The sequence below is a fragment of the Phoenix dactylifera genome, chromosome 7 (assembly GCF_009389715.1).
Source record: "Phoenix dactylifera cultivar Barhee BC4 chromosome 7, palm_55x_up_171113_PBpolish2nd_filt_p, whole genome shotgun sequence".
In the NCBI taxonomy this organism is placed as follows: Eukaryota; Viridiplantae; Streptophyta; class Magnoliopsida; order Arecales; family Arecaceae; genus Phoenix; species Phoenix dactylifera.
The window spans coordinates 3,143,524-3,260,260 of NC_052398.1; the positions used below are offsets into that span (position 1 = coordinate 3,143,524).

Consider the following 116,737-nt stretch of genomic DNA (forward strand, 5'->3'; position numbering starts at 1 on the left):
TCATGCATATACTGGCAAGATTTCTTGTAAAAATAAGATTTGGGCTTCAGGTATATATGTCACAAAAGATTTAGACTTCAGATACCACAAAAAGAGAATATACATCAATAAGCCCATAATAACAAACCAAGCCACAAGCACTAACAATTACCATGACGGAGCACAAAGCATTTCCTCCGAGAATCTAGAGAGCAAAGTGAAAGGAGAGCAGGATGGAGAAAAGAGCACCACAGACCCAGTGGAACTTTGGCAAGGGAGAAGAGGCTGAATAATTGTAGTAATATGGGAGATTAGCGAAACCTGAACCCTGCGTGGGGGATTCTGGCAGCACTGAACAGGAGTTGGGGGGCACTCAACTGGCGACGGCGGCGGCGGCGGCGCTCCATAGCCCTGACCAAATGGCGACGGCGGTGGCGGAGCTCCATAGAATGGATATGGTGGTGATGGAGGGAAAGGCTGGCAGGGATTGCTGCAGTGAGTGCAGTTGAGACATAGGCATGGAGGGGCGCTACTAGTGTCAGCTGAGCTATCCTCAGCCTTCACAAAGACTATACTGGAAATACATAGCAAGAACGCTAGAAGAAGCGTTGGTTTGAGAAGGAACGTCTGTCACGCCCCCGTCCCGAGATCGCGGGCCGGGGGTCCGCGCCAACCGCCGCACATCCGTAGGAAACTCTCCCCACGAGCATGCAAGGCATCTTAACCAAACATCTCAGTTATATAAATAAAATAATTCAGCTGAAATAAATGCAATCTTATTCCATTGACTGACACAAATTATATAGTCTCACAGTTCTAAATACGCAGCAGAACAATAAATATAAAACATCAATTTAAATAAAGCCTAATCTAGGATAACTTGTGCTTCAGTTCTTCTAGTCGCTCTCCCATTTTAAATCCCCGATAGGTTAGTTCTCAGAATCTGTAAAATAACAAGAAATTGTATAATGAGCTAGACAGCCCAGTAAGTAATAAACACCTTAACTAGTCAATTCATATAATAACATAAAATATAAATACAAATTACGATGAATCAACATAATAACATAATCAATTTCTTTTCAAGCACAAATTCATTGAAATCCGTATCTTTCAAATATCCACATACATAATCATAAATCTGATTCGAAACAAATCACATTCATCTCATCAGCCTTTAGCTACGACCACACTTATACCCTGTGGCTAGGCCAGAAACAGAACCGCACTTATACCCTGCGGAGTGGGCCAGAATACCGCATTTATACCCTGCGGAGTGGGCCAGAATACCACACTTATACTCTGTGGTGGGGCCAGAATTGCCAATGCATAACCCCCTATTGGCAGGGTCCAGAACATAGCCAGGCTGAGAGTTCTAAATCTGATGCACATCAAAATTCTTTTGTAACATAATAGATATATCATAATCCGATCTAAATATGCATATACGATGCAAGAACAGTAATATAACAATAGTCCGAAAAAATATCATTCCAGTTCACATATCCATTTTTCATTCAAAGCAACATCTCGTAAAATTCATAAATCACATATAAATTCATTAACAATTTATTCGATGCAAAAATAATATTATATAAATGAAGAGTCTAGAGAAGGCAGTTCATTACTTACATTGAACGCGATCCACAACAAATCCAATTAATCTCACAAATTCCTCGCAGAACCTAATATCCAAAAATCATATTTTCTTTTAAAATTAATCACAATATATATAAAACTTAAATTTTAATATTCTTCCAGGGCCGATCCTGCAGAAGTGTCTAGCCCCCCCCAGGTTCAGGTTCGGATTCGGGTTCATACCCGTAAACCACCCTTTCCCTTTATTTATTTATTTATTTTTTTTTTCTTTTCTTTTTCTTGCTTTTCTTTTCTTTTATTTTCTTTTTCTTTTCTTTTCTTTTCTTTTTCTTTTCTTTTCTCTTTCTTCTTTCTTCTTTTCTCTCCCGATTCCCTTCTTCACCTTCGGCGAGACAGGGGACCCGTGAGCCCCCTTCCCCCCTTCTTCTTCCCTCTCGGTCGGACCCAAGGTGGCCGCGGTGGCTGGCCTTGGCAGCGGCAGGAGGTGGCGGAGCAAGTCCGGCCACCCCCGACGACTGGCGGCGGCGAACACGCCGACGGCTAGGGCAGCCGTTTTGGAGCCAAATCCGGCGATCGGCCGGCCCCAACCCACCACACATCGTGGCCAAGCTTCAGAAGAAAAGGAGAAGAAGGTGAGAGATTCTTACCTCAGCCCCGACGAAGACCGGCGCCTCCCCCTCTCCGACGGAAAAGAAGAAGGAGACCACCCGCCACCCGGTGTCGTGGCTCCTCTCTCTCTCCCTCTCTCCCTCTCTCTCTCTCTCCCTCTCTCTCGGTGGCCACACGAAGAAGACCCTCCCCCATTTCTTCCTTGGGGTGCGGCAGCTCTCTCCCTCGGTGGACTCAAAGGAGAAGGAGAAGGAGAAGGAGCCCTAAAACAGGGGCTCCTTCTTCTTCGGGATGGATCCCTCCATCCCGTTGCCTCACGTGCACCGCACGTGAGGCCAAAACTTGGGACTGGGCCGGTCAAGTGGACCGGGCCCAGTTCCAGGGTCTCACATTCTTCCCCCCTTAAAATAATTTCGTCCTCGAAATTAACTCACTTAAGACTTCAAATTTTGAAAATATAGAAACATCGTATCATTCCCGAGCTCCTAAACAATCCCCATCTCGAAATGCAGGCTCACAAGATTTTGGCAAAATTATGGCATCTTAAAACTTAATCCTTTCCATCTATGATTCATAGCAAGTTCTTTTGATCTCTTTCAAAATAAGACTAACCTTCCAGCCTTGGATTAACATGTCATAATTCTTTTTTTTTTTTTTTAAGAAATTAATTGCTCCTGATTAATTCTACATAGAAATTTAATCGGTTAAATGTAAGCAGGAGAAAGCTTAGTATCAAATGCTCCTCATTTTTTTTTTTTTCCATGATATAATGATCAACCTTTGTCTTATAAAACCTCAAGCCCTTTCAAATAGCCAGATTAACAATGTTAGAATTAGGAATAGGAGATCAATGTTAAAACTTTCCAGATCTAAGTCCAACCAAGTAACCATCAATCCGTTAATACTAAATTTAAGATGCCCAAGATTCTCCCAAGAATTGTCAACAATAGAAAACCCCACTGATGAAAATTACATAGCTACCTTCAGATTATTCATAGAACCAACAACATTCTTCTCTACTAGAAGACTAACCTCAGTCTTCCAATAGTTCTACTTATCAATATAATTTCATCTTATCATAAGAATAAGGTCCAATACCTCCAGATTTGGTTCTTTTATAGATGATGTAAATCAAACTTCTCTCTCTCATAAATAAAAAATCAACGTCTTAATTTTGAATAAGAACATCAAGTTTCTTTGTCAAAATATCAACTACTCTTGATTAATCGATCTATCACAAGATTAGGTCATAAATAACTCTAATCCACCCCTAGTGGAATATTCATCAAAGTCACTTGACAACCTCAAGTTCTTTCAAATAGAGGGTTGATATTAATTGAAGAAGTACAAGCTTCAAATTTAGGAGGAAATAGGTCTACACCAAAATATTCCGGATCCAAAATCAAAATCGATGATCTATTAATTCTAGTCTCAAGATGTTAATCATTTCCTTAGCATGACATAAAATTAGAGAACCTAAGATAGTGCAGCGACATCCAAAAATTCAAAATCAAATCAAGTCTTTTGTTATTAAAACTTGCCGAATTAAAGGAATAATACTTCTGACCAACTTAGAAAAATAGTTCAGACCACTACGCTTTCGTTGCGCACTCTGATTCAAACTACCAAAATTCTTTGGATTCACTAATAATTTTTTGATCAAAATACTATTTTGTATTATGAACTAAAGAGATCCAAAATTTCAATTTCCACGTAAAGCCTAAAAAGAAATCTTTGATTCTCGTCCCCTACTTTACCTCCAGCCATCCGTCTAGATTCACCCTCGGGTCAAAATTAATTGAATCTTAATTCTCTTATCAGTTCAACTAGAGGATTCTAAGTCAAACTCCACGTAAAATCAACCAGAAGAATTCTCTCAATGCTCGTCCAAATTAGAAGGCGTTAAATCAATACAAATGAGTAAAACCAACTCAACCATCCCTCCTAACGTTTTCTTCATCGAGATCTTTAGCATTTATCAAAGATCCTTCATCATAACCATGTAAGCCTCTAAAATACAAATTCTTTATGCAAATCTAGATTTTTATCAGCAACCGCAACAATATTGACAAAAGACCCTAGATCGGCTTAAATCCAAACTTTGAATTGAAGTTTTATATACATCACATAGTCTCTGATAGACAGGAACAAGATCTATTATTTGGATCCAAAGACGATAATTTAAATTAATAATAATCCACAGAGATGAATACTTTACAATCTCCAATAAAATTATTTCTTCAAGATTGATAATTATTTCTTAATTCTGTCAAAAGCATAAGCTACAAATTTAAGAGAAAAGAGATCTAGGCTAAAACATTCCAAATCCAAGATCAGCTAAATTAATCCTAGACTTGGGATGCCAGATTTCTCTCTCTCTCTTTTTTACAACAGATAGAAGAACCTATTAATAACATGATAATATCCAGTCAAAATCAAAAATACTATTCTTTTCTTTGACAACGAAATTCTCCTTAACAAGGAAACCCATCAGAAAATATTTTCCAATCATAGAGTTAATATCGTTGATCATCTTAAAATAATTTAAACAACCAGTATTCTCATAATTTACTAAATTACTTTCAATCATAATCCCAATCTATATTGTAATTTTAAATTAATTCTAGAATTTTATCCCAAATATATTCTCTATCTACACAGGAGTTTCATACATGATCCACATACAGTTTTCAATCCTCGAAGAATATTTTAATCAAGCACTGTAAAAAGGTTTCATAGCCCAAATCTTAAACAACTTTATATAAATGGATCTTAATTTGCCTCTAAAAAAATTGTCTTCAAAATTAAGCAAAATCATAGTATACCTCCATATCAATTTTTGAGTTTACAAGTTCACTTAAATAATAAATAATCACAATGCATGATAATATTCCATGGCCAATCCTTTTGCACTTAATCTAGATCCAAATCTAACTAATTATAACTTGATTCATAGATTGCCCAATCTTCCATAATGTATCAAACCTCATAAGTAAATTCAATCATAATTTCCTAGTAACCTTCTCATACATAATCTATCACAAGGCTTAATAGAAAATCTTGAAAGTAGCTTACAATGCAATTGACATGGATTCACGTCCAATGCCCTTAGTGTTTATCCACCTACACTCATCTTATGTCAGATTCTTTGTCTTAGATTTTATCCACTTATGCTCTGATACCATAAAAGTTGTCACGCCCCCGTCCCGAGATCGCGGGCCGGGGGTCCGCGCCAACCGCCGCACACCCGTAGGAAACTCTCCCCACGAGCATGCAAGGCATCTTAACCAAACATCTCAGTTATATAAATAAAATAATTCAGCTGAAATAAATGCAATCTTATTCCATTGACTGACACAAATTATATAGTCTCACAGTTCTAAATACGCAGCGGAACAATAAATATAAAACATCAATTTAAATAAAGCCTAATCTAGGATAACTTGTGCTTCAGTTCTTCTAGTCGCTCTCCCATTTTAAATCCCCGATAGGTTAGTTCTCAGAATCTGTAAAATAACAAGAAATTGTATAATGAGCTAGACAGCCCAGTAAGTAATAAACACCTTAACTAGTCAATTCATATAATAACATAAAATATAAATACAAATTACGATGAATCAACATAATAACATAATCAATTTCTTTTCAAGCACAAATTCATTGAAATCCGTATCTTTCAAATATCCACATACATAATCATAAATCTGATTCGAAACAAATCACATTCATCTCATCAGCCTTTAGCTACGACCACACTTATACCCTGTGGCTAGGCCAGAAACAGAACCGCACTTATACCCTGCGGAGTGGGCCAGAATACCGCACTTATACCCTGCGGAGTGGGCCAGAATACCACACTTATACCCTGTGGTGGGGCCAGAATTGCCAATGCATAACCCCCTATTGGCAGGGTCCAGAACATAGCCAGGCTGAGAGTTCTAAATCTGATGCACATCAAAATTCTTTTGTAACATAATAGATATATCATAATCCGATCTAAATATGCATATACGATGCAAGAACAGTAATATAACAATAGTCCGAAAAAATATCATTCCAGTTCACATATCCATTTTTCATTCAAAGCAACATCTCGTAAAATTCATAAATCATATATAAATTCATTAACAATTTATTCGATGCAAAAATAATATTATATAAATGAAGAGTCTAGAGAAGGCAGTTCATTACTTACATTGAACGCGATCCACAACAAATCCAATTAATCTCACAAATTCCTCGCAGAACCTAATATCCAAAAATCATATTTTCTTTTAAAATTAATCACAATATATATAAAACTTAAATTTTAATATTCTTCCAGGGCCGATCCTGCAGAAGTGTCTAGCCCCCCCAGGTTCAGGTTCGGATTCGGGTTCATACCCGTAAACCACCCTTTCCCTTTATTTATTTATTTATTTTTTTTTCTTTTCTTTTTCTTGCTTTTCTTTTCTTTTATTTTCTTTTTCTTTTCTTTTCTTTTCTTTTTCTTTTCTTTTCTCTTTCTTCTTTCTTCTTTTCTCTCCCGATTCCCTTCTTCACCTTCGGCGAGACAGGGGACCCGTGAGCCCCCTTCCCCCCTTCTTCTTCCCTCTCGGTCGGACCCAAGGTGGCAGCGGTGGCTGGCCTTGGCAGCGGCAGGAGGTGGCGGAGCAAGTCCGGCCACCCCCGACGACTGGCGGCGGCGAACACGCCGACGGCTAGGGCAGCCGTTTTGGAGCCAAATCCGGCGATCGGCCGGCCCCAACCCACCACACATCGTGGCCAAGCTTCAGAAGAAAAGGAGAAGAAGGTGAGAGATTCTTACCTCAGCCCCGACGAAGACCGGCGCCTCCCCCTCTCCGACGGAAAAGAAGAAGGAGACCACCCGCCACCCGGTGCCGTGGCTCCTCTCTCTCTCCCTCTCTCCCTCTCTCTCTCTCTCTCTCCCTCTCTCTCGGTGGCCACACGAAGAAGACCCTCCCCCATTTCTTCCTTGGGGTGCGGCAGCTCTCTCCCTCGGTGGACTCAAAGGAGAAGGAGAAGGAGAAGGAGCCCTAAAACAGGGGCTCCTTCTTCGGGATGGATCCCTCCATCCCGTTGCCTCACGTGCACCGCACGTGAGGCCAAAACTTGGGACTGGGCCGGTCAAGTGGACCGGGCCCAGTTCCAGGGTCTCACAACGTCATCTTGTTCCGGACCATCAGAGGGCAGTAGAACGGGAATGAGGGGAGAAGAAGATGGAATGGGCACTATAATTTTTCTTCTTTTAGGTGCATGAATGGATACAATATTTAGCAAGCAAAATGTTACCAGGCTAAGAAGTGATCAGCTGAGGCAAGCCCATTGTCCTTACCTCGTGGTTGGATGGACACCTCTTCGGACATCATGCATGCAGTCTGCCACGTGGAATGCCATGCGTTGACTGCAAGTTTGAAGTTTAGCGGGGGAATGCTTTTTATTTTTTGACTTCGAATCAACCCTTTTTCATCAGGTTTGGCAGATTTACCGGCGTGAACACCAGAATATTTCAGCAGCATTTTCCATTTTTCTGTCAGCTTTTTTTTTTTAGAACTCTAGCGATCACTTTTTTTGTTAAAAAGAAATAATTGCAACGTTTTCTACTAAGTTTTTGGCAAATTCCAATACCATTGTCCTGCTATCTAGTTTTATTTCATCATGCCATCCTCGACAAGGGAATAATATTAAGATCATTTAGTTATTCACGATAAGAAAATTTTGAAGAAAATAAGTATGGCGGTCAAAAAAAAAAAAGCTGTCTATATCTCTGCTCATATAGCGTCGATAACGGTGTATAAGATTGGTCTTGTATCAAACAATGTGGCCATTGAGCAAACAAACTAAAGTTGTAATCTGGAGTCTGATTTATACACTTGCACAAACACAAGAGAATCAGATCTTATTTTGATTATGAAATATGCAAGCAAGTAGCTAGTATTTTACAATTCATGTCCTAAGTGATACCAATATAAACAAGCAATGAGAATTGTTCATCTAATCTCCAGAATAGGGGAAATAAACTACATGGCTAACAAATCAAATGGTATATTAACACATTCACCTACTTTCAGGCATATTACCAGCTACTAATGGCTGGCTCGGATCGCTGTTGTTTGAATAATGATAAGTCTTGTTCACCAAAGAATGCTGGTTATATGCCAATTGGTGAAAATCCAGCGTACCTTGTGTCAGTATGGTACTATTCCGTGGGGATATCCATTACTAATACAGTACAATCACACCATTAATTGATTGGTGCCTCATTCTAAGGGCTTGCTCATCAGGATTCAAATCTGGATATTTTTCAAATTATAAAAAAATAATTTCAAGTCAACTATCAACCTAGGTAGAAAAATATTACATAAATTCAAAAATATATTAAAAAATGATAAAACATTGAATTATGAAAATATTAATTAAAAACTGGCAAATAGCAATCATATGCAGAAAAAAAAAAAAATTCCATCCCATTCAATCCTCCCCCACATTAAAAGAAGAAAAATCTAAACTTCATAAGAGATTATTGAGACTCACCTACATCTTGATGGAGACCCTGCCAACTTAGACCTAACCCGCCGACAACAAGGTTGGATTCCGGTTGACTAGATAATTTTTACATTTTGCAGGTCAGACTTATAAACTATAACCCAAATCCGCGTTATTTGGGGGTTTGGTTCGGGGTTGTATCCTTCGCATAAAAGAAGGATTCAGTTTTCTTTGTGCGAATGTACCATGGGATCGCCACTGCACCGATCTCAAAGCTCTCTGAGATGGTTCATTCATCCATCTGCACGATCTTGCATCAACGAGTGGTTCATCCAACGGTGGATTCGCGCGAAGGAAGGTGAATCCTTCTTTGCTAGCCTAGAATAACTCAGGACCTGTAGGAAGGAAGTTGTGGCGCGCAAGCACCAATCAGAAGCCTGCGGTGGCCGTTGGCCGCACTTGGCCCCGTCTGTCGTTTTGCGGACGAAAACAGTTTTAAACCCACACTCTTTCTTCCTCCCCTCACACACTCCAATTTCTCTCCCTCTATTTTTTTTTTCTCCACAAAGAATCGCTTGTTTTCAACACCGCCTCACGTCTTTTATAAATACCCTGCCTCCCCTATTGATCTTTTTCTGAATTCCGATTCGTTTTCTTTTCGGTGTGAGAAGCAAGAAACGAAGGGAGGGAGACAGAAGATCCGGCTCTCAGTGGTTCGCAGGTGATTGCATCTCCTTTTTTCCTCTCCGTTTCTTGATCTCTTGATTCTTGATGTCATGGTTAATGTTCCGCGAGCAAAATCGAAGGATTTCGGTTCGTGGGATCGTAAACATGATGAAATCTTGATTCCTTTTCTTTTATTTGTTTTCTTGGAATGTTGGATTGATACGAATTGAAATCGTTTTTGTTGGCCAGTCGTGTTTAGATTTGGGTTTTCTTTGGGGTTTGGGGTTTTGCAGATCGTTCTTCCTGCTTGCTGCTTTCTGTGCAAAGGATTGTTCATTTGATATGGATAACAGTGTCCAGATGATGTGATCTGAGCGTCTTTATTTTTTTTCATGCCTTTGTTCCTCGAGATCTTGGTTTCTTGATGTCACGGCTTGTGATTGGAGGGAGAAAGACTGAATGGTTTTGGTTTGAAGGGATCGTACACGTTACAAAGTTTAGTTCTTTTCTTTTCTTTCTTCCGCTTTCTGTTGGATTGATAAGATTGAAAGAGCTGATTTTGGTTTGGAGGAATCGTACACATTAGAACGATTAGTTTTTTCTTTCTTCTTTTACTTTCTCTCTGTTGGATTGATAAGATTGAAAGAGCTTTGGCAGGCAACTTAGTTACTAGATTCGAGGTTATCTTGGGGTTTTCTGCTTGAGGTTTGGAAGAAATTTTCTATTTTTAGTGATACAATTAGCTTTGCTGGATGGGCGTGTCCAATGCATCTTGTCGTCTACAGAAATTTAGGACTTGTTTCGGAGAAGCCTTATATGCTTCATTTATCTTCTTATGTATTGGCAATTGCAAATGGACACGGTTTGACGTTTAGTACTGAACTTAGTGGCAGCCTTTGGTTGGAAGTTACTAGTGCTTATGGCAAGTTACTGCTTCCTGTGCTCTGAATTTTGTCACAAAGATTATCAAGTTAAAGAATTCGATTATGGAACAGGCGGTGTCTGATTGGTTTCCTAAGAAGTCTTCCATGGTTTATTTTGCTTCCTATCTATTGGAACTGAAAATTGTTTGATGGTTTTGTATTGAACCATGGATGTAATTTACAGTGCTATGTCTAGTTATGGCTTACTGTGCTACACTATCATGTATTAAAAGATCGTTCATTTGATGTGGAATAATAGCACTTTCTCTGGAGAGATTGTACCTTTTATTAATATGGAATTTGGGATATCGGAGCTTGCAGGTGATAAAATGGAGCAATCTTTTTTTCTTTTTCTGCCTTTGTTTCTTTGTTCCTTTATTTCTTGATGCGATGATTCATGAAGATTGAAGGATTTTGGTTTGGAGATGTCATAAACATTATAAAGGTTGGTTCTTTTTTTTTTTGACTTTCTTTTCGCTCATGATAGTGGATTGATAGAGATTGAAATAGTTCTCATTAGCTGGTTACTCGTCTAAAGTCAAGGTTTTCTTGGGCCCTTGGTTTTAAGGTTAGGAAAAAAGTTTTGATTTTTGTTCATTCAGTTAGCTTAACTGGAATAAGCAGTGTCCAATTGGAAAAGGGCTCCTTAAAGGTCTTCTATGTTCCGATTTATTCATTTGATGTTTAACATTGCAATTAGCGATAGCTTTGTATTGGAATAAATAATGGCTATTACAGGTTACTATTTCCTGTGCTATGTACTATTGCGAGTTACTGTTTCCTGTGCTATGTATCATGTAATAGAAGTTTGTTCATTTGATATGTAATAATGCCATATGTTCTGGAGATATTGTAAATGCTACAATTTATTTTTAGCCCTCCTGGTTTAGTAATCTTGAAATAACTCTGGGTATCCAGTTAGTTCACTAGATCAGAGACTTTTTCTTGGGTTTTAGGTTTGAGAATTATGATTATCATCAATACAACTAGCATAGTTGGAAGAATGTATCCAGTTTGATAAGGACTTTGGAAATCCGCTGGGGCTTGTTTTCTTTCTGTTTATTGAAATTGGTCATGATGTGCAGTTCAATGTTGAAATTGGCGGCAGTCTTGGATTGCGATTGTAGTCACAATGATGGGCGACTGTTTCATGTATAATAAAGTAGTTTTATTTGATACATGGTATAGTGCCATGAAGTATACTGCTCGCAAATGTCTCCATGTTTTTCACTGACTGTATCTCAAGTTAGCCTTGGTATGACTGGCTCGTGACCTAACTCCAATCCTCTAAAGTGGTGCTGAATTACTTGCAAAACCAATTCTGGGCAAGAGAAGGGAAACCATCTTGATTAAGCTGTCTCCTTTTTATACAGTAATAGCTGTAATTAGCTGAAGAATGATTTTGATCTCCAAAAAGTGATCTTCATAATTGTATTTTAGTATTGTAGTGTTGATTTTTATGCTTAAAAGTGTGTCATGAAGAGTTGCTTTTGCCTCTTTGAAGTGATTTTTTCTTTACCCCTGAGCTTAAATGGGATACAAATTGTAGGGCCTCTGAATTCAGGACTTTCTGGATCTTTGATGGCGGCAGTGCTGGCATCAAATAGCTGCTGCCATCATTGCTTTGAGCATTTAGATCAAAGACGACTAGTATATGATTTTGGTTTCTCTGGGTCCATCTCCAACCTGAAATTCTCGAAGTTGGAAACATCAGCAAACAATTCCACAACAACAAAGAGGCTTCCTAGGTTTCTAGTGGAAGTGCGTCAGAAGGAAGCTGATAGGTATGGCACTAATGGACGGCCTGCCAAAATGGTCCCAACGAAGGAATTGATGAAAAGCAAGGGCACTTCCCATCAGAAGCCAGAGTCGTTGAACGAGTCAAGGGTGCTTGTTAATGGAGTGAGTCTGGTTAAAAGGGACAGTACTTCTGCTTTTTATAAAACACAGAAAAGGGCAGCTTTTAAGGAGATTCCTTTCACGGATGAGTTAAAAGTTCTGCCTTCAGATGAAGGTTTCAGCTGGGCCAAGGACAATTACAGCACCTGGCAAAGGACTATGGACATCTGGACCTTCGTGCTCTCTTTACGCCTGCGGGTTCTCTTTGACAATGCAGAATGGGCATATCTTGACCGATTTACAGAGGAGAAGCAGGTGTGCTTTAGAATCTGAATAACAACTTCCTTATCTTCTTGTCAATTGGATCCATAGTATTGATTAGTAAATCTCATGTTTTTCTGGTACTGAGATCCTTTTAGGGGATTAACAAGGATCACTCTGAACTCCATAAATTACCTCATCATGATAATTGGGATCTTTAAGTCCAATTCTAACATCATCACCTTGTAAATTAACCTTGCTCTTCTTCTCATGTCAAAATTTGATACTAAAGGCATATAAACTTTGTTTGGTACTACTCTCTCTTAATTCATTTTTCAAATTTTGATGAAAAAATTTCATCAGGTGCCAGTTGTCAGTTATAGTTAATTCGATTGTTGATTTTTGTTTTTATATTTGAAATTCTGGTTTTATATAATCCTGTTTGCATTTTGAAGTAAGCATCTCCTTATACAGAGAATCAGAAGGCAGAAAACTGCTTCATGGTTGAGAGAACGAGTTTTACAACTTGGGCCAACTTTCATCAAATTGGGCCAGTTATCTTCGACGAGATCTGATTTATTTCCCAGAGAGTTTGTAGATGAGCTTGCCAAGTTGCAGGTATTAGTCATGTTTTCATTGAGAAATCTTTTGTTTCCTTCGTTTGTACACAACTTTTGCAAATGACCTTACCAAATTTTCCTCCTTTATTTGTGGTACTCTGCCACTGATTTCGCTTATTTTATCAATTTCCGATAGCTAAGAGGGTAATGCAGTCTATAATGTATATATGAACTTCACCTTTATCATGTAGGTTGTCTATCCATTAAAAGTTGGTCATACAGACTTTCAATTTCTGTTTTCTGCTGTCAATTATAAGTTTTTATTCTGTTCCTTTGGCATATAATTTTTATGTGTATATTCTCAATTTGAATGCCTCATTAATTAGTATTTTCCATATTGAATTGTTGTTTGGGCCTCGGACATTTGGTAGTGTCAGGCATATCTTTTAAAGAACTTACCCCTCCCCCCTTACACACACATAACCAGACCGACATGCTCACATACCCACCTATAATTTTGTGTCCCAAACCTTGTGAAGTTTATTTACTTTTTATGCAGGATCGGGTACCTGCATTCTCACCTGAAAAAGCAAGAGCTTTCATACAAAGAGAGTTGGGTGCTCCTGTTGATGTGTTGTTCAAGGAGTTCGAAGATCGACCCATAGCTGCAGCTAGTCTTGGTCAGGTGTTTGCTCCACGTAGTGTCAAATGTTATTTCTAAACTTAAGTTTCAACTTCAGTTCATTCTTGCTCCTCAATGCCATTGTGAAGACTTAATGGCATCTTTGTACCACTTATGCTTGTTTTATAGTCTATTTTCTTTTTTTTGCTTCTTATTTATTTATTTATTTTTCTGGGAAACTATTCTAGTTCTAGTTAGAGCAGAAAACCTTTGGTGACAAGGCATGACAATTTGTGCCCACAGAAAGATGTTATGCTTCTTGTTTTTTTAGTTTGCTAGCAGTCCAAAAAATGACTGTAGACATGGTTACATACGTGCACAGATACATACATACACATGTACCAAACAATTGTACATGTCCACAAACATACTTTTCTGCTTGTAATTGTAGAATAATAGCATCGACACCTGTTTAATTTTGAAGTTGTTCCCCAACTGGATTGATAATCTAATATGGTTCTCTGCTTTGAATGTGCAAGTTTGGGCCTTTCCTTGGAATGAAGACAGTGATTAAACCTTGCTCCCCTGTTATGCATTTTTCCTCTTTTTTGACTACTAAAATGTTCTTTAAGTGAGGCAAACTTTTTCTGAGGATTTTTCAGATCTCTGATGTAGCTTTATGATTTTTTTCCAGGTACATCGGGCGGTCCTGCATAATCGAGAGAAGGTTGTTGTGAAAGTTCAGAGGCCAGGTCTCAAGAAACTTTTTGATATTGATTTAAGTAAGTGGACCATTCCCGTTGGTACTGTGATAATTTTGACTTCATGATTGTTAGTGAAGAAACTTTTAGTTAGAGAATGTGGTGTCACTATCTATTATACTGTATATACATTACTGTACATACATTTTTTGTTTCTGTTCATCTAAGATGTCACTTATTCTTTGCAATGATGCACTTGATTAAGAACACATTTATGGTTTCAACTTTCAATACATGCAAATATTAGTACGATGATTTGCTTGTCCTTGTAGAATGCGAATCCTTTAGCTGCTATTTATGTTATGTCCCCTCAACACTTAATCTGTTCGTATCAAAGTTTATTAGTACTCTCTTGTTACTCCTGTAGAGACTTTGATTAAATAGTTATTGTGCTTGTTGGTACAAAACTATGAGGAAGAGGCATTTCAATTTATTGGTGTATGGGTGTTATGGATGTCTATGAATCTAGTTGGCAAATTGTTTGATCTTTAGTTGCTATTGAGTTCAAATTTTTACACAGTTCTGTATTGGTTGCTTCAAATATTATGCCTCTTTTTTCCCCAGGAAATTTGAAATTAGTCGCTGAATATTTTCAGAGAAGTGAGACATTTGGAGGTCCTACAAGGGATTGGATTGGTATATATGACGAATGCTCCAAGTAAGTATTTCACTCCACCGATTCTTCTTAATGTTGTCATAATGGTTACTGGGATTGTTGTTTCTAATCCTGTCAAAGGGTTCATGTGCCATTAACATTTTCAGTAGCAGAATCTTGTTTCATGTTCTGGCAATAAGAGCTATCATTTGATTCTGTCCTTTTATTTTTATGTAGAAGCTTCAGGATTCCCTATTCTGATATGTAAAATGTCTACTCCATTTCACTTCATGTTAATTCACCACCAGAACCTCTAGATCTTGTTCAATCAGTCAATTATAACAGCTATGCTATGCTTGCTTCTTTTATAAGACCGAATGAAATGGCCTTCATCCATGCTGTTCTAGAATTGATTTCGAAAGTCAAGGGGCCTTACGTTAGAAAGCTTGATGCTTTTGGAGGAATTAATAAATATTATTTCCAGTCAACGAAGAGCTGTACTATCAAAAGGATCCTATTTCAATGACATAGTGACGGTCAGTCTAGGCTTTGCAATTGTTTCTTCATTAAATTGTTCTCATACAACCATGTTTGTAGCCAAACTTCATACCATAGTACAGAAAATATGTAATGTAACATAGAATATCTTAACTGAATTTTATTTAGGCTAAAAGCATGCATGAGACCATCTACAGTAAAATTACTGATGTTCTACATAAAGACTAAGCCAGCAGTCAAAGCATAAACCATATTTCAAAACCTTAATACCTTAATATCTCTTGTGATACATAATTTTGGGTATCTTGGCCATCTTATTGATGAATAAATCAACATAGTCCTAAAGCTTCTAGAGAAGTCACTAAAGATACACTTGCATTTAATTTTACATTGAAATATTATTTTACAAACTTTCACACACTATTGAAATAAATATTTGTGATTCAGAATTTCAGATCCTTCTATCAAAATATATTGGCTTTGATCAGGCTGATACAAGTATAAATGAATGAACCATGAGATGTTGGAGCAGCAATGTGGTGTCGCCTTTGTTTTTTCTTCTCGTTTCCTGCTAAAGTTTATCTTTGAGTCTCATCTGATCCATGCCTTGGTGATGGGAGGGTCACCTCAAATTCACTTCAGATGACATACTTTTCTACATGTAATATCTTCATTAGTTGCTTTTGTAAAGTTAATATAATTATGACTGTGGAAATAAAATTAAAGGTTGACTTTCCATTTTCCCCTATCTCTTCTCTACTTGTATTGTGTTTTCTTTCAGGTCCTAGAGTTTTAACAATGGTATCTTAGAACGAGTCCTGACATATTTCACTTTTTCCACCTACTCCTATTTATTTCAACAACCAACATTATACAGTCCCCCTTCCCCTCTTTGAAATTGGTAAATCTTCATAGAAATCCATGTTTCTTGTTATCTTTTATCTATATTGGTCCTCAATCCTTGGTTGTAAAACAACAAAGCCTTATATTGTGCTGAGATCTTTTTCAAATTGCATTGACAGTTATTTTATATATCTGTAAACTTTTTGCTTTTCTTGGTTATGTGTACCTACTGATTTACAATGCAATAGTTTTATCCAAACAATCACCTGCATAGTTTACAGCCATTTTATACATCCCATCACTTTCTTTATCTGTTATCTCACTTTATCTTGGCAACTGTACGCGCTTCCTTGCTCACCTGTTTTTGTTCATCCACGGTCAACCTTCTTCCTCATCATGCCTTTTCTTTTGCTCTTTTCCCTTGGGCGAGGTTGGTGTTTTCATTTTTCTTTGGAGGGGGATTAGCATATGAAGAGGGAAAATAAGCAGTTGAAGATAGTGAATGACGACGATAGATGGTTTGAGAAGGGAAATGAACGAGGAGGATGGGAGACTATAAGAAGTATGGGTGATGGCAAGGGATTTGGAGATGAATAAGAAAAAGGAGCGAGATAGAAAATGACCATAAGTTTGAGAAGGGCAATGAGTTGATGAGGATGAGAGTCTATAATGAGGGAGTAGACTAGAGTGGTTTAAAGGTTGTTGGGAGAGAAGGGGGGGGGGGGCGGGTCAATGATTGAAAAAGAAGCAAGAAACAACATCCACTTCTTTTTGGACCGTTGGTCTAGAGCAAGGTTCGTCTTACCGTACCGAACCAGATGGTATGGAACATACCGTACCATATCGGTACATGGTATGGGGGATGTACTAACATTCAGTATGCTGAACTAGCCCTACACCTTACCGTACTGACACAATGATAGTTGGCATCGGTACGGGGCTTGGTATCGAGACGACGTAACTTAGTCTAGAAGATCATAAAGCTTCTTAAAATCTACTTGAAGGGTTTTGTGCATGTGCATCATACATGTAGATTTGTATATCTATACATGTGTTTGATATGTGCCTGTAGATATTGAACTTGAGGATATTTCATAATGATCATATCGGCAATGGTAAGGGTAGTATATGCATTTGAAGTAATTGACACCTGCTAAATTTTCAAAATCTCCAAACAAACAATATTACTTTCCAGTGGATAATATGTCAATTTGAATATGAAATAAACTTGTTGGTCGAAGCCCTAATGTTTCAAAGCATCATCGCTAAGTGTTGAACAGTCGACTGGTAATTAAAAGACCTGATATGAGTGCGGACTGAATAGTGTATTGGGAAGTATTTGTATTTAGATCATAATAAATGTAGGCAATATGATGCTGTTAATGCTATGTGGTGTTCTTTAATGATATAAGCTGTTAAAATTAATATTTTTTGACGAACACGTTCTCTTGAAAGTAAACAAATACATGTGTATTTTTATAGTAACAGACACACAAATCATTGGAGTCAATTATGTCATCAAGCTGATTAGCTGAAATTCCGAATGTTCATCTTCTAGAAAATCTATTGCATAGGCTCTGAGAGGACTTGGTGGTGATAAAAAGATAATGGTAGCATGAGATCATCATAATTCATCTTTTAAGTATTTGCAAAGTAAAATTAAGGAGTGGGACCCGATATTAAACTACTTTCTTCAACATTTCTTCTCGATTTAAAGCCTCAAGATTCCGAGCATGTTACCAATCAGTTAGGAATTAGCATCTTTAAAAGTGGATATATATTTCATAATTATTTAATAGCCTATCTTGAGCAGGCCTATCTGATACGTTTGGAATGGTATATGTGGGTTAACTTTCAAAGCCTCATATAGTCATATGTTATCAATAAGGTTGATTTTATCAGATATACTATTTTGGGTGGTGCTATAGGAATTACACACATGACAAAAGGAATTGTGTGCTATAAAACTAAATTTCTAAAATAGGGGACTTTTGGACAATCTGGAAATTTCTATCTGATAATTGGACATACTAATGTCCCAAGCTATCTGAAAATTTCTTCCTATTCCTTGCTATGGGAGGCTGATCCGACCTTTACTTGACCAGATCCATGGCATCCACTACTTTTTATTGAAGATCTTCTTGATTAGATACGCATTTTATTTGTTAGCTGGGGATATTTTTTTGTCCTATTTTATGTACTTTGATGAATATATTTGCTTCTCTGTATATGAGAAAAGAATAATGTGGGTTTCGAAAATGGGGACTAGTTTTCTTCACAATTTCTAGCTTGGGAATAAAAGAGGGCATCCTAGTGCACGAGGCTCCCGCCACTGCAGGGTTTGGGGTGGGTCAGAAGTATGCAGCCTTAACCCCATGCATAGAGAAGCTGCTTCCGTGAATTTCTAGCTTGAGGACAGCTTACATTATATGACACAAAGAGATAACTTTATTTTTCGACTTTGAATGACTTGGGTTATAGGCCAGGGTTTTGTTAGAGAGGCTCATAAGTCTTTATGTAAGTAGTTCTAGTGTGTCATTTTAAAAGCTGTTTTGGTATTTTACTGTTTTACTTAACGAAACATTGGACCTTTTATGTGATTTTTTGCATGCTGGTTTGAAGACCATTTATCAGATATAATAATATGCCTTGGGGAAGTTAATAGATTTTGCATTTGTCTTTGTGGAAGTTTAAGTGTTTTTGCATCTGTCTTCAATTTAACTGATTTTGACTTTTTTTTAGTGATGTAAGGTTCTTTTTCCCTTTTTGATCTCACCAATCTTGTAGTATAGTGAACTACAGGATTCTTTTCTATTTATCTTCATTTCTTTTTTCCAGGAATAAACCAACTGTGGTTCCTAATAATGTATGAAACTTTTTCTCTGGTATAATGTGGCCATCCTTACAATCTTATGGAATTTCAGGATTCTGTATCAAGAAATTGATTATATCAATGAAGGAAAGAATGCTGATAGATTTCGTCGAGAATTTAGAAATATTAAGTGGGTTCGTGTACCTGTAAGTTTCTTGCACTGTGAGACGTTTTTAATTAGCTTTCTGATCGAAAGTCTTCCTTTATGTTGGTGTTGGTCTCAGAATTTTGGGCATGGTTGTATTTAATGTATTATGGCTTTTCTTCTGTAGCTCATCTTTTGGGATTATACAACGACTAAAGTCCTGACCTTGGAGTATGTTCCAGGTTGGTGTTAATTGGTTCCTACTTATGCATAGCCTAAAATGTAACTGAGCATTGACTGTTCAAGAATTTACATCACCTTTTATAGCAGTTATTCTGATTTTATGCTTAATTGATTCACTATAATCACTTTCTTGAACAGGCATAAAAGTAAATAGTTTGGATCAGATAGATGCAAGGGGCTTCAGTCGTTCACTGATTGCTCAACGTGCAATCGAATCATACTTGATTCAGGTAAAAAGGTTCTTCTAGTTGAGGTAAACAGTGAATTTACTTGTCTTTTTTTTTCCTGGTTTTCAGTCACTAGCAAACTCTTTGAAAAATACAGCCACCCCTATCAGGATTTACAAGATCCATTAGGCTGATATGGTGTTGTGCAAGGTCTGTGGAACTATCTCGAACCGCCCGGTTCGGGGCATCACGGGCGTATCGGTGGCGAACCAGGACGGTTCCCCCGCTCTCTCTTTTTGTCTCTCGTTCTTCCTCTCCCCCATCTTTTCTACTGTGTCGGTATGGGCCCGGCCCGGCACAATGCAAGCCCGTACCGACTCGTCCCGCCGAGCAACTAGTACAGTGCCCGGTACCGGTTCCGCAGACGTTGTGTCATGCATCTAAGAGTGATACTGCTTGTGTACAACTGCAAAAGAGGGTATGCGTGGTTCCCTCGGAAGAAAGAAAGCAATCGTATGTACACCCAGATATCAAAAAGACAATTGGCAGGCCGCCGTTGGTGTCGGGCAGTTGTTAATCCAGTTGATGACCATGGATGAATTGCTCTGCAATCACCATCAGGATACACACATGTAGGTGAGCCTTGGCCAAGCAGTAGGAAGCTCAGTTTCAGCATTCTTGTCCCATAGGGAGGATAGAGCCAACTAGGACCCGACCATGATCATCCTGAATATTAATCCAGTTGATGACCATGGATGAATTGCTCTGCAATCACCATCAGGATACACACATGTAGGTGAGCCCTGGCCAAGCAGTAGGAAGCTCAGTTTCAGCATTCTTGTCCCATAGGGAGGATAGAGCCAACTAGGACCCGACCATTATCATCCTCCACCTGCAAATAGACTGCTCTTCTGTACAATCCCATCAAAGTTCATTTAAAGACACCATGAGGGAGGGGGGTACCTGATTTAAGAGTATAGAGGTAGACTAATGGGTCATAAGACATGTGGATAACCAGGACCTGCTGGTATGTCAACTAACCTGATGGGCCTTAGGAAAAACAGATGTAGCAGCCAAGAATTCATTCACCTGTGGGCTATTGGTGGGATAAGAGCTCTTGCACTCTGGTTGAATGAAGCAAGGGCCGCAATTACTGTGGGCTTTCCATCGTCAGCATCCCATATTTGCAATGTAGGGTCCATGAGGCCTAGTAGACAACAGTGATAGTAATTGCTTCAACTTCTGAAGAAGAAGCAACTGATGTCCGCCGGACAACAAAGGAAATTATAGATGAAAGCAGCCACCATGTAGAGCTGGCAAATGGACAAGCCAGGTGAATATGATCAAGGTTCTCATAAGTCATAACAATGCCCATGACAGGGACCTTTGGAATAGAACTAGACTCCTCTCGCTGCCCAAGTGCTGGTGTAGGAAGAATGCCTCAACTTACCTTCCACCAAAAAATGGCCGGGGATGCCTGCAACTTAGTCTTCCACACCCACTCCATGACTGTTTGAGCTTTTCCAATCTGTCCTGTATTGCAGGTGCATTTTGTAGCCATTTAGGACAATGATTTTCTTATCATTTTTGCTTATTTTATTGTTAGCTTTTTAATTTTTTTTCATTCTATGTCAGGTTGATTGTAGAGATGTGGTGATTATCTTCTTTTTTCTTAAATGCTAGAGTTTGTGCATCTATAGCCAAGCTTTAACTATTACAACCACAGTTTTTTCTTTTTGCTTTAATAATGTTAGAGGTGTCCCAGCGGTCTCCTTGAATATAATTATCTTTGCAACTCTAAGATGTTTTACTAGATGCTGATTTTTCAAATTGATTGCAACAATTTCTATCAAGCATTAAAGGCAGTTTGTAACTGAACTATGTTGTCCATGTTGCTATATGCTCTCTTAGGGATCTTATTTTGTTAATATCTAGGTGATTATGATTTTAATGTGTATCAATTGTTAGGATATCCTATGAAAGTAAGGAGCATAATAATCTGTAATGCTAACATGCTGCTATTTTCTGCTAACCCAGATACTGAAGACTGGCTACTTTCATGCTGATCCCCATCCAGGCAATCTTGCCGTTGAGACGGATGGGTCGCTCATCTACTATGACTTTGGAATGATGGGAGAAATAAAATCTTTCACTCGAGAGAGATTACTTGAATTGTTTTATGCAGTCTATGAAAAGGATGCAAACAAGGTACTCTTATTTTTGGGCAGTACTGATATGCTTGAGTTGCATGCCAATACAGACCATATATAAGTATTTAATAGGCAGGTGTTACTCTAATCATTGGATAACTTTCTGTTACGTGCATTCTTATTGTTTGTCACAGACTTCTGTTTTGCTCTTGTAGAGTCTGCTTTGCTGGCATCAAGTTACGAAAGTGGTCAATACTATACTCTTATAATCCTGATTGCCTACATGAAAGAAAATGTGTCGTCATAGAGACAAACAGATTATAAACAGATGTAAATATGATACATGAGGCCATACTAGACTGGCTGCAGATGATTAAGTACAATGTCAATGATAGCACTCTGTCAACTATTTTTTTAATATTAATTTTATGATGTCAAATTGTACTTATTTCCCTTCAACAACTTAATAGCCACATAACATTAATGACTTCTGATATTCAGAATTTGAAATTAAAAAAGACATATTTGAAGCATAAATCCTTCTGATGAGCTTATCACATTTGAGTTCAGAAGAAACTGTTTCTTTATGGTTGCAGTTTGGTTAGGACTCTTATTTGTCTGATATGTATGCTGCTATTGCTGGGAACATTCCTAGAACACTTAAATGTAAATACATGCTCTATGTAGGGATAGATCAAGATTCTGGAATCTATAGTAGCTGTTCGCTCACATTTTAAACTATTAAAGGAAAAGGTTTCAGCACCACTATGCTGAAGCAGATCCTATTGTGTCACAAAATGTTCCTGACTAAAATCCTCTTTCATTCATTCAAGTGTTGTGCTTATTTGATAGAGTTGTTTGGTGTAACAAGCTGCGTCCATTCAGGTAATGAGGTGCCTCATTGATCTCGAAGCTCTACAACCAACAGGAGACTTGTCATCGGTTTGTATAAACTGCTACTATTTTCTCAGACTATGGGGATGGTTGCTTAAAATACAGATCATCATGCAGCGATCTTTTCCTTTACTGTTATCCAGGTGAGGAGGTCTATACAATTTTTCTTGGACAATCTTTTGAGTCAGACATCTGATCAGCAACAGACCTTGTCCGCAATCGGTGAGGTGGGTTGTAAATTTAAAATAGACAAGAGATTGAACATTCTTGCGCATTTACTGCTTAAGAGATTATCATGTGTGGGTGGAACTTTGATCATTCTTTGCAGGATTTGTTTGCCATAGCAACAGATCAGCCATTCCGTTTTCCATCCACCTTTACCTTTGTCTTAAGGGCATTCTCAACTCTTGAAGGTGCAGTTCTTACATCTTTGGCAGTGGTTTTAGTAGTTAGTTCATACTTCTCGTTTTTCAGTCTCATCGATGAATATATGTGAACTTATTACCATGGTTTGAAATTCCTCTGTAAACTCCGAAACTGATCTGATCCAAAACTGTGTTGGGTTTTGAAATTTTGGCTTAAACTGGCTCACAGGGCCTTTTTTTCTGTGCGTGGTGCATAAACTGAAAAAAAATAGGTAAAAAACATTATTTTATGGTATTGTCATTAGTTTTTTAAAATAAATTATCCCTTGGATGACATATTAAGACCGTTAAAAGCATTTTTTTTAAAATTAAGCTGGAATTTTGTGGGTCTTGAATAGAATTATAAGCACATAAATATTGGTGGCAAGAAATTTTTGGTAAAAGTAAAAAAAATTATGTGTACTATAGATCTTGTAAACCATGACTAAATCTTTTCAAATATTCCATAACAGCCGAAATTCAGGAATGAAGATTTATTTTCATAAAATTATTTTGTTATTTTGACATAAATGTATATATTTGGTGTATAAGATTTTCATCAAATAATCATATATTTCTAGATTTTCTTTAAAATTTATATATTTCTATACTTTCTCTTTAATGTTTTTTACAATTTCTAGAAAGTCTCCAACTGTTGAAACTTGAAACTATAAGCATACCATCGAAGTTTTAGAATTACATGACAGTGTAAAATGATATCTAAAATGCTTGGCCTTTTCTTCATCTTTGCATTTTATATTTTTATGAGAATTTTATTATTTTACACAGATTTTGAAACTTGGACAGAAACATTTGGAACTGCAGAACTCAAAACTCATTTGATCCAAAACAAAAAAAGATACCAAAATTTCAAAACTCTGTTACCACATATCCTCTACAATCCTTGTTTATATAAGAATAAGTAATATTATTGCAGACTAACTTGTGTAGTGTGGAGATTAATGTGCAGAATATATGATAGAGATCTAATTATGCACAACACAAGCCTTATTAGTTATTAGCAAAGGGGTTTATTATAAAGTTATGTTTTTTATATGATTCAAATGTAATTTCCTACAGAGAAATGATTGAAAGATGGTCAGGCATGTTACAGCCTCTTAGGATTAGAGTTTCTACAAGTGTACTTATGTTGAAAGGAAAAAGGTTGATTCATTTCACTTCTTTGTGCCCACATGTGTGCATAGTTTTTTTTGTGGAAATATGAAGCATGCAATGCCCTTATTTTGAGTGCCTAAATTTGTGCAAATGCTTTGCCTTTGGTTTTTCCATTACATTTTATTGATGGATGACATATGTCCAATGTCAAAGCCTATGCACTAGTACATGGCGTGAGGTACTGAATGCTTCCATTTGGATAGTTGTGCAGTTGTGCATATGATGTATAGACATGTACCTACAGATACATAATGGTACCAGTCGATGCTGTTAACTGTGTTGAAGTGCTTAAGTTTCCCCAACTCATTTATCTGATTTGTTTTGTTCAGGACATTTCATCTTCCCAGAACACTTCCAAGCAAAGGTTTTCCCATATGACAGAAAAGCTATGTTCCACCAAATTTTCCATGCAAACTTAGAACTTCAAAAATAATTTGAATCCATTAGATAGGTTAAATATTTCAATTTGTCAAATTGGAAATACCTGAAACTGGTCAGACTTGTAATATGACAAAATCTGTTTTAGAAAAGAAACAAATTACTAGCTGACCTCCTATCAGATATTGTTTGGACTTGGACTGAGTCAAAGATCTTATTAACTAAATGAGGTGTTGGCATGGCAGATTTTATAGTTCTCACGTTTAAACCAAAAGGGAGTTTTTTTTTCAAATTATATGAACATTTTTACATTTTCTTTGAGGCAATTTGCATCTTCACATGGGATGAAACAGAGGCTTCATTTGATTAAACATGGTAAGCTGGATGCACTAAATGTCCATTTAGCAACCATTCAATGAAGCATAGATAAATATTTAGACTACGGTTCCTAAGATATAAAGTTAAAATAGGTAATGTGCCATGATTAGTTAGCATGCCGATTATTAAGTTATCAACTTATTATCATATATCAATATGAATACTTGCAATTTCTTATAGAAATCCTTACCATCTTTATCTGCTAACTATTTTGCAATTTCTTAGGTAGAAACCCTTACCATCTTTATCTGCTAACTATGATTTCTGTTTTGCAGGTATTGGGTACACATTAGATCCAGAATTTTCTTTTGTGAAGATTGCTGCACCATATGCACAGGTTTAATCTGCCTTTCAACTTATTTACCATCAAGTCTTGTCCCAACTTTATAGTTTAGCTTTATAATTCTTATATACTAGTCATTCTAAGCAAATCCTTCCCAAGTGTTCTCAGGACTTCTATTCATGTTGTCCTAGGGTCCTTCCTTTTCCTCATTTTGACTCATTTTAGACAGATCCAAGCATCTTGCATTGTGAAGGCCTCTTCAACTCTTTGTTTTGCATGCCCATAACGTCTTAATAGTTCTCCCCTCTCTGAATCTTGACAGTATAACTCATGTTTACAGTTTTTGTTTTAAGTCGCAAAGATATGCTTGAAGCTTGCTTCTTATATCTGCATTATATGATGTAAAACTTCAGGAATTACTAGACATAAGACAGAAGCGACGTGGTGGAGCAGAATTTGTCGAGGAGATACAAAAACAAGCTAATGATGTATGACCTCTAGTACCTTATTGCTTTTGTTTCAATATCTCCTTCTGTATTTGCAGCAATATGTTGCTTTAATATTAATGTTCCTTGTGTTCCATCATCTAACTACTGGTTAAGCTATACATATGCATTATAGCCCACAAAGCAGTTCAACATCATCTTGATGAGGTTGATGATGATAATGATTTTCAACTGCTTTTTAAGTAATATTCATAGGCATGCCATATATTACTACTTATTAGCCGAATAATGTTTTATTGATAACCATTTTGTACCCTCGAGAAGAAGGGATCATCTACTTCCAGTATCACTTTTTTGCTTTAGATTTAATTTTGAAATCAACTATGCAATTGTTTAGTTACTTTCCTAGTTTGCCTGCACTTTATGAACTTCTCGACCATAATTTTTTCAGTTTTATATGATGTCAGGTGACATGGAAATTTTTTGATTTTGGGCATAGGAATCCATTATGCTGTATAGCGTAATGTTGATTTTGTAAATAGCATAATGTATGGTGCTGTTATACAATATAGCTGATGAAGTTTTAAGTAAAGCTCAAATTTAAGGTAAAGGGGATACAACCCCAAGGTTATTGTGAAATTACAAATATACCTAGAGATTACTTTGTACTAACCAGGATCGGCAGAACTATCCCGAACCGCCTGGTTCAGGGCATCCTTAGTCGTATCGGCGGCAGACCGGGACAGTTCTGGCAACGAAACCAAGACCCTATCACTGGAGGGGGAAAAGGGGAAGGAAATAAAAGAAAAGAGAGAGGGAGCGGGGGAGGGAGGGAGGCCAACGCCCGGGCAGGAGGCGGAGGCCGTGGTCGGATCCTCTGATTCGTTCGAAAGAGGGGTCCGGTCGCTAAAAAATTTTGTGATATGTAAGTGAAGTCGGCAAACGATTTGCCAACTTCACTTAAAAATTGCAAAAAATTTAGCGGTTGGACCCCTGACTCGGGCGCGCGCCTCCGCCGGCCTCCTTCTCTCTCCCTCTCCCTCTCCCTCTCTCTTTCCCCCTTCTCTCTCTCTCTTTTTCTCTCTCCCACGGTCTGCATTCGCCCTCTCCAGTGTCAGTATAGGCCCGGCACGGCGCGGGCCCTTACCGAATCGTGTTGTCGGGCAACCAGTACGGTGCCCGGTACCCGGCACAGCAAACCGTGGTACTAACGTTAAAGTGTCTTTTGCATGGTTGAGTATCCTGGTATTTGACTAATCCTAGGATATTCTATTCTTGGACAATATATAGGGAATAATTCAGATGGCTTTGTTACCAGAATTTAAAGAGTTTTTGATGCAGGAGAATAATGTTCTCAATGAACAAAACTTCAAGATCTTTCTACCGGCTTTAGTAGGCAAGGGGTCAATTTAGGGCTATTTATAGGGCTCGAGACTTCATGCCAGATCTTCTCATGATCCATGTGATTCCTGAGATTATTGCAAAAATTGTGGACAATATGTAATATTGACTGATTTGGTAAACTTGACCCTTTTCCCTTCCATATTATCTTCCACATTACATATTAAGAATTCGTCCAAAACTGTAAAACACCAAGAGATTTGATTCTAGCATAAAAATCCTCTTAATTGGAGATGCTTTAGTTTCTTCCATTTATGGCTGATGGCGAATTAAGAAAATCTTGCAAAATCTACTTCATAGCAAAGATGGCAAGTCAAAATGTAGATCATAGCAAAGAACAGGTTAGAACATGTTAGAATAGCATTCCCTACCAAACATGCTTTATTATGATTGATTTTGTCAAATCAATCATTGCCACATTCTCATCAAGGAAAAAAAAATCATTGCCACATCATATGCACAAATGGCATTGGTTCTTTTAGGCTTTTCTCCTTTTGTAGGGATGATCATCTTTTAGTTCTCTGGGCTTTAACTAAGGATCTTTTAGGTAGGCTTTAGCTAGTTCTTCAGCTACTATGTTATTCTTCAGAGGTTGAAAAGGACTTGCCATAGTCTGCCGTACCGGCCCGTACGTGCTGGTCCGGCCTGGGACCGGTACCGGATCAGCGTGGAATTTGGTACCGGTAGTTTATCGTTGGAGAACCGGTATGTAACCGGTACGTACCGGTCCGGTCCGCCGTACCGGTACGCCGACTGGTACCGGTACGGCGGACCTTGGGACTTGCCTTGAGTCCAGCACATATGATTGCTTTGCACGTCCACACTTGACTTGTAACCAATACTACCAATAGATACCATATGACTTACTATGGTGCCCAAAATTACCATATGATTCCCAAGGCAATTTGTAGAGACATTTGATTGCAAATGCCTCACTTAGATACATGGTGCATTAGTGAACATAACTGATACATGGTGCCTTAATGAACCTAACTGATGAGTGGTTGATCCATCTTTGTATTCATAATGCAAATGACGAACTATGCTTTCTTCGTAAAATAAAGTGTTTAATATATGAAATTTATGCATTTAGTGATATTAATATGACAACATGATCAAAATGTAAACCATGAGATTTTTCTAAACTGTGGGCATTAACTTTATTCCTGCTAAACCATCCTATACTGAATACCATGTAGTAAGGCTCTGATTTACATACCATAATCAAAAATGAAAAACTATTAAGGCTTTTAACAATGCAAATGTACATATAATGCTTTGAAGTGGCATATTAATTAAAAAGTGCACCATTTATGGCCTTCATTTGTTCATGCTATCTTTATTCGTAACTCGTCTGGTCGGTAATCAACCATACATTTGGCATTATGAATATGATTGTGCTAGTCTATAATGTCTATTCAACATATACAATCTATCATAATGCCATCACTATCTAAATTGATCGAGAGTTGTTTTGGGGTGTTCAACTATTCATCATTGACCTCTTCTATTCCAGCTTAAGCTTCACTTCTTGTCATGGTCATCTTTAGCTTTTACTGTTCATTAAATATTATTGCTTGATCTTATTATTTTTCATCTCTATCTTATCAGGGTTACTGCAATTAGACTCTATTAAACATTTCATAATCAACAATTCTTCGTTTCATGAATGGTGAAGAAAGATTCATAAAGCCAATTCTAAGTTTAATTGTTGTATTTGATGATTTTCATGATGATTAATTCTATTTACCTGTAATCCATCTTTACATCATCATCTTTAGTACATTTTCTTTAGGCATGCACAATCCTTGTTCTTACTATCTAATCAGTGAAGCAAATCCAACCATGTGATTTCCTTGAAAAAGTATTTTTTGACCTCTCATGCATGTTACCGTTACATAACCATAACAATCAAGCCTTGTCCTAGCTATAATGTGTTCGCTTTATGAATCCCCATTTACCAATTATTCTTGTATAAGTTTGCCTCTACTATTATTGCAATGTCTTCCTTGTTCTTTTTATATCTTTATTTTGCATGCTGGTGCATCTTAGACTCTTAGTTGATTTCTCTTACTTTGTCTTTAGTTCGTGCACATTTCTCACTCTATTACTCGTTTTCCGCACATCGTCTCAACCAAGGTTCGCCGTACTGGTACCGGTAGGCGTACCAGTCGTCTACAGAACTGGAACACTCTTTCTCGCCGGAGCCGGGGAAGAAGAAGAAAACGAGAGCGAGCGGGGGAGGGAGGAGAGGAGAGGCCGCCCGCGGAGGGCCGCCGGGGGGGGGGGGGTGGGTGGGAGGTCGGGAGGGGGCGGCGGAGCCCGCGGTGGGACGGGGGAGCCCGCGCGGGCGCGGCGGAGGCGGCGGCCGCATCCCCTGTTTCTTTCGAAATAGGGGACGTGGCTGTGGAAAAAAATTTAGGATTTTTAAGTGAAGTCGGCATTTCGGTTGCGGACTTCACTTAAAAATCTTCAAATTTTTTTCCGTGCCCCCGTGGGTTCCGCCGCCCCCCGGCCCCTTGCGGCCCTCCGCGGGCGGTGGAGGCCTGTCCTCCCTCCCTCTCTTCTCCGCTTTCTCTCCTTCTTTTCGTCTTCTCCGGCTCCGGTTGGGTTCGGTCTGTATCGGTTTTTACGGCTTCGGCGTGCCAGTTACGGGCCGGACCGGTCTGATACGGCCCGAACCGGCCGATACAGTTCGGTTCGTTACACCTTGGTCTCAATATTTTATGTTTATTTCTGAGCCACATAGCATTGTAGGCCTAATTTTTACTTTGTAATATTTTTTCTTTCATCACCAACGTATGGGGCAATCGCATATCTCGAGAATTTTATCTTTATTGTGCAACATCCTAAGGCATGCTATCATTATAGTACTCTAAGATCAAATGTTCACTTAATCCTAAAAGCTTATTTCCATTGTTCATCGAACCTACCTGAATTAGGTAGTTCGACCTGTACCGAACCGAATTGAAACCAAGTTGGGATGGTTCGGCGGCTTCGGCCAGTTTGGTTTAGTTCGAGAGCCTTCAAGGGCTCTCATAGTCTCGCATCCTCGCTCTCCCCTCACCTAAATGCTTGCTCACTTTCCAGCCTCGCCTAAATGCTCGCAGCCTCGCTCTCCCCTTGCCTAAATGCTCGCTCACTTTCCATCTCCCCCCTCTTCGAGATTGTGGCACTGACCAACTATTGCCCCAAGGTAAGCCTCCCCCTCCCCCTTCTCTCTCTCTCTCTCTCTCTTCCTCTCCTTCTCTCTTTCCTCCCTCTTCATAAGCCCCCTCTCTCCCCCCTTCCTCTCCCTCCCTCTCTCTTCCTCCCTATCCTCCTCCCCCCTTTCTGTGAGCCCCGCTTCCCCCTCACTCTCCTCCCTCTCTCCTCTCTCTCCCTCTCCCTCTCCCTCCCCATGGTTCACTACACCCCGGCTCGGTATAGTATGTTCTGGTATTGTACCGAACTGGTCACCGGCTGGTGCGAGCCCTGGTATTGGTCTGGCAGACCTTGCTTATTTCTAATAGTACTATTTTTTAGTTTTTTTTTCTTTTGTGTATATAACGTAGTAACTGAAATTAGGCACTTGTCGATAGTTTTAAACTAACTATAGGCTCAGTTTTATATATCATTGCTGCGTTGTCATTCTATATAGTTTATTTTTGTTCAACTCATATTTAGATGTTTCTAGTAACTTTTCTATAATTCATGTTATCATTTATTGTGCTCCAATCTTATGGCGAACAACTTGACATCCACATAGAATTACATCAAAGGTGCATCTAGGAATTTAGCAGTCCGATCATCTAAAACCGCTGCAAATTGGCGAAAGTTTTAAAAGCTGTCTCCTAATGTATGTCTTTTGCAGTTTCTAAAATTCAACCTTGTTTTGTTGTACAAATTAATCTTTTTCCCCCTTTTCCTTAGTATTGCCCTTTTGTCATTGTATTATTAAGTTATATCTTGTTCATCAAGAGAGGTACATGCTTCATAATTTTTGTTATTTGAAAGCAATTATAATTCCCAAGATCTAAGATATACTTACTATTTCTGTTTTTTTCATTAACATACTTTATGGAAATTTCTTTTTGTTCTCAATATTCCTTTATGTTCTTATACTAGATCTTACTACCTTTAGCTTCTTATCTATGTTGTATTTTTGCAAGACATTATCATTTTATGTTTGGTCTCTATTCTTTGCTACCAAATGTTTTGAATGAAAAGATGATCCATTGGTCTCCCTTTTATTTCTGATATGACGAGGATGCATCTTATTTATTGCAGGCTAGAAATTACACTATCTCAATGCCGTACAGAATCCAACGAATAGAAAAGTTTGTTAAACAACTTGAGTCGGGGGATTTAAAACTCCGTGTCAGAGTACTTGAGGTATCTACAGAGAATATTCATTTTCAAAAAAAATTGAAATTTTTTCTATTAAACAAATAGGTATTACATATTGAATTCTATTATGCTACATAATTGCGTGTAAATGAAAGGGAACTGATTATAGAAGCTATTCTCCAAACTCCATGGAGCATTTGTCATAATATATTTGAATAACTGTTTTAACTTTTGCTTATTTGATAGTAATACAGGATAGACCTTATGCTTTAAAAAGAGAGTGTAATTGAGCTCAATTTAATGTTTTTTTTTAAATTCTTGTATTTGGATGTTATATAAGCTAAATCATCTACAAAAGTTGAGGGTCTAGGCCTTGTTGGGGATTGCTGTGGTATTAGAGCTTTTGGAAATAGAGCTTTTGGAAATAGAGCTTTGAGAAGTAGAGCTTCTATAAAAAGTTGTTTGCTATTTGGTAATTACATTTCTTAAGTACTTTGAAACTTTAATATGTATTTGGTAACCATACTAGGGAAGACTTTTAGTACGATAAGATGACAATAAAGAACATTGCATAGTATTATATAGTAGAGCATAATACAGTGCAATATTACTTATTATTATATAGTATAATATAATATGATAAAACATTAGCATGCAATATGATGCAATATAATATAATATAATATAATATTATTATGATATAATGTAATATAATAAGATATGACATAATATAATATAATAAGTAATGTGTTATTATATTATTATAACAATATAATGTAATATAATAGTGTAATAATATTATATAGTATGATTAGAGTATAATAATATGATATAATATAATATAATAATACAACATAGCTAATGTGAGTTAATAATTATAATACAATATTCTAATATAGAATATTATAGTTATTACTATTACATATTAATATATTATTACATAGGATAATATTTTTATGGTATTTGTTTGTGGGCATTTTGGTCATGATAAAAATTTTAGTGTAGCCAAAATAGCTTTCCAACATCTGTCAGAAGGCACTTTTTGAAGAAGCTCCATTTTAGAGCTTCTCCCAAGTAGACCTTTTTAGCTTTCTAGCGAACCCAAAGCAGCTTTTTGATTTTTTACCAAAGACCACTATACTATTCAAAAGTACTTTTGGAGGGCCAGAAAGTGTTTTCTGGCTCTCCAAAAGCTTTACCAATTGGAGCCTTAGGCTTTGTATGGGATTGCTGTTGGTAGTAGAGCTTTTAGAGCGTTTAAAAGTAAAGCTTTCGAAAAATAGAGCTTTTGGAAGTAGTGTTTTTATAAAAAGCTATTTGTGGTTTGGTAACTACATTTCTAAAGTATTGTAAAGCTTTAACATACATTTGGTAACCAAAATAAGAAAATACTTTTGGTATAATAAAATGACAATAAAGAATATTGCATAGTATTGCATTATTTGCATATTGGAGTATAATACAATATAATATTACATATTATTACATATTAAAATATTATTATTTTGTATAATATTATTATAATATAGTATAATATAATATTGAATACTATAGCATAACAATATAATAGAATATGATACGATATGATATAATAATATATCATTAATAGCACAATATTACCATAATATAATATAATATAATATAATTATAGTTATGACTTAGTATATAATATAATATTATATAAATAATATTGTAATATAATATAACAATATAATATAACAGATTAGAATCTAATCTAATAATATATTATAATATAATAGATTATATTATATTATAGTGTAATAATATTATATTATTACTAAATATAATTATATTAGATTGCATTACTGTAATATAATAATATTTTATTATATGTTTATATTATAATATTATATTCTATTGTATGATTATATTATAATAATGTTATATTATTAATAGTATATAATAATATTATTATAATAATATATTATATTATCATAATATAACTATTATTATTATATAATATAATATAATGATTGTAATAATATGTTATATTATGCTTATAATATAATATAATAATATATTATATTATAGTTATGTATTACTATAATGATGTAATAATAAAATATAATACAACATAATAATTTATAATTTATTATTACATTACATTATATTATATTTATAGTATAATACTATATTATGATATGATATGATATAATATAAGATGCAATCATGAGATTTGTCGGTGGACATTTTGATTATCAGAAAAATTTTATTATAACCAAAACAACTTTCCGACGTTGGCCAGAAAGCATTTTTGGGGAGAAGCTTCAAAATAGAGCTTTCCCAAATAGACGTTTTCTGACAAAGCTAAAACAACTTTCCGATTTTTTACCAAACACCATTATACCATCCAAAAATGCTTTTGGAGGGCCAGAAAGTGCTCTCTAGCCCACCAAATATTTTGCCAAATGGAGCCTCAGTGTGTCATAGAAAAAATTTGAATGGCAGCAAGCATGTCCTATTTTGAGTATTATTGTAAAAATTATTGGTATGATCATTTTTTGGGTACAAAATTCTTGAATCTAACTGATACAGTAATAGAAGGTTGGACTGTCTTTTTCTTTCTGTACTCTTTTTTAGTAAACAAGCCCTTCAAATCTTTATCAGCAACTAAAATTAACTTTGTCAATTGTAGGTCTTATGTTCTTGATCAAAGTTCTCTATCTGATCTTTTCATAAATGGCTTTCTGTTTGCTATTTTTGCTTTTCCCTATTTATATGATGCGTTATTAGTGATATAATGATCATATATATATACTGATTTCTCCAGTCAGAGAGAGCTGCAAGGAAAGCCTCAATCCTGCAGATGGCTACCATGTATACTGCTACTAGTGGAACCCTGTTGAATGTTGGGCTGACGTTAATTAGCCAAGGAAACCAACCTATTGCAAATGTATCTTTCATTGGTGCTGGTAAGTGGCTCACTTGTCTTGTTCTTGGAAAATCTTAACACAAACTTAAACACAAACATGCAGCTCTTCTTGTGTTCATGCCAATGGTGCATGTATTATAGGTTATCTAGGTCCTATTTATGCATATTTTACACTGGCTGGATTCTTGTTGTTTAATGAGCTTAGATCAGATTTAAGTCTTACAGATGCACACAACATGTATATGTTCATCATGCATGGCTGCATAAATAAATACATAAACCATTATGCAAAAATATGCATAAAGACATACACTGACCCTACATGCCATCTTCTTATGTGATCCTACTCCCACTTCTCCCCCGCAATGCACTTCACCTCACTACTCTGTATTCTCAATCTCCCTCCCACCCTCCACCTTCTGCACTCCAGGCCAAGCTTGTCATCCCACCCTGTCCTCATCCTTTTACTTTAAGCCCTTGTAGCTCCACTACCGCCTGCATCGTTGTTCCCAACTAGTGTTTGCTTGCACAAATCAACCATTCTTTGTGTATGCGCTAAACCAAATCCTCCTATTTTCTTCCCAACCAGTTGTTCTTGAAAATGACACTTAAATTTTGTGAACAATTACAGATCTTTCCTTATTTATGCTAGTATTATATGTATTATAATTAATGAGCTTACATCGCGAAGCTTTCACATACAGCATGCATGTTATTGCATCCATCGTGCACACAATTACATCACTAGAGGTATGCAAATTGGTTAAACCCCCTTTTGCCCCCATCTCCTGTGATCCTATGTCCACCCCCCAACCCACCAAAAAAAAAAAAAAACTCTGCCACCTGCTCCAAATCACTCTTCACCAATCTCGATCTCCCTCTTCCCTAAACCTACCTCACTCCAGGCCTTGCTTTCCCAACCCAACCCTGTGCTCACTTTACTTTGCCTTTCCAACTTCTATGACCAGTGCAACCCTGGGATGGACGTCCGATAAGGCTGGTGCTCCTTTGATACTAAGTCCCTCCTATTTCATGCTGAATTATAGGAGCACTTCTCAATCCATCATATATCCTGGGGTTGTGGTCACCATATATGGCGATCCAAACCCTTCTGTGCATGTAAACCCTTCTCCTCCATTTTGTACCCTTGCCTTCTAGCCTTCTTTGATGCATCATAGCCTAGACATTCGTATATTGGGTTAACAGACTTACTAAGGAATAAATTCTTTATATCTTGCTCAAGGTTGACAAAATATTCAAATACAATCACTCGATGATTTTCTTCTGTTCATTTTGGTTTGAAAAGCCAAGGTTCTAGGTTGGTTAAATTTAATTCCATTCCATTGCAAACATGCAGGTATTTTCTTAACATTAGTGATCAGATCCATGCAAAGAGTGAAAAAGCTCGACAAATTTGAGAAGATGATTTGATGATCATTCGGGTGTGGTATTTTTTGTTGTTGTTTGGATTCCGTTCTTCCAAGTTAAAACTTCATCACAATCCTGTCCATATCTTGCATATGAATTTAGAAGCACTTAATCATCCATTGCAGGCTTGTGGGCACGTGATGTAGATGGGGAAGAATTCACCCATGCTTCCAGGTCAAGAAGAAATTTGAGATGATTGTTGTATATTAATGCAATCTGCTTCATTTTGCTTATGAAGTTGGGCTTCAAATACATCCTATTCCCCATGCAATGGAAGATTGCGATATGTTCATCATATGGTCCGCCCTTCTATGTGACGCTTACAAACAGGTCATACAGTTCGCCCTTCCATGCGATACTTAAAACAGGTTGTCAGAGCTTTTGAAGCATAGAAGAGCTAGGAGCACCTTGCCTGCCCATCTACTTAAAAAGTTTATATAGGAATAGAACGATGTTACACGATGATCCTACTGTAGGATTTTACTGTAATATTCTTTAGCATATCTTGTTTAGCTAATTACAAAAAAAGTTTAACTAGAAAAACTAATTGTAAGTAGAATGAAATTACCTTATTAGTAACCATCTATGGGATCCTTCATAGAGTATATTGCACTATCTATGAGATTTTTATACTTTCATGCACAAAATTTTCTAAGAGAAACACAGTCATCGTTTACCAAACAAACGGCAATGACAATGATGATGATGATAAAAAACATCTGATCATCTAATCTGATAAGATGCCCGTTGTCATCTTAATTTGATCGTATTTATTTGTGCACGTTCTCCTGAACTATCGCAGCAACTGCTTTTGATTCTTAAGGCTGCATTGCCTGCTATTCTTATATCAATTCAATACTTTTTTCTTCTATGCTGCTCTTGTAAGAGCTGATTTTTTTTTTTTTTTGTAAAAATCCTTTTCTTAAAGGCAACATAAATGCCAGTTAATTTGGTAGTACTCTGTGGGCTGAAAATGGAGAGTTATTCGTCAGGTATGATTCATCCGCCTTAGCAAAAAAAAAACAAAAGAAAAGAAAAAAAAAGCATCATAAACAGTTCACCATATGGTAACATCTAACCAATTTATTTTTACCTCCGACTATTATGGATGACTTTTAGGATTTCGTAAATGGTGAGAAAGAGCTCTTGAAAATCAAAGACTTCAGTAAATTGCATTGAAGTGCAGAGATGGACACTTTCCCTATCTAGTACCGGTATGTTTCCAAGAATGATGAGTCTTTGCTCTAGCTGCAAGGGAAATTCAAGTGTTTCCATCTAAATGAAGTTACTTTAAGCTATTAATATTGGAACAGTGTGTCTTAAATAATATATTTGTGCTGTCCCTAAGGATTTTATCAACATGTATCACCCTATAGTTTTAAGGATAGTACATTCTTTTCCTAGAACGAGGCCACTGAAAATTGTACACTCCCTGAACTATATATATATATATATATACCGTGTCCATTTTTTTCATAATGGATTATAATTATTATTTTTATTTCAAAAGTTGTCGAACGAAAGAGTCATATGTTGCCTTATTGAAGGCTAGGTATCATACTGAAACTAACATCATTGATAACAACATTTTTGTATGTTCGCACCAGTACTTCTGTCGCTTATATGACTCTTTAAAATGATGACAAGACAAACTAGTGATGATTTTCAGTAAGGATTTTGCTGTCAACATTTTACAGATTATGGTCGCTACCTCAAACATTCGACAAGAAAATGATCCCTGATTCTGATTGACTTCATGCAGACTTAGCAGGCAATTTTAGATTACGGAGAATGATGTATGCTTGAGCATTACTGTTAAACATAGACGTAGCTGTCAGAAAGGGCGCTTCGCTTCAATTTAGAAATTGGAGCCATCAATCACATTCAAATTACAATACTTGGTGAGCAATTTTAATTAGCACTCCATATAAATTATAATATCAGAAACTGCTATAAGTAACTACATGACCTATATGGAAGGCTTCTTATCATGGATGACAAGTTAATAGAAAACCCAGGCGGCGTCGAGATTTACTTGATATTGTATGCATCAAGGCCATTATATCCAAGATCTCCCACTTGACTATTAGGGGTAAAACATCATAAAGTTCACTCTCCATGAAGTTCAACACACCTACATAATCCAGTAATGTTTGTGTGCTTTAGATTAAAGAAATGAATCAATTTTATCATTCTATTTTTCTTGCGGAAGTTTAACACCTACACCATAATGCTTATGTCATCATTTTATTTTTTAAGCCCACTTTTACTTCAATGGAGTTGAATCTCGGTCGTCTTTTTGAAGTGGTAAAAGGTGATAAAGTATAATCGAATATTATATTAAAAGCTGAGATTGATTCTGTCAATGATATAATAGCTTATAAATAAATAAATAAATATGCCTAAGAAAAAGTCAAAAAAGGAGAGACCATCTCACGTCACGTCTGTTTCCTTTCACGAGGATGACGTGACTCCTATGGCACCGGCCGAGCATGGCAAAATTTTATGCGGGCGGCCGCACACGCGGGTGTATGCTCGCTTCCGAACGAACGCGGTGGGGAAGAATGGGAATTAGAAAGGCTCCAGATGGCACTCGCGTCGCTAGATCACCGGCAATCGCCGGTCCCCGCTGCTCGCCCGCGTTGAAGCCCCTACTTCCGGTTCCTTCTTTATAACCTCCCTCGGCGCCTTATTTGGCGATTAAAGCCGCGGAGCTGCCCGAGATCCACTTCCCACAAAAGGCTTCTCCATCAAGTGGTTCTCCGAGGTGGTTTTCCGCTTTCTTATCTTTTCCTTTTCTGTATGAAGTCCACCGCCGGCAAGTGATTTTTTCTATGGTGGTTTTCAGCTTCCTTACATGTTTCTCTTCTTCTTGTAGATGAACAGATTTTCTATTTCATTTTTTTTCTTTGAAAATCCGTATGTTGTGAGATAAAGCTTAAGTCTCCTGTCTCCAAAATTAGGCATTTTGATGGAGGTATCTGTGCTTTTTCTGTTTAATTTCTTAACTTTCTGGATTAATTTGATTCTCCTATGATATCTGAATCTAGGGTTTTTACTCTATTACTTAGACTTTGCTATTGAAAAATACTTTGGAAAAGAAGAATCTTTTTTGTTTTTTAAGAAATCCCTGGTGGTGTTTGTTAAGAAGAAAAAAATGTTTTTTTTTGGGCAGATCTTTTACGTAGAACAAAAAACATTTTTTTTCTAAATTATAAAGCTTGAGGTGGATTTGATGATTCTTGTTCAAAATTTCACAATAGAAAGAGCTGGTAGTGTGATTCAGGCACTAAGTGGTAGTTCGGTTAGGAAAGTATTTGTTTCCGGTGATTTTAACAATCTTGGTCCCCGGCAGTAGGCGGGATCTTTAGGGTTGAACCATTTGGTAGGAGAGGGAACATGGAGGAGAATGCTGGACTTCTAAAGGTGACCATCGTGCAAGGGAGGAAGCTGGCTATTCGCGATTTTACCAGCAGCGATCCCTACGTTGTGGTCAGAGTAGGAAATCAGGTGAGTTATTTGCAGCCGCATTTGGTGAAATGCCAATCTTTTTTTTTCTTTTTTGTTTTTTGTTTTTTCAGGATTTACCAACCAATTGGATATGTTATTACCAATCTGGCGGGTTGGACAAAATAAGGGTCAGCTTGGACAAGACAAGGGTCGGGTCGGATACAGGATAGACAAAAAAAAAAATTTTTTTAATCTGAATTAGATCTGTTTATTAAACGTGTCCAAATTTTAGATTAAAATATGGTCATTTTATTAAATAGATAATCTAGTGGCCGATCTACAATCGGTTGAAACGAATTAAACAGGTTAAACGGCGAAGCATTGCCACCCTGTTATGTCCAAAACATTGTTAGGCCTCCATACGATCGTTGGGCAACTTGAACTCCCATCAGCCATCATGCGGCTGTTGTTGAGTCAATGATAAGTCTTTATTGATGTTGTTGAGTCAACGGTAAATCTTGCTAGGAATGTATGAAGAACCTCAGGGGGATTGAATGGATCATGAAAACAGCCATCTCAGGCAAATGAAGATAATCTGAAGCAGCTTCTAATGTTTTGAGCTAATTGTCGCCAAGTATTATTGTGTGTAGAATGCTCGTCCTGGTTCTCTTCATTTTCATTTATTTGTTAAGGATGAGCTTTCCTCAATGAAATGAATTAAAGTGAGCAAGGCTTCTTCTTGGTTATTTTCAATCGTGCATCTGTATTTAAGTTGTAGAGTTATAAGAAAGATGTTTCTTGGTTATAAAAGTGCCCAATTTATAAACTTGCATTAGCTTGCTGGATGCATGAGCTATCCGAAACTAGGAAGGTATATCCTGCCAACCTGCCAACTGGCATTCTAGGTTTCATGGCATGCCCTCTTGTGTTTAAGTTGCCTTGGCTAGAGTTTCTGCACCAATTCGTAAAAGATCTATAGGTTCATAGATGGTATTCAAACTCTGCTTGATCCTTCAATAGAGTTTGTGCTCAATGGGAAAAGAGGTTTGGTGATGATGATGATGATGAAAATGCCCAAGCTTTTTTATGACTCAGAATAGGGTGCAGCACCTTTGTAGAAGCACTGTTTTGCAATGCTTTTGTAAGTCTTGCATGTCCATTTCTGTTTTACACTGGCGGCTGCCTGTCATCACCAGTCGAGGTAGCATCCCACATGATGCCTTTGGAATGGGTGATTATATGTGGCACTAGTTATGTGCACAGGAGGAAGTTCCTCCTGCCATCTTGCACCGATGGGTCGGGATTACTTTAAGATTCAGTGCGATATACAGGGAGGTGGTTATTAGTTATTGAGTTGCCAAGCCAGTGGTAGTAGGCTGGATGAGCTTTTTATGTGCACTTAACGGGCACTGCAAAGCATTTTCCTTTTGGAATTATGCTGAACCCTGCCGTCTAACTTGAACTCAAATACAGGGCTTAGTTAGATGAACTCAGTATGGTCTTCTTTTATTGTTGATGTAATCATGTCAGAATTCATATCCCTGCTGCAGTTTGACTTTGACTGCGCTGCTGCCAGCTTACTCTGACACCTGTGTTGATGGACTGGATACCCAATTTGATGTTGGAACTTGGAAGGCCCTCTTATTTTGACCTAGTGCTTTGTTTGGGAAAAACTATGCCGAGGCAGTTTATTCTGTTTCCTTTCTATGCTTACTCTTTCCTTTTATTCACAGACTGCAAAGACAAAGGTCATCAACCAGTTGCTTAAATCCTGTTTGGAATGAAGAGCTAACATTCTCCACGAAAGAACCTCTTGGTGTCTTAAAACTGGTATGTTCTTTATCAACAATCTTTTGGCGGCCACTCAAAGAGTTTTTCAGTGGATGATAAGTTTGTACTTTATATGATAATTAATATTCTAGAAGTTTGACTGTTTCAATGACTATTGCCATGCTAGTTTATGTAGACAGACTCTTATCTTGTAGTTTATGGAAGTGGATAGTGACCTATATCTGAACTTGTGTTGATGAGAAATAATACTTTGAACAATAATTTAATATGCAGAAGGCAGTGTTTTGTAAGATTGTTAATGTATCACTGTATATTGAAGAAGATTCAATAGATGACAACTAGTCTGTTGCTGTCTTTGTTAAGAGAAGTAATTATTTTGCTGACTATCATGCGTCAACTGGGTTCAAGGATCTCAGAGTACCAAATTCGAGTATTATATGCCTCCTCCATTTCCTTTGACAAACATAACATTATTTTAAAAACATAAAGTTATGCAAGTAAGAATAGAACAGTTTGTCCCTTGAATGAACATGTTTTGACTCTCTGGTGTATGTCTCTTTTGCACTGGAAAGACCCAACAAATCTGTATGGTTATCATGCAACATGTTGTAAGATATTACAAAATGTTGTTTGATTTGTCTTTTTCTTTTTTGAGAGAGAAAGGGAGACCCATCTGCACTTTAATTACCTAAGTTTAAATACCCAAGGATCAATGATAATTATGATCAAAACGTTCAATGTATGCAACAACTGAAGTTACTTTTTGTTTGTATGTCTCAATGGTGATTTATCGTTTATTTTTCTCAAAAACACCTGAGACAGAACTGGAGATCTGGTCGGTGCCATCAACATGCGCCTTGCCTTACTGAAATGTGACCAAATCTAAGAAAGTTCTTTGGAGCATGAGGTTTTTGATATGATCATGTATGCCCCCTTTACATATTATAAACAATGGATAGCTGAAATACATGTTATGAAATATATCATAGTTCCCTCCATCTTATTTTGCTTACTAGTCTCGAGCCAGTGCTTTGAGAAACAAACTCAAATTAAAAAACTTCAAAATTTTTGCAGGAGGTGTTCGATAGGGGACCGGTTCAAATCAGATGACAAGATGGGTCATACTTTTCTTGACCTTCGGCCACTTGCCTCAGCTTCAAAGTTGAAGCGAGCACTGCAGCTAACTACAGGCGAGACCATGTTGAGGAAAGTGGCAGCTAACAGCGACAATTGCCTCTTGGCTGACACCTCTGTCACATACGCGAATGGTGAGATTGTGCTTGATGTCCGTTTGAAAGCTTCGTGATGTTGAATCAGGTGAATTATATGTGACGGTCAAGTGGATTGATCACCCAACTACTACTTCTGTGGAAGAGGCTAGATAAATTTAAGATACTTGTTTTTAATCTTTCATTCATTTAGCACTGAAAAAGCAGGCTTTTCAGCATCCTGCTGTCTTGCTCAGGCCTGGTTTAAGTTAAGAGGCAGTTGGGTCTATTCATATCAGTGCTCTGTTTCTAAGTCCTGTATCTTTTCATAACTGCCCCTCTTTAAAGAGGTTTTGTCAAAGACATGATTAGATTCAAACTGTCACACTGCAGCAGACTGCGTTGCTAAGGAGAAATTATATCCTATATGGCATACGCCATTTTTATTCTGTAGCAGGGTGCACCAAGATACGTGCTTAATGAATGAGGTAAGTAGCTGTGATTGGCGTTGTGCATGGCCGCATGGCGCACACAATGTAGGGTATAATTTCTTGCTGCTAAGGATGATGCCACTGCTTTTTTGTAACTTGTAGTTTGGATTGCTGCGGAAGATTAGGTCGAAGCGTCCTCATGGTTCATAACATCTGCTGAGTAGTTTACTTTCCTTTTAACACTGCAATTTTGTAAAGGTTTGCAGCATGTGAAGAATGATTTCAGAGGTAGTCAAGGAAACCACCTGCGTGATAGATAAAGAATCATAAATGCCCTATGTGTTGCATATTTTACCGGTGCTTGCAAGTTGCGAGTGGTGAAGTTGTCAATTTTTTCTTGCTCTTGGGCCCGGCAGGTTGGTTGAACTATACTGGAGGTAGGGCTGAATTAACTTTGGCTGCCAATCTATTCTCAAAAAAGAAAAAAAAAAAAAAACTTTGGCTGCCAATTGTTTGTTTAAGCGTTCCATCTCAAGATTATCCTGTAGCAATCTTCTCTGATTTTTTATTTAGTATTCTCCATCACCAAAGTTTATATCTTCTTCTGAGATTCCTGACAAACACGGGGAGATGTTTCTACCAAGTTGTTTCCAAAAAAAAATCTTCGACGTCATACCAAAAGCATGCCATCTTCAGGACGAGCCACATTTATTGAGAGACTGATAGAACTGCGAATTGATTGTTTTCAATGTTGTGGACGGTCGACACAGGCTTGCTGCATGCCACATCCGTTTCAGAATCTTTTATTTGCTGACTCTTTTAGATAAAATCTTCCACATTCTCATCCCTTCATGTTTGCGTGTTTGCATCTACATAACTGGTACTCAGTTCCTTTCCATGTAATCAAATTGATCGAATCTCTACCCGGAGAGTTAATATTCCTGCAACTAGTTTCCCTTCCTGACGAGCCAGCTGCAATTTCTATCCGAACGCAGGAAGTTTATAATTTTCTTTTCAAAACCTTTTCCTACCTCAGCAGCCTGTTCTGCAGCCTGTTCTTTTGTTGCTACCATATCATGTCTTGAATCACTAAAAAACACCTGGCTTATTGAACATCCTTTATTAGCCATGTTAAATTCTTGCTGTCTCAGATCCATAAGGCAGATAAACCAAATATAGGTACGAGTTTCAGCATTTAAATAATATCCATATTTATATTTTTATTTATCAAAAAAATAGGCAAAATGGACAAGAATATGGGAAGACCCATATAAAAAAATTTGATTCTACCTGCAGTCGCAACTCTCATGAGCTTCAAAGAGAAATGAATGACAATATTAATATATCTTTAAGTTAGTTCACCTTTCAATTGGTAAGATTTGGTGGTTTATAAAGTTCACTTATCCATTTGTATTGGTATTGTCAGTGTCCAATTTGTATTGATATCCATTTAAAATAAACATAAATATGGATTTTAGCATTTGACTAATATCAATATCCGTATTCATATTTATCAAAAAAAATTAAAAGTAGATATAGATATTGGGATATCTTGATATGTGATCCATTTTTTATCTTATCAACTCTTCATCTAAGATGAGCAATACCCGGAACTACCCTGGTGCCAGGTGCTAATGCATTATAGGTAGGGCTACTGTACGGTCATAGAAAAATCTAACACAATAAACTTATTTTTGTATAAATAATTGTGATCCATATAGTTCTCTCATACTTGTCTTGGAGATCCAGGTTAATTGTACGGCACAACTTGGATTGTTGATCTACCCTGCCTCCAAGTGATCTTGTGAGATGAATGAATGACTGACTGAATAAAAACCTACTTGTGGAGTTTGTAAAAGTAACATAAATAAATGTTGTATGATGTCCATCCATTGCCCACTCTTTCATTTCCTGTGGGTCTTTGGAGAAATTATACTTGGATCTTGTGGTTCCTATTCTTCGGTGTCTAGGTTCTCTCCTGCTCATGGAATCTTGGATGGCCTAATCCATTCTTTTCCCCTTCCCCCCATCTGAATCAATTGATATTGGAAATCAGCATGTTCTCTGCTACATGAGTATGGTGACCTTCCATGGTTTAACTTGATTATTCATTTCTTGAAGGTTTTCCAGAAAAAGGATTTCACCGAATATAAAATTTTGCAGAGGTGGGCTTCCTGAGTCAACCATATTAAAAAATCTTATGACATGAAAAGACCTAATCTCTAAGCACAGGCATGGCTATCTTCTTCTACATATATAAAGAACAAGCATCAAGAATTCTTGCTATCCTTTATGTGTTGTTTTCATAAAAAAGATGGATGCAATATTATGTTCTTAGCATTTTAACATCTAAAATTCAAGCTCCTTGCTTATAGCAAATGCCAAAAGTTATTACAAAATTGCATAATACTTGGATGCTTGCTTGCTTCAGCTGCCTTTGAGCAGCAAAACACGGCCAAGGAACTCACTCCATATACAAGTGAGACTAAAACTACAAACCAAACCATCAGTTGCTTGCCTTGGAGCACAGACTAAAGATATTACTAGTTGGGTGTTCAAGATTGTCGTCCAAAAATCAATGGTAATCTAACGAGCGATGCTATCGTAACCCAGAAAAATCACTCGAAAAAAGCCACTCTGGTGTATTAATTCCCTTCTTTAAATGGCCCACACTTCAGGATACCAATGCAAAGGGAGTAATGAGAATACACCACAGCAGTCGAGCGCCTGTATGGATGATACCTTTTAGTTTCTTGAGCATTTTGTAAAATAAAAATGATGCTGGACCTCTTAGCATCTAACCAAGGCCAACGTTCTATTTATATCATAAGGTCTGCATTCCAAGGTCTATATGCTGGAATCAACAATCATTGCATGATGAAAAAGGTAGCTTACTTTATATTATTATTCCGAGAAAGAATCTGGATGCTGGAAAAAGAAAACATTTTGGGCATTGCTCTTCCATGACCATGGAAATGTGATCGATATACGTACTCTTCTTAGACACCATTTAATTTTACATAAAAAATAAGAACAAATAATTGAGAAAATCTAGGAATACTCTGTATTTGCATAGCAGGTCATTGCCTTTGAAGCTCTAGATAGCATACAACACATTTTTCAGCTATCATAAGCATTTTCTCTATACTAAGCAGAAATGGGAAAACTGGATGGCATAGATCACGAGCAATAATCACTGGATACATGGGTTCCTCTGATGCATAAGATAGGTCAGAGGAGAAACTCTTTGACTATAACTTGATCTTGTTTACCAGTTGATCACCAGAGGATTGATCATCATAGATAAACAAGAAAATTCGACAAGTATTTAGTAGTTTTGAATTGGAGATTGATGTGGCTTATATGGATAAGTGGTCCAAGGAAGAAGAGGGAAGAGGTGATACATGACAGGATGAGGAACTAGGAAAAGTGGTGGGTGGAAGTAGAATGAATTGGAGACAAGGACGGCAGGCAAAGTGATGGAGAGACAAGGAATAATGTAGGCGATCGCAGAAGGAGGCAGAATGTCAGATAGTACAGGGGAGAGAGAAGCCTATGCATATGATGAGATGTGGTGGACGGCCATGGAGGAGGGTCCAAAGAGTAATAGTTGACAGCCAATGAAAAAGAATGAGAGGTTGTTGTTTGCAGCTGCAGGAATAACGGGGTGGGAGGAGTGGCCACTGGGTGGAAGGATTGGCAAGAGGGATGTGGTTGTGGCCGGTGGTAGGAGAATCAAAGAAAACAAAATGGAGGAGGAGAGAAGATGGAATGTGGGAAAGAGAAGATTTCTCCCAGACCAAAAGTAATTTTTGATATTTGAACTAAAATCTAATGAGAAATTGGATGACATCAATGACACAAACTTTCCATGAAAAGACCAAAAAAGAAAACAATAAAAGTGGAAGTTATTGAAGTCAAATTCCGTCATTATGCATAGGGAATAACTATACTCATTGTTCCCTGGAGCTCGAAAGCCATCATCTCTCTCCATAAGAGAGTTCACCTATTATCCTTTTAAAAGGATTGAGGTCTCAATCCTACCAATCAAATATCAAAAATGAAGATGTTATATGAAGGATCCATATCGTTGATTACGATCTATATCACATAGACTACTATAAAATCAAAACATGTACTTTTGGAGGTAATTTTCTATGCATCAAGAAGCTCAAAATATATCGTCTCGAACGATTTAATATTGGTCTTTTGCATGATTATGGTTTCGAAACATCCAAATCTACCGGACTTTTGGTTTACACGTGTTCTTGCAATGTGGTAGACCATGATCAACAGTGTAGATTTAAATTATACGTCTTTTCATATAGTTTAGCAAACTAATATGTTACCACCGTCAATTTTTAAGCTCACTTGATAAATAATGCGAGGTCTCAAAATACAAGATCACCGATATTTTAATATTTTTATACATAGATGATCATCAACAGTATGGATTCTCAATTTGAAATGTCTTCGTTGATTTTGCATTGGTAGGATAGAGGTCTCGATCCTTCTGGAGAAAAGTAGACCAATATATTTATGTGTGCATGTATGTATTTATAATCCTACAACTTTTGGGTCCTTTGAATCTTTATACTCGGTCTAATGGTTCACTTCAAGCTTGTTCGGAATCCAAGAAAACTCAAGGTTTTTTTTGAAAAAAAAAGGTATCTTAAAAATTATACGTCAGGGTAAAGCAGTGACATATCAGGCAGTAAGCAGCTCTCAAAAATTTTCCAAACACAATGGACATGCAAAATTATAGCACTAAACTCATAATAACAATATCTGCATGCTCAAACAAATCAAATAAAGACGGACCTTCAGCGTCCTTGTACATTTTCTTCCCGATTTCTCTTAGAGCCAAGTCCTGAAAAAAAAGTTAACAAATCAAATAAGCCATGGATTGGGGGACGGAGGAAGGGATGCGGGAAAAAGGGTTGATACAAAGGCTTTACCTTCCCTCCCGGGCAATTAAAGAACTCTTCCCTCCCGGAACCTCCCCCGTCGCCGTGGACCGCCCACAACCCTAGGAAAGACCCCACGAGGAGAGGGGGAACGAGAGCGAGCGAGCTCCGCCTTAAGTATCGGAAGAAGATGAGACGAAGTTAATGACGAAGTAAAGGAACGCAATCGATTAGGATCAGCGACAGATCGGAGGAGATGGCCATGGCAGAGGGTGAGCAGAGAGAGAGAGGGAAAGAAGCGAGCACCGGCGAAAAGGAGGAGGAAGCGACCGAGGGCGGCATTGGTCATTAATTCAGGGATAAAACAAACCCATTAGTCCGGTTTATACCGGGTTTCAGACCAACCCCAGGGACCCTATGATGACAGTTTATCCATATTAACTCCGTCAGATGCGGTTTCGACCGGATTAGTGGGTTAAAGTTATCCGGCCGACCACTGGAGGAGTTTGGCAGCTATTCCAGGATATACCGGGGATAAACATCCCGTATCCCGAATACAAACATAGTCTTGAAGCCTAAGAAAACCTCCCATGGACACTTCACGTGAAATATCCCACAGCATAAATCCCAACAATCTCGAGGGCATTTTAGTCCGTGGTATAATTTTATGCTATTTTTTTTCGTTTCCTTTCTCCTATGAGCCACGCTATATATACTCCCCGGCTGCTCTCCTTGCTTGGAATTCATCTCCACCCCTCTCTCTCCCTCCCTGCTCCCTCTCTTTCCTCCCGATTCCATCGGGGCGACGGAAACCCTAACCCTAACCCTAATTTTCCTTCCAAACGATCCGAATAGCTTCTCGCTTGCCCAATCTCAATCTCCTCCTCTTCGTATCAGGCCTTCTTGATCCGATTTTCGCAGCAGAAATCGTACTCTACTGCCGATTCTACTGCGATCGGGCGTTGGATTTCGGTGGGTTCCGCGACCATCGGGATCCTCCACGGCTGCTCTCCCCGGGGCCGTTCTTGGTTCTGGCGATGCGAAATTTGAGATGAAGTTCAACGGAGAAGGGTTTTGGAAGTGGTAAGTTGCGGCCTCTGATCATCTTGATTCGTTTCTTGGTTTCTGTCTGATGTTTCTATTCTTCTTTTCTTCTTGATTTCGAATTCCGAAGGAAAGATTCGATTTTTTTTTTATTTGTTTACTGTGTGTTACTTTTTTTTTGGGGGGGTTTCTTTTCTTGGTTACAAACACAGTTGCATGATGAAGATTTTTTTTTTTTGATGATTGATTATGTGATCATTGTTTTATTATTTTTTCGTTGTATTCTTTTGCTTTTTTTCTTTTTTTTTTTTCAAACTAAATTTCTTTTCCTTGTAAAGTTGTTTTACTTGAATTAGCCACGCAGAAAGTGAGTATCACGATTGATTTTTAACATCTCCTTTGTAGATATGTTAGATTTCAACTGATCAAACTGAATTTCGTTGTTCTTGATCAAGAAAAGGGCGAAATTTTACTAGACTTTCTTGCGGTATGACGTGGCCCCTATTTTTGGTGGTCCGAGAGGATCATATGATCCTAAATCTTAAAGCAAGAACAATTGCAGAATTGCATGACAATGTAAATTATCTTGTTGGGGGAAACTATTCTTTGTCAACTTAATTTTGGAAAAGAAGTTGTCTAGAATATTAAAGCTCTCATAATGACAAAAATGCCTTTGTATGCTATTATCTGCAATGTTGAAGTAACATACTCTTTGTTGTCGAGATTACTGGGTACATTTTGAAACAGTGTTTGTGCATCCAGGATTCTCGATAGCTCCCTCTTGCTTTTCAGGGTACCTTCATGTCTATTGTAATTTTTTTTCTGTTGTCCTCATCACTTTTTTCATCACCTTTTCACTTACCCTGTTTTCTGTACTTTTTTTAGTTCCTGTCCTTCTTATTGTAACTGTTGTAGTTAAGGGTATATTAGTCCTTCAAAGTTTACTTGTTTAGTGTGTTCATTGTGCTGTGTAAGTCCTTGAAAGTTTTAGATATTTTAGCTCAGATCTGAGGTCAAAGAGAAGAAAGTGTGGAGGGTTCATAGATATGTTGTGATAATTTAACTTAGTTCTAGTGAAAATTGTGCTTCCACTGTTCAGGAGTCTTCTGATATGCACTCTTAGGCTAACCATCTTGAACATTATGAGATTTCTGTATATTTACTGGGAAAAAGGAGAAAAAAGAGGGTTTTCAGAGAAGTTACTTCTTGCTTTATTTCTGAGATACAAGCCTTGCTTTGTCCTTGTATTATTCTAAATCACATATAAGGCTTCAAAAAATCAGGGAAACTATACAAAAATCAGGGTTCTTAATTCTAAGCAAGCTAGGAACATATTTGGTATGCTCACTTCCTTCTACATTTCATGATGCCCATTTAAGCAAGATATGTTTATTTGTTAAGCAACAGACACTGCATGTAACACTGTTGTAATGGTATTTAAGAAGTTTTGAGATGTCTATACCTGCAGTTATACCCTGTCACTGATACACAAGCTTCAAGTAGTGCTCAAATAATACATGTAGTAACAGGCCATGAACCTGGGCAAATATATAGAAGAAATGGAATCTGCATTGAACTTGCAAGAACTTGATTTTAAGCAAGTTATATGTGTTAACAACGCAACAATGTCTCCCTCAGTGCCTACAAAAGTTTCGAGATTAAAATCATTCTATCTGTAAGGCCTGTTCTAATAACTTAAATTCATTGTGGAATCTTCCATTTTCATTATCTAATGTACGTGTATCCTAAAACAGAGGCTTTACATTGGTACAGCTCTCCGTCCGCCACATGTCCAAACAATATTGCTCTCCATCGACCACATGTCCAAACAATATTGCTCTCCATCGACCACATGTCTAGACGATATTACTTTTACATGGAAACACTTCTTGAATGGAGGGTATTTTTTTGCAGTTTGGGGAAAAAAAGAAGGGCATTTCCCATGGCCATGATTTCGAACGATATTTACTTCCACATGGATATGGTTCTTAGACAATATTTACTTCCATGCGGATACTGTTTTTATTTTTAACCTTTACTCTAAGGTCCAAATGAAACTCACTTGAAATTCATGCCAAATTCACTACACGAGCGTGCCCCATCCGGGAATTCAAATGGGCAGTGACTGAACGAGCCAGTGGAAAGCATGGCTTATTAGCCGATTTGGTGAGGAAATTTCTATACAAGATCTCAGATCCACCTTCCGTTTTGTATCAAATTAAATCAACGAGAGGTTTTATAAAAAGTTTTATGCGGTCTAGGACACGGATGGTGGGAGGACATGTGGAAGGAAGGGAATGGGGAAGTGGCAGGGGCTGTGCTGGATTGGAACATGGTTTGGAGTCTACAAATCTGGAAGGAAGGGGGTGGGCTATCTAAAATCTATTTGGATTTCGAGGAAGCAATCAAATAGGGTAATAGTAGGGTCAAATCAAGGGGGTTGAGAAAATAAAATGTGCAGCGTAACAGAGGGACAGGTGAAATGCAGTCCAAGCCACCCTGCTTGACTCCAGGAAATAGAAAAGAGGTTATAATTTTGAGGATATCATAGGTTTTTCCTCATATCTGTTTGGCAACTTAGAATTTTTTTTTTTTTTGGTAGCTCATAGTTATATAATGTTTCAAATACACAAAGCAAAACCTGACATTTATTATATTTTATTCAGTATTCATGGGTAACTAGGTCAATAACATGGACTAATTTATAAATTCTACTATGAGGGACTGATACGCTAAAAGGGGTGCTTGTATAAAATCCATGAAACAAACACCAAGCTAAAGTAAAACAAGAATCATTGTATTATATATAACATAATTATAATAAGTATATAATATAATTATATAATATAATACAGTTAATACTATAATATAATTATATAACATTTTTAGTATATTATATAATATAATGACTTATAATATTATATATAAAAGGAGAAAAAATTGTACCCATCATGCGGGTTATATGCTAGTTTTTTTACTATTTTGAGTTCTGATTATTTTATTGCTATTTTTAAAAACAGAAAAGCTTGCAATGATATAGGCTTTCCTTTGATAAGATGCTAGGAGAAATGGCCTGATTCAAAGCAAAACAAGGGACATACAACAGTGATTGTCTCTTAATATTAATATGAATTTTCTTTGTACAATAAAGTTGCTTTTGCTGGCAATGGATAGATTTTGCAAATAATGTTTATCTAATTTACTGCCCAACCCACTTATTTTTGGCTTTTTGACTTCTATTCTAGACTTCCCTCAACACCATATGTAGTGTGGGATAATGCAGTTGTGCCAAGCCCCAAGCCGTGGTTCCACAACTCCATGTGCAGATGCATGAAAGGTGAATATAGGAATAGAATGACTTCTTGAGGGCCAACTTGCATAGCTTAGTTGTTGGATGAGGCATGCATTGGGAGTTCTATTTTCTAGGTTTCCATTGTTTATCGGTTTTTGTTTAAGTTTTTTTTTACAGAAATATGGTTAGCCTGTCACATTGGAAGGTGGTATATGGATTAACCCACAAATATGGGCTCATCTGCTGAAAAGTGATAATTGAAGTGTGAAAAAGGGGCTGTCTTAGGCTTTTCAGGATGAGATTAGGGTTGTTGGTGATGTAGGGAGCTAGGATTTACAGCTGCATATCTGCAATAATGGACCTTGAAGTTGAAGGTTTCACATTTTTTTAAAAAAATCTTTTAAATAAAGTTTTTTAGGTTTGTTTTCTGCACAAGAAATCTGGACAGATTGAAGCTGGTCGCAAGTCTAGGGAGTACAAGAAAGCCAAAGGGTCTTCCTACAATTTCTCAGCCTAGCAACTGTTGGTAGGATTAGGATTCTAAGCTTTTATGGATACTGAAAAGACTTATAATGTGTCAAAATTATGCTCACTTGTTAACTTCAGAAAAATAAATAGTAGAGAGGATATGATAATTGGAAGAGAAGTTGAAGAACATAGAATGAGGAGAGAAGAATTAGAGGAAAGAAGAAGAAACAAGCTGGGAGAACAAAAGGGTAGGAGGCAACGGACAAACCTTAGCTTACTTCTTTCCATCGAATGATCAAATAAACTTGAAAATTACTCTCACAACAAAGATGTTAACAAGCATTCAGTAGTCTGAACATCTGACAACATTAAAGGTTGACCCTTGAATCAAACCAAATTCTAACTATCCCTTAAAACCAAGGTTTGCTGAACCAGCCCGAACTGGCGGTTCAGCGCGTACCAGTACTGGCCCTAACCGGTACGGTTCAGCTGTGAAAAAACGATTTTGCCCCCTTTAGGGCCGAAACTGGCCAATTTCTGCTGTCTTGTACCGGCCTCCGAGAGCGGTTCCCCGAGCTAGGAAACCTTTTTGAAGTAACCCCCCCCCCCCCCCCCCCCCCCCCCCCCCCCCCCCCCCCCCCCCCCCCCCCCCCCCCCCCCCCCCCCCCCCCCCCCCCCCCCCCCCCCCAAACAAAAAAACACACACACACACACACACACAAAATACTCTGGCCCCTTCTAACACTGATAACACTGATTGGTATGTCTTCTATTTCTCTTTTTCCAAATCTCCCCCAAAATGCTTCTGAGATGAAGAGCTCCAAGCTTTCTTATTTTCTGCCGTACTTTGGTTATGTTTTAGAAAACAATTAACCTTTCAAATATCAAAATGAGTGGGCGCAGATGGTTGTTGCTAAAAATATAAGTTTAAAGACAAATAATCCCAAGGCAACAATCAATAAGGAAGGATTTTGGCTTCTGACGTTGCAAAGGTGCATCCCCTGTCATCATTTATGTGTAAACTTTCCAGATTCTCAGTTTAGAATTCTCCAATCTAGACGGTTGCTATTAGTGCATTCCCATTTAATTATAAAATTAGATGTTCTTTACTAAGAATGATTTTTTTCTCATGACTATGGCATGCTTGCCTTTTTGATTCTTCACTATCTATCAGGATTGTTTTTGCACACTGTAAGAAGGATGTCCATATTTTTGTAACTAGAAAATAAGGGTGAAGTTGATCTTATTGGTTTAAGGTCTTGCATTGTCCTTGTTGCACATTCCTTAGCATCTTATCATCAACAACTGCATGCTTCTTTCTAGTATAATGAATTTTAGTTTGTTATCTGAGTTTTATTTTTTTTAATACTTTTTAAATATTGTTACAGTTTCTCAGCATGATTCACACCCCGACTTATGCCTTCATTGTATCATAATATGTACTTGACCAAGTTAATGTTTGCAAAACTTTTTGTCTTATTTATATATTACAGTTTTGCTAGTTCTAAAAGCAATTGCCTTATGTTGTCATTTTTTTTAAAAATTCTGTCTCTCTTTCTGCCCCTCATATTTCATTGGTTTTTGCTGTAACGCATCTTTTGCGCTTCCCAACTATAAAGTTTCTTTTTTTTTTTAATGCTTCTCAATCTATCACTATTTTCAAGGTTTGCAATCTCGGTACTGGAATTTGTATTGATACTATGCTGGTATAGTATTGGTACACCTGGTATGGGGTTGGTTTGGTGTATCGAGACTCGGTACATCCTCTTAACAAGCCTTGGTTCTGTACCTGTATAGTACAATATGGCCAGAAGAGGTGGTACACACCAGTATGGCGAACCTTGGCTGTCTTTGGTCTTCCATCCTTAGTAGACTTAACTAATTTAGCAATCTTTTTTCCACAGCCTCTAAATATAAGATCCTTTATTAGCAGCGTTACTACTGCTGCACTCGAGAATGTAGAAATACCGCTGAGGGACTTTATCTGGGAGTTTGATAAGGTTTGTTTTTCCTGTCATCTTTTTAAAATCTTTTTCATATTGTTATCAACCTGTAAGCAGTCAGAAGTGTCTGATCCTATCTTCACTCTATACAGGGAGATTTTCATCACTGGATCGATCTTTTTAATCATTTTGACTCATTCTTTGAGAAGTTTATAAAGCCAAGGAAGGATTTGCAACTTGAAGACAATTTTCTAGAAGGGGATCCTCCATTTCCTAGGGAAGCAGTTCTTCAAATTCTTCGAGTCACAAGGATTATTGTAGAAAAATGTACAAATAAGCACTTGTACAGTTCATTTGAGGTATGTATCATCTTATTGGAGATTTGCTACTTTATCTTGTAATGCATTTTATTTTTGGTTAAACGATGCATGCTTTTTCTGTTGTTTTTATGATTTTTAAGGTTCATGGTCTATAATGCCGTCACTGTTTTTTATTTCAGTATATGTTTTGGTTCTAATTGAAAACCATGCTTTCCTTTGTAATTATTAGCTGATATTTTTGTTTTACTCTCATTATTGAATGCAGCAGCATCTGTCATCTCTTCTAGCTTCAACTGATGCAGATGTTGTTGAGGCAAGCCTTCAGACATTGACTGCATTTTTGAAGAAAACAGTTGGGAAGTGCTCCATACGAGATACTTCTTTGACTTCAAAGTTATTTGCATTTTCACAAGGGTGGGGGGGCAGGGAAGAAGGCATTGGACTTATTGCTTGTTCTATACAAAATGGTTGCGATCCAATTGCTTCTGAGATTGGCTCCACACTTCATTTTGAGTTCTATTCTGTTCATGATACATCAAAAGAGTCCAATATTGTCCAACATGAGAAACAGGGGTTGCAAGTCCTTCATATGCCAAAAATCAATTGTTACAGTGAGAATGATCTTGAACTTCTTCATAAGTTAGTTAAGGAGTACAGTATACCTCCCAGTCTACGATTCTCACTATTGACAAGGTTGAGATTTGCAAGGGCTTTTGACTCTTTAGCTGCTCGATATCAGTACATCCGTATCCAGTTATATGCCTTCATAGTTCTTGTTCAAGCAAGCAATGATGCTGATGATATGGCAGCTTTTTTTAACAATCAACCTGAATTTATCAATGAACTGTTATCTTTACTAAGCTATGAAGATGAAATTCCTGAGAAAATTCAAATCCTGGGAATTCAGTCATTGGTTGCTCTTTGTCAAGACAGATCTCATCAACCTACAGTTTTGTCTTCTGTAACAGCTGGTGGCCATCGTGGAATCCTTCCCAGTCTCATGCACAAAGCAGTTGATTCTATTACCAGCGGTTCCACAAAATGGTCTATCGGTTTTGCTGAAGCGCTTCTATCTCTTGTCTCCATTTTGGTTTCATCTACTCCTGGTTCTTTAGCTCTGCAGGAAGCAGGATTTATACCTACTATTTTGCCCCTTCTTAAAGATACTAATCCACAACACCTACAACTTGTTAGTACTGCAGTTCATGTGATTGAGGGCTTCCTAGACTTCCATAATCCCTCTTCAGCATTATTCAGAGATTTAGGTGGTCTGGATGATACTATTGCACGCCTGCAGATTGAAGTATCACACGTTGGGAAGGGTTCAAAAAAGAATGGAGAAGAGCCTCAGCATAATGGTAAGGGCAAGCAAGTCATGGGCAGTTCATCTGAGCTGGATACACAACCTCTTTATTCTGAATCCTTGGTTTCATATCACCGGAAGTTATTAATGAAACCATTACTCCGGACGATATCACTTGCAACTTATGTCCCTGGTAGTTCTGCTCGTGTTGATGGCGCAGAAGAGAGTGTGTTGCCACCATGCTTGTGCGTTATTTTTAGGAGGGCAAAAGACTTTGGCGGTGGAGTGTTTTCACTTGCTGCAAATGTTATGAGTGATCTTATACATAAAGATCCCACATGTTTTCCTGCCCTTGATGCAGCTGACTTGCCTCGGGCTTTTCTTGATGCCATCACGAGTGGTGTTCTCTGCTCTGCTGAAGCAGTAATATGTATCCCCCAGTGCTTGGACGCATTGTGTCTTAACAACACTGGTCTTAAACTGGTGAAGGATCATGATGCTCTAAGGTGTTTCGTGAAAATTTTCACTTCGAGGTCATATTTAAAAGCCCTCAGTGGAGAAACACCAGGAACCTTGTCCAGTGGATTGGATGAATTAATGCGTCATGCATCCTCCCTACGTGCTTCTGGAGTTGATGTGCTTATTTCAATTTTGAATACAATATCAAAAAGTGGATCTGGCTTAGAGTCTTGTTCTCCAACAGAGTTGCCAAGCTCTTGTACTCCTGTTCCCATGGAAACTGACCTAGAAGAGAGGAAGCTTATTTCACTTGGTGAAGGGGAAACATTGAAGATGGGAAATTCTGAACTGATGAATGAGGTGTCTTCAGATAATGCATCTATGACCATAGAGTCATTTCTTCCTGAGTGTATAAGCAATGCTGCTCGTCTTCTTGAAACTGTTCTTCAGAATGCAGATACATGCCGTGTATTCATTGAGAAAAAGGGTATTGAAGCAGTTCTTAAATTATTTACTCTTCAGTTATTGCCAATTTCTGTGTCAGTTGGTCAGAGTATATCTATTGCATTTAAAAACTTTTCACCTCAGCATTCTGCTGCGTTGGCTAAGGCTGTTTGCTCTTTCGTCCGAGAACATCTTAAGCTGTCAAATGAATTACTTTCATCAGTTTGTGGAACTAAGCTAGCTGATATTGACTGCTTAAAACAAACTGAAGTCTTGAAATGTCTCTCTAGTTTAGAGGGGCTGTTGTCACTTTCCAATTTTCTTTTGAAGGGAACAACTTCTATGGTCTCAGAGTTGGGATCTGCAGATGCGGATATTCTGCAGGAATTGGGTAAGGCTTACAAAGAAATAATGTGGCAGATCTCTTTATCTAGTGATTCCAAGATAGATGAGAAGCGGGATACTGATCAAGAAGCTGGAACTGGAGATTCTTCTGCTTCTAATGTACCAGGAAGGGAGAGCGATGATGATGGAAATATTGTTCCAGTAGTCCGATATATGAACCCTGTATCAATAAGGAATACATCTTCATCGCGATGGAGTGTAGAACAGGATTTTGTGTCTGTGGTACGTTCTGCTGGAAGTATGCATCGGCATGGTCGACATGCATTGTCACGGATACGTGGTGGTAGGATTAGCCGGCAGATGGATGCAACACATACCGATTCAGAAATTTCCATTAGCACATTAGAGAGTTCCCTGATTCAGTATACTAAAAAGAGAAGTCCAGACATCCTTGTCTCAGAACTTCTAACCAAACTTGGTTTAGCTTTGCGTTCCTTTTTTGCTACTCTTGTGAAAGGGTTATCTGCTCGTCGTAGAGGTGATTCCAGTTCCCTGAGTCCTGCATCGAAGAGCCTTGTGACTGCTCTCGCGAAACTTTTCTTTGATGCCCTTAGTTATTCTGGACATTCTATTGCCGGCCTTGAAATGTCATTATCTGTTAAATGTCGGTATCTTGGAAAGGTTGTAGAAGACATGGCTGCACTTACTTTTGACAGCAGACGTCGTACATGCAATACCACATTGGTGAACAGTTTTTATGTCAATGGAACATTTAAGGAGCTTCTGACTACATTTGAGGCTACAAGCCAGTTACTGTGGACTCTGCCTTTATCTATCCCGACTGCTGGGTCTGATCAAGGACACTCTATTGATGAGAAGGTATCTCACAGTTCTTGGCTGCTGGATACGTTGCAAAGCTATTGTCGTTTGCTGGAATATCATTGCAATTCTTCGTTGCTTTTATCTCCAACATTGCCATCTCAGGCTCAGCTTCTTGTTCAACCTGTTGTGGCTGGATTATCAATTAATCTTTTCTCTGTTCCAAGGGACCCTGAGGCATTTGTTCGCATGTTGCAATCACAAGTTCTAGATGTGATCCTTCCTGTATGGAATCACCCTATGTTTCCTAATTGTAATTCAGCTTTTATTACCTCCATGATTTCCATTATTACTCATATATACTCTGGTGTTGGAGATCCGAAGCGTGGTCGCAATGGAATCACAGGAAGCACTGGCCAACGGCTCACTAGCCCTCCGCTTGATGAATCTACTGTTGCCAATATAGTTGAGATGGGTTTTACCAGGGCTCGAGCTGAGGAAGCTCTGAGAAATGTGGGCACAAATAGTGTTGAGATGGCCACAGATTGGTTGTTTAGCCATCCTGAGGAATTTGTGCAGGAGGATGTTCAGCTTGCTCAGGCACTTGCTTTGTCCTTGGGAAATTCATCAGAAACACCCAAAGAGGATAGCAATGATAAGACAAGAAATGCATTTGCTGAAGAGAGGGTGCCGGAGATGCCCCCAGTTGATGATATTCTTGGTACATCAATGAAGTTGTTTCAAAGTAGTGATTCGATGGCATTTCCATTGACAGATCTGTTAGTGACACTTTGCAATCGAAACAAAGGGGAGGACCGTCCAAGGGTGACGTTGTATCTCGTTCAGCAGATTAAGCTTTGCCCATCAGATTTTTCGAAGGATATCAGTGCACTATGTCCTATCTCGCATATTTTGGCGCTGCTTCTCAGTGAAGACGGTAGCACAAGGGAAATTGCTGCAGAGAATGGTACCGTTTCTGTTGTACTGGATATACTGGCTAGCTTCAGAGTAAGGAATGGGTCCAGAAATGAGCCTTCAGCAACAAGAATTGTAAGTGCTTTGTTGCTTATTATCAATAATATGTTGCAGTCTGGACCTAAATTTAATACAGAAAACTGCTGAAGGTTCTTCTAGATCTTTATCTGATTCATCTGGAGTGGACATCTCCTTGGCAAATCCTTCATCTGCCACTGAGAAAAAATCTGAGTTAGATGGCCTTGAGAGAGAATCTGGCAATGCGTTTGAGAAGATTTTAGGGAAATCAACTGGTTATCTATCTCTCGAGGAGAGTCAACGGGCATTGGCTATCTCATGTGAACTTATAAAGCAGCATGTTCCAGCAGTAGCTATGCAGGCTATTCTACAATTATGTGCACGCTTGACAAAAACACATGCTATAGCAACACAGTTCCTTGAAACTGGAGGTTTAGCTGCTCTTTTTAGTCTTCCAAGAACTTGTATATTCCCTGGGTTTGACAGCTTAGCATCTGTTATTGTTCGGCACCTCATTGAAGATCCTCAAACTCTACAAACTGCTATGGAATTGGAAATCAGGCAGACCCTTACTGGCACTCTTAGCCGACATGCTGGCCGTCTTTCACCTCGCATATTTTTGACATCCATGGCACCTGTCATATCTAGAGATCCTGAGATCTTTATGAGAGCTGCAGCTGCAGTTTGTCAATTGGAGTCATCAGGAGGGAGGATGAACATAGTCTTGTTGAAGGAAAAAGAAAAAGATAAGGACAAAATGAAAGCTTGTGGCATTGAAACTGGGGTCCCTTCTAATGAGCCTATTAAGATGCCTGAGAATAGACCTAATGATACCGGCAAATGTTCTAGAAGCCATAAAAGAGTTCCTGCTAATCTTTCCCAGGTGATTGATCAACTTTTGGAAATTGTTATGAGCTTTCCGTCGGCAAAGAAAATTGAAGAAAGTGCTAGTGCGGTAACTCCTATGGAAGTTGATGAATCTGCTATAAAGGAAAAGGGTAAATCAAAAGTTGATGAGACAAAGAAGGTGGATGATGATAGTCTCTCTGAAAGATCTGCATGGCTGGCGAAGTTGACATTTGTCCTGAAGTTGATGAGTGACATACTTCTCATGTATGTCCATGCAGTAAGTGTAATCTTGAGACGGGATATGGAGACATGTCAGCTACGGGGATCTGTGCTAGCAGGTGGCCCTGGAAATGGCGGAATAGTGCATCATGTTTTGCATCAGCTACTTCCAGTGTCTTCTGAGAGAACTGCTGAAACCTCAGATGAATGGAAAGATAAATTGTCTGAAAAAGCATCTTGGTTCTTGGTAGTGTTATGCGGCAGATCTACTGAGGGGCGCAGACGAGTTATTTCTGAAATTGTGAAAGCATTTTCTTCTATTTTAGATTCAGAAGGCAACTCCTCTAAAAGCAGTTTGTTACCTGACAAGAAGGTTTTAGCTTTTGCTGGTCTGGTAAATTCTATTTTGTCCAGAAATTTGTCGTCCAGTAACTTGCCTGGTCCTGGATGCTCACCTGATTTTGCTAAGGCCATGATAGATGGGGGAATGGTGCAGTCACTTTCTGGTATCCTTCGAGTGATAGATTTGGACCACCCAGATGCTCCAAAGGTTGTAAACATGATACTCAAGGCTTTAGAAAGTCTTACAAGAGCTGCCAATGCTAGTGATCAAGTGCTCAAGTTGGATGGGCTTGGTAAGAAAAGATCTTCTGGAGCACAAGGTAGAACTGTAGATCAGACTACTTCTGAAGTTGAAACTGAAAACCACGGTCAAAATGCAAACTATCAGCATGAAGCTACTGTTACAGTACAACCTGCAGAGCAGCAGATTCACGAACCTTCTCAAAATGATAGGGACCATGGGACAAATACAGAGCAGTCTATAGAGCAGGATATGCGAGTTGATGGGGAGGAAAACACTGTCACTAATGCACCTGCTGAACATGTGTTGGAGTATATGCGTGAGGACATGGATGAAGGTGGTGCACTACGGAATTCAAATGAGGTTGGAATGACTTTTCATGTTGAACACCAGACAGATGATGATATGGGCAATGAAGATGAGGAGGATGTAGGGGAGGATGGTGAAGATGATGATGACGATGAGGAGGATGAGGAAGAGGATGAAGATATAGCAGAAGAAGGAGCTGCATTAATGTCTTTAGCTGATACAGATGTGGAGGACCATGATGACAATGGTATGGGTGATGAATATAATGATGACATGCTTGATGAAGAAGATGACGGTTTCCCTGATAATCGTGTTATTGAGGTGAGGTGGAGGGATGGTTTATCTGGGTTAGATCACCTGCGAGTTTTAAGGGGACCTGGTGATGCAAGCAGTTTCAATGATGTTGCTGCAGAGACCTTTCATGATGACATATCCCGTCTTCGTCGTCTATTGGGTATAGAACGCCGCCGTCAAAGTAGCAGGACTTTTCTTTCTCGGTCAAGGCTTGAAGGAAGTGCTTTCCAACATCCATTACTTGTGAGACCTTCACAATTAGGGGAGCCGGTTGCTTCATTGTGGTCTGCTAGCGGGAACTCATCTAGAGACTTAGAAGCTTCATCATTTGGAGGTTTTGATGTAGCCCATTTCTACATGTTAGATGCTGGACTTCCATCTGAACATGCTGTTGCAACTATGTTTGGTGACCGTTTGGTTGGTACTGCACCCCCTCCTCTAATTGATTTCTCACTTGGCATGGATTCTTTGAATATTGGTGGAAGAAGGGGAGCTGGTGATAGTCGGTGGACTGATGATGGTCTGCCTCAGGCAGGTAGCCATGCTGCTGCTATTGCACAGGCAGTAGAGGAACAATTTGTGTCTCAGTTGCGCGGGTTAATTACTGTCAATGACCCTCCAGATCAGAGACAGCTTGATCTCTCTGCAGGACAAGCTAACCAACAATCGCCTCTATTAAATGCCAATAGGGATGCACCTGTGGCAGATGATCTTCCCACTGAACCAAGTGAAGGACAGCATCAAGAATTAGAGACTAGTCCAGGGCATCAGCCGGGGAACTTGCCTGTTGGAGTTGATACAAGCCTTCCAAACCTGTCTCATGGAATAATTGATGCACAGTCAGTTGTTGGAGCAGAGGAGAGTCAAGGGACACCAGAAATAAGGCCAAGATTTCCCGATGATCTGAATGTTGCACGTAATGGTAGTGAGACCATACACTATGGGGAAGGACCTGTGGAAGAAGTTGGCCCAACCACTGTGCCTTTAGATACTATTCCTGAAATGGATATATCATCTGCTGACTTACAAAGTCTGGATCACCCTATGCTAGATGGTTCTGAAGCACCTGCCAATCCTCACAATTTGGAATTGCACAATGAAAGTAGAGAGGGACTGTCAGTTTTGGATAGCCATTCTAGTAGTCATGCCCTTATTTCTTCAGGCTCTGGCATGCCAGAGTTCAGTGATGGTCATGCTGGTTCAGCTCTTGCAAGTGCAGATATTGATATGAATGGAGCAGACACCGTTGGGGATCAATTTGAGAGCCCTGTAACTGCTTCTAATGGAGAAGAATTATCTGCCAGGCTAAATCCAACAGTTCCTCAAGATGCTAATCAGGCTGATCAAGTCAATGTCAACAATGAGGCTTCTAGCACAAATGCAATTGACCCAACATTTTTGGAGGCACTGCCAGAGGATCTCCGTGCTGAAGTGCTGGCTTCCCAGCAAATTTCCCAACCTCGATCTGCGCAAGCTGAAACATATGTTCCACCACCCACAGAAGAAATAGATCCTGAATTTTTAGCTGCTCTTCCTCCAGATATCCAAGCTGAAGTTTTGGCTCAACAACGAGCACAAAGAAGCATGCATTCTCAGCCAGCGGAGGGGCAACCGGTTGACATGGATAATGCTTCGATTATAGCTACTTTCCCTCCTGATCTACGTGAGGAGGTATGTCTTTTGATAATTATTAATTTATATTATCTTGTCAGTGTCATGACTTTTTCCACTATTCCCTACTGCAGGTACTCCTTACCTCATCTGAAGCAGTTTTATCAGCATTACCTTCAGCTTTACTTGCTGAGGCCCAAATGCTTAGAGATAGATACCATCCTCGAAGCGGCTTCTTTGGAGGAAGCCATAGACTTGGTGGCAGGAGGCTGGCAATTGACAGGCAGATAGTAATGGATAGAGGTGTGGGAGTTACTATAGGTCGAAGAGCAGTGTCTGCCACTGCAAACAGCTCAAAGATCAAAGAAATTGAGGGAATGCCTCTTTTGGATGCAAATGCTTTGAAAGCTCTTATTCGCCTTTTAAGATTAGCTCAGGTATTTTATTTATTCTACTAGAATTTCTTTGTGATTATGTACTTATACACGTTTTTATATTGGTTTTAATGTGGTTCAGATCTCATTGCACTTAGTTGAGACATGATTTTGAGAGTTGACCTACGTCACTGTAGTCTAATTGCCTAGGTACCCTCAATAGGTGATTGTTTGGCTGCTTTGTTGGAACAACTGGTTGGTGCTCTTAACTTAGTTTATTAAATAGTAATATGATTTACTTATTTGCATGCTTATAATTCATATTTAGATTCATTTTGCGTTGTTTGAAAAAAAGAGGGGACTGAAAATGTGCAGTTTAACTACATCCAAAATTCTACTTCTGCAGAATCTCGTTTGAATGATTCATTGAATTAAATGACTTTAAGAACATGTATAACTTTTGACTGCTTTATGTATTTATAAATAACTTGTTGTACATGTACGATGTTGTTACTATATCCGATATTTTAAAACCATGTACTATCTGGAAGAGTCTTATTGTGTCCGGATACGTTTCCCTCGTTGCAGAGTGTGGATTTAGATTAATACTTTTTCTTTCATTATGAAATTTTGAGTATGGGGTGGAAGTGGGATCTTTATGTATGAGTTTTGCTTTCTTTTGACCTGCTGTAAGCAGGTCAACAGAGAACCACTTACCGTGGTAATTTCAGTGCTGAACTAATGTGGCATCACTTTTTCTTTTTGTATTTATTTTGTTGGCAGCCCCTGGGCAAAGGCCTTCTCCAAAGACTTCTATTGAACCTATGTGCACATAGTATTACACGTAATATTTTGGTTGGCCTTTTAGTTGATATGATTAGACCTGAGGCTGATGGGCATAGTGGGTCGGCAAGCATGATTTCTCAGCGGCTTTATGGATGTCAGTGGAATATTGTCTATGGCCGTCCTCAACCCACAGATGGTATTGCCTCTGTTTATTCTTTTACTTATCTCATTTTATTTTCTTTTTCTTTTTTTTGGGGGTAATCCTCTGTTATCATTATCTTTGTTTCGTGACATTTCATGGTTATTATTTTGTAGGCCTTCCAACTCTCGTGTCTCGTCGAGTTCTTGAAATCCTGACATACCTGGCAACAAATCATTCATCTGTTGCAGACATTCTTTTTGACTTTGATGGTGTGTTGGCCTCAGAATCCTCAAACAGTATCCATTCAGAAAACAAGAGGGAAAAAGGTAAAGAGAAAATCTTTGAGGCAATGGCCTCATCAAGTGTTCCAGAAACATCACCTAAGGGTTCTATGCCTCTAGTTATATTTTTGAAGCTTTTGAACAGACCGTTATTTCTGCGCAGCAATGCACATCTTGAGCAGGTACTCGCAAGCTTATGATGGATTGCTGATGTATTTCTATTTGCATTTTACTTGCATGTGCAACTGGATTTGGTCGCTTGTGCAGGTTATGTCCTTGATCCAAGTAGTAGTTAACACTGTTGTCTCAAAGATTGATTGCCCGCCTCCCTCTGCACAAGCTGCAGATGGTTTTGCGAATCAAGAGACTCAAAAAGATTCTTCCACTTTAGAACAGAACCCTGGTCTGGAGAAGAATCAAGGTCCTTGCCTGGTGGTGCCATCTTCGGGCAGGAATAACCCTGTGAGCCAATATGATCTTCTTTTACAGCTTCCTGACTCTGATTTACACAACCTCTGCACCATTCTTGCTCATGAAGGGTAAATTTTTTGAGCCAACATTTATCTAGAAATATATTTTGTTAAAAGCAACTTCTTTGATTTGCTGGGGTTCTGATTATGCTTGGAACTTTGATGTCAATTAAGTAGTGCAATCCCTGTACTGGCCAAATTTGCAATTATGAATTACTACTTCTACTACATATGCTGCTTCTTAAGCTAATGATTTATGTGCTGCCCTAGCAGTTGAACGAACTGAGATAATGAACTCCCATGCTGTGCAATGTGTTTCTTTTGATTTGCCTCTCCCTTAGACACTCTGGAAATGGTTACGCACAGAGGATGCCCATTAAGTAGAGATGGGAGTATTTATCTACAGCCTTCAAGTATATCAGTATTGAAAGAGAAACACCATGGTGTTCATGTATCTATGCTTTACTGTTCATATGCTGAAACAGAATATCTATGCATTTGCACATGCCAATGTAGCAAGTAGTAAATATTCATAACCACAACCAGTGGTGTTATCCCAACTGCTTTGAGTTGGTTTTGTGGACCCTCTTGGCCTGTTATTCTTATTACCAGTTTTCCTGTCGATGCAAACTTGTTTAATTCTCACTACTGTCATTTGCTTTGTTTTAACACTCTCCCTTCTGTTTGTTGAAGTGTAGGGCACAGAGGATTTGGTTTGTTTTAACACATTGGTTGTGAAATGTGTTTTTTTTGATTTGCCTTTCTCTTAGACATTCTGGAAATGGTTAGGCACAGAGGATGCCCAATAAGTAGAGATGGGAATATTTATCTACAGCCTTCAAGTATATCAGTATTGAAAGAGAAACACCACGTGTTCATGTATCTACGCTTTACTGTTCTTATGCCGAAACAGAGTATCTCATGCATTTTCACATGCCAATGTAGTAACTAACTATGCATAACCACAACCAGTGGTGTTATCCCAACTGCTTTGAGTTGGTTTTATGGACTCTCTTGGCCTTTTATTCTTATTACCAGTTTTCCTGCCGGCTCAAACTTGTATAATTCTCACTACTGTCATTTAAGCTCCTATAGACACTGAACCATCACTCCTTGTTTTCCTTTTTCTTTTTCCTCATGTTCCTGGAATGTTTAGCCAAGACAACATTATATACTCATATTACTTTTCAACTATCATATCTAATGGTGCACCATCATAGTCGTACATCCATTAGCTAATGTGCTTTTGATATTTGGTTAATAGAACATTTTTGTAATCAGTAATTCCTTACATCCATTATACTTATTAAACATTGTAATTATGATTTAAACAAGAATACTATGAATCTTGATTCTTATGAGAAATTAGAAGGTAACTAGCGGAGAAAGGGCAATGCTTGACATACCTCTCTCCAAGGTCGTCCATCTTTGCATGAACAGTTGTTTGGAAGACTTCATTAAAAGATAAAGAGGGCTAGTTTTGTGCTCAGAAGGCAAAACACTTAACCATTTTACTAAATTATTATTTTTTCCTCTTAAAATTTTGGCCGATCTTGAAGATGTATATTTCGCATATCTATTAATCCCCAAAGATTGAAGGGTTATCAGCAATGTTGTAAATATTGGATTACAATGAAAAAGTAAAGGGTTATCAAAATTCATGAAATTGATCTTATCTGTCACTTTGTTGAAAAACAGTAATATTAAACTAATCATATTTGTGAAAGCATTGCTAATCCTTGGATCTATTCAAGATTTTTTCCAATTTATCTTATTTCTTTCCTCAAATTCAGGTACTTAAAAAATGGAAACTAACTCAGGTCATTTTTGAGTTATGAGTTGGCTCAATTCACATGATTGACCTGCATCACCCCTTTTACTGTCTGGACTTTTCTGGCTAATGCTTTTGATATTTATTCGGTTTTGTTCATATTAGTCCAGATCTCAGAAAGTTGTAGTTGCATATATTATTTTCCTGTTTCATGTGATGACTAGTTTGGAGTCTCCATATTAGGCCAGGTCTTAGAAGCTGTTTTTGCATGTTGAAACTTTCCTATTTCATGTGGTGACTAGTTTTGAGTCTCCATTGTCTCCTTTGAATTAGCCCTAGTGACTAATTTAATTTATGTATTAATCAGACTTTCAGATAAAGTATATTCACTTGCTGCTGAAGTAGTAAAAAAATTAGCATCTGTTGCTTCTCCCCATCGAAAATTCTTTGCAACTGAGCTAGCAGGTTTAGCTCATAATTTGAGTTCTTCTGCTGTTTCTGAGCTCGTAACTTTGAGGAATACGCAAATGCTGGGACTTGGTGCTGGTTCTATGGCTGGAGCTGCAGTCTTGCGTGTGCTACAAGCACTCGGTGCACTCACTTCAGTTGATGAGAAAAAGGGCGAAGATGTTGAGGAACATGAGGAACAATCTATATTATGGAACCTAAATGCAGCTCTTGAGCCATTATGGCAAGAACTAAGTGACTGCATTAGCACTACTGAGGCAAAGCTAGGGCAGAGTTCAACTTTCTCTTCTCCTGTACTTTTGCCAGATGCTGGTGATATTGGTGCCTCTTCCTCTCTTTCTCCACTTCTTCCTCCTGGCACACAGCAGCTATTGCCATTCATAGAAGCTTTTTTTGTTCTGTGCGAGAAGCTGCAGACAAACCAAACTGTTGCGCTGCCAGATAACAATGTGACTGCAAGAGAAGTCAAAGAATTTGCCAGTACTTCATTGTCACCATCCCTTAAGTGCAGTGGAACTGGCACTATGACATTTGCAAGGGTTGTAGAGAAGCATCGACGCCTTCTGAATGTTTTTATAAGGCAAAGTCCAAGTTTGCTCGAAAAGTCACTGTCTATGATGTTGAAAGTTCCAAGGCTGATTGATTTTGACAACAAGAGAGCATATTTTCGGTCACGTATTAGACAACAACATGACCATCACCCTTCTGCTCCTCTGCGGATCAGTGTTCGCCGGGCATATGTCTTGGAGGATTCATACAATCAGTTGCGGTTGCGTCCCAGTCAGGACTTGAAAGGTCGGTTAACTGTACAATTTCAGGGAGAAGAGGGGATTGATGCTGGTGGGCTAACAAGGGAATGGTATCAAGTGCTCTCAAGGGTCATTTTTGACAAAGGAGCCTTGCTTTTCACTACTGTTGGGAATAATGCAGCATTCCAGCCTAATCCAAATTCTGTTTACCAAACGGAGCATCTTTCCTATTTCAAGTTTGTGGGCCGTGTGGTAGTATAATATATTCCTGAGTTCTTTATTGAATCTGATCATTCTCACTATAGTAATTCTTTTAAAAATTCTTTATCATTTTATATTTTCAACAAATTCTACAGGTTGCAAAAGCACTGTTTGATGGCCAACTTTTGGATGTTCACTTCACTCGCTCATTTTACAAGCACATTCTTGGTGTGAAAGTAACTTATCATGACATAGAAGCTGTTGATCCTGATTATTACAAGAACTTGAAGTGGATGCTTGAGGTTAGTGTTTAGTGTTTTGGTCTCGTGTTAGGTATTTTTAATAAACTAACTGTTCTGTATTGAATTTTAAACAGAACGATGTAAGTGATATCCCTGATTTGACATTTAGCATGGATGCCGATGAGGAAAAACACATCCTTTATGAGAAAAATCAGGTAAGCAAAATTCAGTATCTGAATATGCTATATAGTTTAAGATAATTTCTGGCGGACTTAAAATTGGCAAGTTTTCTCTTCCTTGTTGAAAATTATTTGAATGCAAATGAAAGGCAGATTGCCTTTGTAATTCATTTCTGATTTATATGCATGCTTATTCCAACTAACTGTTTTTTCCCTTTGTGTGATGGAGGTTACTGACTATGAGCTTATACCTGGAGGAAGGAATATCAGAGTTACAGAAGAAACAAAGCATGACTATGTGGACCTTGTGGCTGAACACATATTGAGTACAGCTATTCGTCCTCAGATTAATTCCTTTTTAGAGGGTTTCAGTGAATTAGTTCCACGGGAACTTATTTCAATATTCAATGACAAGGAACTTGAGCTTCTAATTAGTGGACTTCCAGAAATCGATCGTGAGTGCTTTTGGTTTTTACTGTTATTAGAAGTTTTACCATTTTTTCATCTTTATGATTCACCCTGGTGCCTGCAGTCGATGATTTGAAAGCCAACACAGAGTATACTGGCTACACAACTGCATCTCCTGTTATCCAATGGTTCTGGGAGGTTGTTAAAGCATTTAACAAGGAGGATATGGCAAGACTGCTTCAATTTGTAACTGGAACATCTAAGGTAATTATGATGTGACAATAATGTTACATTCATAAGGAAGGTTATTATGTGATAGATTTTGCTATTACTTTTTCAAGTTCAAGAATTGATGCTAGTGAATATCTTTCATGTGCTAATCATCAAGATATGATCTTTTTTATGTTAACTTTTTATTCATGGAAATATAGGATTGGTAATTAGGTTTCATTAGAGAAGAAGACCAAGTTTGAAATGAATTCTTAGTATGGAACTAAAGAAACATGAGTTTCACCAAATAAAACAAGGAAACTCATGATTAGTATGTCAGTCGATAATCAATCAGCTGTAGTATTGCCATCCTTTGATCTTAAAATTGGCTAGGGCATTCCTATCTGAGAAAGACACATGCTTGTTCATGAAGAAAATAATTTAGCAAAGTTGGATCCATCACTCATCAAAGAAAAGGAGCTGGCTTATCCCATGTTTTAGTGAATATTTGACTAGATCAGTTACACTCTCAAAACAGAGATGGAGCCCAGAGTTTGGCTTAGAGGAATATTGTAACTTGCTGCAACAACATGAAAAGATAAGCTCTTGTAAATCATTTTTCCATTGTAGGATACTTTTTATTGCTTCCTATGAGAAAATAATCATGCTTACAATTTGAATTCTTAAATATTTTTCTGGATCATACTTCATGCTTGTCCCTACAGTGGATGAGTTTTCACTGCAAATAACTAGCATTTATATTCGGCAAGCAATAAAAACTAAGATATATGTAATGTTTTAAAGTTATGAAGTTGAAGGTGAGTGCTTATACAAATACCTACGTGAATTATTCTTAGAAAAAAAATAAGTAAACTTTATAAAATGACTAAAAAAAGAATAACATAAAAAAATATGAAATTAAAGGCTAACTTGAGCAATGCATGTGTCTATTTGGTGTCCTGCACTATTGTGTAACTTTATATGATTATATATTTATAAAGATGAAATGATTTGCCACATGAGAACTTACAACTCCTGGAACTTGTGGCTCGGAAAGTTAAATTCAATTCTAGTTAATTTCTAGAGCTAAATGTCATTTAGATCTAATCCTCTCAAGGGTTTCATGCTCTATCTTCAAATCCTTTCTCATGATTTTCATCAATGTCAGTCAGTCAGTTGTTCTTATCTCTTTTGCACACACCATTAGAATCCAGGTTGAATTGCATAAGGTTAATTCTGGATGACGATAGTGTACTGGAGTTTGATATGCTAGTAACCTCATCTTGACTATCCTTGAGTTTATATAGTTCTTGATTTTTTGGTGATTGACCTTCACTGGATGGTCAAGGTTGAATTTACATGGCCTCTTAAAGTTGATCGTATTTTCTGTTAATGCTTGCATAGAAATTAACATTTTTCTGATGAAAAGAAAAGCAAAATATTTGATCTAATTTTTAATTTAGATCAGGCATCATTGATGTCCCTGTTACTACTGTTGTCTTCTCTCTAAATGAATTGCTTCTGGCCATTTCAGGTTCCCTTAGAGGGCTTTAAAGCATTGCAGGGTCTTTCTGGCCCTCAACATTTTCAGATTCACAAGGCATATGGTGCTCCGGAGAGACTACCTTCTGCCCATACCTGGTTAGACTTGCTAACCAAAGGAGCAAAACTAGAATGCATTTCAGTACTGCAATGTTACGTAACAAGTAGGATGTTGCTTTTTCAAAATATTTATGTTACTCAAAAGTTTACTATAAACAATTGCAGTTTCAACCAGCTAGACCTGCCGGAATATTCCTCCAAGGAGCAGTTAGAAGAACGCTTGCTGCTTGCCATCCATGAAGCTAGTGAAGGTTTTGGCTTTGGTTGATGTTTTGTACTTGTCAACCTCTCCCCTTGGTGCCAATTATCCTTTTCTGATTGCGATGTACAGGTTAGCTTGTCTTCTGTTTCCACCAGCTTATAGTTTTTGTTTGTCGCAATCTTTTTGGCTGCTTTTGGTCTGGTGTTGAATTAAAATGTTAGGTGTTACTTTAGACAATGCTTTTGTTTTAGAAAATTCCTTGGACTTTTAATAGGTGTAGATGAGTTTACTTTTTGCTGTTGAAATAACATAAAAATTGACTCAAGTATACCTAGATATTATGCTTGCAAGAATGGTTGTATCTGTGGTTGTACTAGAAAATGTATATGCAATCAATGCTAGATCCTTAGTGTTTTAGAGAGGGCTTGAACAAAAAGTACTGATAAGATCAAAGGATTTAACTAGTTACCAGGACCGTATTTATTTTGCTACCAAAAAGAGACTCAATTTATTTTCTTTACAGTACACTGCAGGTCAATCATGTTCTAATCGATTAGCAAAAAAATAAATGATGGGATGTGCTTAGTCTTTATTTGAACATATTTTGCAGTTCATTGGTTGTGTAATCACCAGTGATGGTCTCGCAGGTTTCAGAGGCAATCAGATGAAGCTGATGTCAAAAGCTTGTCTCTCTGAAATGGCTGGCATAGGAGAAGTTTTTGGAGAAGGGAAAACTAATCTAACCTCGAACTCCTAGCTACCTTATAGTCAGGGAAGATATTCTGCACTCTGACAGCAATACCAAGGGCTTGGAGTCCTTTTTGTTTTTGGATATAGGCTCTACAGTTAATTTTGAGGAGTGTATATGCTTGAAAAACAGTAGCCTGCCTTTATGTATATTTTTTCTTTTCCTTTTTGTATTAGACACCCTTTATCTGCCCCACAGATTGTGGAGGCTAGCGGCTGTTCAAATGAATAATTGGTTGGCTTATATATATATATATCTATATATATATTAGCTTAAATGGCTTGGTCCAGATGTCAAAACTTTCTATTGACTTTGTCTATTAGAGTTAGGCATACAATTCTTGTAGGGTGAGAGAACTGATGTAAATATTTTCCGGGTTACATTTTGTCTCAGGTGGTCGTTTCCTAAGAAAACGCACCATGAGCACACCACAGAGTTGAATCCCGTTGCGGTGTGTTTTGCACGACAGATACCAGTGCGTGTTTTTGGCTCGGCTAGGTGACACGTTGCCCATCTTTGAGACGGACAGCTGCTGCCCATCGTGTTGGCATTGCTGAGTGAAGTTATGGGCTGTCTGCACCCAGCTCTGCCTGATGAGATTACTTAATGGTGCTTTGTTGAATGCTTATTGGAAGCTTCAAGCTGGATGCTGCTATGAATCTCCTGGGCAATTTATTTAAAAAATTGATAAATTTTGGCTACTTATAACATTCTAGTGCATGGATATATCAAAAATAATGCCAACTAATAAGATCATTTAACCTGAACAAAACAATGATAGGGGTGGGCTTTTCGCCTGATGATCTTGCATATCATTCACTAATTCTCGGTCTTTGCAAGTCTGATATGATGGATATTGGGGTAAATTTTTTGGAGAAGATGTGAGGAGGAGGTGTCATTAATTCCTGAAGACCTGACTTTCAATATGCTTATTACCAAGTATGAAGTACCATGAGAAATGTCAGATGACCAACTCTTTCAAACTTGTTAATTCTATGAAACGTTTGCAAATGTCACCCAGCAGTGTCATTTAGATGCCATTATAAGTGGATTAAGTAGAAAGCTTGTCTGCAATAATCATATGTCAATGTTGCATGAAATGATGACCCATCCGACCGGACCGCCTTTGGCTAGGATTTTGGTGGCAAAAGTGGTCGCTTGGAGCTTAATAAGCAATATGTACAAACTGCAGAATAAGCTGGTCCTTCTTGTATATACCTTTTTATTATCAATTCAATTTTGCTTTAACCTTTCTATCATTTCCTAAGCTTATGTAAGTTTGTCGATCACAGCTCATAGAAAAGACAAATTTCAGATGAGCTTAAGGATTGCCTGTACATCACACTTGCACTGTAAGTCCTTAGGTTGTTATTGTTATGGTTAGATTGCAAATTGATTATTTTGTGTTGCCTCACCCATGATGACCCACTATATGATGCTTTTGACTCCTGACTTTTTTTTTTTAACAAGAAATACAGGTGCTGATTTGCCACCAGTGGGGTCTAAACTTGTCCTGAGGAGAGAGAGGTGCAACCAGCGGAGCTAACACGTATTGGCATATGCCCCCACATGCCTTATTCTCGGAGAGGTCTAATAATGATATGGCACACTCGTAAAAGCATTACAAGTCTAAATTCTTGGTGTGTATGATGATGCTTTTTCTCTGTTGCTTTTTTTTTATAATGTTTGCTAGCTATTCCTTTATGCAGGTTTAGGTATGCTTTCCTTGTATTTATACTCTTTTGGTTACTTGTAAATTGATTGACCCAGCCTATTTATATCTGAAATTTTATTGCCTGTAAGTGGAAAATTGTATTTGATAACAAATAAGAGGATATAAAACTAGATACATGTCTTTAAAGTGATTAGAGCAGAGAAAACTGCTAGAAATTAGAAAAAGCAGACATATGAGAACTTTCAAGAAGTTGTAGTTGCCCGTTTTTCTCCTCTTTTGAGGGCTATCTTGTTTCACTTGCATTAGTTACATCACTGCAAAACAAAATTGTCAATAATTCTTTCAAGGATAAATGGCTAGAAAAGGACCATTTACTCGGCTTCATCATATATCCGATCCTATTGGAATAGGTTTTACCCAACCTGTAGTAGATCCGAGGCGGGGTGGATAATAATAAAACCCGCATCGAACTCGATACATATATATATATATAATTCTTCATAAATTTCTTTCTTGAGATTAAATATATATATATATATATATATATTGTTTTTACAACTTTACCCATCCAATCTATCCAACTGGCTGTGTCTAACTCTTACCATCAGATTTGTCTCAAGGCAAGTATGGGATAGATACGAGTAATGGCCTATCTGACCCATATCTGATCCATTGCCATCCTATGTTGTACGTTATAGCTCATGTAGGAATATTGTTAAGATTTTAGCTCATGTATGTCAATAATCCTCCTTTTAACTCCAATAATTGTTAACATTTCCTAGTCTTTTTATGTTCTATTGAAGCATGCTTTTGAGACGCCCATTACTCACACAGTAACTGGCATGGTAACTCAAAATCCCATCTACTTCCTTATGTATTATACCAATTCATAATCTCACCAATCCCCTTTTGCCATGTGGGTGGAGGGATAATTTGTGACAAAGCAGATGTCCTTTAGTATCATCCCTCGAACAATCTTCCTACTTGCATGAAAATAAAAATATGAAAAAATTTTAACACTAAATTACCCAAAAAGAAAAAGGAAAACGAATATATGACGACACCCACACGCCCAACCTGCCGCCTCCGTTCCGTTCCGTTTCGTCAGCCGCATCCCACGCCCCAGCTTTCTCTCCGCGACCCACATGGCGGAATCCCAACTTCCGTCGCCGTTATTTTTGACGGCGGCCTCGGGGCATTCCCACGCACCTCCAGCTCACACGCACGAATAGTCTTACCTCAAATCCAATTTTTAAAACCCAAAAATAATAAAATATCTCTCGCAATACTAAATTAAAACCTTGGACACTCCTCTCTCTCTCTCTCTCATTTCGTTTTCTTCGCTTCTCCCCCATCCCTTCACACCCACCACCACCCCCCACACCCCCGCTCTTCCTTTCTTATTGGTTTCTTGGAAGAATTCATGTCGGTAAGGGCCGATTTCTTCCCCTTTTCATGCTATTCTGATTAAGAATTTGAATTCCTCGTGGTCTCTTTGTTCTTTGGATGTCTGATCCGATTGGCTGGGAGGGGTTTGATCCCTCGTTGGGTTGTTTTGGTCCCATGTGGTTTGGGCGATCGATGCGTGGGTTTCCTGTTTTGTTGATGGTTTTGGATTCATTAGACGCTGAAAAATTGATGCCATTTCGTATGCTTTTTTTCTGTTTTCCATCGTTTTTGTGGTTGATTTGATGGTGAGTTGTTGTATTAGGGATTTCTCTTAAACTATTTTGGAAAGAACAATTTTCTTCCTTGATTTCTCCTTGTTGGTTGTTTTAATTGATTGGATTTGGTGAACAACTATATAGTGGTAAAATTTTTAGGGTTTGCTGATGCTTCAGTATAGGTTTTGGAGGAGGATTTTTATGTTAGTTATTTTAAATGCTGTAGAAAGATCCATTTTTGTATGGTATCTGAATTTGGAGCATTCTGAAACATCATTATAGTTCTTAATGTGCATGGAAATGTTGGCTGGATTTTGTTTCTGCATATCCATATGTGTCATAATCAAATTGATGTATAAATCATATTTATTCTAGAGCTTATGCAATAATTATGCTTCAGTTATTCGGTATATAACTTTGATTTGCTCTATGGGTATTGTCAGTTGAAATTTCATGATCGGTTGTTTTTCGTTTGAGAAACTTTTTGGTGTTTTGCCTAGGGGTTTGTGTTAGACATGCTAATCTTTATGATCTTTTGCATGGGCATGCTTCTATATTTGTAAATAGTGCTTGAGATGGTTGAGAGTAAGTGAGCAAGTGCATTTTGCATCGTGGTCAACTTTTAAATCTGTCTATGGAATGCTCAATATTTTGGAAAATAATTAAAAATTTTAATTTCCAAAGGGTATCCATCCAAACTTCCTTTGTTTTTGAGAAATTACTGGGGAAACATTAATCATATGCAAAGATGGGACCGGTTTTACAAGAAAACATCGGGGTTCTTATAGATGAAGTGAAATAAATCAATCTAATTGCATGGCAATTGTATTTGTATCTGTAATATAGATTTCTTGCATAAAAAATCAATCTAGTTTTGTTTGTAGATATACTTGATAGGGCTGAAGTTGACAACCATTACAAGTTCTTTTAGTTTCATCCAGAGGAGAGATTGTGTTTCCTAATTTCATCAAAGAGTTGTAGCGGTGGATCTTGCGGTTTGTGCTGCAGAAGTTTTTAAAATATGTCCCACTGAAACTTTTTATTTAAAAAAATAATAATTAATTGAATGAGGTGGACTAGGATTTCACACCACGGGGATTATGATGGAGCTGATTGTCCTTTTATCTTTGTACTAATGTTTATGCGAGAAGCATAAAAACTATAAGAAGATTAATCAGCCTAATATTATTTGTGACTAGAAGTTCTGAATTGCCCCTTTCCTAGAGCATGCGCATTGCAGAGGTTTCTAATTTATCCAGTTACATGCATCATTATTTGAAATTTGCTGAATTGACTCCATGATTTTTGTCTTCGAGCCTCAAAAATTTTGCAATTCTCACAAATGTGCCTGGTTAAGGTGAGATGTAGAATTATTGTACTTGGAGTTTTGATCATGTTGTAAATAAGCCAGGGCCCAATTTGAGTAAGTTGCCTTTTGAGTTATCAATTTTGGCTATAGCTCAAGACCTAGGATGCAAATAAGAGAACATTTATGCGGACTATTTTAAATTTAATTTTGATTGCCTATTGAGGGTAAGTCTTGTTGCAATAGTGAGATTGCTTTATTGTGACCTGAGTGTCATGGGTTCGAAACACAGAAATTGTCTTTCCATATGCAAGATAAGGTTGTGTACATTGGACCACCTCCGGGCACTGCAATGGTGGGAGACTCACCCTCATTAGGATATTGTTCTATACGTGGCACACCATATTGGTCGGTACTGGTACGTACCATACTATTAACAAGTACATGGTACAAGGGACCTATCGAGGGTTGGTGCGCCAAACTGATCTCCATACGGGGCGTACCAATACTGACTAAAATGGTACCAGTACAGGGTCCAGTACCGAGATAGAGAACTTTGGTTCTATCTATGCTAGTTTTGAAAATTAGACTAAATCTTTTTTTTTGGAGGAGGGAATATATATAGGTATATCTATTCTATGTGTGAGCTTTTTCTTTTCTATTTAGCATTTTGCATATTTATTTTGAGGATAACATAGGATTGCTATCTATCCAAATTACTGAGAAACCATTATCTTGATTTATGTTGGTAAACTAGCTCCTGCATGTAATTATCCCTATTTATCATTATTACTTTACAATCTTGTATCTACCATGTTCCTTAATAGTGCTTGAACACTTTAGTTTCCAGGAACCTTGGAGGGTTAGCCAAAGTTCACAATCTCGGTGTCGCATACTGTACCAGTACTTTACTAGTTCGATATAGTATAGTTCGTTATGGTACGCTATACCATCCTATTCTGAAACAACCATTAAACCATTTGTCTTACTTTTTATCCTGGTACACCTTGGTATGGGTTTATACACACCTCGGTACATCTTGATATGCTTGGGTCTGGAGCCTTTTACCTAAACATGAGTTTCATACTGATTCTAACCCAATACAGTATGGTACACCCCGTACTAGATGGTTCAGGACAGTGCGGCAGGCTATAGTGTCAACACTTCCTAGACACTTGAGCACAAAGAAGACACTCTTGGATACCTTGAAATTGAAGTGTCCTGCTTACATTACCTAGAGATGTAACTTGTCATCACGGTTCTATTCGAATTTTTTATTAAGACAACATTAATATTTTGTTTTGACTCTCGTTCTTTTGGGTGTTAAAAAATATAAGCCTAGGTAGTTAGACACTCGTATTGAAGCAGTCAGTTAAATGCTTAAGTGGCCACTTAAACAGCTACCTACTTTTGGACCAGTTAAGTGGTACTTGCTTGAGCATTTGTTACTGTTGCTTAAATGCGTAAGCAGCTGTCTGCTTAATCGTGTAAAGTATGAGTAATGATTGCAAATCTAGTTGCACATGTTCGATGTTTGGTTTCTACCTTGAACCTAATGTGGTTCTCTTGCTGTGTTTTTTGTTTAATGCATATTGATGGTTCTGCATAACTTTGTATGCATCTTATGTAAGCATACGGACTAATAAGGTATATTACTTACTACGAGGGAAAAATGATTGGTTATAGGCTTGATTATTAGGTGTATATGTGGATATGTGGACTGAATGTATGTAATGGTTTAAGATATTATTGTAATTATTAATCCTTGTTCCAACTATTTGGAGTCAGCTTTATGAATCCTTATTCACCAATCATTCCTTTAACGGCTACCTCTGCTGTTATATTTGTGGGATATAACAACAAATACTCTTTTTTCTTGTAGCCCATAGCCACCTTTTCTTCTGGCTTTTTGCCCCTTTCTGCTGGCACCTATTTTTTTTTGTTTACCGTGTCTCCTTTGACCTGCAGGTGGGTAACATCTAGGCGGCCAATTTTTAATGGTGGTCCCTGTATTGACCTATATGTTTGTGTCCAAGTAGGATTCTTCAAAATATTTGCCTTTTGATTTGCAAGCATCTTGGATGCTGGAGATCATGTAAAATGACATATACTTTCTGATGTGTGTGTGTGTATATATATATATATATATATATGTCTCCATGTGTGTTTGCAGCTACACAATCTTGTTTTCCTCGTGGGGCAATTTAATGTATCTCAATCTGTGTCTTCCAAAAGTGCTGTTAAAAAATTGGAGACACAAACTCAACCTCTAGCAACTTGGATGACCGAACCAGCTAAATATTGTCTAATATTTGACCTGAACCAGCAATGATATATGCTATTACTTCTTTTATGTTTTATTTATGCATTTAGTATAGATTCAAATTACAATATATCTCGAAAGTATTTGATTAGTATGTGTTAGAAAAATGTTCACTGCCTATTATTTAAGGTATTACAGAATATTAGTTGATTAAATATAGTACAAAATCTGATTTGTACAAGTAAAGTTGATTGACAGGGTGGCTGATGGCTTTGTTCCAAGTTGGCTAGGAACCTGGGTGTTTGTGTATATGCCTAGGCTATATGATAGGTCCATTGTGGAGAGTCACCTGGATGGGTTTCACAATGATGCTAAACAGTAACTGAAATGCAAGTATCTTGGCCATTCTTAGGCACATCTGTCACAAGTTTGACAAATGTAGATGGACACTTGACTATTTCGTTTCTTACTCAACGAGTCATAAAGAAAACCATTATTGAGATTTGAGACAAAAGGGACTAAAATGTTTGATCCAAACTTAAGGACATATACAGAATACTAAATGCCATAGTACAACTGCTTATAACAGAATCTAGAATGCCTACTATTTTTTATATAAAAGATTTTCCTGCATGCTGCATTATTGGAAGAAAATATGGCTCTTTGGCTCTGGGTACTCTACCTGTTTTAGTATTTTCGGTTCTTATATTTTGATACTGTTATTTAGTGAGGGAAAAGAAATTGAATGTAAATACTTTTTCAGTTGTCACACCTCTAAAAATATCTCCATTGTTACTGATATTAGTGATTTGGATTCCAGCAGGACAAGGGTCGGCCGTTACCAAAGTTTGGTGAGTGGGATGTAAATGACCCTGCTTCTGCAGAGGGATTCACTGTGATCTTCAATAAAGCCAGAGATGAGAGGAAGACAGGTGGCAACACACGAGGCCAGGACTCTCCTGGAAAGGAGGAGGCAACCTTTAAACAGGGACCTTATGCTACCAAGCCTAATGTGAATGCTGTAAGTTCCTTTTTCTTATTCTAGATGATCAATTCAGCTCTAAGCCACCTGATCTATGTTGGCTCGGTGAATACTGACAATCCCTGTCATATACAGCTTAAGATTGGATGCAACCTCCAAGCTTTTTAATTCGTCTTTCTTCATTATAATCATCTAATATTATCATCAACTCCTCCGATTCTGCAGAAAAAATGGTTTTGCTGCATTCAAGCTAGTTCAGCAGATTCTTGATTGATCAAGGCTGACTTGTAAGAGCGGGTCTAAATCTGTGTTGGTTTTGCAATATTTTCTGAAGGATCAAAGCCTTAGCTCTGGCAGCAGGTTCTGTTTGATTTTCCTTTGCTATAGTTTTGTGAAGGTGAGATGGTGTGAGAGGGAGTGATGCTGAGGAGGATGGAAGAGCAAGGAATTGTTTTCTCACTTATGTAATTATATGAATATATGCTGGAGATACAATCAGAACCTGGGTTTGTCTATTCTTATGATGAGATATTTTGCTGGTGTTTCTACAATCATCATTTACATTTACAAATAAGCTGGAATAATGTTTCTGTCGCATTTCGTCCTGCTGGATGAGAAACATTTTCTCTTAATTGTGGTGTGCAAAATGGTAGGGCACCGCTCTGATAGGGGGCAAAGTTGCTGCTTACACATCCATGGATGATACTTGGTGTGTCAGAAAGTAATGTATAACAGCAGAACATTTAACATACTGGTGCTTTTGAACTACCTTATTCATGCTTATTGATTATGAACCAATGATGCCATCTGTTGTTTCTATCTATTGCCTCACCTGTAGTTGTTTGCACCTGCAGACAAATTGAACATACTTGATGTGAATCTAAGCTCCAAGCGTCTTCTATGTTATATGCTAGCTAAAAGTAAATTTTAACATTCTTGTACAAGGTTCATTATCTCATTACCGGATTCCATATTAGTACTATTTTATTATAGTACCGGTACATATGTTTTCTATACCATGTACCGATTTCGTACCGATACGGTATGGTTGGGATGTATTGGTACTAATACGGTATGGTTGGAATGTACCAGTACTGGCCAATATGAAAAATTTGGTTTTTGTGTAACTTGAATTTCTTGCTAGATTTTATTATAATTCTGGATTATGCCTGGTGTGCAAAACTGAAATTGCTCCTATATTGCTTGAATTGTTTTTCATTATTGCTAACCTACGTTTAGGGGGAATGGTATGACAGAGTGTTGAGATGCGTGTCCCATGGGAGAGAAGGTGAGAGTGGGCTGGCATTGTTGGTAGAGACGGATATTTTAGGTGTGGCTGGAGAAAGCGAGTCTTGGAGGCATTGTCCAATGACTACTAGACGGATGCAAGGCTGGTCTAGGTTAACGACATGGTCAATATTGTCGGTGAGCCTTTTCTTCGTAGAAATTCTCGTTTTAGTTCATTGCGGCCTCCCTTGACCTCCTCTTTGACTGAATTGTTCTTTGGCTGAGCAGCTTTGAACCGGAGCAACGCTGAAAGATGTGATCCGGTGCTGGTCCTGGAGGTCACATTTCTCTGCTCGGCAAGGAGAGATTACAGATTCCATACCTGGATGATGATTCCATTAATTTGGATTTGGATAATAATTTGATTTCGGATTACCTCATTGTCACTATCTGTTGATGTAAAAATATATAGAAAGAGACAGCTGCAGGGTAAGCAAGTGCAGGAGTGGGAGTAACGTAGGGAATCGGTAGTTTAGAAACCTTTTTCATGAGGAAGGGCTTAGGAAGCACGTTCAAATTCAAGAACAACAGAAGGTTGCATTTTTATTCCGTATATGTCTCCATTTGAAATTCAGAATACTCCACATATCTTGGGGTGAATATTGCAAATTCTACTCTGAACTGCCAGAATCATAAGCAGGTAATGGTGCAGGAGTGGTTGCAGATCCTAAGAAGCAGATACTTTAGAAACACTTTTAATAAGAAAACACTTGCATAGTGGGTGCAAGTTTGAGATTTTAGAAAGATTTCAAAGTGGATATATCACTGTAGGTACCAGAGTCAAGCTACTAAGATCTTATTGCACCACTCCTTTTCTTTTCCCTGGGTTAAAATATCGATATCATAGCTACTACCAAATCCATATTTTAAGCCCATAATACTCTAAAGGATAAACTATTTTGTTTAGTGAATAGAAGTTTGACCTTGGATGCAATAAAGGCTTCCGTTTGCTGCTCATGATATCAGATCATTAGAGTATATGATGCAGAGTTGAATTTCACTCCCAAATGCGCTATTCTTAAGGCACATTGTCTTATCTGCTCTTTTTTATTTTTTTCGTGTCTTCAAGGACTGATGTTTACATGAGAATGAACCTTAACCTTATGAACCTTCAATCGTTTCAGTTAGATGGTCGGCATGCAAGTTTTGCAAATTCCTATGCAGAACACCAAACATAACCTTTGCCAAAATTATTACAAGATAGCATGACTTTAGAAACTGAAGCCTGACACTGAATGGCTGATAACTGAGAGTTATGTTCAGAAAGCAACAAAGATTTAATGTCTTATGTTCCAATATACATCAGCCTGTGGAGCTATGTTCCAATATATCCTGGGAGGTATCATTGTTTAGAACAGCTACATAAAATGACTTATGTAAAGCAAGGGTGCCGGAAGCAGTGCCGGAAGCAGTTGCATCTTGGGTTTCATGTATGAGCCGGATTCTCTCCGGCGCGACTTTTACACCATAGAGTATAATATCATTGTAGATAGCCACCGCATCATCCATTTCATAGATAGACGGCTCTCTTTCACATCTATAACATGTTGTATATTGTGCTGAAAAATACCGAGATGTATTCTCAGAATTAATGCGAGCCGTCTGTCTCGAAGATAATACAAAATTCGGCAGTGTCACTATCTTATCGTGGAGGATTCAAACTTTTTCACATGATGGCCGGTGTATATAATATTGTGAGAGCATATAGCACACCATCATTATCAATTGCACCATGATTTTTCATCTCGTTTTTTGAAGTACAATTTTATATTTTTACTTTAACAATAATCCTATCATATTCGGCCATGGGTTAACCGACTTTATAGAAGAAAAAAAAATATTATACAGCATTACATGTCGTTTATACGACTCACACCATATGCCGCTCCCAATCCATGCCGGAAGCCGGGCGCTAACGTCTTTCTATGCGACTCACACCGTATCCATCGTAGCCTATAAAAGGACCCCCATGCTTCTGACCCTCGCGGTTCTCTCCCTCCTTCCCGCTTTCGAAAGTCGAAACGGGGTCGGTTTCTTTCTTTCTGCTCTCTTCCGACACATCCGAAGTTCCCAAGCTCCCATCTCGACGGAGACCCCGATCGGATCGGTCTCCTTCGTCTGCCCTTCTCTGGAGAAGAAGAATCTCCTCTTCATAGGAACGCGATGCTCTTCTTCTTTTCTTCGGGTCAAGGTATGAGTTCTTGGCCTCATCCTTCGATCGTTCTTGATGCTTCCTGAGATCTCGCAAGAAATGTATGAGTTATATCCATTCTCCTTCGATGTCTCTGTCCTTCTTGAGATCGTTCTTGAGTTCTCTCGCAGGAAAATTAGGTTTTCGTCTTGGGAATTCAGTGGATGTTCCTCTTTTATTTTTTCCCTGGAGATCTAGAAATTAGGGTTCCGATGCTAGGTATGTTGTGAACTGAACCATTCGTATTCTAACTCCGATAAACTAGGAGTCGCTTTCAGATCTGGTGAACTGTGGCAATGACGGGTTGGTAGGTGATTCAGGCTTTCTTTTGAGAGTTGTTTTTCCAGGCAGAACATTTTTGAAAGTTTTTATCCTTATAACAGCCAATTTCTAATTGGGTATCTTGAGGGTTTTTTGAACCCCCTGCAGCTATTTCTAGGGTTTATCCACAATTAGGGATTTCTGCAGCCAATAGATTACCTGACTTGGTGCATTAGTTTCAGAAGACATATTTTGTTTGATTTTTTGTTTGGTTGATAACTCGCGGGGTGGTGTACTCTAGTTTGAACTTTTGCTTTATTGCTTTAATTGTTGATCTAGTGTTATCGCTGATATGAGTATCTGTTACTGAGGATTTTATTTCCCAGGGATTATATTTACTGAAGATTTTCTTTTCTATATATGCCAGTGTTAAAATCAGTTCGTTTATATTATAGGTGGTTTTAGATTGTCTGTTCTTTTTGCACTTCCATTTGTTTTTAGAGCAGAGGCAGATGACCCTGATCGAGACTCTGGAAAAGAACTCCAGCAAGCTAGCCTTCTCCTTCTTGAATTCTTTACTCATTTTAGGGCTGAAAACAGTCCGATCATATCGGACCATATCCAAATCATTTATCTACCACATGTGGAAGGAATTTAACTAGGGATCTCTTTGATAGTTAACAACTATTCAGCCACCATTATAATATTTAGTTTGTTATATAATCAGAATTTATTGTACTTATTCATGTTATAAAATATACCCATTTGAAATATATTTTGATTTTTATACTTTAATAATTAATTCTTTTCATAAAAATTCAATCTTTGTCCTTAGATAAAAAATGGAAATGTATAATTTACTTTTTACTCTTTATGATATTTTCAAAACCTTTTCATTTAAAATATTAAAAAACATCAATAACTTAAACATTTTCCTATATTTGTATAGTATTTTTTGTTGCAAGTTTTCTGAAATATAGACAATTCATGATTTATTTGTTTGTGCTGCAATTAAAGAGTAACATTTGTATATAATAAATTTCTAATATATTTATATTATATATTTTAATTTAATAATATAATTTTTAATATTTTTTGAATATAAAATATAGTTAGATCAGTGATCGAGATCCTTCGCCAAATCGTTGTTTGTGCAAGTTTAATAACCACATTCGAGATTAAAATCTGGTTATTGTGCATCAATTATGCAATCGTAATAGTGGATTTCGTTTGCATGCTTTATGATAATGTTATTTCTATTAGCTTTCATTATTGAATTCTATTCAAAATTTGATTTTTATTTAATTTATATTCAACGTATATCCATATTTGGATAGAGAAAATATAAATATAACTAATATTTTACTTGTATTTGTATCTGTTTCAAGCAAATATCCATAAAATACGGATATGCTATAAACTATAAACATAGGCTAGCATAAAATTTGAGTGTTAAAATTGCTAAAAATATGTTAGGTTCTAAATCGACACATTCCCTTTAGGTATTCCTAAACCAATAACACACTCACTTTTCCAAAAAGGTTTAGGGTGAAAGTTAGAAGATTTAGATCATAGCCTGGTGAGCATTACAGTGTGGGCGCTATAGGGCTTTTTTGTTTAACTATCTTCGAGCATGTATGATGCATATGATAAGAAGCTACAATGAATCATGATTGACCAATAAAAACCAACTTTGCATCTAGAGCAAAGGAATTGAATGAATATAGTTGTATTGAAAAAAATATTGACCTACTAAAATATCTCCCAAAATAAAGGAGGATGGCTATTTGACATTAAGTTCTCGAAATGCTAGCAGCAGATATTTTCATGAATAGATTTGCTATAATAAGTAGGAATGAGATCACATGGAACACAATCCTACATAATTTGCCAGTATTGATTGATATGATAATTTGGGTTGATGGGGAATTGGGGATGCATCTTTGAAATGGTTTGGGTCATCATGAATGATTTGTCTTGGTTGGTTTACTAAAACATGATACCTTATTAGAATAAATTTGGGTTGATGGTGAGATTTCTTAAAAGTAGAAATTTTTATACTCATTTTTGAAGTTTTATGGCTTGGTTTTATGGCTTGTTAGTTTTCATAAATCTATTTCTATGAGAAAATAACCAAGCAAGTCTTTTTGTATCTCCTTTTGTTTTTTTTTTACATCTATCTATTTTCTTATATTTCAACCATTTGAAATTTTACATAAAACCAATTAAGTAAAATCTGATGACCAAATATTTTATATAAATAAGTCCAAGACTTTATTTTCACTTGCCTAATCCAACAAAAGTAAGAAGCATAATAGGCTCTGATCGTTAAGCGCTTATTATGCGAAGTTTTAACTTACGACAGATTATTTTAACAACTCTCAAATTATTTTATAACTAGCCTCGACAAATTTATTGCCGAAACAGTGGCATAAGTTTGGCACGTGCAGTACGCGTGATTCTTTTAGTTTCCGGATCACGCTATAACTCGGGTGCTCAACTCCTTCCCTCGTTCAGATTGGAAGGCCAGCATGCTCTCATCCAAATCCTGTCCTATCCTCTCATGCCATTATCCTCTTCCCTCCCTCCACCACCCCCAGAAGCTATTCCACAGAACCCACTCCATCCTCAAGCCTAAAACCCTCAACCCTGGAACCGGTCTCAGACTAAGCCATCCGTTCTCCTCCGTTGGGAGCAGGGGTCTACTCCAAGTCTGTCGAGATTCCACCGAAAGGAAGAATTTTGGAGGCTCATTTCTGGACGAGAAAGGACCCACCGTCGAAAGGAGTGGAGATGGTGGTGGGAGTGGGAACGATTGGACTACTTCGGTCCTGCTCTTTGGTTTGTGGGCCGGGCTCATGTATTACGTTTTCCAGCTCGCGCCGAACCAGACTCCGGTATTCTTTCTTGGTTACAGGATGATTTGGTTCTTGATATTTTAGTTTGTTTTTGTTAAACTAGGTTAAATTCTAGAGATTGCTCGATATAAGAATGCTGTTATTTAACTTATTCAGAATATTATTATGTCTTGAATTGTTGTGGTGCTTTATGGACACCAGAGACAATGGTCTAATGCTTGAATTTTGGATGAGTGCTTTAGAAAGGGTAATGCTTGTGAGATCTACCCTTTAGACACCTAAAAATTTTGGATGACAAAATTTTTGACTGGTTAATAACTAACTTTGAAACTTTGATTTTTATGTTTGACTTGTTATTTTATTATACATATTTAAATTTGCATCACGAAATCCTGCATTGACGTGCATGGCGATGTTGGTTACGGATACATGTTACAGGATGTGATTTGGTGAGAAGGGGGAAAAGGATTTATGAACATATAAGTATTTTTCTTGATCTGTTTCAAAATTATACTATTAATGGATTTTCTAAAATAATAAAATACGTATTTTTCTATTTTCCTTATCCGTTGATAAACATTCAGTATAAAAGCTCACATAATGTTCTGCTGGGCTTTCAAATATATTGCCTACTGCCTATATAAGCACAGCGCTGTTCCTTTAATATCATCTGAGGACTTGTGTCTTGGACTAGTAGATGTGCCATTATTACCTTCTTTCTTAATAATATACTTGTTCAAAATTTTCAGGCTAGCGATGTGTATTATCTGCAAAAACTGCTGAATCTTAAAGGCGATGATGGCTTCCAAATGAACGAAGTACTTGTGGCTCTATGGTACTTCATGGGACTGTGGCCTTTCATTTATAGTATGCTGTTAGTTCCTACTGGTAGAAGGTGACTACTGAAGAAGAAACTCTGTCTAAACAAAGTTGTTCTTTCTTTACTTATATGTTACACGATGCAATAGTGACCACTTATTCATCTCTTAATCCTATTGGAGTTCTTTAAAAAAAAATGAGAGATGGTCTGTATGATGCTGGATTCTTGTTTTAGAGCTGTTATCCTGTGTTTAAAATGGCATAGTAAAAGTACTAGGCATATATTTAGTCTTCTTCCGGTTTCAAATCCTCATGGAATGTCAGGATGTCTAGATGGGGTACCGTCCCAAGTATCGGGATGGGACCGTCCTGCCATCATCTCAGCATTTCGATCGGCGTGTTTTAGGACATCCCCTATCCCAAGTGTCGGGACTAGTTGGGATGGCAGCGGATCCTATTCCAAAGAAAAACTAGAATGTCCCCGTCAGCTTTAAAACCTTGATCTTTTGTTTGTACCAACTTTACATAATGGCGACATATGATTTTTTTTGAAGACTTTACCATAACTTGGGATCTAGTCATATTTTCTCTCCTTCGGTGAGAGAAATATATAAGAAACAATTGATAGAAGTCCACAGAAGAAAATCTCTTAAGATAACAAATATATATTTTAGAACTTAGAGAGAGATATTGATGTTTATCAATTTTGAATTTTAGGCAGGAATTAGAATTGTGGATACTATATATTTAAATAGGAGAGAAGTTGGGAGAGGGAAGTTACAAGATGGTAAAAGCAAAAGGGTTTCAGATAGATACATGATAAATTCATTGTTGTTGAACTAATGAGTTCCTACTAAAGTATACTAAGATCACTAGATAAGTAACTTCCCCAGATGCAGTTTTGTCGTAAGAAGCAGCTGCAAATGATGATTATTTTTTTTTAATAAAATAGAGAAGAAAAGATTTAGGAACAAGGTTAATGTTTTTTTATTTATACTTTTAATGAGCTTATATGCACTAAATGTATTTTTATAGATATACATGGAGTTACTGATTGAAACTCAGCTACAGCGTCCTTTAAGGGCTTGGCCTTGTTATGGTGATTCTTCTTTTTTACAAGTGCTAAAACAGATAACTGATTAGCTATCAAGGGTTCACTATGATACAGTGCAAACCCCAACTACCTTTAAAGAATTGAGGCTGGGACTGTCTTTATTCAGTTTTGTGCATAGTTATTGTTGAATCACTAGTTGAACCAGTGAAAATCATACACCTTAATCTTCAAATTTGTCAACTTTCCTCTATGTTAAATAATTTGAAATGTTCAAACTGGTAATGCAGTTCAAGAAGCAAGATACCTGTCTGGCCATTCCTAGTGCTTTCATTCTTTGGCGGTGCATATGCCCTTATTCCATACTTCGTTTTCTGGAAGCCACCTCCACCAGCCCTTGGAGAAGATGAAATCAGGAGATGGCCTTTAAATTTTCTTGATTCAAAGATAGCTGCTGGGGTAAGAAACTCTAATGCACATAACTTTTTGATTTGCTTAGCAAAGTTGTATAAAAATTTTTATGTATATGACTATATGAGTGATACTGTAACTTTTTTACATCAACCACATGCATAACTCGTTGATTTTGACCATCATTGGATTACAATTTGAAAAGGTTTAAGTGACAAACAAAGAATCCCAATCGTTCAATATAGTTTCTGTAAAGTGTTGCCTTGAAGTTTTTGGTATCTAGAGTTTTGGTCAGTGATGGTTTGAAATAGTGGAAACATACAAAATTTGTAGGTGGAACTCCAAATGGTTCAGATTGATGGTTTATCTGCTACCATATTTAACCGTATTTACCTGATTATAATTTCCTTTTTCTGCTGACTGAATAGTAACTCCATTGCACACCAGATTTTACTTGTTGCAGGTTTGGGCCTAACAATGTATGCTGGTTTAGCTAATGGTGATGTGTGGAAGGAATTCTTCCGATACTTCAGAGAAAGCAAGTTTGTAAGTATCATGACATACTATTGGAAATTTCAATACTGTCAGTTTTTTAACTAGTTAGCAGCTCCTGTTCAGCTGTTCTTACAGAACTGCATCAAATACTTTACAAAAACTTTTTTGAGGCTGTGAACTTCTCTCTGTGAAGTCTGGATCAGAGTCGATTAACCTCATGTAAAAACTCTGGCATTTTACCTATAACATTTTTCTTCATTGCAGATCCATATTACATGCATTGATTTTACACTACTCTCAGCTTTCGCACCTTTTTGGGTCTACAATGATATGACTGCAAGGAGATGGTAAACTGAAAACTCTCCACCCAGGCTTGTTCTCATAATATGCTCACAAACCTAAATGTTTTAAAATAAAGGGAAAAGGAGAATGGCTTTCTCGTCAAAGAACTCACTTGTTCCCCTTGTAGCAGGATCAATCAAGGCTCTTGGCTTTTGCCGGTGGCATGTATTCCAATTTTGGGGCCATCCTTGTATCTTCTCCTGCGGCCACCTCTTTCAGCACTCCCTATGAGCACCCCCTCAGTCATAAGTGAGAAAGAGTGATTTGGATCCAATTTCCAGCATTCGTTTTCTGCATAGGAAAAAACGTGCTGCCCGTAGAGCAACAGAGTGCACCAGGTATGCCTATAATTGAAGGCTAACAAACTTGTCATCGTACCATCTCATCTCAACTTTTTCTGCTTCAAAAGCTGATTTGAAGCAAGCCCAACAAAAATAAGTATTATTGATGTAAATATATTGACGAAACCAGAACATTTTTCATCAGTTGTTTTATGCACAAACAAAGATCAAGTAATGGCTTCTTGCGACATTACTTTTGAACCATTTTTCTGTTTATTAAGCACAATATAAAATATATCTTACAGCTGCACGAATTTTATGTCTGGCTTATATTTTAGAATAACAAACTCTGGTTTGTAAATCTTTACGATATGCACCATTTTTCAGTTCAAGGTAGAATAATAGGGCATCACTTGGAAGTCGTGAATTTTGAGTTCAATATTTCCATTGGCACTGTTTCTCAAAAAAAAAAATATATATATATATATATAGTGGCATTGGACGCTTGTGGTTTTTTTTTTATTATTATTATTATTTTTTAAGGGTGGTGTGAGAACATCATTCTTTGATATTCTGTATGGACAACTTGTATTAAAGTCATAGCTCTTTTTTTTGGAATACCTTTCGTTATACTATTTTTACTCATTGTGTTTTCCAGGGTTGTAAGAGTGAAGCTGTTCTCGTTAGATGCAAATCTGATTATTGCGGGAAAAAGGTGACGATGTTATTCGCCGTGGCTTGTTAGGGAGCTTTTATTTGGACTAAAAAAAGATATATCAAAACCTCCTCTTTGAATTCATCCGCGTGCCGCATCATTAGCTACTCCAAACAAGAAATACGACCAGAAATTGCAAATGAACAGCACCTTTTGACCATTTTAAACCTCATAACAACATTAGTTTCTAGAAAATGAAACTTAAGCACAAAAATTACACTTAAATAAAACAAGAAAACTAACTAAGCAAATCTATAGACCAACCAACTGGAAGACGTTGTAAACATCCTGAATGCGTGTCTAACGAGAAATCACCAGGTACTTATATCTTGGTAACCTAAGGAAGAACATCTACCCATTCAGCACTCTACAAAGATTCAGCAGATAATAATAATAAAATAATCGCACCATGTGCTAGAACATCTTCCAAATAATAATAATAAAGTAATTGCACCATCTACTCGTAATGATTGCCAAGGATGGCATAATAAGTCTGCATGAATGCGAGAGAGAAGAGATCGGCAGCCAATGCCGACAAGGTCACCCAAGCTTCAGATCAACATACCAACCATGCATCACTTTCTTCTCAAGTAAAATCAATGCCATCGCATACTGTGATCATGATCCATCGCATCCATATAGACATCAGACCAAAGAAGATATATGAAGAAAGATCCCTGCAAATCAAGAGAAATTAAAAATAATATTTTAGGGAAAATCATAAGTTACATCTGGTGCCATGAGACAACAATTGCATCGAAAATGAATGCACGATGCTGATTAGGAAAAATGGGCTATATTGCTTTGGCTACATCATTGGTTACATCCACGAGATTTTTTTTTTTATAAAACAAAAAAGAAATGTACATGGTCAGTGGCAAGATATTAGGCTTGTTAAATATGAAAGATAACATGATAACATGAAGCCATGTTACATCCCTACAAGGTAGACCACCCACATGGGCATAAACAGTTGGGCAACAAGATTTCAGAAATTCAGGCAGGATTTCTAAAACAAGAAAATGAAAAAGACTTCGAAGATTCAAAGGTTGCATCAGACTGTAATCATTTGCTACACATAGTTACGGGAAACCAGGTAGAAAAAGACTAGTTTATTTGAATATATTGTATATCATCAGAAGAACCTCTTGAGAATGTATACTATTACATACTTTACTTTGTAAAAGTCTACAGGAGAAGATAAAATGATGAAACCGTAAAACTTTTTTTTTTTGTTTTGTGGATAAGTCTCTCCATTAAATTAATTCCAAGGATATAAGGGACAATAGAAAAAAGTAGATGCAAAATTGATTATTTCTGAAAACAAGCAAAAAAAAAAAAAAAATGGTACTCAGGCATTAAAAACCTGGTGAAGAAATTCCTGTGCCCGTTTTCAAGAGTGTCTATTGTCAAATGACCCAAAAACATTGGTGCTGGATTCCAATAACCAGCCATGCGTTCCCCTGTAGAATTTGACGCCAAGAATATGAAACCCTTCCTTTCCTGCTACAACCCATGTCTATATCAGAAAACAAGTACCATTCATCTCAAATTTCAAAAGAAAGATATATCTTTAAAATATATATATATAAAAGGAACAAATGAAATAGGCTGTGAGCTCATTTCAACATTACTTGTTTGTCCTCAACAAGAATTTCCTTCGCAAAGTATTCGACACTCATTTTAACTTTAAATTGTTGGCTGAACTTCTTGTATATCTGTAAGCGAAAGTCGAACAATTCAGAATGGCTGGCTGGCTGGCTCGCACGCACGCACGCTCGCACGCTTACCTTACTTAAGCCCATGCTCTCCAGAAAGATTCAGACTATTGATCAGACAAATCGCATCATCTTGAGATAACTTATTTGACTCCAAGCATTTTGTCGAGAATGAGACAAACTTTATATACGTCTACACTCTGACAGTATCCCTCCCTGCAAAATGCACTTATCAGCGCATTGAATATACACACGTCTGGAACCGATCCTCGTTCTGTAATTTCTTCGAGCAGTTTTAGTATCTCTCTCAGCTTCCCTCCCTTAATCAACCAATTATTTAGACGAACAACCAGAACAGATAAGAACCCATCTTTGAGGGATCCAAGAAGAAAATCAATAGCTTCCAAAAATTTTCCTTCTTGGCAAAAACTATCAATCATGATACTATACGTGAACTTATTGGGAACAATATCCTCCACCACCATGTTCGCATAAAGACGCCGGACTTCACTGAATTCTCCTGCCATGTAAAACCCATGAAGCAAAGTGTTATAAGCCACAACATCAGCAACAAATCCCCTGCTGCTCATAATGCATTTTGCTTTACGAAGCTTCCCAGCTCTGCAAAGGCTTCGAATCACGATGGTAAATGTACAAGCATCCGGTCCGACCCCCTTCTTCACCATATCGGTCAAGAGCTTTAGAACACTGATCCATTCACCGATCTCACACAGCCTACTCATCAAAGTGTTGTAGAAGAAGATGTCGACATCCCATTCCAATTCAGCATTCCTCTCCAACAAGCTCTTGGCCTCCCAAACCTTGGAGTCCCGACAAAGGCAATCAAAAAGGATGTTCAAAGTGATTGCATCTGGGCACAACCCACTCTGCCGCATAACTTCGAACAGTTGGAATGCTTCATCAACCTTGCCTACTTTACAAAGCCCATTCATATAGATATTGTAGGTGATTGCATTTGGTTTCCAGCCCATGGACGCACTCTCCCTCAAGATCTTCTCCACCTCATCGAATTCGGCAGTTCTGCATAGGGCCTCGACCAACACGCTGTAAGTCACCACGTCCGGCCGACAGCCAAGGGTTTCCATAGTGCCCATCAACCTCTTGGCTTCTTCGATCCTTCCCGCCGAGCAATACCCATGAACGATACAAGTATAAGCTTCAACAGTCGGCAGCAACCTTGCTTCAAGCATCTGATCCAAAACACCCCACGCTTCCTCAATCCTCCCGGCGCGGCAGAGGCCGGCGATCAGGGTCAAGTAGGTGACTCTGTCGGGGTGTCGGCCGGATCGAACCATGGATTGGATGATATCATAAGCTGAATCGATGAGAGAGGGGTGTAAAGATCGCGACTTTATGAGAATTGTATAGGAGGAAGTGGTCGGGGCGATTCCGGACGAGACCATCTCCTCGAAGGCGGCCTCGGCCTCGGCGTGGCGGTTGGCGACGACGAGGGAGTTGATGAGGGTGTTGTAGCAGAGAGCGTTGCGAGTCGGGCGGAAGAGCTGGAGCTCGCGGAAGAGGCGGAGGACCTCGTCGGCGTCGCCGCAGCGGGAGAAGGACTTCATCAAGACGTTGTAGGAGGCGGGGAGGGAGCGACGGGGTCCGACGCCAGGAGGGGGGAGGAGACCTTGGGGGCGTTTGGAGAACTCGGCGACGGCGGCGCAGAAGGTGGAGAGCTTGGTGTCGGAGGAGGAGGATTCCGGATAGGAGTTCGCGGTGGAGGGAGTGATGGGGGGTGGCGGGCGGCAGCGGGTTGGGAATAGTTCGGCGGTCCTCCGGCTAGCGATTCGGGCGGCGGCCGCCGAGGGTGGAGGGCAAGGGGAAACGGAAATCCAGGGCATGGAAAACGAAAGGAGGTCAAGGCGGCGGAAGGAGACATACAATTTTTTCTTATTGCTAAAGGTTCGGTCGGGGCTAAAGCTTCCTCCTGCGACATCTTATATAGCTTCCTCCTCCTTCTTTATAGAGTGTTTGAATCGAGAGGTATGGAGAGTAAAGAAGAGAAATTCAAGACACAAATAGAATAAAAAAGAAACAAAGGGGAGAGATTTACCCTCCCCTCTGTTAATCATTGATGCGATGAATAACTTCATTCATGACTCTCTGATAAGGATTATTAAAAGTACATAAAATTCAAAAAAAATAGTAATAGTAATTTGATGATAGAGTGATATAAATGCCATCGATGGACTCGGATTCTTGTAATCAAATGATCAGATCCTTGGTCTTACCATGTCATGTTTAATTATGGTACACGCTTTTTTAAGGGACTTCATGGGAGTATAAACATATATAAGGGGGATAACATTGTTATTGTTTGAATATAAAATATGGCAATACAAAATTGATTGTGTTATGAAAATTTGTTCTCCATGAGTTCGTAATTATTTTGGCTGTCACTATATTTTGTGTACGAGCGATATATGATTTGCAACGCAGAATACTATACAATGCTCGAAGATTGTTGTCAAAAGAAAGATATCAAATGAGATATACATTGTGCATCTTGTATTCTACTATGCAAACAGCTATCAAATAAAAATAGCTTTGTGCATACATAATGCAAACAACGTAGAAATACTGTTTCCTATCCTCTTCAGCTTTGTGAATTTTTTGTTGATGTGTTTTTGTAAAGCAAATCAAATTTTATTTCTGAATTATTTAGATCACTTTTGGCTCTATAATAACAAAAGATTCTTTTTTATATAGAAAATACCTATATCATATAGACAATTCTTAATATCTTGTTCGTTCATAATGAAATATTTTTTTATGCATCGATAAAAAATTTATGTTTTTAAAAGAAAAAAACTATTTCACAAATCGAGTCATAAATATCTAACATAATTTATATTTAAATATTTTCTACAAAGTTGTGACGAAATAAATAACTTGTACAATTATTTTTCTTTTCGATTCGATCCTCGTAGAGCCATTTACTTGATCGTAAATGCTTCTTCAACACTTCTAATAAAAAATATAAATTACTTTTAAAAAAATTATTCTCAGTATTTCTTGAAAAATTATTATCCCAGTTCCATGTCCAACCTAGTTTGACCGGCGCTAAAATCCCGGAAGGCGCATTTCAGGATACGCGATTGCTACATTCGGTCAACTCTCCGAAGATCTTTCTCTAAATTGACGCCGTCCCTATTCCCGTTACGCCACCTCGCTTCCCGTGGCAACGCCCTGCGCTCTTCTTGTCTTTGCCCTTCAAAACTCTCTCTCTCTCTCTCTCTCTCTCTTCTACTTCTATCCCTCCTCTCGCCTCCATGGCATCCCCGGCTCGCTCCTCCCCCGTCGCCTTCTCCGGAATCGCCTCCTTCACCGGCGGCGACTCCTCCCTGCTGCCGGACCCCAATTCCCAGACTGGCAGTGCCGCCGGGAGCTTCCAGGGCGAGGGCCTCCTCGCCGGGACGGCCGGCGGCGTCCCGGAGGTGGACGGAGGCAGCGGCGGCGAGGCGGAGTTTGGGTTCCAGCGGCCGGAGTTCGGGCAGGAGGCGCTGGCGGGAACCGTACAGATCTACGACCGCCACGTGTTCCTTTGTTACAAGTCGCCGAACGTCTGGCCGTCTCACGTCGAGGCGGCGGAGTCTGACCGGCTCCCTCGCCTCCTCTTCGCCGCCCTCAAGGCCCGGAAGGAAGACATGAAGAAGCGGGTGAGTTCTTTTCCGTTCGCGGCTCTTCTCAAATCATAATCTAGGGTTGGTTTTAATTCCCTATATCGAATATATTTTGTTAATCTTGGGATTGTTTCTGGTTGTTCATCTTGATATCGGTAATTTTGGTATTTCCGGAGGGGGTGCAGGAGGATTTAGGATTTGAGCTCTGGCGATTATTACTGGAATTCGATTCTTGGATGAAGTTTGAAGTTTTGAAGCGATTTTTTTTATGGGTTTTCTCCTACTGGAGTATCGGCGTTCTTTTTATATTGGGATTTGCTTTTATTAGCGAGTGAAGAAAGTAATCGATTTGATCATGCCTGTCTTGTGGCAATTTGGAACCGTTTACTTTTATAATTGGCCAGCTCTCTATTTATAGTTATTGCTGTTTTGCTTTACGACTGCAGGTGACGTTGGAGGTATATTTTGCTTGTTGCTCTTTTACCAATCTGGGAATAAATTCCTTGATCACTAGTATGTTTGATGAGATGTTGTGAGGATAAATATGACTCTAGAAATTGTATTTCTTCTAATAACGGATTTGGATTCCTAAGGTAGCAGTCCAAGTCTACTATGATGAGTTTATTAATTTTTAACAGTTTCGAAGATTGATCATTCATTTAAAAATGTTTGTGCTCATATGCATGATTCTTTGAGTTGTTATCTTTTTTGTGATGCACATGCTCTCTGCATGATTCCTTTGTTTCTTCCTCCTGCTATATTTTGGATATTGTTAATGTTTTAATACATGGAGAAGCATATGCATGGAGTGTAACAAAAATGTTAATGTTGCTACTATAATTTGCCTAGTATCAACGGGAGTTGTCTTTGGAAAGCAAGATTAATTTTAATGCTTTTATAAGGCCAGGAAATCTGGAGTCCTGTTTACACTTTAGAAGTCAGTGTTAACAAGGTTATTCATATTATGATATATGATTTTCTAATAGAAGTCCTCATGGTCTCTTCAGAGTCATTAACCTGTCTACCAATTCAGAGTGGCATATCTCATCTACGGGTTCTTGACCTTTTCAACACGTCCATTGACCATGTATCCTTGCCTCATTTGTTTACAGCCCAGAACTTTGAGGAGTACCCATATTTGCTTAACTACCACCATGTCTTGAACTGCTAACTGCTCATCCATGAACCATATAACAGCCTAGGTGGAGGCATTTCCCATTTGTACATACGACCAAGCTTTGGCATCCTTACAAATTTAAATGTCTCCATTTTTTTCTTTGTTATCAACTTAGACAAGAAATCTTTCTTTCCCATGCATTAGGTTTGGTTGACTTAGAGATATCAAGTACTCCATAAAAATGAGTCAGGCATATGGTAGAATATAAGATGCCATTTCTTATGTAAACGGCTCAGTGATATACTTGTCTTGCTGGTCAAAATTATGTACCTATAGTTCCATGCTCAGAGTTTAAGTTTGGTTTTCATTACCTTGTGCTGTTACATTGGTGCTTCTAATAAGGATTTTGCCCTGATATATTCAATATCGGCAAGATGAATTAAATAAACATATGGTCTTTTAAATTTTTAAACATCAGAGCTCATTTGCTGCACCCGTTTAACAAATTTGTGACCATGATCTATAGTTACCATGTCCTGCTAGACCTTCTATGCCTTTCTACTTGTTGTACCATAGTCTATCGTTACCATGCTCCGTCATGGTGTTTTTTTAACTCGAGTTTGGCTATAAATAATTAGATTTATTTTTTTTAGCTTCATCCAAATTTATTACTTTGTGTTTTCTTGATGTTTAAGTTCTTTGGGCTTTAGAAGTATGCTGTGATCCAGTTACTAGGTAGTCTTTTTAGTTCAAATGAAATGTTTTTTTTAATAGAATAGTTACCTTTGTGAAAATATTTGCATTTAACTTTATATTTGTTGGTACTTACAATGTAATTGGGCTTGCATAGCAGGCCATGGTTTATGATGCATTGTCTCTTACATGAGACAAGGAAGTGATCTGCATTTGAGAGCTTTCATAGATTTTAAGCTTATAAAGTGTGTTTGTTGTATAAAGTGGCTTTGCAACCTAATTTCTTAGGCTAGTGGTGGTACTGGACGTAGCAGGACCTAGAAAAGTCAAAAAAAATGATGCATAGGCTTTTGCAAGAATATCTTTAGTGCCACTATTTACGTATTGGACACGTTCAGGAAAATAGAGTTAGATCATTTATGTTGGCTTGTTGCTTCCATTCTGATTATGTGGTTGATAAGACTGTTGATGTCACTTTCGTGTGATCTTCATTCTATACTAAAACTTTGCTTCACCATCTTTTGCTGAAGCTTCTGTTGGAAGTCTTTTGCTATCTTGATGTTTCAATTCTCTTTCTCATATATGGATTCATTATAGTTAACTGTTTGTTCTGTCCTCTATGCTTTCTCCCCTTCTTCAGAAATAATTTATAGGACTAAGCGAAAATTATCCTATTATCTTAAAGATCCATGCTTTAATCGAAGTGCCTTGTGATGCTATCTAGTTGCCAGCTAACGCTGTCTGGATTTTCTTTGTGATACTTTTTCAACAATCTTATGTGATACCTTTGATAAATGAGTAGTTCTTTATTTGGTCTTTGCTCATGGCATTCCTAGATTTGCACTTCATTAGGTTCTCTCCCTATTATTGTATGGCTGCTACTTGCTGGTATGATTACTCGTACATACTTCTCAGCAGAAAAGGGGCATGGGATGAAGGTATTGTACCATTACATAATGGATGCTTTTCATCACAATCCCCTTTTTCTTGGCATGCAACCAGCTTGGTACGGTGGTATGGTATGAATACTATACTATGAGAGCTGGTGACTGTAACAATTACAATACATGATACTCAAATCCTTGCTCGTTCTCTCTCTCTCACTCTCTCGGGTGGGTTTTTTTTTTTTTTTGGTTGGGGGGGGGGGGACATGGTATGGAGGATGAGATAAATTATTTATGTAGAAAAGTTTTTCTGCATATTTATTGAGGTGGAAGAAATTACCCCCTTTGTTATTTTTTTAGATATTATTGCACTCTATCTTCATACATATATGTGTTTATGTTGTATGGATGTGTGTGCACATAACTGTGTGTCTCAAATTTCCCTATCCATGGAAAATCAATGATAACCATCTAAACTGATGCATCAATATTTATAAGAAAGACTATAACATTAAAAATTTGTATTGATTGACAATTTTATATTTGGAGGTCTATGACTGAATGTTGTTCTACTAGGCAATTTCCCAAGCTTAGGTCATATGCAGGCTTCCTTGCTTAAGATCTGACCACCTTGGCAGCCCCTATATACAAATAGATTATGACCCCCACCATCTTTCTCATTTGCCCAGACATCTTAATTACAATGTCCAGATTGGACTAGTTTTAAGTTAATTGTATAGTTTCAACTTTGTATTGATTATTCATTATTTAATAGAGTTTTGTTTTGCATTAACTTGGACTCAAGGTTTTAAGTTCCGGTGGGATGGGGGAGTCCTAGCCATCCATCCCGTTCGTGTGAGAAAATGGAATTGGGACGAGGTCGGGACACCGAAACCCATTGGTGCAGGGAGAGAAGAAGAAAGAGGAAAGAAAGACAGGAAGGAAAGATGAACAAAAGGAAAAGGTGAAAAGAAAGAAGATGAAGAAAAAGGAAAGAAAGAAAGGAAGGGAGAAAAAAAGAAAGGAAATAATGGAAGGGATAAGAAAACGAAAGAAAAATAAAAGGAAGGAAAGGAAGGTAGAAGAAAAAGAAAGAAAGGAAGGAAAGAAATAAAGAAGAAAAAGAAATAAAAAAAGAGGAAAAGAAAGGAAAGAAGAGGAGGAGAGAGATGGAGGATATCTACGAGGATGTATGACCGGGACCACCGTCGAGACGGGGCAGGACGCCTATGGAGAAACCGGGACACCCCCGTCCAACGGGATTTAAAACCTTACTTAGACTATTAATCATGTTCTTTAAATAGTTAATTTAAACTTTTATTTATGGAAAACACTTATAAGCCTATTATTTTTATGTCATGTGATACTAAATTGTTTAATAGTAAATCTAGAAGTGTTTCATGGTATTATCTTCTATTTCATTTGGTTTCTTCCATTCGATTTCTAATTTTATAATTGCGTTTATATATTTGTGAATCCTAAGTTATTTTTATTATTTTTTTAATACAATCCCTTGCACAAACCACCTAAGTCCTATCTTCTACCGAAGTGTTGTGCCATCCTCTAATAGACTACATCTACAGCTGCCGCTTCAATACTAGTTTAGATGTTTTAATCATGATTAACTGTGGAGGTAACATGCGGACATCCTAGAATACATTCTGTTCAATAACACTATTGAAACTATCCATTTTGAGTATACTTGTTGTATAAGTAAGATATCTCAAAAACTTATTCCTTTTGTTCCTAGGTTTCCAAATTTGTAAGTCATGATGAACATTGTGAATCTTCTGTTTGGTTGTTCCATCATTAATTTTGGGCTCAATGTTACGAAGAAAATGCTAACACAGCTCTATGGACCACTGTAATCAACTGCTTTAACTTTGGCTTAATTATATGTAACTTGCATATAACCAAAACTCAGCTTGGCTTAATTAATCATCTATCGGATCATCTTAGATTAACCATGCTGGCATTTGAGGAGGCGACTTGTTCCGACCAAGGATTATGTGTTAAGTGCCTGGACAGCTTAACGCTGAGGTCTCTGCCTTTGTCAACATGGATCAAGATGTATGCCATGCACTCTCTTCCCTGGTGTCATCTGTAAAATTTGGAAACACTTTATGTATTAGAAAAATAATATTCACTTTTATATATTAGAAAAATAATATTCACTTTTCTTCCTAGTCATTGATGGGGGAGAATGATTCTATGATAAAGGTGGAAGCTGTGATACTGAAATTCATATCAATGTTGTACGCAGAACTTTAAATGACTTAATGATGAAATTGGAAGATATTGTTCTGATGTCTTAAGTTGGATGAAGGTAAGAAATCATCATGGAAGCTATATTTCAGAATTGCAGCTTCATAATCCTATTCATATCAAAAGATGTAACTAACAATGTTAAGTCATTCATTAGGAGCCAGGAGTAATAGTACCTTTTGTCCATTCTTCCAAGAACTGTCTTTTTTTTAGTCAAGCTTTTGGATATCTTCTTTTTATGGGTTCCATCCCTCTTTCCTGACCTTACCTGCAAACAAATCACAATTTCCCTCCTCTTACTCCAGCCTTCTTGGATCTTCATGCCTCATGCCAGAACCATCTTGATAGTTCTCTCACTGTAAAATCTTTGAACAGTGCCTGGTGATCTATTGGTTTCAATGGCGTCACTGGAGTGTATCACAGAAGCTACTTTATGGCAGATGTCTTTAACACTTAGTTCTTATTTTTCAATAAGTGCTGTTTCCCAGCACCACTTCCTTCCCCACAGGGCATCAGTCCCTTGTGGCAGTCAGAGATTGGTGTGGTACATGGAGGTCACATGGGTGATAGGTGGGCCGTGTACCAGTTCTTTCTCAATGGTACGGTGAAGGGAGTGGTGCGGTGAAGCTTTGTCCTTTCTCAATGATACTTTTCAAAAAGAAGGGTACATCCATGAAATTATTACTGCCAAAAAATTGGCTAGCCATTCTTTATGGAGCATTATATTATCCATGCATCCTCTGATGTAAGTCCAGGATGACTTTGCTGATACTTTGTGAATGATAAATTTAAATTTTTAGTAGTTCATTAATTTCAATTTTATAAATTAAAACATCTCTCTCTCACTCACTCGCTCACACATTGCTCTTGTAAATTGAATTCAATCTAGGCCATGGAAGATGGCTGCTATTCCTGATAAATTAGATAAAAGATTAAGCAAGTGATGTTAGTGCCTTGACATTTTTCTTGCAGACTCGTATGACCATATGCGAAGGAGAAGATGGTACTGATTCTTCCAATGGAGATGTTCTGATCTTTCCAGACATGATTAGATACAGGTTTTGTTTTCATTGAGTTTGTTGAACAAATTGCTAGATTTTATCCTTATATGGTTTAAATTTAAATTTAATGACACTGAGTGCTGTTATTTGTATCAGGAAATTGACCCACTTTGATGTTGATACTTTTGTTGAAGAAGTGCTTGTGAAAGACAATGAGTGGCTCCCAGGAGCAGCTGAACCACTGACTGGTTCATTTGTTTTTATATGTGCTCATCAAAGCCGAGATCGGAGATGCGGTGTTTGTGGCCCTGCTCTTGTTAAAAAATTCAAAGAAGAGATAACCCTTTATGGTCTACAAAGACAAGTGTCTGTCAGGCCCTGCTCACATGTGGGTGGTCATAAGTATGCAGGAAATGTCATTATATTTAGTCCCAATATCAATGGAGAACTTACTGGTCATTGGTAAGGAGGGAAATTCTGCATTTGAATTACTAGTTTTCATGTCAGCATAATAAGCTATATATTGCTTGTTTTTCCCGTTATGGACTTCTCTGAGAAAAATTCTTTATTGAGGATTGCATAGTTTCACTGCTTCGTTGCACAAGGTAATGATTGGTTTTCTATTCTTGTTTTTGTAAGGTATGGATATGTCTCTCCAGATGATGTGCCTACATTGCTTGAACAGCACATTCGGAAAGGCAAGATTGTAGACCATCTGTGGAGGTAGTTCCTTTTCCTTATTTGAGCCTTTCTTTTCCTCTTGTTCCTCTTAGATGAGTTATTGTTTGTTTTGGAGTTTAGATACAACATAACTTCTGAAGAAATATACAAATGATATCTTAGCGCATCGTATTCTGATGCATTAAGAACACCAAGACCAATGTTTATTAGGTACTTATCATAATTCAATCTTCGAGAACAACATTTACTTGTCATAAGCTGGCTACCTTTGCCACCTTTCTTTATTAGGGAAAAAAAAGAAAGGAAAAATACTTGCATGATGCATCTAATCTGGTTGAAATTTCGAATCAGGGGGCAAATGGGATTATCTGAGGAGGACCAGAAAAATGCTCAGAACCTTAGACTTCAGCCAAACAGTGGAATGGAGCAAAATACTGCAAAGGAATTCATCGAAACTGCAGGAACTGATGGTGTTGTAAATGGCACAATAGCTGGAGCAGGTGGATGCTGCCAGGGCACTGGCAACATCTCTTGTTGCCAGAACACGCCACCGATGGAAAAACCAGAAAATGATCAGATTGGCGAACAGAAGACTCAGGAGGTCGAGCAGGAGAAGAGTAAGATGGAAACCAAGACCAGTAGCAACAAAGCAGCCTCGTGCACTCGTAAAATCTGTGCAATGCCCACCTGGTTTGAGAGCTGGGAACGAGAGGACACCTATGCAGCTCTCGCGGTGGTTGCAGCCATTGCCTCCGTTGCTGTTGCTTATAGCTGCTATAGGCAGCTGAGATAAAATTCAGTTCTTTTCTAACTATGACTTGTGCTGGCTTAGGTATCAGCAGTCCTCATGATAGTGGGCTATCATGTCATCAAAATGTATTATAGCTGTTCCATGGGAAAACAAAACATCAGGATACACGTGATGGAATAAGAAACATGATGCTTCAGACCTAGTTTTGAAATGTTGTAGGTTTGAAAGATGTTAATATTACCCTAATATACATGCAAGGGATGGACAATATAGTCTGAAAAAATCCTGGACATGGATGTTGGTAACCATGAATGAATGCTGTTTTTTGAATCGAGACATACAGATTGGCTGCTTTCTCTCTGTCTCTCTCTCTCTCTCTCTCTCTCATGTTGCACAGTACGAGTATTTAATCCAAGTTATTTGGTGCGACTATCAAAAACTTGTCACCTTTAAAACAGACATCTGTTTTTAAAAAGATAAATGCGTCTACTTGGGTCATTTATAAGGATGAAAATTTTATGGTGTAATTAAGTTGCAAGCAATTAATCATGTCACCTTAGTGAGCTATACAATTTCTTATTGTTGGATTTCTCTGTGGATTCCTTTCCCCTGACGAATAGAAGATAGTCATACTACGTTATTGCATGAGTTGATATTTTTTTTTAACATATCTCAGCAAATTGGGAGAGGCAGGGCTGCAGACCATCTTTGGAGGTTATATTTTGTTCACATTAGGAAAAGCATGATTGTAGGCCATCTTTGGAGGTAATTTATTTTTCTTCACATTGGTTAAGGCATGATTATAAGCCATCTTTAGTCGTATTTTTTTTTCACATGATTGTAGACAATCTTTGGAGGTAATTTATGTTTTTTCACAATTGGAAAGGCATGATTAGATCATCTTTGGAGGTAATTTATTTTCTTCCTTTCTTACTTTTGCTTCCCCCCACCCCGCATCTGCATGTGTTATTCTCTGTTTCACATAAATTAAATTAAATTTATTTTATTTACTTAATCTAATGAAGGTCCTGCCGCCCAGGGGGTGCGTAACTCCTCTTTTTTGGGGGGCGGAGTAAAGTGGGAAAAAAAATTACTGAACGAAGTACAATGCAAACAGGAAAAACCAGCAGCATCCAGAGTCAGCAGACATTGAAGATGTGGAGGAAACTGTAAATCAACAGCAAAATCAATTCAAACCAACCGAGTAATCTGCTATTGAGTTAACTCCTCTTCACTTCTCACAACGGCAAAAATTAAATTTGAAGGAAGAATATGACATGATATGTGCATGAAATGGGTCTAATGCTGTGATCTACTGCAGTGACCATCAAGATCAACTTTATATTTTGCAGAATTTTCTGGGAAAACTGAGGTGGCAGGAGCTTTCATAGATTTAAACACGTCTGCGACCGAGATCTTCTATAGCCTCAACAGACTGCCGATGGGGCTGGTGCCTGGTGGCTGAGGGTGGTTGGAAGCAAAGGAGGATGAAGCAAATGTACCCGATCACTGCACTGGTGAAGGTTGCTATGGCTATAGCCTTCCATGATTCAACAAAACTACAATGGCCAAGGAGAAGTTTCTCCGGGCTCCTTAGCCATTAATTATGGCATTTTATTCAAGAAGGGAATCTGGAGAATTTGATAGAAGACCTTCATTAAAGCCAAATCTCCTTGTGGGCATCTTCGCATGCCAACGCAATGCGAGGGTGGCAGATGAAGTTGCCTTTGGCCGACATACATTACTAGGATGCAAATTTATGAGCTCCAACCTCAGTCCTAGGAAGATTTTTTTTCTCTGTTCCTCTACCAAAAAAACCAATTTTTGTTCTGATGGGAAAACGAGGGTCAGCACGTGTGTCAAAACGAGTGTATTTTATTATTTTTAAGTTGTGCCTGCTTATATTATCGAGCACTTGGATGGCATTATCTTTCTGGAATTAGATTCTGAATGACATCAGCCCTTGTTCCAACTCTACAGTTGAAAAGTGGCAGTTTAGAAGGTGTAGCATTTAATGAATGTGCTTTTTGATTCGATAGAGGTAGTTTGGCTGATTGAACTGTGCTCTAATGGAGATATTACAGTGCTTATATGCCTGGCAAAAATGATAGGGAACAGAGAGACAAGTGCAGGATGAATGAGGGGTGAACGTGAAACCCCTAAACTCTTCTACAAACTCGTACACCATGAGCAAGAGTTTTTGCCTTCTTGCAGAAATGGACCTCTCTGAAACATTGTATTTCTTAGACATGTCGATATTAGTGCAGTACTGTAAGTATCTAAATATCTTACTAGAGACGTAAAAGATACTATTCGACCACCTCAAATGAGATATCACAACAGAAGCAAGTTCAAGAGGAATCTCTCACTAAGCCTAGACAAAAGAGAGAGAAAAAACAATTTTTTTAATATTTCAACCATACAAATTAAGAGCAATAAACCATGGAAGAAATGAAAAAAAAAAGAGTATCCCCATCCCACGTGTTACCAGAAAATTTCATTTTATTATGCCCTGAAAATTATAGTTCCTACATACAGCATATACTTCAATATGCAAAATACTCGATGCTTCTAGTAATATTTAACTTACAGATTTAAGTACTTAGCCTACCGAAAATTTTCGTATATTTTCAGATTAAGTTGCACTATTACTTGCACGTTTCTATTCTACTTAGAAAGAGACCTTCATTGCTGTCTTCAACCCTCACTATAAAGCTTGCACTGAGAGAGTGCACCCACTTCACATTATATCGCCAGTTGTGTCTGGAGCCAAAATAGTGGAAGAGCACATACTGATCTACTGCACAATCCGTTGCAACTGGTTGAGGCATTAGCAAAGGCAAAGTGCAGTTTTAACTTTCAATACTGTCCCCAGCAGGTGCACCTTCATGCGCTCTCAATTTTAAGGTCGGTCATCGAGCGAGCAAGCCCATTTTGATCACTGATCTTGTGGAGCTCAGACTCTAAAGTTTTAACAATCTTTGTTCCCTCAGAGTCTGGTTCAGGCACGTCTACATGGAAGGACCCTTGTTTGAAAGGAACAATGAATTCCTGGTTTAAGGCTTGCTGCTTCATGTAGCTGTAAAGCTGTTGGTGAAACGGATGGTCAAAGGAGAGGCAGTCATCAGCCTCAGCAGAAGAATACCGAGATGAACCAGAACCTTGTCTTCTACAGAAATGGGGAAGGGATGCATAGTCCATTATCTACAACATGCCAATTAATGGAAGTTTGAGTATTTATGATCTAAAATAATATGACATGATGATACAGCAAAATGAGCAGAAATATGACACATATGTGATCCCATGCAAAAAGATGGCAATCTGCTTTTAGTAAGTCGACAAGTTTGGTAAACTTGACTAACCCAAATAGCTTGAAGCCTCCCTGACAGGATTCTCACTATGGAACAGAAAGTGATGATCAAGAAAAAAAAAGTACAAGATCTGTTTGGTTTGTCCCTTTAGAACCTCGACAAGTTTGGTAAATTTGACTAACCCAAATAGCTTGAAGCCTACCTGACAGGATTCTCACCATGGAACGGAAAGTAATGCTCAAGAAAAAAAAAGTTCAAGATCCGTTTGGTTTGTCCCTTTAGAACATCCAACAAGTAGTTTACCACATGGTCAACAGTTGTCAAGATCCTTGACCCAAGCCAGGATGCATGTGAAAAAACTCAACAGAGCACATTGGTCCATGAATGCTGGAATCCAATACCTAAGCTATATTTAACTCAATCCTTCTTAAATTATCATTTACCGTTTATAGCCGATAATCTGTACCATATTTTCAGCTTTTGGTATAGTGGTTGACAATCAAAGAGTCAAGATAACAATTATAACATTTTATGTAGCGAAAACCACAATTAATCAGGTTTCAGTTTTTGAGCAATCATGTGATTTTTGCCCGCAAAATATTCTGTTTGTTACATAGTGTCAAACACAAAAAAGAAAAGTTAATATCAGATAATTTAAATTTCTTACCTTCAATAGCTCATCTCTGCCACAACCTTGCAGTACTCGCACTTTCCTTCTTGTCCTTTCTTGCAAAAGAGGCTTGACAACCTGACCGGTAAGCAAAAGGAGGAGGAGGAGGAGAAGAAGAAGAAACACAATTGGAATAGAAAACAGACTAAACTTTTGCTGAAGATTGCAAATAAATATACTGATGTACCAACCCATAGAGAAATAAAAGCATGGAAATTAACATAATTAGAGAAGCATGAAGACTTCATCCAGAAATTTCAATTCAAAATGCATGGATAGTTACCTTCCAACAAGCCGAAAATATATACGGAGCATTGACTATATAATAAGTCTCTGTCTTCTCTGGATAGTTTAGGTCATCAACAGTAGATATGATGGTTAATAACTGCAATATAAGAAGGGACATTTCAACATTAAGTTTAGCAGTATCAGCATGAACAACATGATTTACATGGAGCATTATTATAATTTAGAGAGCAACTTGTTGACTAGGAATTTCAATAAAAGAAAATTACAATAACATGCAGCATATAAATCCACCAACAGTAAATGAAACATAAATGATAAGAAAAAGTCCTAAGAAAAATTTTATCAGCAGCGAAACTAGGAAGAATTTCAATGCATGGTTGAGAAGATGTTGTGGGACACGGATGGCAATTTGTTTATGTCATAATTCATGCTGGGGTCTCTGCAGAGTAGAAACTCAGAGAGATTTGCAATTCAACTAATATCAACGGAATCTGAAATATAATCCGAATTTCAAATCTTTACTTGCCACCATTTCCTATCAAATAAAAGCGTGATTGCGCAGCTCAATAGGGCTCCTGTGAGTCCAAAAACTAGCTGCCTACGAGCTACCGAGACACTGGGAATGTCTATCGCTATTAGTGGCCCACCAGGTGAAAACTTTGACCTTCCCTCTTTGGCCTTAAAGACAGACCAATTGTAGACATATTATCCAACATCACATGTGAGATCAAAATGACATTTCCGGACTTCTAGGTCCATGACTCATGAAACAGCTGAAATGATAATACTTTCATTAGCATCTAGAACTTGAACCTTCATAATAGTTATTAGAGAAAATTTATAGTTAACACAAGTCAAAGAATTTCTTTTGGAAAACACATTCATAAATAAAAAATTAGAAAAATTCAGAGTCATACCTTTATTTGGCTCAATGCTGAAAGCTTTAGCCCAGTCATATCTAAGACCTTCAGACATGTGCCAATATACCGCCCATACTTCTTTGTTGCAGCAGGCTAAAACACAAACAAATAAATTAGAAAAAGAAACTGCAAGCGCTTAAAGTCTGGAGACTATGCAAATGACTACTTACCAAAACTACACGATCCCGGTACTCATTAATTTGAATGTGTGACTGCACATAGTAGTGGACCTAAATGACACAAAATAGAAGAGTAACCAAAAACTGGACAAAGGAATCGTAATAAATGTTAAAAGTTTATAAACGTTTGTGGAACACGTTCCGCATACTTCAAAAGAATGCCCAATAACTTTGTTTCAGTTTCTTTTGGGCCTAATAACTTTAATTTTGGCCGTTAAGTTTTGAGTTTCACAGTTTCTGCCAAAAAAATAGAAAAGAAAAACAAAGGTATAAGAGAAAAATAGAACAAGCCTAGGAATCATATATCACACACATGAACATATTGTCTCATGTGTAATCTCTGGATTTATGGATTCAGTAAGTATGAGAATATGAAAAATCATAAATTTTTATCAGAAAAGTGCTAGGCCTACACATGCATGTAGGCCAAAAAGGTCTACTCGCACTATAGTGCCTGACACCCATTGTGGAAACTAGTTCCACCAGTTAGGAGAGGTTTCTAATTTGCTGGGAAGTCAGGAAGAGTTCAATTGCCTCTTTCATATCTTTCCCTTCTCTATCTTCCATCTTCCATCATCTTGGCCCTCTTGTGTGCTAATCGAGTAAATATCTAGACCAGTGAAGGGCAACTTCAGTCTGGGGCCCAATATGCACAGGGAGCCATAGCTGTACTGCTTGTTTCTTTTTTATTTTTCTAAAAAAACTTTTCATAGAAAGAGGTGAAAAGCTCGTCTATTCCTCTTTTTCCAATGCCTCCGCTGCAGTAAATAGTTTAGCAAAGAGTGATAGAAATAACAGTTGAAACACAGCGAGGACTTGCAGCATGCTTAGGGAGATGACCACAGCTCCACCTCTGAGTTTTCTTGGTTTCCATGACAACAGAAAATCCAAGAGACAAAGATAGTAGCATAGTAGCAAAGTTTAACAAATCACATTCCGGCATCCCTCTTCAAAATTGATCATCTGTCATTGTAACTAATAAATTCCTTTTATTCCGATGCTTCCCATTGAAATGCATCCATTCCAGATTAAGTTAATTGGTTTTAATAATATAGTTCATCCATAGAGTCCTGACACTTCAATAAGTAAATCTCTGATCTCATCAAACTTCTATTTGTTGGATCATTTAAGAGAATGGCTTGATTTAATCACAAACCTTGCAGGGAGTTCAAGGTTCTCTGATGATCAAATAGGATATTTAATTTATTTTCTATTTAATTTTGCACCATGTGAATGTGATGACTATTTTGGCAGACACATTTTGAGATGCCTACCTCCAGCTTGAGCCAAGTGTTATGTCTAACTCGTTATAAAAAACAGCGATCATAATCCCTCTGTAAGTTTCCATTAATTCCTATAGCATAAATTCAAGCATCTTTAACTTTTGACAATCAAAGTTATGATACTTGTTTCATTAGTTAACTTTTCTGATCTTCCTGCTCAAGCCAAGAGCAAGACTGCCCATCAGAAGACTTGTGCTGATGGCGGTGAAAGAGATGCTCATGCCGTGATCCACCAGAAAAGGAGCTGGGTCAACAAGGAAAGCCAGCAGAACTCCCTATTCTTACTTTTTGCAGTAAATGTCTAATGTGATCCCTTCCTGGACAAAGAAACTTCTCCCAACAAGTGGAAACCATTACCACAACCGGTGGCAAGCCTACAGTGTTAGTAGTCTTATCATTCATCTTTCCTTTAAACCCAATGAAAATGTTTTAAGAACTATATTACATTCAACTGTTCAACAAAAAATCTCATGATCAAACACCAAATAATGTATGTAACTACAAATGTAAATCATACAAAGATAAAACTACAAATGATTGTGAACTTGATATGGAAACTAACGCTATATCAATTAGCTAATACATAAATAACTTATAATTCGAAAGTATAATAAAGACTACAAATATCTCATCTAAATTCCAAATAACAGTTATGCAAAAATCTAGCAAATCTGAGATTAAATGGTTCTATCCACCATCCAGTGTTCCCAATCTATACAATAAGCCTCTTTTTTTCTCCTCTTTACCCTAAAAAGGTCTCTCAAAGACCCCCAGAAAGCCTTTTATACCTTTAGTTTTTCTTGACTTCTTTTAGCCAAACTCCCAAATTCTTATAATTTTCTTAAAATTTTCAAAATCTATGTACAATGTGAAGAATGGAGTTAAATTTATCATCCATGACTATACAAACCCTCTTGTCATGGACCAGTCAAAAGCAAGTGCTTGTAGTAATTGCATGGACAGATGCTTCTTTGAAGGGGAAAATTTTGGTTAGCTTTTGGTGAATTAGTTATAGGTTTTGTAGAAATTATGATTTCTCTTTCAACTATCATAATACTGCAATTCGCGAGACATAGTTGACACCTAAATTAATTGATGAAAAATTAAAAGGACATGCATATCAGCGCACATATCATGCCCAGAAAAGGAGTGATGTGTTGTCAGATCTTACATATATTGATTGTAGTCCAGATAGCCTGACCCTCCATATCAGTGTCCGGCACCAATACCCATAATGGTACCATGCATCAATCTTAAGGCACTCATATCTATCTAATCAAATTTGTTGTCAATGAAAAAAAAACAAATGATAAAACAGATTATGAAGGAAGTTCTTATTTATAGTGAAGCTCCTTTTCACTGCCATGTAGAAGCATATATAAGAGGCTTAAAGAATGGAGAATGGAATGGTGCAATCAATTTAGGAAGGTATATAATAAATCTACATTTCTTATTGGCATATTTATCTTCACCATCTAACATATGACATTTCCTTATATATTTTCACCTAATAGTCCTGGCAAATTTCTATTCCATCATATAGATTTGTTTTATATTTTCTGACATTAAAAAAAATAAAATGCTAAATAGGCAGCATTTCATGCATAAAAAACCATTTTCTACTGCTGTTGTTTCCATCTTTCTACTAGTAACTGGCAACAAAATGTTCAAAGGATAACAAATGACAAACCATAGCACAAAAAACCATATAGAACAATTCATATAAGCATTTCCTTGGGCAACCGGCAAGAGCATTTGCCATGATGATTAACCTTATGAAGTATGTGCACAGTGAATATTTTGGACTAAGAGTATCTCAAAAATCTTGATAATGCGGTTGGCTAGGTATGGCAAAAGAAACAATACTGGTAACAATAGGAGGTGCAATAGAAAAATACAGCTCAAGATCAATACACCTAAAAGAGCACCTTCCCATCATTTAACATACATACATACATGCAGTACTTTCATACTAATAATACCAAACAAGGCAATGGTACAGCAACCATGTCGGTAACCATGCATAAATAATGTGTCAATAAAAACAATGACACAAGAACAATGACAAAACTACAGCATATTAAAGAACAGCAATTTGCTTGAGACATCTCTGTCATGACCTAGCATGGTTTTCTTCATATTATGTAGTCATAAGGAAACTAGTGAACAACAAAACCAAAACATTATAATGCTTACAGATGCTTTATCAAATGTGCTGAGTCCAACACCAATTGCAAAGACTGGATGGCCCTGTCAAAAAGTAAGCAGAAGTATATAAAAATTCTAAAGACATTTTAGTAAAATTATATTTTACTTTTTTAATATTATGATTCAAGGTTCACCATCTCGGTATCAGACCCCGTATTAGTGTCATCCTATTACAATATAGGTACGCGGCACTGTACGAGACAGTAAGATGTACCAAGTGTCGGTACAGTACGAGACTACATACCGATTCAGTACCAACACGGTACAGAATGCCCGGCATGGTCGGTACCACCTGGTACGGCAAACTTTGTTATAATATCTGTTTATAGAAAATAGATATGATGCCAGCAGAATAGGCATGATCAGCTAATTTTAACCAAACATATCTATTTATTTTGTCATCGACTTATTAGGAAAAAAAACGATTTCAGTTTGGCATGAATATTTTATAAATTATGTTGTACGGAGGGAGGATCAAGCAGAAAGCATGATTTATAAAGAACCCAATTTCCAAAATAGTTTACAAATTCCACTCTAGAGTGCATCATCATGATCAAAGAAAGAGCAAATGTACCAAAATATGACACCCCCCCGACCCCCCAAGAAAATAATAAATAGTTGCAAATCCCAGATCTCTATAAACAGCATAGGCATTCCATGTGCATGTTGAATTTCAACTCAAGTAGAAAGTTCACTGTGAAGCATGACCCTATGGAGGTTTGCATATATAAGGCTATCAAAGTAGCAAAAAATAATGATTTGATTTTAATAACAGGAAAAACATATAGGAACAAAGTCAGTGTTAAGTATAAAATGGATAGTGTTACCTCCTTCGAGTATCCAGACAATCCTATGAGCTGCGAATCACGTACTGCTCTATATAAATCTGTTGGAATTATAGGTTTCTGCATTAAGACAGGGTCCATTTAGAAATGAGATTCTCATAATCAAAAAATTTGACAATTAGATACCCAAAGGAAAGCTAGCCTCATATTAACTGAAAGCCATTGGAGAATTTTTTTTAGCTGTAGAATATGACATGGGTGAGCATGTGAACTCCTGCATTTGCATCACATTAATTCTGGAATCTATGAGAAACTATAACTAGCATGCAGGTTGGCATATCATAATTGGTTCATTTCAATTGTAGAATTGACAGGCAATGAAGCTTAGAATATTACAACTGCCAGATATTGCAAATTGTGAATGGACATAAAGCTCTCCTTAAAAAAAACTTTATTTAATCAATATTTTATAGATGTTAGGCTTAGATATGCCAAAGAGATGATTTATACAAAAAAATTAATGTCAACTACAAAGGATTTTACATTAAGAAAAACTCACAGACAAAATGTTGTCAATCCCATTTTGAATCCTCCAATTCAAAGAATCCACCAGCTGCAACAGAGATAAGCATCTTAAGTAAAAGAAATAAATGACATATAGTTTCTAAAATAAGAAAATAAATAAAGGCAGCTGAAATGCAATCTTACCATTTTATAAGCTTTAGTAACATGCCCCTCTCTCGCCTTGAGAAAGCGTACCAAAGTTTCATTTGTATATCCTTGGTGCACATTCTGCAAATGAAGCAAAGAATGTAAGGAGTCATGCCTTCATCTAATCAATTTGTATAGCCTTTTTTTATTAATCAACAAGGGACGCTCATATGACCAAAACAGCAAGCAGAGCCCAAAATTCCCTTGCGGTCCAGAACAATACCCAACTGGCCCAGAGTCTCAGAGCAGACAACTCTCATATCAAGCATTTGGAGGAAACGCCCCATAAGAAAGTAGCTACACATAAAGTACCATGATAAATCAAACATCCAGCAGCAAGACAAATCATTGACTTTGTCTACAGCGACTGATCAACATCTCTTCCATGGCCACCAACCATGGATAGAAGTATATGAGAAGTATTATGCCTCTGGACTTTAACACACATTCAAACATAACTCCAGAAGACCCTGTGAACCAAAGTTGCACAAGACTGTACTAAGTGCTTCCCATCCTTAAGACAAAAGCCAATCTCCCATTGCCTTCTTCTTCCATCCATCTCTTTCCATATTCCTGTAAATTGGACCACTGAAAACTGTCAGATCATTCTTAAATTCCATAAGCGGCAAACTTCATGTGCCCACAAGACCATACCGCAGAGCTCAATTTCGCTTCCTGAAGCGAATAACCAAAAATATTCAAATTCATTTTAACAAACAGTCTGGCATATCCTTTCCAAACCCCATGTCAGGCGTCCATATGAGTGATCAGATAATATTTTCATGGATTCTAGATATAAATTAGTTATATTGACAACTGCCAATCTTCACTACTAGTGATGCTTCTTCTCCCCATGCTATCTGCTTGCTCAAACCTCACAATTTTTCACCTTTTGGGCATCTAGTATGTACTTCACTACCTCCCAATATCTTGTAAATTTTGTTAGCATAAATTGTATTATATACGGCAAGACCTGTTTCCTAGTAAACCAATATCTAGACATGCATGTTCTCTACAATTACTTGGGAATATACTGAAAATATGGTCCGAGAATCTTTCCGAATTTCACAGCACTATTATTCATTCCTTGTGTATGAAGAGGCCAACGAACCATGGATTATTTTTTTCATGAAAAACTATAACAAACTTCAAGTTATAAACTTAGCTTATGAACTGAACTGCTGTTCATATATGCTCATATTTCTCAACAATGCAAAAACTTTGCTTACGAACTAATACATCAATTTTAACACCATTATAGAATTGAAATTATAATGAAGCCTGCCAACAACAAGAGAAGGTGTTAGTGGATGTTACCAAATTTGCAGCTAGTAAGGTTACCTTGCCCATCTTCCTATGAAATGATACAAAAGTAAAGACTACTAAAATAGAAACCCCATGCTCTGCATCCTCATTATCTTAGACATGATTAACAATGTCGCTCGGTATATTGAATAGCTTAGTGAAATCCAGAACAATGTTTTCGTCTTGGCCGCGATCTAGGTCTATATACATATTGGAAACTCTCCAATACAAAACCTTGGCCCCTACAACCCAGTTAATAGAATAAAATTCTGAGGTGCTGGCTTGTACAGTATAAACATATTGGCCTCTATATTTCAGACAAATTTTTACTTCTTTAAATAAGTTTTTCAATTAATAGATTTCAAAATAGTTGCTAAAGTTGCCAGTATTGGCCAAGATCTCCAGAAGTCTCGGATATCTTCATTTTTTTAACATTTTCCATCTTATTTGAGATAAACCGACATCTTAGTTCATCTTAATCTCAATCATCCACCTAGATGACTGATATCTTGGCTTTTAAAAACCTTAATCCAGAACCATCCCTTGGTGATACAAATTTGTAAGTTTAAGCTTGGCCAAAAGGCAACTACCTTTTCATATAAAGAATGGCCATGATATATCGGAAGTGAAACAGTATGATACTGTAATCATGGATTGATCCAAAAAGAATACGACCGAGAAGCAGCATTTTCTTAAGTCGTCAAGTTCAATTGTATAACAGTCTGAAGCAAACAAGGAAACTCTATTGTAATGCAATTTTTCAAGAAAGATATCATGCAGAAATCCAGCAGAATGATGAAAAAGCAACTGAACTCCAAAGGCTTGTTTGTCGCATAACAAATTTGGCAGCCAATACCGCCAACATACCAGATGCTGCATTGACCGAAGAAAAAAATTAAAATCTTTCATTTAGTTCAAATCAGAAGCCCATCATTCCCCATTCCGACTTCAATAACTCTGGAACACTTTCTGTTCGAGATCTCACCAAAATACAACTTTTCCCCCTCAAAACCATGATAACTGGGAACAGCCACCATACCTCACGCAAGCAAACCCTACTTCCAAAATCGTGCCACCAAGTTGTGCATCGGATCATGCATGAACCAAATCTTAGCAGAAAATAGAAAGACATAACTAATAAAAATCCAATTCAACCTAAAACACTATACGAAGGACTACGGTCTACCAAGTCCATCTACTCTCCTATCGCTAACTAGATCAGGAAACAGGCATCAATTCCGAGCAATACTAACGACCAAAACTTAAAAATATTCGACCGGGAGTCAGGATCCGAATACGTCTTCTCAACCAAAAAACATAATCAAAATCCAAACATTAACCCAACATGGACAGAAAGAAAAGACCAGATCGATCAAACAGATGAAAACAGCACAAAGAGCACCCGGATCTACAAAGCCACAAAGATCCCAACCTGAAATGTGATCTTCAACGGCTCGTCCACTGCAAGAATTCAACCAAGAAACGATCAATATCTCCAAGAAGATCAGAATCCGATCAGAACTCAAAAAGAACTAAAATAAACCCAAAGAGACGCGAAATTGGGAAGAGAGAGGGCAGACCTTGGTCCATGAGCGCGGCGAGCTGCTCGATCGCGTCCTGGGAAGCCATTCCCATTCTCCAATCCGGAGGAGAAACGAGAGCTAGATCCGCCACCAAGGCTAGGATTAGGGTTAGGGATGAGCAGAAGAGCGGGGGGAAGAAGGGGACGGGCAAGAAAGGCCAGGGCCGCCGAGGAGTCTCCGTCCTTCCCCTTTCTCAGTGTCCAGCTGCTCTCCTTCCATCTTTACGAGGTACATGGAGGAATAAATATAGAAACTTAATTAACTAACGTAAATTAAAATTGTAAATAAAAAAAGGATAAAGTATTTGATTAATTACTGTCCGAATATTTTATTTGGTGGATCGACAACTATAAAACTTGCCTCCCGCATTATCCACGCCGGCAGGGAATTCTAGTTCTTGCGTGGGGCCCGGAGAATTTATACGTGGCAGGAAATGAGGAGCTGTCTGTGGTGTTGGGTGTTGCAGGGGCACACGGCGGGTGAACCAAGGGT

General features: G+C 37.7%; 8 protein-coding genes and 1 long non-coding RNA gene across 15 annotated transcripts; 6 read left to right on the top strand and 3 right to left on the bottom strand.

Moving 5' to 3' along the window:
* The first annotated feature begins 9,201 nt into the window (after positions 1 to 9,201).
* On the top strand, positions 9,202 to 36,373 carry LOC103702392 (protein ACTIVITY OF BC1 COMPLEX KINASE 7, chloroplastic). The gene is made up of 19 exons (XM_008784813.4): positions 9,202 to 9,394; positions 11,812 to 12,416; positions 12,837 to 12,980; positions 13,482 to 13,607; positions 14,239 to 14,326; positions 14,870 to 14,963; positions 19,166 to 19,259; positions 19,386 to 19,440; positions 19,580 to 19,671; positions 21,646 to 21,816; positions 22,644 to 22,700; positions 22,796 to 22,879; positions 22,981 to 23,065; positions 25,264 to 25,325; positions 25,685 to 25,759; positions 31,388 to 31,492; positions 34,239 to 34,380; positions 35,698 to 35,782; positions 35,894 to 36,373. Exons 2-18 carry the CDS (start codon positions 11,844 to 11,846, stop codon positions 35,769 to 35,771), a joined length of 2,121 nt encoding a protein of 706 aa, XP_008783035.2. The 5' UTR covers positions 9,202 to 9,394; positions 11,812 to 11,843; the 3' UTR covers positions 35,772 to 35,782; positions 35,894 to 36,373.
* A 1,941-nt stretch (positions 36,374 to 38,314) lies between these two features.
* Positions 38,315 to 42,670, top strand: LOC103702391 (protein C2-DOMAIN ABA-RELATED 11). Its single transcript, XM_008784810.4, is given in 7 exon segments — positions 38,315 to 38,535; positions 39,124 to 39,278; positions 40,952 to 40,975; positions 40,977 to 41,048; positions 42,084 to 42,098; positions 42,100 to 42,303; positions 42,305 to 42,670. Coding segments are annotated over 6 exon segments (516 nt in total). The 5' UTR covers positions 38,315 to 38,535; positions 39,124 to 39,167; the 3' UTR covers positions 42,395 to 42,670.
* Positions 42,671 to 47,296: 4,626 nt separating this feature from the next.
* Positions 47,297 to 48,123, bottom strand: LOC103702389. The gene is made up of 2 exons (XR_003384741.2): positions 47,607 to 48,123; positions 47,297 to 47,518 (listed from the first exon to the last, which is right to left on the bottom strand). It is a non-coding gene; the product is annotated as an uncharacterized LOC103702389 (long non-coding RNA).
* Positions 48,124 to 48,145: 22 nt separating this feature from the next.
* Positions 48,146 to 72,028, top strand: LOC103702442 (E3 ubiquitin-protein ligase UPL1-like). The gene is made up of 18 exons (XM_039128434.1): positions 48,146 to 48,212; positions 48,613 to 48,638; positions 54,264 to 54,359; positions 54,455 to 54,661; positions 54,888 to 59,095; positions 59,229 to 62,910; positions 62,985 to 63,287; positions 64,008 to 64,206; positions 64,326 to 64,615; positions 64,701 to 64,972; positions 67,042 to 68,143; positions 68,248 to 68,394; positions 68,469 to 68,549; positions 68,743 to 68,968; positions 69,046 to 69,185; positions 70,666 to 70,772; positions 70,899 to 71,064; positions 71,583 to 72,028. Exons 1-17 carry the CDS (start codon positions 48,146 to 48,148, stop codon positions 70,999 to 71,001), a joined length of 11,256 nt encoding a protein of 3,751 aa, XP_038984362.1. The 3' UTR covers positions 71,002 to 71,064; positions 71,583 to 72,028.
* A 2,623-nt stretch (positions 72,029 to 74,651) lies between these two features.
* LOC103702388 (protein NOI4) lies at positions 74,652 to 80,322 on the top strand. Of its 2 annotated transcripts, none has more exons than XM_008784808.4 (3): positions 74,652 to 74,787; positions 79,412 to 79,612; positions 79,799 to 80,322. In XM_008784808.4, exons 1-3 carry the CDS (start codon positions 74,782 to 74,784, stop codon positions 79,841 to 79,843), a joined length of 252 nt encoding a protein of 83 aa, XP_008783030.1. In that variant the 5' UTR covers positions 74,652 to 74,781; the 3' UTR covers positions 79,844 to 80,322. The 2 variants fall into 2 exon arrangements, with proteins under 2 accessions (XP_008783030.1, XP_008783031.1); XM_008784809.4 differs by having other exon boundaries at positions 74,667 to 74,787; positions 79,415 to 79,612.
* Positions 80,323 to 85,815: 5,493 nt separating this feature from the next.
* LOC103702387 lies at positions 85,816 to 90,366 on the top strand. Of its 3 annotated transcripts, XR_003384740.2 has the most exons (7): positions 85,816 to 86,209; positions 86,920 to 87,065; positions 88,331 to 88,499; positions 88,899 to 88,997; positions 89,211 to 89,293; positions 89,416 to 89,626; positions 90,228 to 90,366. XR_003384740.2 is itself a non-coding variant. In XM_017841624.3 (6 exons), the coding sequence occupies exons 1-6, from the start codon at positions 85,844 to 85,846 to the stop codon at positions 89,549 to 89,551; spliced, it is 996 nt and encodes a 331-aa protein (XP_017697113.2). In that variant the 5' UTR covers positions 85,816 to 85,843; the 3' UTR covers positions 89,552 to 89,879. The 3 variants fall into 3 exon arrangements, 2 of the variants coding, with proteins under 2 accessions (XP_017697113.2, XP_017697112.2); XM_017841624.3 differs by lacking the exon at positions 90,228 to 90,366 and having other exon boundaries at positions 89,419 to 89,879; XM_017841623.3 differs by lacking the exon at positions 90,228 to 90,366 and having other exon boundaries at positions 89,416 to 89,833.
* Positions 90,086 to 94,150, bottom strand: LOC103702386 (pentatricopeptide repeat-containing protein At5g64320, mitochondrial-like). Of its 3 annotated transcripts, none has more exons than XM_026802720.2 (3): positions 91,919 to 94,150; positions 91,651 to 91,787; positions 90,086 to 90,961 (listed from the first exon to the last, which is right to left on the bottom strand). In XM_026802720.2, exon 1 carries the CDS (start codon positions 93,862 to 93,864, stop codon positions 92,146 to 92,148), a length of 1,719 nt encoding a protein of 572 aa, XP_026658521.2. In that variant the 5' UTR covers positions 93,865 to 94,150; the 3' UTR covers positions 90,086 to 90,961; positions 91,651 to 91,787; positions 91,919 to 92,145. The 3 variants fall into 3 exon arrangements, with proteins under 3 accessions (XP_026658521.2, XP_008783026.2, XP_008783028.2); XM_008784804.4 differs by having other exon boundaries at positions 92,075 to 94,147; XM_008784806.4 differs by lacking the exon at positions 91,651 to 91,787 and having other exon boundaries at positions 92,075 to 94,150.
* Positions 94,151 to 95,176: 1,026 nt separating this feature from the next.
* On the top strand, positions 95,177 to 103,390 carry LOC103702385. Its single transcript, XM_039127939.1, has 5 exons — positions 95,177 to 95,682; positions 101,578 to 101,663; positions 101,763 to 102,068; positions 102,246 to 102,329; positions 102,639 to 103,390. Exons 1-5 carry the CDS (start codon positions 95,296 to 95,298, stop codon positions 103,078 to 103,080), a joined length of 1,305 nt encoding a protein of 434 aa, XP_038983867.1. The 5' UTR covers positions 95,177 to 95,295; the 3' UTR covers positions 103,081 to 103,390.
* A 2,132-nt stretch (positions 103,391 to 105,522) lies between these two features.
* On the bottom strand, positions 105,523 to 116,472 carry LOC103702384 (phosphatidylinositol/phosphatidylcholine transfer protein SFH9). Of its 2 annotated transcripts, XM_039127940.1 has the most exons (12): positions 116,243 to 116,471; positions 116,095 to 116,123; positions 113,581 to 113,930; positions 113,355 to 113,438; positions 113,206 to 113,259; positions 112,689 to 112,766; positions 111,850 to 111,903; positions 108,362 to 108,421; positions 108,189 to 108,284; positions 107,306 to 107,407; positions 107,020 to 107,100; positions 105,523 to 106,242 (listed from the first exon to the last, which is right to left on the bottom strand). In XM_039127940.1, exons 4-12 carry the CDS (start codon positions 113,355 to 113,357, stop codon positions 105,925 to 105,927), a joined length of 846 nt encoding a protein of 281 aa, XP_038983868.1. In that variant the 5' UTR covers positions 113,358 to 113,438; positions 113,581 to 113,930; positions 116,095 to 116,123; positions 116,243 to 116,471; the 3' UTR covers positions 105,523 to 105,924. The 2 variants fall into 2 exon arrangements, with proteins under 2 accessions (XP_038983868.1, XP_008783023.2); XM_008784801.4 differs by lacking the exon at positions 113,581 to 113,930 and having other exon boundaries at positions 116,243 to 116,472.
* Positions 116,473 to 116,737: the final 265 nt, after the last annotated feature.

Bases quoted from the DNA above. Each gene is read 5' to 3' on its own strand.
- LOC103702385 (XM_039127939.1), top strand. From the start codon at position 95,296: ATGGCATCCCCGGCTCGCTCCTCCCCCGTCGCCTTCTCCGGAATCGCC. The intron at 95,683-101,577 runs GTGAGTTCTTTT...TTTTTCTTGCAG, and splicing joins AGGAAGACATGAAGAAGCGG to ACTCGTATGACCATATGCGA. The intron at 102,330-102,638 runs GTAGTTCCTTTT...ATTTCGAATCAG, and splicing joins ATTGTAGACCATCTGTGGAG to GGGGCAAATGGGATTATCTG.
- LOC103702387 (XM_017841623.3), top strand. From the start codon at position 85,844: ATGCTCTCATCCAAATCCTGTCCTATCCTCTCATGCCATTATCCTCTT. The intron at 88,500-88,898 runs GTAAGAAACTCT...ATTGCACACCAG, and splicing joins ATTCAAAGATAGCTGCTGGG to ATTTTACTTGTTGCAGGTTT. The intron at 89,294-89,415 runs GTAAACTGAAAA...TTCCCCTTGTAG, and splicing joins GATATGACTGCAAGGAGATG to CAGGATCAATCAAGGCTCTT.
- LOC103702392 (XM_008784813.4), top strand. From the start codon at position 11,844: ATGGCGGCAGTGCTGGCATCAAATAGCTGCTGCCATCATTGCTTTGAG. The intron at 14,327-14,869 runs GTAAGTGGACCA...TTTTTTCCCCAG, and splicing joins ACTTTTTGATATTGATTTAA to GAAATTTGAAATTAGTCGCT. The intron at 22,701-22,795 runs GTTTGTATAAAC...ACTGTTATCCAG, and splicing joins CAACAGGAGACTTGTCATCG to GTGAGGAGGTCTATACAATT.
- LOC103702386 (XM_008784806.4), bottom strand. From the start codon at position 93,864: ATGCCCTGGATTTCCGTTTCCCCTTGCCCTCCACCCTCGGCGGCCGCC.
- LOC103702442 (XM_039128434.1), top strand. From the start codon at position 48,146: ATGGACACTTCACGTGAAATATCCCACAGCATAAATCCCAACAATCTC. The intron at 54,360-54,454 runs GTTTGTTTTTCC...CACTCTATACAG, and splicing joins TTATCTGGGAGTTTGATAAG to GGAGATTTTCATCACTGGAT. The intron at 62,911-62,984 runs GTATGTCTTTTG...TCCCTACTGCAG, and splicing joins CTCCTGATCTACGTGAGGAG to GTACTCCTTACCTCATCTGA.
- LOC103702384 (XM_008784801.4), bottom strand. From the start codon at position 116,297: ATGGGAATGGCTTCCCAGGACGCGATCGAGCAGCTCGCCGCGCTCATG. The intron at 112,767-113,205 runs GTGAGTTTTTCT...GTCTTAATGCAG, and splicing joins GGATTGACAACATTTTGTCT to AAACCTATAATTCCAACAGA. The intron at 106,243-107,019 runs GTAAGAAATTTA...GGCATGTTGTAG, and splicing joins GCAGAGATGAGCTATTGAAG to ATAATGGACTATGCATCCCT.
- LOC103702388 (XM_008784808.4), top strand. The intron at 79,613-79,798 runs GTAAGTTCCTTT...CCGATTCTGCAG, and splicing joins CCAAGCCTAATGTGAATGCT to AAAAAATGGTTTTGCTGCAT.